General features: G+C 39.4%; 1 protein-coding gene across 9 annotated transcripts; it reads left to right on the top strand.

Moving 5' to 3' along the window:
* The first annotated feature begins 49,748 nt into the window (after window positions 1-49,748).
* FREM1 (FRAS1 related extracellular matrix 1) lies at window positions 49,749-114,907 on the top strand. Of its 9 annotated transcripts, none has more exons than XM_032206163.1 (37): window positions 49,749-50,015; window positions 60,652-61,154; window positions 65,548-65,642; window positions 66,229-66,530; window positions 66,997-67,193; window positions 67,793-68,116; window positions 69,268-69,376; window positions 69,729-69,860; window positions 72,557-72,901; window positions 73,518-73,660; window positions 74,216-74,412; window positions 75,607-75,697; window positions 76,927-77,094; window positions 77,558-77,766; window positions 78,543-78,636; window positions 79,049-79,301; window positions 81,237-81,434; window positions 82,698-82,883; window positions 83,976-84,172; window positions 85,079-85,301; window positions 86,209-86,353; window positions 89,075-89,216; window positions 90,620-90,815; window positions 91,541-91,805; window positions 96,544-96,958; window positions 97,445-97,646; window positions 98,206-98,350; window positions 100,515-100,644; window positions 100,915-100,987; window positions 103,725-103,874; window positions 105,045-105,283; window positions 106,002-106,049; window positions 106,353-106,535; window positions 106,805-106,930; window positions 107,603-107,718; window positions 112,643-112,728; window positions 113,599-114,907. In XM_032206163.1, exons 2-37 carry the CDS (start codon window positions 60,909-60,911, stop codon window positions 113,796-113,798), a joined length of 6,570 nt encoding a protein of 2,189 aa, XP_032062054.1. In that variant the 5' UTR covers window positions 49,749-50,015; window positions 60,652-60,908; the 3' UTR covers window positions 113,799-114,907. The 9 variants fall into 9 exon arrangements, with proteins under 9 accessions (XP_032062054.1, XP_032062053.1, XP_032062055.1 ...); XM_032206162.1 differs by lacking the exon at window positions 49,749-50,015 and adding an exon at window positions 50,028-50,088; XM_032206164.1 differs by lacking the exons at window positions 49,749-50,015; window positions 82,698-82,883 and adding an exon at window positions 50,028-50,088.
* Window positions 114,908-123,167: the final 8,260 nt, after the last annotated feature.

The raw sequence follows: 123,167 nt of genomic DNA, 5'->3' as shown, positions 1-123,167 counted from the left end.
TAGCCTCTGGGAAAAAAATCAGATCCTATGGTTAGCATAGTAAATTCAGGGTTTAATTAATGCAAGATTAAATGCTATGATTTCAGTAGGTAGTTCCACTGTACAGAGAGGCATGTGCCAGCTAGTAATCACAGTTAGGAATACCCTTCCAGATTTTGTCACTCATTTCAAGAGAACTTCTTCAAATGCGTTAGCAGGAGGAGGTGCCTGCTTTTTGTGCTGTGCCTTTGTACCATAAATACAGTAGTTGGAGCACTGAAGCTGTGTAGGCCACTTTCAATACCTACCTCATCTGAAGCTGTAGGTACTTAGTACTGATGACATGCCACTGTGTGGAACAACTGGTAAGGTTATCCTTAACAGCAAGGAAATCCCAGTTGAGACGTTAATATCCTTCTATACTTGAGCATAGAAATGTGGATCTCAAAGCTTAATTTTCTTATTGTAAAATGAGTGTAAGAGTATCTTAATATACTTTTTTTGGACATGCTTAAATGATCTGCTCTTGCTTCAGTATCTAAAATCAGGGTGGAGGGATATGTAAAAATAGGTTAATACTGCTTATATAGCTTGTGTGGTTGAGGCTTAGCTTGTTTCAGAGCATTAGGGGATCTTCAGAATTAAATGATGTAGAAAAGAGAGCAGTATGAATTTAAGTTATTATTATTACTTTTTAAATACTCTTTTTCTCAATGGAACAGATATTTTATCCAAGCAAAACACAAAAATAAGCTAAATAAGCTAAAATATGTCTAAATATGCTCAGGTATGGGTATAAAAGCACAAAAATTCCATCAAAAACAAACAACAAACCCAATCCCATGGAAAATGCTCCTACTGTATTTCACATGAATTTTGCTAGAATACCCATATTCTATTTCATTTATTCCAGTCAATACAAATACTATGGATAATGCTTGAGTTTATTCAATAGTGAATCTTTGAATAGTAGCTAGGTTAAATCAGTTTTTTTGTTAGCTGAAAGAAAAGAGAGGACTGAATGTGAAATTGTAGAATCATACACTGTTCCAAGTTTGAAGGAATCCACAAGGATCATTGAGTCAACTGGCTCCGCACAGGGCCATCCAGCAATCAGACCATATATCTGAGAGCATAGTCCAAATGCTTCTTGAACATCATCAGGCTTGGTGCCATGACCACTGCCCTGGGGAGCCTGTCCCAGTGCCCAACCTCCCTCTCAGTGAAGAACCCTTTCCTAATCTGTAGTGAGGCGCTTACAGTCTCTGTAGAAGATGAACAGTCCAACAGGATGCTACCTAACACATAGTATACTCTGGAGTCTAATGACAATTTGTGACAATTCACTGTCTGAAACTGGTAGTGGAGCCATCCAAGGAAAATCTTTGCCCACCATTAGTATCTATGCTCTGTGCTTTCCTGGAATAATACAAAGCCAAGATGGCTGCTCATGCTTGCTGGCTGTAGCAGTTGCCCCCATTCAGGTATGAATGAGAGCAAGTCAGTAAGGGATAGCTGACAGAGAAAATGCAGGGGAAACTGGGGAGTGGGACAGCAGTAGGGATATATTCAATAGGGATTTCCATAGCACCCCAACCATTAAACAAGGGAACGTGAGACTGTGGAACCAAACAGTAAGGTGAGGGAATAAAGCAGATGCAATTGTGATAGAAAGGTGTTATGTAAGAAAAATTATGGAGTTTAGTTATCAGTTGCTGGGTAACAGTAGATAATATCATCCAGAGGTAACACTGGAAGAAAATATTTTTTTCCTGCTTAAGAAGTGATGGGGACAGACATCCCATCAAACCATATCAGGCACAAGTAACTATGCTACTGAAGGGACTATGGAGAATGAATTCTGCTCCTCCAAGGAATGTATTCAAAGAAACAATGTACAACTGGCAAACCAAATTCAACCTTAAGTAGTTACTTTGAAGTCCTTAAATCCTTCTGGCTCCTGAAATCTAGACAGTGGCAGATTTCATGTAGTTTAATCATCACCTGTTGATGATTAAGGGCAGAGGGTATTTGAGTTCCAGTATGAAGACTTTATCTCTGTCATCAGTGCAGCCTTTGCCTGTCTGAAAGTCTTGCAGAACTGTGGCTAAGGACAGATTCTTAGGGTGCCAGATGTCTAAAACACATACTAAATATTGGAAAAAACATGGCAATACCGGATGTTCTCTGGATACTCAGTACCCTGAGCTGGTGGAAGGGGATGGGGAGCAGGATGTAGCCCTCACTATCCACGAAGAAATGGTTGGCGACCTGCTACGGCACTTGGATGTGCACAAGTCGATGGGGCCGGATGGGATCCACCCAAGGGTACTGAGGGAACTGGCAGAGGAGCTGGCCAAGCCACTATCCATCATTTATCAGCAGTCCTGGCTATCGGGGGAGGTCCCAGTTGACTGGCGGCTAGCAAATGTGACGCCCATCTACAAGAAGGGCCGGAGGGCAGACCCGGGAAACTACAGGCCTGTCAGTTTGACCTCAGTGCCAGGAAAGCTCATGGAGCAGATCCTCCTGAGAGTCATCATGCAGCACTTGCAGGGGAAGCAGGCGATCAGGCCCAGTCAGCATGGGTTTATGAAAGGCAGGTCATGCCTGACGAACCTGATCTCCTTCTATGACAAAGTGACGCGCTGGGTGGATGAGGAAAAGGCTGTGGATGTGGTCTACCTTGACTTCAGCAAGGCTTTTGACACCGTCTCCCACAGCATTCTCCTCAAGAAACTGGCTGCTCTTGGCTTGGACTGGCGCACGCTTCATTGGGTTAGAAACTGGCTGGATAGCCGGGCCCAAAGAGTCGTGGTGAATGGAGCCAAGTCCAGTTGGAGGCCAGTCACTAGTGGCGTCCCCCAGGGCTCGGTGCTGGGGCCGGTCCTCTTTAATATCTTCATCGATGATCTGGACGAGGGCATCGAGTGCACCCTCAGTAAGTTCGCAGATGACACCAAGTTAGGTGCGTGTGTCAATCTGCTTGAGGGTAGGAAAGCTCTGCAGGAGGATCTGGATAGGCTGCACCGATGGGCTGAGGTCAACTGCATGAAGTTCAACAAGGCCAAGTGCCGGGTCCTGCACCTGGGGTGCAATAACCCCAAGCAGAGCTACAGGCTGGGAGAGGAATGGTTGGAGAGCTGCCAGGCAGAGAAGGACCTGGGAGTGATGGTGGATAGTCAGCTGAATATGAGCCAGCAGTGTGCTGAGGTGGCCAAGAAGGCCAACGGCATCCTGGCTTGTATCAGGAACAGCATGACCAGCAGGGCTAGGGAGGTGATCGTCCCCCTGTACTCAGCTCTGGTGAGGCCGCACCTCGAGTACTGTGTTCAGTTTTGGGCCCCTTGCTACAAGAAGGACATGGAGGTGCTTGAGCGGGTGCAGAGAAGGGCGACGAAGCTGGTGAGGGGCCTGGAGAACAAGTCCTACGAGGAGCGGCTGAGGGAGCTGGGCTTGTTCAGCCTGGAGAAGAGGAGGCTCAGGGGTGACCTTATCGCTCTCTATGGGTACCTCAAGGGAGGCTGTAGTGAGGTGGGGGTTGGTCTGTTCTCCCACATGCCTGGTGACAGGACGAGGGGGAATGGGCTTAAGTTGAGTCAGGGGAGTTTTAGGTTAGATGTTAGGAAGAACTTCTTCACTGAAAGGGTTGTGAGGCATTGGAACAGGCTGCCCAGGGAAGTGGTGGAGTCAGCATCCCTGGAAGTCTTCAAAAGACGTTTAGATGTAGAGCTTAGGGAAATGGTTTAGTGGGGACTGTTAGCGTTAGGTCAGAGGTTGGACTCGATGATCTTGAGGTCTCTTCCAACCTAGAAAAATTCTGTGATTCTGTGATCTGTAGCCAGGGTCAAGTGTACACTTTTCCCAGAAAAAACAGCTTTCCCGAAAGCAGTGTTTGTAAAACAGTGCTTATGCAGACTTATGGCAACTGTCTCCACTATTGTGCAGTTTATTCACAGAATCACATAATCACAGAACTATAGGGGTTGGAAGGGACCTCAAAAGATCATTGGGTCCAACCCCCCTGCCAAAGCAGGTTCCTCAGAGAAGGCTGCCCAGGTAGGCGTCCAGACAGGCCTTGAATATCTCCAGAGAAAGAGACTACACAACCTCCCTGGGCAGCCTGTTCCAGTGCTCCGTCACCCTCACCGTGGAGAAGTTCTTTCGCATGTCAGTGTGGAACTTCCTGTGCTCTAACTTGCAGCCATTGCCCCTTGTCCTTTCCCCACAAACCACTGAGAAGAGGTTGGCTACATCCTTCTGTCCCCCACCCCTCAGATATTTATATACATTGAGGAGATCCCCTCTCAGTCTTCTCTTCTCCAGGCTGAACAGACCCAGGTCTCTCAGACTTTCTTCATAGGGAAGATGCTCCAGGCCCCGGATCATCTTTGTGGCCCTCAAAAATAAATACAGGTATTAAAAAACAAACAAACAAAACACTCATCATAGTGAATTAATAATAGCAACAATCTGAGTGGAGGACAGAGCCTAAAATTATAGTAGAAAAAGCCAGAAATGAGCTGATGTTAGAGTACAACTATTTTTCAGAACACCGATTAAATAATATTTTCCTAATTTTTGATTGTCACTTTTAGTTACAGTTCTATCAATGTTTCTGTAAGCCCTTGCTGTTGAATTCCCTGTGAAATCTATACTATTTTGAAGCTTAACTTAATTTTGAAGCTGTTCTGTGGCTTGTGGTCATTTTTGTTTGTTTGCTTGAGTGGGTGTTTTTTTTTTTTTTTTTTTTTTTTCATAGAGGCTAGTATGACTGCAGTATTTTATTTTATTTATTTTTTTTTTTTTTGGTGCATAATAAATAATTTCTATAAAAAATGTGTGGTCCTTGGAGGTGATTTTGGGGGATTTTTAGGGGGAAGGTATATTAATCCAGTCCAACCAAAGAGATCTATTTTGCAGTCTGAGCAGGAATTCTAGCCCTTGTTGCATCCTGACTTGGTCAAAGTTTAGGGAGACCGGGATGCCTTCCATTAGCCTGGAAAGAATTCAAACTTCTTTTATAAAATTGTTTATGTTTTATCAGTTGACTGACATGACAGCAGTCTCTCATGCTAACACACTGCTGTCTTGGATGATTTTCCAACCAAGTTTATTGATTGTAAACCATCAATGAAACATGAGGGGGGTGGACAGACTTCTGTAAGCATTTCTGACATAAAAATTGTATTACAGACAGCGTAATTTTTAGACTCTGTGTCCAACTAGAAAGCTATCACCAGTCTTCAGTGTTCAAACTCCCCCCATACCCTGTGCTGCTGTGCTCAGGCAGCCCTGGCAGGGATGAGTATGCCCACAGAGGCAGCATGAGGGAGACCTTTGTAGTGTCCCCAGACGAAGCAGTAGGGGATCGAGAGGAAAGCAGACTACTAATTTTCTACTCTGACCAGTGTGTGTGTGGTGGGGGAGGTGGGAGTTGGTTGGGGGTCTTCCACTCTGATTCCATCTGTTCAGTAAGGAAAGGCATTTGTTGAGTGGGGGGTAATACAGGTACAGCAGATGGAAATATATCATTTGTTTTACCTATCTTTTGTGTACATTAAAAGCAAGCGAACAAAATAAAACAAATAAAACCCACAGATGAACAGTGGTAACTTTGCATCAGAAACACTAGAATGGGCAGAGATATTACCCAGTTTCAGAAATAACTGAGAATACTTTGTTACTGCTTCTCATTTAAAGAAAGCATGTATATCTTTAGTCAATCTTCAACATGAAAAAATTTAACTGAATTTCAATTTCTGAAATAAATTTTCCAATCTAGCAATCATATACTAATAAACTATATGCAAGTTTCAAGGAACAGAGCCTCATGGATCACTTTATGAAACATCAATCACTACAAAAATGCAATGTGGCAGTGCAATGGCCATATAGCAGCCTTACATTGCAAGATTTCTAAAAACCATAAAGAAAACACTGTTAAGGAGCAGAGTTCAAAACAGTAATGGAAGTAATTGTCACTTGATAGGTGACCTAAAAGCTCATACTCATATTATTTTTTTTCATGGTATCCTCTTTGAGGTGGCTGGAATGTCCATGCCCCCTCCTGAGAAATATTTTAAAACACAATATGGTGGTAAAAAAAAAGTACCTGTGAACGAGTACCCCTGGAGAGAGCAGTAGTATTAAATAGTAATGCCACAAGAGGAAATCTGAATGTCTTGCTGTAACTTACTGCCTTGTGAATGTGTTTCCATGAAGAATATATTGTATGCAAATTCACCTCATCCTATTCTAGGTTTTAATGGTAGTTTGTGGTGTTTTCATAAATAGTCTTTCACCACAAACATACATTACAAGATTGTTTTTGGAGCTTGAATCTGACAGCTGTGCCAATGGGTGCAAATTTTGAACTATTTGATTACATGATCAATTTAAAACTCCCATTATCTTCTCAACTTGCCATCACAGGATCTGAATAAGAGTATTACATTAATACAAGATTACTGCTAGCAATGCAGGGTAGACCTTCAGCAAAGGCCAAAGTTGGTTGTCCTTTGAGATGGAAAAACGTTGTTTTGATCAATTTAAAGCATTCAGTTAAAATCGTATTGCTGAAACATCAGAGTAGGAGAGCAAGATTTTGGCTGGCAAGTGTTGCTGGGACACCAGTGAAGGAGCAGAAGGAGCATTCTTTTTTTCTTTTTTTTTTTTTTTTAATATATAATTTTATATAATTTCCATATGTAGGGCTGCTACCTCTGCTGGGCTACAAGCTTTGCCGTGATGCAGGCAGAGCTCCCGGAGGAGAGAAGTGTGTTCATCTCTAAAGCAAGCCTGTTTCCAGCATACTCCTCTTGCTCCCCCTGTCATGCACGCATTCTGCACTCAGTAACTTGTGTCCTGGCTTGAGGTTGTTATAAGTGTCCAGTTCAGGCATCTTGTTTGAATAGGTTACCTAATCAGTGTTTGTCTATGGACAGGTCAAGTAATGCATCTGGCTACGCTTGTATGTTCAGCCAGTTTTCAAAAAAGCAAAAAACCAAACACACACACACACCCCAACCAAGAAGCAGAAGTTGCTCCTATGTTCCAGTGCACTTTTCAGTGAGAAGTTAATGGGATTAGTATTAGGCTTTGTTAATCCCTTTTACTGCTGCTTTACAGCTAGGCTAGGTAGAAGTCGTAACTGCCTGTCTGGAAAGTGCAAGGACTGGGCTGATATGTCTCTGACCATTTACAGGAGGCATATGCAGGAGTTTTGTGAGCATGTATCCATTGTATTCTTATTTATAATTTAAAACATTGTGTCTCAGAAAAATAAGCCACTTGGGCAAATGTAGCTTTAGGCTCTGTATTCCAGCTATTTCTGGGAGTACATTTAAATGACATTTAATTTGGCCTGTTCTACCTAAATATTGGCAGCTTCTACCCAAACCATTTGACAGTAGCCTGCATTGTAAATCCTACTTGAAATGCCAAATACTGTATTTGGGTGTAGCTACCCCACATGTCCATATCAATTCCAGTGTAGTTGGTGTGATGGGACTCTCATTTTGCTAATTTGTTTTCTGTGGCCAGCTACTACTGCGGGGGTGAAAAACTTGTGTGATTTCCACTGCTGAAAAGACTTTGGAACGATCTTGCAGCACCTAGTGAAGACGCCAGGAGTTTGCAGTGCTGCACTGGAGCTGTCAAGAATTACACAGTGTCTTTCTTGCTGGAGGCTATGCCATTTAGCAGGGTTTCTTGGGATAGGCAGGGTTTTGTTGTTAGTTTTTCCCACACAACCCATGTCTGAGAATTTTCTGGAGAACTGTGCTGCCAGGGACACTGGCAGCCTGTGACTTTGGAGGTGGTTTCATCCAGAGAAGGCTGACGTTTTTATGGCATAACCAACTGCCAGTGGTTCAATAAATGCGGGCATCTTCTCACCCAAGTCTCTGCTTCCTCTAATGTTTCTGCAAGACACAAAGGGGCTGTGGACATTTCTGCTGTGGTGAAGCTGGGTGAAGTGGTGGCATTTCAGACTGATGGCATTTGTCTTCCCAAGAAGCTGTTCCACGTGCTGAGCCCTGCTTTTGTGGAAGTGGCTGAATGCTTGCCTATTGTGGGAAGTGACAAATGGATTCATGGTTTGGTTTTGCTTATACACGCACCTTTTGCTTTGCCTGGTGAACTGTCCTTACCTCAGCCCATGAGTTCTCACGCTTTCACCTCTCCGATTCTCTCCTCCATCCCACCCAGGGGCAGTGAGCAAGCAGCTGTGTGGGGCTGAGCTGCCCGGCAGGGCTAAACCACAACACAAACAAACAAACTCTCGATATCTGAGCTCGAATTTGTACTGCAGGCTTTTTGAAAGGCATGTTCCATCTCTTAACACTCTAAGTGGCTGACTTGTCAAAGGATAAGCTTTTGAAGAAAGCCACAGGGAACAGTGTTGAACTCCTCACTTTGCTTGAAAGAAAATGGACCGTTTCATTACAGCATGGGCGTTTTTTTGCTGCTGACATTCTGGCAATCCAGCCAATTAAAGCACTATTACTTCATTTCTGTTCATGTTGCCAGTAGTTTGTTTGCAAAAGCTGCATTTTATTGAACTGTGATGCCATTACATGGGGGAACATAATTACAAAATCTGAAGGTTGGATGCCTGAGAGCGGGCTGTGCCCTGTCCCCATGACAGAAGCTGCCATGTGCTTGCCTTACACTAGGCTGATTGCTGGTTTCTCCCATCTCACTAGTTCAATGCAGTAGGAGTATATCAGTAACTGCAAAATTCATAGAAAGGTCATACAAGATGCAGCTTGAACTAGAGAATATTTTCCTGAACTATGAAAAATGCATCCTATTCCTTCTTCTAATACATTTATTTTCTTTTTTCTTATTCATTCATTCATTCATTCATTCGTACATTCACATACTCATTCATGCATTCATCAATGTTATGTGTTTATAGATGAAGCACCTTTGAAATCCCACATATGATTTTAAGACTAATGATAGCTAGCATTGCTAGAAAAAGTATTTCTTGTTAACAGCCTCACTGATCCTGTCTTCTCCTGAATGTACCTTATGGTGCAGCTTTTCCTGTCATCTCACATTTGGCTTTTATTTTTTTTATCCCCATTTCCAACTCTATTAGCTCATGTTTAATATCTGTTTTGTTTAAGATGGTACCTCTTTGTCATCATCCAGGGCCTTAGGATATTAGAGTTTCACTTTTTTTTTTTTTTCTTTTCCCTGCACCTCTTCTCTTCCTTAGTGTTTGCATTTTCTCGATTTTACATGTGTGATTGAAGGGCAGATATGAAAACAGCTGTTTACTAACAGCTTTCGTATTGTGTCTGAGGCCTGTATAAAGGCTGGATCTCCACCTCAGATACATACATTTCAGTTCCTTAAAAACTGATGAAATTGGCTGTCATGGTCTCAGGAATGGGCCTACCTCCAGACAAAGTACAGAAAGCACCAGGGACTGTTTGTAGAGGATGAAAATATACAATCCACTTGTATTTCCTCCATCATTCTTGCCCAGGTTTGCTGTTGAAGCAAAGGCATTAAGCACATCTTGAAGAATGAGTGTAGATTATTTTTCATTCTTTTAAATTGGGAATTGTTTTTTTCTGTTTGGGTAAAAAAGTTGGGTGTTAAGGAAGCTAAAGTCCAAGTTGACACTGGTGAATAGACTCATGGACTGGTGCAAGAGCCACATGTGTTACTGGTAGCAAGCAATAACATGAGTTCACATGCTGTGTGCAGGGCTGCCATTTAAATTGGGTGGAGGACACTCCCTGCTGGGTGCAGAAGCAGTTGTTTATTTTATTTTCTATGGCTTTACAGTGTGCAAGCTGCCAGTTGTCTTAAAACCTTCAACAATTTTTACAAGTCTTTTTACAATATATTGTACCTGTGAACTGTCAGAAGCTCAAAGCTCAGACCACTCCATCCATTTGGCAGCTGAATTCTTTCATAAAAGTAAAGGTCTTGATTTATTTCCTAGCCACACCAATCAATGCTTTCATTGATTGGACAGCATAACTTTTCTTTCAGGCCATGTATAGGAGCAAAATGCAATAACAGGTGCTTTGTTATTTCTCACGTATTCATTTTTCATTGTTAACATTTCAGCTAAAAATGGACTTCAGTATGTATTATTTACATTTCATTCTGTAATGTTCTTGTTTTTGAACAGTAATAACATAGATGTCTGTAGAAATCACTTCAAAATAGCAGAGATTCTGTTTGTGCTTTTATTTTTTCTATCCCTACATGTGCGAATTTTTGGTTACTTCACCAAATAATTGTTACAATTTAAGCATCAATTTAAGAATGTAATTAATAAATTCTGGAATTGACTCTTGGTCTCTGAATCACTAAAACTTCTCTTGGTAAATGTCCATTGCCTTAAATTCCAGCTCTGAGCTCTTTTGATTTGGCATGATATATTTCTGCATGGAGTGGAATGTAAATTGTGGTCAAATGCCTGGGGCAAATATTGACATCTGCACATTCAGCTTGCATTTTTCATGTCTACTGTGCAGTATTGACTGAAAACTGGAAGCTTTTGTGATTTTTCTTGGTAGGAACCATGATAACTGGAAGCCTCATCTTTCCAGAAAGGCACATACAGAGGAGAAAGGAAAGAATGAATGGAACACATATGTAAATAATTGGATTACCTTTTAAAGAAATTTTCCCAACTCCTAATGATTGGTCTCACCCCTACTGCTTTTATGTATGTTTTCAAATTTTTGTGCTATACATATAAGTCCAGGTGAAAATTCTGTAATCGCTCATGGAAGCCCTTGTTCATTTCAAAATGTTGATATTTAATAACCAAACAAACCTTCAAGTTCCAAAATTTCTCTCATGTTAAACAAATGAGTGTAGAGAAATAATAACTTTTTAAGTGAGAGAAGTCATACGTGAGTACTGATCTAGGCCTGCTATTTGTCACAAACAATAATAAAACCCAAAATATTTCCAGATTTGCAGGGTTTAAACCTCTCTTCAAATACCTATAACTTGGAAAAAGACGTCCTTTTGCTGTGACAAAGAGTAAGCTTTGGAAGTGTGTGTAATAGACACGGTATATTTGGAAGCAACTACAAATGTAAAGATAACATGGATAACTACAGAGGGGCATCAGATGGAAAATGCATGTGAAATATATTGGCTTGGATTACACACGTTGATACAATTGTGTTTACATAATTTTAATTAAATGCAAACAAAATCCTTCTTGTGGTGGTTTGTCATAGTGAACTGGTTTTATTTGCTCTCTTTAGGCTGAGGGAGAGGAAAGGTCCAAGTGTGACAATGGAGACTACAGAGGCTTTCACCTGGAGGTGTTATGGCAGGTTTTGTGGGGTGTCCCTAATTCCCAATACCTTTGACTGTCAAGGATTAAGAAGTCCTCTTGTGCAAGGATGACCACAGCACTTTTGCAGGTTTCCCTCCCTGCATTGTTGAGGTACAATTTACTACAAATCAATTTTCAGACATGTTTTAGCTGAACCCCGTTTGAACAAAATATGGAAGCATTTGTAAATTCTATCTATGGTTTTCTGAAAGACCCGACAGGTGAGTAATTTATAGGACACAGCTCCTGAAAAAGAAAAATAAATATGTTTAAATATTAAGTTGCTAATAAATAAGGTTAAGTAAGTAAGGAAAAAATATGGACTCAGATAGACTGGGTCAGCACTTCCCAGATGGTAAAAGCTCTGCTCCCCAGGGAGAGCAGTAGCTGCAAAAAGCTCTTTCTGCCCTTATCATCACAAACATCAAAGAAGGATTTTGAAACTGCAGAGAAGAAGGAGGCTGCTCTTTACAGGAGACAACTGGAATTAGGAGTACAAAAGACTATGGGAGTAATTTCTCAGGATATGAATGAAATGCCCACAGCCATTGCATGATTAACAGAGGTTGAGAAATGTGTGCAGTGTTATTGAGGAACATGTTCTGATAATTGGAGAGGCAGCTGGAGGACTGAATCCAGAAGACTGCAGGTTACAGAGAAATGTTATTCACAGAGAAAATAGCATTCTCAAAAGCTGAATTAGAAGTTGAGATCTGGAGACTTAAGATGTAATGAAAATCCTATTGCCATCACCAAGATGAAGCATCTTTAAATACTTGTGTCGTGGGTTTAGGGGTACTGGTCTTTGTCTTGTTGGCTGCAGGTATGCAAGAGCATGCAGGGTCATTGGGTGGGGACCAGGGGCAAGGGGTGTTAGGACAGCTGAAAACCAGCCTGATGTTCACACAGAGGGAAGCTGGGGAGCAGCTGCATTTGTACTGGAGCACAAAAAGCCATGGATGTTGTGAAAAAACACAGGAACTTAATGCAGCTTTTAGATGCTTTTGTACTAGTATATCCTTCATACACACACACACAAATCCTTATTACTTTAGGGAATGCTCATTAATTTATGGAATACCAGTGGCAGATTTCCAAGTTTGAAAAATCAGCTTGGTGGGAGAGGTTCATCTGGAGGTCTGCAGCCCTGTAGATATGGGACCTGGCACATCCAAAGCACAGAGCTGCCACGTGGGGCTGGCTGAACCTCTTTAAATCATTTGAGGTATGAAGGACAACAAGATATCTGAATAACATCAGAAGGGGGTGAGTGAGACTGCAGGTGCCAAGCCTGATGCCAGGACTGTGGTGAAGAGACCGTTACAGTGATGTCCCACACCACACACAGGAGAGGAAGCAACTGCAGCAAAACTCTTTCAAAAATCTGTTGGTGGGGGATCCGAGGTAGGTGCACCAAATGAGAAAGGAACATAAAACAAGTGCTCATGCTTGTGCTGAGGTTGCAGCACCCATGCTAAAGCAGAGAGTGAGTTGTTACTGCAGGAAGGGTCTACAGCTGACCTGGGGACTCACTGACTGGGTGGCTGCAGAGTCATGGCTGCATGCTCCAGTGGAGGTACTCATCTGCTACTGGTGTAGTGCGATTTGCTTCCATGTCAAATGTAGCTCTGAGGGTTCATGGGCCTTCTGAAACTCAATTAGCTGTCCAGCTGGGGTCGCTGGGGCAGACTATTTCTGCGCCAAAGGGAAGGCGATGAGTTCTGCTGCAAAGATGTTGCTCTCTGCTGTGGTAGGAAGCAATCTCTTCTGAAGAAGGGGAGTATTTTTGTTGTGGTGCTTTATAAAACTCAGTGATCGGATGCAGAGGAGCATTTAATTGGACTCTTCAGCCTTCTGAAGTGTTTACTTTCTGATATGTTATTGTTATTGCTATTATTATTATTACTATTATTATTATTATTATTTGTGGCTTCATTAAAGTTATTAACAACATTTTCAGTTTTACACATATTTTACCTAAGTAAATTTGAAATGAAAGCAACTCTGTCACAGTCAGCAAAGTCTCCATGACCTGTGTAGGACTCTACCTTTCTCTGAGGCTATGTATATGCCATGCATCTCACAGAAAAGCATACTAAAGAGAGATTTTCCTAAACCTTAACAAGTATTTCTAAACTTTAACAGGTAGTGTTTTCTTGTATGCTACTCATAGAGACAGACTCTTAGTTTCTTAACAATATTTCTTATAGGCTTTGGAGGTAAATAAAAATTACCAATATGATTTTAGAAATATCTACAGTAAGACTTTCTCTTATTTAGTAGTTTGTGACTTTGGACATCTCAATACGTTAAATCTCTAAGAGAGAGAATTATATATCAGATCTCAAATTTAGGACTGGTTTGGGTTAAAACACAAAGGCTTGGATTTGCTCTGGAAAGATTTTTTTTGTGTGTAAATGCAGAGAGAAGCATTTCTGCTGTTTATCGATCCATTGGCAGCAGCTGCCTAGAGCTGTTCAAAAGTCTTTATGAGCATTGTTTCCAAGAGTGAATATGGCAATATCATATAAATCCAGTGTTTTTTCTTTTTCCCCCCTTTTTCTTTCTCTCGTTTTCCTTGGCATTGCTGTGCTGTGCTTTCCTCAGTAGGTGGCAAACTTCACAAGCTATACTTGGCTGGATATTTTTTGCACTCCTACATAATGCAATTAAAATAGCATACGCTGGGAAAGCTTTTCTTGGACCTCATCCAAATAAAATTTGCTTTCTTTCACTTGCAAAAAGGAGCCATTATTGCTCCTAATTCAATCATTTTCCTTTCTGGCCTGATCTGTGAAAAGGCTATAGCCACTGCAGTGGAGTATTTACTTTCTATGTGTAGTGCTCTTTGAGATTGTTGAATAAACAACAGGGAAAATGCCCCCCCCCCCCCCCCCCCTTTTTCCCCCTTTGCCATTGAAACAAAATAAAATAACAACAAAAACAAATATAAACTCCATCCATAAAACACAGGCCTGGTTTATTGATATTCCAGCATAATAATTGGCTTAAATAATAAAAAAACACTGCAATTTCTTTCTTTATAATTAATATGCTTTGCTGCTGCCATTTGTTTATTATACTTATTAAGTCTGGGCATAACTCTTTGTATATTATTGAGAAAAGAGTGACCTTCTAGAAACCTAAGAGGCCCCTCCAGTATATAACTAAAATGATTCCTGTGTTTTAGCAACCATGTAATTTAATTTCAAGTAGAGAAAAAAAGTAGCTGAGTGGTACAGAGAGCAGGACTGGCCTTGGGATCCCAACAGATATTTCTTTTCTTCCTTGGGCCTGTGGCATTTCTACTAAATGTTGATTGGCTTTTCAGGAGAACTCACATTTCAGGAGGCATTTGGAAGGAAACAAACTGGATGTCTGATACACCAAAACATTAAGAAAAGAGTTTGAAACAAAAAGGGCTGTGGGAGGTTGGTCTGACACTGATCAGAATCCGTAGAAAGATCTGTTATTACATTTACAGTATAAAATATTGTGTGCTTAATTTTCATAGTATTTCATATGGATGCTTGGTCTGTAGTGCTTCTTGCAGTAAAAAGAGGGAGCGAAGAAAAGTGGAGAAACAAACATGAGGAACACCAGGGAGTTTTAACAGAGGATCTGAAAAGAACTTGGGAACTTCAGTAGTTGGGATGACAATTCAGCTGTAACAGTTGCTGCAGCTGTTTGGTTTATTTTTAAAGATACTGGACTTAGACAAAGAACAAAGCCCCTCTATTGAACAGCTAGCAAGTCCTGTGGGGGAATGTTTCTGGGTATGTGAAGGAGAGATTGCATGCTCATTAACAGGAATGAAGTGTGCTGGTGGAGAAGATTGAAACCAGTTGCACTGGTAAAGTCCTGTGGTTTAACTGGAATTTGCTCCTGAGTGGTTGTGATGGCAAGCTGTGCATCCAGGCACAGGTCGTTTCATTACACTGTGCTTCTCTTTATTTGGACTGCCAGCCATGAGATCTGTAAACAATAATAGGAGTTGTTTTAATACCTGACATCTGTTTTTCTGAGCTGGCGGGTCCAATCCTGCAGGACTCATATAAACTGCTGAAAACATACGGGCTTGCTGAGGGAGAACTCTGTTAATCCTTTCCTCATCCTTGGACTAGGTCTTTACTCTCCTTTGCACCCACCTCCTCTGATTTATTCACCTTCCCATCTGCATCCCCTGTAAATCTGTTAATACAGTCACTTGGTTCAATCATTTTCATAATACAATACCCTGTTTCCTATCTTCTCACCTCTGCTGTCCATAGCACCTTGCTCTGTGTGCTCCCCATAGAACCTGTTCAGCCAGTCCAAATTTGTGTTCTTCTTAAATGTGTTGGTCTCCAGGGTTTAAGATGGAATTACCTCTCCATATGCTGACCTTGTTGCTTCCTTATCTTTTTCTCCTGGTGTTTTCTACATGCATCCACCCCCTCAATTTTTTACTTACACCTCCCATTTATGATGTGACAGCCATCTTTCCTGGGGGCAAACTGGCTCCTTACAAAGCAGTGAAAAAAAGGATGAGCTTGTAGCCTTTCTGAGTGGGCACAATCATAACGACCCCCAGGGTAAAATGGCAGGCTAAGGCTGAGACTTTCAGCAAAGAAAAAGGCATGACCTTGACTAGAGAAACATTACTGAGTGTGGGAAGAAAAGTCCAGGGTAGCACTGGGAGGAAAATATTCCTCCTAATCAACAAGAGACTCACAATAAGAGGTTCACAGACTAGCAGTGGAAAAAGGTCTTGAAACGGTGGTCCTCCAGTTCTGCCTCTGACTATCCTGGTAAGAAGACAGGAAAAGCTTGAACTTATAACTGACTAGCTGAGGGAAAAGCAGAAAGCAAAGATTCCATGTCATGTTTTGCATGTCTGCAAATATCTGGGACACTAAACCAGACAAGAAAGTGTGTCCTTTAGGGTGACCCCTCGCAGCCTGCAGTGGAAGAAGATTGAAGAAGGGGAACCATCCCCCGCTGACATGGCAAATACAGCCAGGTTGTGAGGGGAAATGATAAAGCTACCTAAAGGCATGAGGAAGATGGCCATCAAAGCCAGAGAGCTGAACAAAATGTTGTTTTGGCTGAAATACTGGGGAGGGTGGAAGAAGAGTGAGGTGCATGTGCCCAAGTGAGTGCAGAGAGCTGGTCAGGACATGCATCTATTGCAGGGCACATGCTGAGGAGAAATGTGTCCCTTGTGAAGCTGAACAGTGAGTATGAGGAGGTGCTGTGCACAGCGCAGACACCTCGGCCATGGCATGCTACCCGCCCTCTGGGACTCCAAGGGCTTGGCTTGCCTCCTGTCATGTCACAGCTGCTTAAAGGACCATAAAGGTCTAAGGAAGGGGAAAGAAAGTAAAAAGCCTCTTGGGAGATTATTGTCAGTAAAACTGGTGTTGTTTCTTCACTTCTTTGCTATACAGAAGGTGAATTTTTCTCTGTTACCCAAAGGAAAATGGCTGGTCTGAGACCAGCTCAGACATCAGCAGGCATACACCTTGTGCTTTTAGGAAATACCCGACTGAGTGACTCTTCTGGAGCAGGGCTTTAGAACAGGGCAACATGGTGCCAAAAACATCTAATGAGGGAAAGAATTACTTTTCCCCATTACATCTAGAAAAAAAAATAAAAAATTTTAAAAAAGTAATAGAAAATAATCAATGTAGGTAGGTAACAGTAAGGGATATGTGGTACCAATGACAAGGAAAAGAGGACCATAAAGGCATGACCTGCTGTGCTGGCCAAGACAGCCAGTAGTACACAGACTGACTTGGCAGGGCTGAGGGCCTTCCACCCCATGTGGCACAGGCTCCGGGTGTACTTTTAACCCTGATGTTGAAAGTGCAGTTCTGCCACCTCCCCAGCTTCTGCCCTGCAGTGGAAGAAGCTGAAGCACTCTGCTCTGCCCCCCTTGGCCCTTCCTTTGTAGCCTGGCCCAGCTAAGCCAGGTTGTTTACCAGACGCATGGTTTCAGATGTGCAAAGAGTTGTTTGACTGTGTTCTGAGCAGCCTGGCAGGCTCCCTGCCTCTGTGCTGAGAAAGAAAAAGCTGAGGCAGGGCTCTGCAGAGGGTAAGGGCAAAAGCTAGAGGTAGCAGTGTGGTAGAGACTTTCTCTGACTCTTTGTGACCATGCAGTTTGCAGCATGTAATGCAATGCAGTAGAAATACACTGTGATCTCCGCTAAGGCAGCATGATCTGTACAGGTTTTGACACAATGTCACATGCACTTTTACTTTTTTTTCAGAAGAGGTGGTCAGATTTTTTTTTTCTTCCAGAAATTTTACAGTCCTATTGCAAGACTGTACACTTGAAATCATTAGAAATTGAACCTATTAAAGCCAAGGACTTCAGTGGAAGTAAGAGGAACCAAAGCTTTATGAATTTATATTTTGTCACAAAAGGGGATTTTTTTTTTTTTTTGGTAAAATTATTAATACTTCTGTTGTTTCACTGTCTTCATGGACTCGTGCTTGCATCTGCTACGTTGTTTTATCAACAGAGCTTAGCAGAAGAATATGGACATTAAGTGGATGCAATATGAAATCAGGCTTTGTCTGTTTTTTAATTGCCATTTCTTCCAGTTGCTTATTTACTCATCAACTCACTTGGGCTTTGGCTTGTTCAAAAATGTCTTGGATTTGCAGTTCCTCCTGGGGATCAGTGGTCTGGAGCAAGACCCTACTTCACTGCAAGAATGGCTATACAAAGTCTCCCATTTACTCGGGTCTTTGCAGAGAAATTAAAAACTTGGAAAGTTCTTGAAAACCCTTCCTTGGTCCTTCTACATAATGGCTGAGATAATTCAGTAAAATAGTGATTTTACGGGATTGTTTCTCTTACACAAAATCTTTTTGAAAATATCCTAATATTTCTAAGCATTCTGCAAAATATCCTTTTGGATAGAATATTTAAGCAAGGTTGACTAGGATCTCTTCTGATTTTATGTGTGAAATTTCCCTGGCCCCTTGCCCTGAGTTTCAGCTATCGCCTTCTTTTGTGATTGCCTGCATGGTGCAGCTGCTCTGCTGTGGAGAACATCATCAGTGATTTCAGGTTCAGTGCTGGCGGGAAAGACGTAGCATTTATCATACCAGGATTACTCATTGTCAACTATGGAAACTTCAAAAACAAACATTAAGGTTTAATATCAACTGTTATTTTTGAGCAATTAAGCTGTCACTACATCAGGGAACTACAGAATAAGTAAGAATAGAGCCAAGCTGTGACTAGAAATAATGATGGTTACTTATCCAGGGACAATGCATTTTGTGCTTCTAGTTTTCTATCAGGAAAGCATACAGTTGTTGACTTTTTAAACTGCATTGCTCTGGGGGCAGTTGATATTCCAGCTATCCAGTTGCCTTCTTCTTGATGTGCAACTTGAGGTGAAAGAAATGGAAAAGATGAAAATACAAGGAAAAACATTAATTCATCCTGAAGTTTTACAAAGAAATGGGGGAGAAAAATCAGACTGCTGAAGACAGTCTAGCTAAGGCTTTTTTTTTTTTTTTTGACAAAAACAGCCTGCCCTGGTAGGTAGATGGATCAGATCCCTGCAGTTCTTCTGTACAGCACAGCTGAGATTGAAACTTAGCTGAAGCCAATTCTGTTTCTTTTCTGTGCAGAATGATGAATTGTCCACAAGATGCATCTGAGGAAGGCATTTGAAGACTCCAGACAACTTCTGAGTTTTCAGTGCCCACAAGGGAGGAGCCTCTCACTCTGCTATGCAAAATGCAGTGGAAGTTGCAAAAAGTTTTTTTCTTAAAGACTTTGAAATCCCAGTGGTAGGCACAGAATATTATTGCTAATGAGCGCCTTTCTGTGAGATGAAGGCAAACTTGTGATAGCTCATTAGTTCCTCTCATCAGTACAAGCAAGCATTGAAGGAACAGCAAGTCATGTGAAAACAAGTGAAAAGACAAAAATAAAAAAAAAAAATAAAAAAAGAGCATTGAGCATTGTTCCAATTTGTATGAAATGCAGAGAAAATTAAAGTGAGAACACACACAGATCAGGTTGGATTACTCCATCACGAAAGCTTTCCCATGAAGTCTGTTTTCATAACTGCATCTTTGCTGTCCCCCATTGAGTTATTCCATGGGCTGATTCAGACCATCATGACAACTGTTGGATTATTTCCCTTGGTCATTCTGGTGCATCAGCAGAACAGCAGCTGTGGTAGTTCTTTCCCTGGATAATCTGCATAGTTTTACATGTATTTCAGTTCTCAGAAATGAGGAAGAGAAGACTGGAATATACAATTTCATTCCCACATCAAAAAGCAGCTTCTGGCATAAGCCACAGAAACTTTTTTTTTTCTCTCTCTCTCTCTTTTTTTTTTTTTTCTTTTCTTTTTTTCCGGAGATCAAGAGATTCCTACTGATATTTTTAGACACTCTCTGTCCAATGTATAGGCCGTGCCTACTGAATTTTTCCTTCTTGCTGTTTTGTAGGAGCAAAGGTTAAGGTTTAGTAAAGTGCAGAGGGACTCAAGGGACTGGAATAAAAACCCTAAATACAAAAGAATCTGGAAGTCTTCCACCTCTCTCTACTTAGTGTTTGAACTTGGGCAAGTCAGTGCTTGCATTTTTATCCTTCTGTGTGTCAAATGGGGATAATTTCACCATACAGAATGCAGATGAGTCCTCCTACTGTGAAATAATTAACTTAGGATGACCCAGTTTCCAGTTTACTTTGTAGTAATAGAGTAATAAGAATGAGTTCCTTAAGAAAGTCTTAATTCAGTATATCATCCTAGGAACCCAGTTTCACCCACTTAACACCTTTTCTCCTGTTGTAGCTCCAGAATTAATCTTTTTCTAGTGACTTTTCTCCAGCTTCAATGCACTAGAAAAGGAGTCTATGGGAAAATGACCTGAATTGTCTAGGTGTTTATCTGCCTCCTCAAATTCCTGAAATTACTTCTAGTTGTATTGGACTTTCCCTCATATAAATCTTTCATGCTTGCAGTAATGAGCAGATGTTTTACCTGTTCTTATGACAACTGATTCCTGGCATCAGTGAAGCAGAAAGCACTGAGAATTTCCCTCTAAACCCCGAATTTTTGTGTACTGAAAACCCTGAGTTTTTGTGTACTTCACAAAAACTGCCTATTCTTCCCATCTGATCACTCCATTTCAGAATTTACACTGAAGCCATTGTCTGCTGTTTGATCTTGTGTCTGTTTTTGATCCAAAAACTGAGCTAATATGCAGAAATCACAGTTCTTCCCTGCTCCCCCTGAAGCTGGTAGGTATGAAAAGGAGATAGTGGCTCAAAGGAGGGAGGATTGGTCACCTATTTTGTCCTTCGCAATGCCATGTCCCTTGGCGTGCCTGTAGCTTCTTGGTCAGTGAAGTGACAGTTGTAAATGTCACCCTAATCACATTGCTGTACTTTTAATCTCCTTTCTTCACTAGTTTTCCTCTCCACTGCATCAAATTTAACTGTCCCTCAATTTTAATGCTCTCCAGCAGTGCTATCTGCTTTCTCTCAATGCCATCATCCCCTGAGCAGAGCCTACTGACCTCCCTGGGTACCTCTTTCATATGTCTTTTTTTTTTTTTTTTTTTTTTTTTTATACAGTTGTGTCTGCATGTTTAGCAAAGCCAGTCTTATGCAGAAAAAGCCTCCTTATTTTAATTATTAGTTATCGTTTCATCCTCCAAAAGCTCATTGATAAATACCATTACACATCATTGTCTTCATTAGTTAACAAAGTAATTAAAATGGAGTGAACACATTAAGGGAATCCCAGAGGCTTTCCTCTGCTTTGACAGCTCACTACTGAATTTCTGTGTAGTTTTTCAGCTTTTGCTTGACCCTCTTCTCATCCTTGACCCCTGACCGTTCTGTTTCAGCTTTTGTGGGCTTTAAAGTAACTGATAACAAAGGCTATGTGTCTGCTTTGTAAGAGGACTCTATTCCCCAGAGAAGAAAAAGGCTCAGATACCCTCTTTGCAGAGTTCATAAAATGGCTGATGCCTTTTTGTGGAACACTTCATCAGGAATGCCTGAGCAAAACTCCCATGCTCCAGATATTTTTAAAACCTTTGCTATACTCTTTGGTTCATCACTATAATTTTTTCCTTATAGACTGCCTAGCACTTCAGTCCTATGAAATACCAGTTACTCTGACTCCTCTTTAAAATGCTCTTGCTGCTTGAGTATAGCTTTGTCTTTTTATTGTTAATGAGCTACAGCACTACATAATGGTTCAATTTCCTTTAAATATGCTTTTAGTATGTATGTGGAAATAACAGTTTTCAATTAATAGAAGCAGATTATTTTCCCTAATTTTTGTAATATGTGATTTTATATACAGTATCATATTTTCTGCCTTTTAATATATCTTAAATTCTTGATGCTAGTTCAACAGGAAAAAAAAAAAAAAAAGAGAACTTTTGCAGTTACCTTGTGTTCATCAAAGCCTTGCACAGATTCAGTAGAATGAACCATGCTAACTAAAAGCTCTAATGAACTCAGAGTGTGTTTAAGGCTTGGATCTGAGAAGACCACTCATTTTAACCTAACTTTGGGGTACTCAGTACCAATTACATGATTTTTTAATTCCCATTTCCACTGTTGTGATGTTGACATTTGCTCCTGCATGGTTATCCTAGATGTGCACCACACACTCTCAGACCTGGATATTTTCCTTTAATCTAGGAAATTGCTTTAACATTCACTCATCCCCAAACCTTTCAAGGAGGTAGCTAAGGACATGCAAAAATAAACCCAAATGCTGCTGTCTTGAAACATATTCTAGTTTACTTCTTTCACAGATTCTGCTGCCATTCCTGAATGCTAAAAATCTGGAAACATTGTCTTCTTTGGAGTCTCAAAATGTGATTAACACAGCTGTGATTTCAGCTTACTTCTTTCAAAGCTTGGCATGGGAGCCCAAAGAACGGGGCTATCTTTACTTTTTTTTTTTTTCTTATTTTTTTTTTTTCTTTTTTTTCCTTTTTTTTTTTTTTTTTTTTTTTTTTTCACTTATAAGTAGTTTAAACCAAAAAGGAAGACAGTAAGGCAATAGGGATAGGAATGTGCCACTTGAAAGGATTCATGAAATGAGATACAATCTTGTTTTCCAAAAAGCAACCTCTTAACAGCCTTGCTTTTATTTACTGTGTCTCACTGATAGCAGAAACTGTTTGCAAGGCACCTGGTCAGTCACTCCTAAACTGACAGATTGGCAAACAATAGCTTTAGTTTGTATTACTTACAAAGTAAGAATGTAGTGTTGACTGATTTTGTGTCTTTTCACCCATGTCCTCAGTTTCAATAAATACCTTCCAGTTAGTTTAGAATGAAAGTAGACAACCAATGGCAAATATCGTGCCCAAGATTTTGAAGAATGGCATGTGCTTTCCTCTTTCTTTTTTAGATGGCAAAACATTACAGTTAAAAATATTAGTCTTCTCATTTCACAGGTGGAGAAACTGAGGTAGCACAAGGACTGAGGTAAGCAGGCTGAGACTGACCAGCCAGCTTCACAGGACTACTTTATTGTCGTGTCTGCACCACCTAGAGGAGTTGAGGGCAGTCACAGTGGAAAGACAGAAGGTTCAGGAGCCTGGGCTGGACATTACTAGCTGAGCAAACCTAAGTTGTCTCTGGATTTTTGGCTTCTTGCAATGTACTATTTACATACTCTGTAGCCCTTCAGATTCATGCCCAAGAAACAACTTGCCAGCTTCAGAGCTCAACCACTGTTATAATTTCTCTCAGCTATGGAGAGGAGAATGGAGCACTTATCTTAAACTAGAGAGCAATTACACATACTTCGTTAAAATCCTTATCGAATTCTCACTGCCTGAAAGTTGCTTTGTTTCAGCATCATGTAAGTGCAGATTCATTAAAAAATATGAAAAAGTTTGGCCTTTAACACTTCAAATTTTACACAAAAAAAGTTGGAAAGTGTCACTTTGTGTGTTCTTCTATATGTTCCACAGTATTTGTGAGCCAAAAACTGCTCCATAAATACATGTTCTTTAAAAACCAAAGCTGGCCATATTTTTTTAATCAAGAGTCTAGCAGAGGACCACACAAAGAGCTGTGCACTGCAATTTAAAGGGCAAGCCCTCCATGATCAGGGCCCCCTAAAAGCTAATGTGACCTCAGAATGAGTGCTGGATGGAGGAAGGTCTGGAGAGCCCTTAATTGCCAGAGAGTTCAGCTCTGGCCTACATTCCCCATCCGCTTCGGATGTGAAATCTGAAACTGTCTGAGCAAAACTTGCTGCTGTGCTGTGATCTTTTTGTAACAGCAACCCAAATACCTCATGGCACGGAGGATAGGAATGGGGCAGCAGTAGGATGAGAAACCCACACAGAGCGTGTGCATGGTGGCTGCAGTGACCTGTTCTGGTGTGCCCCCATTTGGTATCTGAATATTGTCTGTGATGCATGCCTGCAAATACTGAGACTGCGTGCTTTTTTCACAGATGTTGTAGTGGTATTGCAAGTATTGGACTCTTCTGCAATATTTATTACTGTCTGAGCAGATTAGCTGAGGTTAATGTTCTCATTAGGGTTCATCTGTAACTCTTTTTTTACTAACTGTGCTGTTGGACCACGATCTAGTTGTGAATATCTATCAAAGTATTGTTCTTATTTTAGATGTCTTGAACAGGTTCTGATATGTTGTGTTTTGCTTCTTGTGTTTTTTAAATGGATAATCCTCATAATTTATGGATTAATGGAGGAATCTCCACAAATTCAGAGTACCAATTGGCAGATAGTCAATTTTCCTTGTGAAAATTTAGTGTGCCTTCTGTCTTTTTCTTTGGCATTTTAGGGACTTCATGAATCTGTTTCTTCTCAGTTGGATAGCTGATCCGGTCACATCACTAGAATATAAAACATGAAAAAACAACTGCAAGCAACCTATTGTTTGGCTGAAATTTCTCTGTGCTTTATAGCTAGTATGCACAGCTCAATTGGCTGTTCTGCATCCATTTGTGATCCATTTTTCCTTACCAGAAAATGAAACTATATGCAAGGCCAGTCATTTATAAGCTAGAAGGCTGGAGAACAACATTTTAACTGCCTGAGGGACTCACTGAATTATTTCCTCCAGAGACTAGGCAAAGTTACTTTCTGGAAAACCTGTAGTGGAATCAAGAATGCTACAGAGATCTAGAAGGAATGTTGGGTCAGGAATCCTACAGAGATTTAGAAGACTTTATATTTGCATAAAGTATCAGTAGTTTCTCCAATGACAAGACATGTTTTAACTGTTGATTTCAGCTTCTCTGGACTGTCTTAGCTCAGCATAGATTATATGAAGAAACTCAAATTTCACTGCTGGGTTGCATTCTTTGGTGTTTTTCTTTTCAGGACTTCTCTTTACCATTTCTATATCCATCCTTAGTATTATTTAGAACACTTAAAATAATTATTTTATAATTAGTGGTTTTACAAAAAATATATGCTTATTCAGGGAAATACCTGAGGAACTAAACCATTAAGGTGGCTCTACTTAAAAATCAGACCTGTACATGTTCTTTTACTGAAAGAAATTGCAAAACTTGTTGTTGGTGCCTGCATTAAATAGTATTGATTTGTTGAACCAGCTTCACTGTCAACTCCAGAAAGGTATTGCAGAAAACGATATCACAATTGCAGTTTCACAAATAACTGTTTGTCAGATGAGGTCTGTGCTGAAGCTCTTGACCACCATATCTTAATGAGGTAAAATGTTTCATACCAGTTGTCATCTTGATTTTGGCCAGAATATTCTACTGTGTGCTTGCCATGGAGAAAAAGCATGCACCCAGTTATCACAAAGTAAATGCAGGATTAAGACTGTAATTTTTGATTGCTTATAGTTTTGTGACCTCCATCCATCATACTGTTTTGACACTTCCTGGGATCTGATATGAAAGCCAGAGTTTACAGGTGACAAGGCCTGTATTTAGTCAGGATTTGTCTGGTCCAGTCTTCAGTTTCTTCTTGTCAGAATTGTGTTTTCTATTGAGCAGTTGTAGCTCAGTCTTTCAGGAAGATTGGAAACATCATCTTGCAGCATTCACTCCCTCTGCTCCCACTGCTTGATGGTCAGTTACTAGTTAGCTAATAAAATACCTTTTGGTGTGCAGAGTGGAGGAGGAGGTCACATCAGTGTTGTTCTTTCATTAGAGCATGTTGATTTAACATCTCCTCTCACATTTTCCCAATTCCAGTGTTAGAAGGAAATTGCTACACCCTCTGCAGGATTTCTCACTTTGTTCGTTGCATGTCTCTACGATTCACTGCAGCTGCACTCTAATCTCCTTTGGATTCATTGTTCAACTGATGGACTCTGTGCAGTGCAGCCTAGCCATCCAACACAGACATATTTACAGAAATTGTTTGTGAGCCTACCAAAATTCATACTTTCTGTAAACAAAGTGAAATGCATCAGTTTCAAAGTCTGTCACAAATAGGTACCTGTTCCACGACAAATATTGCACATTAATGACTTAAGAAAAAAAATATGATTAAGGGAGTTTGTACACAGAAACTTCCAGGAGAAAAGCATTTCCAGTGATAATTTCTTACTTGTCTCTGAACAAATACGAGTTTGGACTCTTGGAGGTATTTTAGCACTACCTTTTACTCACAGTCTGGACTATGATGACCATCTGGAAAAGCTCCAAAATACTTAAGGCATTGCCATTTCTTCTTATTTCAAAAGTTGGTGTAGTTTGGATCTATCCTGGGAAAAATAACATCCTTTGCTAGTACTGAGTTTGTTTTTTTTTTTAAAGCCAACCTTGGACCTGCCCACAAAACAAAGGACAGCAGTGGTGTGGAGTTAATGTTTCAGGAATCTTCTCTAGCATTTGCCATCTGCACCTTTCATGTTTTAGGCTAGTGTTGGTACAATGTCCATGGCTCTGCCAGATGCACATGTCCTCAGAAACGTCATGTGATGGAAAGAGAAAATATATGATTGTCTGGGTGGTATGCAAAATCATGCTTTTCATAATTATTTTATCTGTAATGTTTGTCTGCCAGTTTGATTTTGCTTATGACTACCTTTGATAGCTATCTTTTGATGCTAAGTAGGAGCAGGAGTATGAAGGCAAGCAGATTAAGAAAAACTGGGGAAAGAAAATGTTTTTCTCCAAATGTAATTTGAAAATGGGGGCAACCAGGTGAACGTTGCCAAGGACAGATTTTTTTTCTTTTTCTTTTTCTTTTTTTTTTTTTTTTTTCTGTTCCAATCCAAAATGCAGTTTATTTGAGTTATTTTTACTTTTTAATAATTCCAGAGATTAGAGACGGCTCCTGATTGCTGTGGTGGAGCCTTCCTGCAACTGGACAATGATATATATCTATGTTTTTTTTTTATATTATCTCCAGATATAAAATGTCTATGTAAAAATGAAAAGATTTATTCAAAAAACAAACAAACAGAAAGACAGGGAAAGCTGTTTTTTCCTACTCTAAAGAAAACACTGGCACCAATATAAAAACAAACTAAAACCTTTTATTCATGGTTTTATATTGAGCTACCTTTTCTTCTCATTTTCGCCTTAAAACAATAGTGTGCAAAAAACTGCAAAAATGTAATAGGTCTGAGTTTAGTTCACTGTGAATTGTATTAACAATGCTTCTTGCTTTGCAAAGGTCTGGTTGCTCTGTCCTTTGAGCAAAAAACACAGAAGAGGGGAATTGTTAGTGTGTGCAATCTCTGGTTATAGAGTAACTTTACAGTAGTGGGTTTTCTTGGGATTGATGCTTGTGTTTCAAATAAAAGATCCTTATTACCTATAACGTTTCCCTCTAAGACCAGAGAAGAGGTGGAGACTGGTTCCTACCTGAGTCTGTTTGCAGGCAATTGAAAACTGTGAATTCAAGCTCCCAAACACATTGTGGCTATGTGCCGTTTCCTAAACAGACAACTAGTGTATGCCCAGCAATTTTCCCAGATTCAGAAGGCCGGGGAAGTGTGCAGATGTGCTGAAGGGTTGTGGAGAGAGGTGGATGAGCAGATGGTGAGAAGCCAGCTGACTCTGGTTCTGCAATGGAGTTTGCATGTTGTGAGGGGAAGGGAAGAAGAAGAGAAAACCAGGATAAACCAGGTTGTGTGTGTGTGCTACCAGATCTACCAACATGGAGAAGCTGATGAAGGTTCATAAACCTCAGAAGGCTAGGCAGGAACTTCTGGACTGCAGTCTGCATTTTATAACATTTCACTCAAATCTCATGGTAGGTAGTAAGTGTGTGCTTGTAAATATGGACTTCACCCTTCTTTTGTCCCATCCTTCATCTTCAGGTTGCAAGCTCCTCAGGGCTGACACTTTCCCTTGGCACACTGAAAGGTTTGGGTGGTGCTGGCAGTAGAGCTTTCTGCTTGGTCAAACAAATACTCTGGTAAATCACAGACATCCCTGGAGCTGCTTCCTTCCCCCTCTCCACCTGTGCAATGACCTTCATTTAGGTAATGAGCTGCCTCTGTCTCACCGTCCTCTTCTCCCAGTTCCACTCTGGGCCACCTTGGTGACCCCATGGAAAAGGGGCCGTGGCCATACCTGGTCCTGGCATTGGACATGGGGACGGGACAGGGTGCTCGATGGTAACACATCCTGCATGGTGCAGCTCTCCCATCCCTTTCTCATACTAACAGTATAATATTTGCTAACATACATACTAACAGTGGAATATTTATTCCACTATGCCCTTAGGAGGTATAAAAAGGAGCAAGAAGGTTTAACCCCAGCTTGGCAGCTTTTGAGCATTTTGGAAAGATTGTTAGGATGATTGGTCCCTTGGATGACAAAATCACTATTGCTTCAGACTTTGTGTAGTTGCACTCACTATCTCTTTGGCTCTGAGGTGATGCTCATGTCTTGCTTCCCTGTGATGCTACAAAATATTCTGAAAGAGAAAGGCATAAAGAGAAACCTGAAGGAGGAGTTGTTGTTTTTGTTGTTGCTGTTGTTTTTTTCTATGAACAATTATGTATCTGGAAAAATTTCTCCATGGAAGGGTGTATATGGCTCATTACTAGACCATCTTTTTCATTAGCTGTATTTTTCAGATCCCAGATCCAGTAAGAATGTCTGGGATTGTTTTAGTGCTTTCCAGTTAAGATTCTGCCCTTTGCCCTTCACCAGATGAATTTACCTGAGGTTTAATGTTCCCTGTATGATATGTTTTTCCAAGAACTTTTTTACCATATGTTCCCTGTCACGCAGAGGACTATTAGCCAAGCCAAGCTGATTACCAAATGTCCTGGAGCTTTTGAGGTGCTGTGTCCCTGGAGATATTTTCCTTTTTAATCTTTTCTGTATCTCCCTGCCTTTTGCAGGGACCTGGATATAACTTACAGCTGTTTCCACAAAGAGGACATAATGCAGCTGGAGTTTCATCTTCAGCTGCTCTGGGAATAAATCACATCCAGGGCCACCTTATCAGCACAGCCTCATGAATGCTGTTACTGACACAGAACAAATTATCTTGTGATTGCACTAGACAAGCAGTGGGCAGCAATGGGAACCTGATATGCCCTTGTATAGTTCATGAAATCTCTTGAGTGTGTATATAGGTTTGTCTGAATGGGGAAGAAAACATAACACTTTAAGGTATTTTACCACCACTAGATCAGATGCATGCTGTGGTTTTGTTAAGAATTCATTTCTTCTAGGTTTGGGAAAAGGAGAAATGAAATGCAAATTCATTTAATGATCTTCATGATCTTCAGAATATGTAACAGGGTGGTAGGTGTTTCTCTGTTTTTGTTTTTTGTTGTTGTTGTTACTGAGAAGCCCGTGTCAAAACTTTTTAAGGGCGATGGGTTTCAACATTAAAATAAGTTGCATTTGTTATTGTCCATTTTAGAAGAACATAAGTCTGGGTCAGAGTTAACTGGATTACAAAAACTCCCTGACAACATTTAACTGGTTTGGTTCAAGAAGAATTACATTTCTGTACAGGCCAGTTATTCTCACCTTCCCTAACCATTTGACAAAAACTACCTGTAGTACTACATAAAACCCATGGACAGGATCTCTACTGAAGACAATGAGACCCCATGTGAATGGATTACTTCAGCAGCTTTTGGTGGAGCAACACAGCACCTATGCTTGATCTTGAATGGTGGTATCTTCAGGTGGTATCTTGAAGGTCTTTTAAGCTTTAGTGAACTAAAAATCCAATGTGTGGAGGTACAGTGCAAATATTTTACATGTGAATGGACTTCTCCATTGGAAAGCAGATGTAGCCTCTGGAATCAACAGGAAGCTCTGAAGGAGAGAAGAGCCCCCGATTCATTTTCTGATGTGTGATCTTTCTGGAGCCATGCCCTGAAATGTAGAGACTGCTGGGGAAAGCAAGTTCTCCAGGAGTTCTGACTCAGAATCTGGACCCCATGACATGGGCCTGTCACTGTGTGTCTGCAATTTCCACAAAAACAAAGCCCTAAGAATCAGAATATGTCTGTATGCTCAAAATGTTAATGTTTCAGAATCATAGAATCACAGAATCACAGAGGTTTGGGTTGGAAGGGACCTTAAAGACTATCTAGTTCCAAACCTCCTACCACAGGCAGGGACACCTCCCACCAGACCAGGTTGCTCAAAGCCCCATCCAACCTGACCTTGAACACTTCCAGGGACGGGGAATCCACAGCTTCTCTGGGCAACCTGTGCCAGTGCCTCACCACCCTCTGAGTGAAGAATTTCTTCCTTATACCTAATATATATCTCCCCTATTTTGGTTTTAAGCCATTACCTCTTGTCCTGCATGCCCTTGCAAAAAGTCCCTCTCCAGCTTCCTTGCAGGCCCCATTTAAGTAATGGAAGGTTGCTATAAGGTCACAGTATCACAGAATGGTTTTGTTTGGAAGTAACCTTAAAGATCATCTAGTTCCAACCCCCTGCCATGGGGAGGGATGCTACCCACTAGATCAGGTTGCCCAGGGCCCCATCCCATAACAGCCTTCTAGCTCCTACAGGAAAGCTGGGGAGGGACTCATTGTCAGGGATTATACTGACAGGACAAGGAGGAATGGTTTAAAACTAAAAGATGGGAGATTTAGATTAGATATAAGGAAGAAATTGTTTCCTAAGAGGGTGGTGAGGCACTAGCACAAGTTGCCCAGAGAAGCTGTGGATGCCCCATCCCTGGAAGTGTTCAAAGCCAGGCTGGATGGGGCTTTGGGCAACCTTGTCTGGTGGGAGGTGTCCCTGCCCATGGCAGGGGGGTGTTGGAAATTGGGAAATGACCTTTAGGGTCCCTTCCAACCAAGGCCAGTCTATGATTCTATGATCTGTTTACACAGGTGTGTGTTCTGTGTTAATGTATATGTGTCCCCAAGTGTATTCTGTAATCTGTAAGATATTTTCTTATATTTATTTTCATTGGTGTTAGTAGTCTTTCCTTTTGGCATTTCATTAATATGGTATTAAAGATGCCTCCTTAATGGCTTGCTAAGAGCATGAAGTGTGGCTTACTTTAGTACCTGTCAGACCTTATTTTACCTTCATTCTGTGTGCAAAGCTCAGAATAAATACCATTAGGCCCTGCAGGACATGGGATTTTTCAAAGCGCTTAAGTGCTTGTCCAGGGCAGAACTTTAATTAAAAGTGCAATGCACTGGAAATGATTAATGGGGCCTTTACTCTTAATGTTTTTCTGGCTATTTTGAGAGCTTAAGCATCTGTTGCGGGAAACACAGGATTTTTTTTTTTCTTTTTTCTTTTTTTTTTTTTCCCCTCCCCTAACCCTTTGTACACTAAGACTCACACCAGAAGGACTAACACTGCTTTTTTGTCACTGCTACTTTATCCAGGCCTTTGAATGTACCTCTGGAGAACATGGTAAAGGAGCAGCATGATAGAAACGACTGAGGGAAGTAGTTTATATGGGAAACCTGCACTTCTGGCTACCCTGACTTTTGGCTACCCTGAGAAAGCAGTTAGCTTTTACTAAAACAACTAAAGTACATTAAGATATAATCTAAGGGAGACATACCTGATATTTTATGGTTATCTGTGACTTTGAAATAGTCTGGGACTGACTATGATTACAATCTACCAGCTGTCTGTGATGAGAGAATATCTCAGTGCAGTTCATATAAATCTAGCTGTCTCTGGCTACACTTATCCAAGATCTGTGTTTTAGCTCAGACAAGATAATGTGTTTTTTCATGGTTTAGACTTCTGGCAGCATAAGTCATATAGCATGTTTAGACTACATTTCTTAGAAGAGAGGAGCTGGATATAACAACCAATACAATGTGTGGAGATCCTGTAGAGTACCACCTATGGCCATTACAACATCTGGGTGTGATTTGATTAATGGAAAGAGCCTTTAATACAACAGCAATCTAATGTTCTGGTCACAGAAAACCAATTGAAAAAATGCAGGGATTAATAGCATTGCTGCAAGTGAAATGTATACGCTTCTCTGCCTACAATTAGGTTTGTCCCCCTGCTTACTTTGCTGTAATCTCCAGGGCTACTGTAGAAATAATATACTAAATCTGGTGACTCTTCAATACTGAATGTAATCTATTACCAATGTTGAAAAAAAAGGAGACAAAATCATGATGATAATCTGTTGAATATTTAAAGATAAAGGATGGTTGGGACACTTGGTTAATGTGAAACTTAAGTTGCATGTTGTATTAACAAGAGCTTTTTCTTCTTATGGAAACTGTGCATCTGCATGAAATTAACAGACATATCAACCCTATTTTGTGGGAGGAGAGATCCATCCCCTATTCAGGAAAACAAAGGAGAACTATAAACATTGACTTCATTATGCCACATAAACAAGATGTCACTTTATCAATTTACTTCTTCTTTCTCCAAAACAATTATCTTCTAATAAAAGGGGTTGTGTATTCATGAGCAGAAAAATGATGCAGTGAAATTTGAGTAGTAAACATTTAATAGTATGAAAAAAAAGCTTTGATAACATCACCATTATGTTACTTCAAGGTGGACTGAAATGTTCATAATAAATAGTAATAATAAATAGTAAATAGTAATAATAAAATATAATAAAGGCATCCTAAAATCATGTTTTTCTCTGCTTTCCAGCTTCCTGAGCTTTCAAGAGTTGACTCCTCCTTCTCAACCCACCCCTCTGTTTTTAAGAAGAGTGTCTTTCATTTTATTTCTTAAAAAGCATCAAGAGTATTTGCTCTGTGTTTTGTTTGTTGATGGACCTCCTAGCCTAGGAGGAAACCCACACATGTAGTCAGCTCATATTCTTTGACTGACAGGAAGATGTTTTCAAGTGTTTTCCAAACACTTATTATAAATCATAATAAAAAGCTGCTTAAAACAAAAACAAAAACAAAAACAAACAAACAAACAAAAAACTTTAAGAAGTTGAAAAATTCTCAAAAGTCTAGTTTAACATCCTTTTTCCTAAGGATTTTAACATCCTTGTTCTGTTTCTTGATTTTAATTAGAAAATCGCTTTACCAGTTCCCTATACATCTTAATTTGTAGCAACCAAGACTTGATGTTCTGTCCAAAGAGAAGTTTCTGCTGCAACAACCCCCCCTTTTAACCCCAGTTTTTGCTTCTCTTATGTTTGCATCTGTGAAGATCAGTTTAAAGGAAAACCAAAAAGTTGAGCTTCCTGTTCTTTTTATTTTTATTTTTTTCCTTTTTTTTTCCACATCCCCCTAAAGCAAATAGAGGTGGAAGGATGAGAACAAAGAAGCAGAGAAAATAAGACTGCAAACTTACATACAAAACATTACTCTGGCATTTCTATAAAAATTCTGGACTGGCTCTTTACCAGAGCTCCTTCTGCTTATGGCAGAAATTATGGAAAACACTTTTCATGTGGGGATGAACTAATTTTTTTTCCAAAGTAAGCAAGTGCTTTAACAGTGTAAACATCACAAAATTATGAAGCTGTATTAGGAAAGAAATGTGTTTCTTTGCAGTAAGCAGAGGTAAATTTAATTTCCTAAAAATTGCTGTAGGATTATGAGTGATGCAACACTGCTGACACTTGCAGAGATTAGCAGTCTGTTTCCTTTAAAGAAATTTCCTGCTCTGCCCATCCTAGCACCTCCCTCCTCCCTTCCCCAACTTTCAGAAATATACTTTTCAGTATTATAACATCTGTTTAGGCAAGATTGAGACTGGCATGCTTATTAGTCATACATAACACAGACCTCTAATCTTATGTTTGCTACAGGGAGTGAAAGATTGTTCTCATTTTAGAATTAAAATACATTTTGCAAAGCCAGCATGAATAGTTACTCTGGCAGTTGCTTTGTTTATGGAGGGTGATATACATGCTCTACATCCTGTCATCTCCAGTATTTGGCAGTGCTCTTAGCAAGAACTTGTTTGGTTAATCCAGCAGGATGCGAATTTGGGGCCCCTTGAACTGTATATATTCAAGAAGTCATGCTCTCAGTTGCAGAGGAGTACTGAAATAAATGTGCTCCCTCTAATGGTATTTAAAGACATTTCTTATATGTAATTTACTCCTGTTTACATGAGATGTTATCTAGAGGATGCTAAGAATTTAAACATCACTGTTCATTTCTGCTTACTGGTAAAAGCTGATTGTAACCATCTGTTGTGAAACAGGCTCAGAAAGAGCTGAGCTGCAGCTCCTGTCTGCCTGAGCTCAGCCTAGCAGAATGAGTGAGTAGTGCAAACACTGTAGTGTTGTTTGGTCCCAAGCTGAATGCTGGGTATTGTGTGTGTGGGGGGGTCCTCAACACACAGTATAAAAGAGAAGTAGATGTTTCTGTTTGACAGTACAACATGGTTGCACCTCATTTTCTAATGCAATTAGCAATTCATTTGGCAGGTTTTGTGGCACTGGTAGGATTTCTGTTTTGTTTGCAAAACTAGATATTGTTAATAATATTTATGTTGAGCTTTCAATAAACAATGAGGCTTGGATCCCCTGACAAACTTTGAATGTGGAGAGCTGTATTTACCTCAGTGGGGCTCCATGCACAGATCCTCTTAGGCAGTGTCAATTCATTGTAGGACTACAGGTCTGGCACTTGGTGTGGACTGTCCAGGAGAAGCAACTGTTTGGCTACTGTTTAGAATGAAGGCAATTGAAGTTTTCTAAACAAAAATATTTTAATTTTAATGCACATCAACAGGAAATGGCTTGAAAAGCACAGAAGAATAGGTCCTGGTGGCTGTGGTCCTGATGGCAACTCTCTGTTGGTATGACATTGTCACCTAAACCCATAAACATCTGACACTGGAAGACTGGAGATGCCAGATTCTCTGCACCTCCACAAATCAGAGTGTCTTGTGATGGCATCCAAGTGCAGGACTGAATCTTCACACTCATGGGAGTTCCATAGCCCTGCCTGGTGCCAACAAGACTGAGGATTCACTGTGTGAAGCTGCTGGAAAGAGGAAGGTGCTAAAAGTTAGCAAGAGATGGGGTCAGAATTGACAGGAATGAGACTCCAGAGGATTATATTGGTGATGCGTATGGAGATCAGAAATGAGGAAACTTGAGCTGAATGTGGTAATATGGAAGAGACAGAACATCATTTTGAGTTAAGATATTATTTCAAACAAACAAACAAACAAAAACACTTCAATGAGACTTTTCCACTCTTTTTTTTTTTTTTTTCTAAAAACACAGTGACTTTCTGTTACTGGTGCTACCTGTTTGGCCCATTCAAACAAAAACTCTGGAAAAAGCATCTAAAATGTGTTTTGGCTGAAGCTTTTGGTTTATACATGGATTAAAAAACCACTATAGTGTCTTTGATCCATTTGATATGACTCTTCTCTATATTTAATAGTGGGTTTCTGTCAAAATTCAGGAATCCTAAAGGGGTAAAACATGGTTCTCAAGGATAAAATCTCTCATGCCATTGTCACAGCTCTGACTGGATTTAGTGGAGAGGGGCTCTCACCCAAAACCTCAGGTCTGCAGACAGGAGGTCTGCATTTTCGTAGCTTGCCTATATCCCTGTCTATAACATCCTGTTAAGCATGTAAACAGTCCTGCACATAACCCAGATCAGCCTTGGACATAAAGGCATAATATTAGAAACATTAAAATTAGCATTTTCACTCAGATGGACAATGTCTCTTGTCTGGCCTTGTCAGTGGTCCACATAGTGCTGGAGAGCAAAAGGGGCAGCAGGTGTGGTAAGTGATGGGGACTTTCTGTCCAGCTCCATTTTATGTTAAGCACTGGAGTCGCCATTTAGTTTACATTGAACACTAAGGCATGGTTAAAAACTTGCCCTTAGACTTTAGATGAGGCTCGTCTGTGCGTGGGCTGCAAGTGCCCAAGTGCTGGCCAGGTAACTCCCTGTAAACTGCCACTGTAACTCCCTGTAAAAGCGCTGATGCAGTGTTGTGAGTGATGAGGGCAGAAGAGCCTGGCAGAAGAAAAGAAAAATGTGCTTCCAGCTGTTTTCTCATCCATGACCCCACCCCAATCACAACTATGGGTGTAACGCAGCCAGGCCGATGCTGCCAAGTTCCACGCAGGATCCTCCTGCTGTAGCATGGTATGACCAGCACAGTGTCCATGGGGACAGCCTGTCACTGGCGCTGGAGATGAGTGCTGTGCTAGCAGCAGCGATCTGCCCTTCAACAGGGTATGTCCAGGGCATGAAGTGTCTTCCAGCAGTGGCACACAATGGTGGCACTTTCTTCTGAAGTTGGTGCTGGGGGCAAGTGAGCTACAGATGCATGCATTTGGTTCAAGCAGTCACTAAGACTAGGATGCCCAGGCTGCATTTGGATAGCAGCTTTGCCTGTGAGCTTTCTCCCCATCTAAATGGCTGCAACTGGGGAAATCTCATTTATGGACATATCACCTCCTACCCTTCCCCCACCCCCCACCCCAACACAGCAGCCAGGCTCCAATCTTCCAATCTCTCATACTGCAAGCATGGAAATACAGAAATACAAAGCACAGAGAACATTTAAAAAAAAAAAAAAAAAAAAAAAAAAAGCAAACCTCTCAGGTCATGCTTTCATTCTCATTTACTTTAATTACTTAATTACTTTTTTAGAAACTACTCTTTTTACCTTCTATTGGGATAAAAGAGCAGTTAGCAGTGAAGCAGTGAAACTCAGTATGTTATAAAGACTGCGGGCCAAGATCATATCCATCACCACAGGTAAGAGACCCTTTATGCTGTCTGTGTAATTCCCTTCCATGTAATTACATATGTGACATAAGTCTGTGATTTAAAAGGATCAAACAACAACTTTTTGCTAGATGCTTACTAGGATTTTTATTGTTTGCATTGTTTGCTTTAATAAAGGTACTGGCTGGAAGACAAAATAATTCAGTAAATTCCACTGGTGAGGCTGTTGGCTTGCCTTGTTCAAGGTTTGAGCATTAGTGAAGAGGATTTTGATGTGCTTTATATGGTGGCATTTAAATTCATGCTCTTCCCAAACAACCTCAAGTGCTACCTTGTGGTGTAATTGCCTGAAGTAACTAGGAAAATAAAACTAACATTCACATTTTTAAAGAAAATGTACAGCATTGAAGAGGCTTTCAGGGTAGGGCATAGCTGCATTACCTGAGTGTTCCCCGGGCTCCCAACCTTAGATGCTATCGTGCTGGGGAAACTTGGTGTGTTAGCCCTAAGGAACAGTACGGAGCATAGAGTGGAGTGGAGACACCACGGCTAGGCTCTGTAACCAGGTAGGGACTCTATTGTTCTTGTGCACACTGAGACCGATAAGCTGCGCTTTTGCCACCCTGAGCCAAGGACCTGTCATGTTTTGACAAATGCTGTACCCTAGTGTACTTTTTGCTCATTATAATATCATTATAATACAAAACACACCTCCATCCCAAAAGCTACCTGCCTCCAAGGTGCAATCACCCCTCACCGAGCATGCGCCCTGAATTTCTCGGAGCCGATTACTTTAAACGGAGACGGGAGAACTTTTCACCAATCATAACTAAGATATGCTTGACTAGAGCCACTCAAGCTCCACCTAAAAGATAGAAAATAATATAAATTGGCCCAAGAGAGAGGGGATGTCAGGGAAGATACCACCATCAGGGGAGATACCATCCCGAGGAAATACTACATCCTTAGGACCTCCTGACTCCTGGGATCAGTCGACGGGCTGAGCCTCTCTTCCCCCCCCCCCCATTGGGACGCCTTTGGGTGAGATCTGAATACTTGCTTATAAATCTCTCTAGAGTCTTTGATCTTTTTAACGTGTTTATTTCTAGGCTGCGCACCTGTAACACCTGTAACACCTGTAACACCTGAATATTTCATGCATGATAGCTTGCTTTTGCAGACAGTCACTATCGCTGGCAATCCAAAAGAACCTCATTATCTGTTGCTGTAATAAACCATACTTGATTGCATTGTGATAGCTCTCATTAAATGCAACTTGGGTAAGAGTGGTTATCCGTGATATTTCAGTGTTCTTAATCCAACCAGAACCCCAGACGATTAATGCATTGTTGGTGAATGTCTGAATGGACCCCCAGACTGTTAATGCATTGTTGGTGAATGTCCGACTGGTTCAGTACCCTGAATCCGACCGGGCCCGTAACGGTTAATCAGCTATACCCCTTAACATGACATACCTAAACCTTTATGAAATTAAAACTCTCTTTCTCTCTCTTAAAAAGAAAAAAAAAATTGTTTGACAAAATGTCATTTTCAATTTTGGAAGTCTACTTAAATATCCAATGATGTTGCTACAAGTGATGATGGATTAAACTGCTAGGAAGTAAAAGTTCCATATTCTGACTTCTGCAGAGGAAAAGATTCTTTCTTGTCAAAAGCTATAAAAAATTCAGTTTTACAGCACTTCCATCTCATTGGGCTCTATTTTCAGTTTAAATGAGTAAATAACAAATCTCTCTGGAAATGAACCAACATTCCACCATTGGAAATCTCTGTATATGCTCACAAAATATTTTTATGGGTTGTAAAGGGTTTTATCTTGTCAAATCAGACCCCCTTTTTTTTTGTGGATTAGAGTAGAGTTGCCTGCTTTGAATAAAAGCTTGTTTTATGCTGATTTTCAGTTCTAAACCCTCAGATGTTTTGGGCATGTCCTGAATAAAAACAGTTGCTGAGATCTGGGAAAAAGCCCGGTAGCTATTTCAGTATTTGTGACGAAGTAGCTGAGGAGCACCCAGCCCATCTCCTCTGCTCACTCTGCTTCAGGAACAGTGACCTCAGGACAAGGGTGGTCACAAACTCCTTACTGGTGGAGACAAACAGATGCCACTGCAGCTCTCAGTGACTGTAAGCATGGTTCCTTAGCTCATTATTTCTGCCAGAAGCAGGATGTATTCTTCAAGGCAAAGCCCTGTGCTGACTTGGCCTTGCAACAGCAAGCGCCAAGCTGAGTGCATTCAGTATTTGCTCAGCACAGTGGTGCCCTGCAGGTGAAGCTTCCTCTGTACTTGTGGACACAGAAACAAAAATAATTGAGCAGCTTTGACCTTCAGGTTGTTGTTTTGTTTGTTTGTTTGTTTGTTTGGTCAGTTTTACTCTGAATTCAGTCTCAAAAGTGCTTTCAACAGCATGAAGGACTGACACAGGCACAAATTTACATGCACACACCCTTTACTTTCATAATGGCATCCCTGTGCATTGTACTGTTGTTAAGGCTGAATAAATTCATCTAATCACCTAACACAGACTCTGGGGGAGATGCTTCCCCTTCCCTCTGTTTACATGGCTGAATAAAGTAATTGGATTTTTTTAATCCAACACTGGCATTTAAGATGTGCCCCCAAGTCTCCCTGTGAATATAGACAAAGTTTGCTGGTGGCCTTGAAATTTCCCAGCTGACTCCAGTCTCTGGGGGAGCCCAATTTCTGTGATGTTGGTATTTGAATCTAACCTTAATCTTTAGAAGGGGAATATCAGAAAATGGGAGAATTTTCACAATTAATTTTTTTCATATTCCTGTGCCTCCACAACACCTCCCTCCCTCACAGAACACCAGTATTTCCAGTCAACACACTGCAATTGTCAATTGACTTACTTTATGCTTTTTAACAGTGACCATATTTGGCTGATTTCAAGTTCTGTTTGGACAAACTTTCAGGGGAATGGACTTCTCAATATCATCCACTGGTACTCTGTAAAGAGTCTCAGTCTGGAAATAGGTTTTAAATTACATTGATTTTTTTAAATTTAATTTAATTTTTTTTTTTTTTAACTGGACTTGTGCAGGGAGGAGGCTGAATGACTTCTGAGTCGTTATGTAGCTGGAAGTTTTAAATAGAAGAGCTAAAAAAGAAGCCAAGACCAGCAGAAGATGCTGATTCAAGTCAAACAAAAAGTTTAGGTTGGCAGAACATTTGAGAGACCATACTTTAGCACAGAGGTCTAGGAAACCAAGATATTAGCTAACCAGAATACAAGGCAAAAAATTCAGATATGGCTCAGGAACCAAAATACATTGCAAGAAACAAATCCTGAGGATAAAAACAAACAGATCTAAGAGAAACTTAAATAGAGCTATGTCTTCTGGTCATTAAAAAACTTGGAAAAAGACTTCAAGAAAAAAAAAAAAAAGGAAAAACAGTAGTTGGTAGTGAAAAAATGGAAGGATTAGTGTTTTTTCTTTTCTTTTCTTTTCTTTTCTTTTCTTTTCTTTTCTTTTCTTTTCTTTTCTTTTCTTTTCTTTTCTTTTCTTTTCTTTTCTTTTCTTTTCTTTTCTTTTCTTTTCTTTTCTTTTCTTTTCTTTTCTTTTTTTCTTTTCTTTTCTTTTCTTTTCTTTTCTTTTCTTTTCTTTTCTTTTCTTTTCTTTTCTTTTCTTTTCTTTTCTTTTCTTTTCTTTTCAACAAAGCAAAACAAAACAAATGCTACCAGCTGTAAATGTGGCTATGAGGTCAACATGCTAAATTTTGGGAAAAGTCTCTGCTCTGTGTAACTTTTCCAGGTGTTTCATGATGTGTATTTTATAATTTCCTTTTCTGTTAATGGGAGATCATGATGTTAACACAACTTAAAACATTTATTCAGGAGCATGTGTTGGGTTCTCAGAAGTTCTCGTTTGGGAACTGTGAGAAAAATCTCAGTAATTTTCTTTAGACAGGATCTTCTGTGAAGCTATTTTATTCATAATTGTAATGGCGTGTGTCCTGCCAATTAGGAGCACATTATAGTAAACAAATCATAACCTTTTATTCCCTACTACCCAACACCTGATCACCTCCCCTGTTTCCTCATTGGCTGAATACTACAGGTTCACAAGCTACTCGATGCTCCTCTATATGATATATGTAAAATTTTTTTTGATCAACACTTTAATGTCTCCTTCCTCCTCCCTCCCCCTTCCCCCCTTTCTTTTTTTTCTCCTTTCTTCTGTTTAGATAACTTGTGATCTTTGTTTTTTTTTTTTTTTTTTTTTTTACTGTTCTCACACTGCTCACCCTGTTTTTCTCAGACTTCTATCTTTAGATGTAGAGCTTAGGGATATGGTTTAGTGGGGACTGTTAGCGTTAGGTCAGAGGTTGGACTCGAAGATCTTGAGGTCTCTTCCAACCTAGAAATTCTGTGATTCTGTGATTATTTTGGAACTGTGAGGCCTTCTACTGTCCACTTACTTAGCATTTCTCTTTGTTATGACTACACAACTACCTTTGAATACAGAAGGTTAGTTTTCTACTGCAAAAACACACTCTACTTTGAAAACATGTTTGACTACAAAAACACAACTTAGTTTTTCACAGGAACTTTCTTCTCATATTACCTACTGCCATCTTCAGAGCTCCTTTAAAAAAAAAATTATTTCTCCCACAAACCTGATTTAGCTGCATTATTTGCAGTTTTTGTAGTAATTTCTTACCTAATTCATGCTGTGTTTTATGTATCTGTACATCTGTGTCAGGCTGAGGAACTGCTTCTTTGGCTGATCATCGCAGATCATTGCTTAACGCTAGCATGTTATTCAATAAGAATAGCAGAACAAAGGCATGCCTTGAGACTGTGTGAGATGGAGCTGCAGGCCATACTTGGTGCCTGGGTTTCAGGTTCTCATTTTCTGATGTTGCCTCTGTTGTGCACTCTTCTCCTTTTCTCTTTGTCTTTATCTTCCAACCTGGCATCTCCCAGGTTGACTGTTGTCTCTTACCTTCCAGTGTATTTCTCATTCTCACACCTGTACCTGCCCAGACAACACTGGTTAGGCCACAGCTGGAATTCAGTGTTTAAGTAGAAAAAACGCAGGAATACCTGCAAGTGCAGGTATGGAGAAGTCTGAACGTCACTTTTCCAGTTGATATTTTCATTCATGGCTAGGGAAGATCAGATTTGACACTGTCATAATTAAAATAACACATCTTCCTAGATTTCCCCAAGCCCCCTCTAGGTGCATACAAGTGAGGTTTCCTTTCTTCCTGTATCTCAGAAAGCTCCTTCAATTTTGTCTAATTAAGCTGTCACCTTAATAATATCTTGGCTGAATGCCAAGATATGAAAATTCTTCAGAAACTAATCTTTTTAGAGGATTATAGCAGATTATAGCTCCATCCTGTGCTTAACGACTTCAGCATACCTTCCAAACAGTTAGGGATTGCAACAGTTTTAGAATATGCTTATTTATTAAAACATTGCTGTAAGTAAAAATTTAGACCAGAGGAAATGGACGGTCTTTGTGACAATTAGCATTCTTGGTTTTCAGTCTGGATCCTACGTGTAGCACACGCAAGCATAGATGACGGGTGATTTCACTGTACTAAATGTATTACTTTACTGGAGCTACTGGTTGAGATCAGGATTTGTACTGGTTACACACTAGTCTTGCCTGCTAGTGCTTCTGAGACATGCTCTAACTGCAGAACTTGCAACTTTCTGCAAAAAATGGTGTAAAATGCACCATATTGTCTGGAAACTTTATTTTGCAGATCTTTCATCAGCAGCAGCAGTGTGACCTAAACAAGGAAAGCTAGTGAAACTTCAGAGGCATTAAATGGATTAAAAATCCAGTTGTGCCAGCTGTGGTCTAAATCCATGTAAGCCAAAATTAATGGCCTGCCCGTCCAAAGGCTCCTTTTTCAAAGAGTCCAGACACATGGTAAAAACATTCAGACCCCATTAAGTTCACTTTGATTGATCTCAATTAAAATAACTAAGGAATGTTTACTGAGTGTATTGATATTAATTTAATGGCAATAAAGCAGTATTTCTAAAAGCCCATTTGTTTTAAATTGGGTAGTTTTCTAACACGGACAATAATCCTCCATCAGCATGACTGGGGCCATATGGTCCGGGGTTTTGGGGGGAAGGACTGGAGCAGGAACAAGACAATTTAAGGGAAGCGAGAGAAAACATGGGCATTTTGAACATGTATTTTGAAACCTAGCTGCAAGCATTGTTACAGGAAGTGGGCAGACTGCCAATATGCAACAATCCTACACATGTTTTTTTTAGTCTGTGGGGGTGACTAACTACAGTTTGAACATGTAGTCTTTACTCCAGGCCTTCTACACTTCTTGATCTTAAAAAAAAAAAAAAAAAAAAAAAAAAAAAAAAAAAAAAATTATTCTTTTTCTATCCCTTGCTATGTACATTAAAGAATAGGCCAGCTTTTCACAAGCTGTAATCTAATTATTTCTTCTATTATGCCAAAATTTCTGCTTCTCCAGTTCTTTCAGTGAGTTCCTGTCTCCAACTGTGCCAAATTCATTAATTTTGTAGTGCTCAAGACCTATCTTTACCCTCTTTGAGCACACTAGTTGTCTGAGAAAGGGATGGAAATAGGTTCATCCTGGGCCTCCTCTGTGACATCTGTGTGGCATTATCAGTCCATTCCTGCCCTCAGAAGTTAGAGATGCTTGTGGTCATATTAGATGCTGCCAACCATTTCATACTATCCAATCTTTTTTTTTTTTTTTTTTTTTTTTCTTCCTAGATATGCAGCTTACAGTGTTAGCCCAAGATTCTCATCCTATAGCATGCCTCTACTGTCCCAGCCCAGCAAGGGTCAGGCATTTCTGATGGTCACATAGTTCCATGACCCCGACAGCCACACATCCCACTACTGAGTGCACAGAGGGCAATCTGCTGCTGCTGTATTGCCAGCTGCATGTAGTCCCTCTCATGCAGCCACAAAGGGAAAGCCACGGCTATGAGGAAATGTTTTGATCATTTGCAGTATGGACATATAGACACTGCCCCTTATGGCTGGTATAACTTAAAGAAACTTTAGGAGCAGTGGTGCATGCTCAGGCCAAAGGACTTCAGGGACCACCAAAGTGCTGGAGTCTTTATAGATCCATTCACCACTGCTATGACTCAAGATACAAATAATTATGGGAAAACCGAAACTGTTTGAAAATGGAGAGAATAGCATCAAGTGTGGATTTTTCAGCGAAGCTACAAGTCTTCCTGAAAATGCTGCCCACTCACTCTCAACTCAGACTTCTACTTGGCCACACAGCAAATGCGTTGTGGTGTCTTTTAAGGTTTTTCACTGGTTTGATTTTTGAGAATGCTGTTCCTAACCTTAAGTTTTGTTCCTCTTCTGTGGTTATTCACTTGAACAGTTCGAGTTCAGGGGCTGTGTTATTACACATTTGCTGCATGTACTGTCCAGTGAAACAGCTGGCATTTGATCTCCTGACAGCTGTGTACTATTTAAGATATTAATGCATTAGAGTATTTTCTTTAAAAGTTGTGTGAGATTAATAAAGAGTGTAATACTAACACTGCATCACAATACTTCGTTTTACTCCCTGGAGTTGTATTCAGACCTGAAGTGGATTGTTGTCAGACTTACTGACTGACAGCATAATGAAAAACTGGAAAACATGTAGTTCCTGTAATGATCTCAGATGCTAAGGACATAGATATAGACAGTTTAGGAGAGGAAGGCTTTGCAGGTATGTCAGATTTTGCAGAAAAATTGACCTTATTCAAAGAAGGATTTATGTAGATTGCCACCTTGATAAACAAACAAACAAACAAATAAAACCACCACCTTTTATTTGATGTAACAGTAGGCAAAAATAGCATCTTCTCTCTCTTTTTCTCCTTTGTTCTTTAACCAAAATACAACATTAACTTAGGGAACTACCTTAGTAAACATAAATGAACCATTTGCCATGATACATGAAATAAATAGCATTGTAATTGTGTCTAATATATTCCAGCTGAGAATCTCAATGTTTTACAAGCACACACCTTCACTCTTTAAGACCAATAATGGCTTCAAATGGCCTTGATATGACTTAGGCTTCAACAAATCAAATCATTTAAGATGACTGAAGTAAGCAGAATTTTCATTTGATAGGATAACTGAGTTAAAAAATGCTTTCCAGGTGGCTGGACTGAAACTTCTGAGTTGAAATCAGTATCGAGAATATCTAACTGTAGTTGTCACACTCAATCTGGCAAGCATTTTGACATGCTGATATGTCTTGCCCATGCTCATTACCTGTTAAAAATAAATTGAAAGTCAGGGCAGTTGTGCTAGCAGAGAGATCCTCCCAGCTCTTTCCTCAAACAAAACTAGTACTGTAAATGTAGTCTGAATGAACTAACAGTATATTTTCTTCTGGTTTGAAGCTTTGCAGTAGGGTATATACAAGCTTCCTCATATTCAGTAAGTGACTGTTGTCAGTGGTTTGGGTCTATAGTAATTTCCTTCATTTCCTGAAGGTTAACAGCTTGCCTTTCTAGCAGTTTATTGGAAGTGTATGTGGGTTAAATCTGACTTTGGATCACAGCTACATGTTTTTTTTTTTTTTTGTTTTTGTTTTTTTTCCCAGACAACACAGTAATGTCATGGTTCATAAATTAAGAGGTCAATTGTTTGTCACCAGAAATGAAAATATCATCTTAGGCACCTGAGAGATTCTTTAAAATACTGCCAAGTTTCTATTACAATGGTCTTTTTGAAAGGAGTATTTTCTGATACTTATCAGTGAAGAAATGTCAACAGCATGATGTCTTATCCTTTTGCACTCATTAGCTGAGAAACCTTTGTCGTGCTGTTTGTATAGAAGTCTGTGTTACTTGACACTCGTATTATTGATTATAGAGAGAGTTAAACCCTTCTATGCCACATCAGACTCAGTAATGCTGATGAAAAGTAATTTCCAGTCTTTTTGTTTATTAAGAACTTCCCAAGGAGGGGAAATGGACATGGAGATGCTGGTCTCTTCTCTGTGATAACCTATGATAACCAATGATACAAGGGAACTGCACGAATTTGCACCAGGGAAGGGTCAGGCTGGCATTAGGAAACACTAGGAAACACCCTTGAGGGTGGTCAGAAAATGGGGCAGGCTTCCTAGCCAGGTGACAATGGGGCAGGCTTTCTAGCCAGGTGACTGTTGCCCTGTGCTTGTCAGTGTTCAAGAGACATTTGGATAATGCTCTCATTAACATGCTTTAACTTTCTGTTAGCCCTGAAGTGGTCAGGCAGTTGGATTTGATGGTCTTTGTAGGTCCCTTCCAACTAAACTATTCTAAATTTGAAATACTTAAGAATGATTTTGTGGCATAGAGCCAGAAACAATGTTCATGTAGCTGTGCTACTGTCCTGGTTTCAGTTAGAACAGAGTTAATTTTCTTCCTAGTAGCTGGTAGAATGCTATGTTTTGGCTTAGGATGAGAAGAGTGCTGATAACACCCCGATGTTTTAATTGTTGCAGAGCAGTGCTTATACTAAGCCAAGGACGTCTCAGCTTCTTGCTCTGTCCTGCCAACAGGCAGGCTGGGGGTGCAGTAAGAGCTGGGAGGGGACAGACCCAGGACAGCTGACCCAAACTAGCCAAAGGGATATTCCATACCATCTGACGTCATGCTAAACAATATATAGGGGTGGCTAGCCGGGGGAGGGGGCCGGACTGCTCAGGGTTAGGCTGGGCATCGGTCAGCGGGTGGTGAGCAATTGCATTGTGCATCACTTGTTTGTACATATTAGTAGTAGTAGTACTATTATCATCGTTGTATTATTATTATTATTATTATTATTATTATTATTATTATTATTATTATTATTATTATTATTATTATTATTATTATTATTATTATTTTCCTGTCTTATTAAACTGTCTTTATGTCAACTCACAGGCTTCACTTTCTCTCCCCTGTCCCAGAGAGGGAGGGGGGACAGTGAGCGAACGGCTGCATGGTATTTAGCTGCCGGCCGGGTTAAACCACGACAGCTACTGAATCTCAAGAGCTGCCTTGTGGCATGCCCATGCTTATGTAAGGGGGTTGGTGTCTCCCAGATCTTCTTCCTGCCAGGCTCTTTAAGAAAGTCACCAGAACTGTCCAGGACTATGTTCCAAATTCTGAGGATATGTTGGCTGTGTGTATGGAGTGTCTGCAGACTGTCATTAATCTGACTAGGCAGCGCTCTATTCAATTTGCTACTACAGCAACCTCTCCATCACTGCCACTCAGAGACTGTGAGTGACAAGCAGAGGGGCTTTTTCTGGTCTTGGATGATGTATTTCTGTGTCTCAGAAGTGGAGGAGGAATTGGTTGCACTCCCTGCAGCAAGGACCATCTCCTCTGTTGTGATATACATGTTATTTTTTTTGTACCATGAAAAATGGGCATATTTCTTGCTTGGCCATACCTGATAACCAATAGACACTTAGTCTTCTATGAGAAAACTCAAAGGAGTATCTTGTATAGTATTTACTTGGTAGTCATCTACTAAATGCTTTTAGATAAAGAGGGAAAATATCCAGCAGACAGTTGCATTATGAATTTCATTATTAACTTCTTGTCTGAATGCTGGGTTACTGTGGATGAAGACAAATGTTCCTTCCTTGTTGTGGTGATAGTACCTGCTGTTGTAAAGAAGCCCCTGACAGGGCATCCAGCCACAGTCTGGTGGCAGCCCCAAATTATACTTGTTTGTTCTGTGGAAGCTGGTTTTGTTTGTTTGTCTTTTTATTATTTTTTTTATTTATTTATTTTTATTAATTAATTCATTTATAATGTTCTTACAAATAAATTCAGCTAGGTCCTGGGAGCAAGTAGGCAAGTCCCCATTCAAGGCTACCTGATAGGCTCCTGTCAGGATCAGCTGTCTGTTAGTGTATCTTAATTTCCTGTTCACTGTCTCACTTTGCATTGCTGATCTTGTATTTTCATGATCAAAAAATAATTCAGTGTACTTTGATTGAATCTTCCCACGTTTGTGGTAACCAGGAGTACAGTGAATCTTTATAGACAGAGGATATACAATCAGGAGAGGGAGAAGAAGGTAGATTTAATGTTTGCCCTTTTAAACATGGTCTTTCATGCTGTTCTCCGCATCCCTCAACAGAGTGAAGAGTGGGACAGGAGATACTGCTGCAGCCTGGTGGTGCTGCTAACAGAATAGAACTTCTGCCATGTTATAAATACCCAGGAAATAATCATTTCTGTTTTTCCCCCGCAGTTCAGCAGATCTTCCTGTGTGCAACCTTCAGATTTCAGATAAGCATGAGACTTTTGTTGTTTTGAGAACCTCATCCTCCTGGCAGGAGTGTTGACTGTGCAGATCAGCATGTTCTTGACAGTTCTAGACACTGTTAATAGTTTAGGCTGTTGCTTAGTAATGTGAGTTGAAAGGAAAGAGAAGAGTTTGCTCTCTCTGTCTATGCATTCTTGCCTGTTTTGTGCCTCAGGTACACATGCTACTTTCCAGATAAAAGCCAGAAAAGAATGGTACTGATTATGACTATACCCTGTTACAGACAGCTTACAGACAACAGCTGAATGATTACCTTCATATCAACAGTTTGGGCTGTAAGATTTTATCTGCTAATTAAGGAGGGATATACACTGTGCTTAAGTTTAATTCACAGGAAACTGACCTATTCCTTTTCCCATGTGGACAGATGTTGAAATAAGAAGTGAAAGTGTATATATAGAAGACGTGTATTCTTTTCAGTGCTGTGGCATTTCTCAAGAAAACCTTTGTTAATTTTAATCTGTTCTTTAGATAATGTGACATTGATAGACTGCAAAAATCAATCATAGTTAAGGATGGCAATAAGAAATAGAAGGCCACATTCATTGCTGGAGTAATCAATCTGTTTTGAAACAAGCTTCTGCAATTATGCTGTGGATTAATGGGTTGAAGAAGTTACAATTCAAAACAAGCCACCACTTTTTCTACCAGCCTGTAAATATAGTTATGTTGATGAACCCAACCAGACCAGTGTACAGAACAAACAGACCAGTGTCTCATCACAGTGAGTTAGAAGCCACACTTTAGTAAACACAAACACAAACATACAAATTATAGTCAGCTACATGGCTCACAGAAGATAAATACTCGTTCCAAGTGTTTCTGAAACTTTATGAAATCCAAGGATTTCTACAAGGTCTGAAAACCTGAACATTATACCACTCTGATACTACTGTTGTTCCTGAAGGAGGCTTTTTTGTCTAGTGTTTTTTCTTAAGTGACTATAGCCCATATTGTAGCATATAACGCATGGCATAACTTTGAGTCTTAACTTTTAACAGTTGTCTGTTTTTTTCATTTGCCTTTACATCATGGCACAGGAACATCTGCTGGTTCTTTTCTTCTATACTGCTGACTGTTTTGTGTTTCTATACTGCCGTTTTGTTTCCATATGAAGGTTAAAGTCAGCCTGCAAGAGGAGGTGATCTTAGGCCTGTTACATTAGTGCTGGATTTGGCCCCTGCTTACACAAGCGAGTCAGCAATCCTTCCCCACATGCCCCTTTGACTTGTAGCAATGCTCCCATCACCGGGCTAAAAACATTTGTGACCCTTATGCTAAAAAATGGTTTTGGCTCAAGTGTTGCAATGGTAATAATGGTCTATCCCTGGCAATGCTGAGAAAGGTGACTTTGCAATGTAGCCTCTGCACTCAAAATGTGCACAGTTGAGCATACTTCTCAGGAACAAGCCAGAATGTGCTAGCACATTTTACAGACTTCCAGGAACAAGCCAGTCAAATCTACAAATCTGATGCAAAGCTGGTGTCAGAAAGCTGGAGGGGTATCTTGAGGTATTAAATCATTGCTGGGATTTGGCCCGTACTGTGTTAATTTGAATACTTTATACTTTCTTATGCAAAAGGATTTTGAACCACAGTCAACTGAACAGTAGAGCTTCTAAGAAGTATCACACATGCAATACACTTCACAATAAAATAGATAATTTACTTATTTTAATTTCATCACCCAACCTCAAATAAGACCAAACTAAACTATGCTACTATATTAGGAAGGAAATTAATCACATCTGTATTTCGTTAAAGAATTTCCTTTTTTTGTGGGGAAAAACTGGGTGATCTGAAAATATTTTAACTCACAACTTTCTCTGAGTCTTTAATACATGCATAAGTTGGCGTGTGTGTCTGTGTGTGTGTGTAGCAGGGAGTAAGCCAGCAGAAGTGGGGAGAAAAAATGAGCAAGCATTATTCACAGGAGCTCAGTTTCTAGTCCCAACAGATTTAACTAGCAGAAGGGGAAGGGAAGATCCGGGGCTGGCTGCCAGAGAGGCATTGCTGAGTGTAAACACTGCAAGGCATCTCAGAATGCCCTTATCATAGGGAGCCCAAAAGCATTTGTACTCTGGGGCTCTGCAGCCAGGAACAGTCTTGCCAGTAAAGAGTGTTTATTGTCAAATTTTAGTACAAAGGAAACTACAGACAAGCTGACCAAAAAGACTGGAATTTCATCTCTCTCCCTCTCTCTCTCTCTCTCTCTCTCTCCCTCCCTCCCTCCCTCTGTCACCCACTCATTGGATTTCTTTCTCTGCCAGCCTTTTTAAACCAGAGACTACCAGGTCAGTGACATTCATTATTCCTTTCATTTTAGTATGATCTTGTGTTCAGCCTCCTGGACTAATATTGCTTCCCGTAAGTATCTGTTTCAGGTTTGTTGTATATGCTTAATGCTATTGTGTTTGTGCTTGTAATATTTAAATGCTTAACAAATGTTGCACCAAGGCAATCAGACAGCAATTTTTTGAACTTAAGGTGGTTGAAAGCTCAATTCTGACTTAGGAGGGAAACAGGCACTGTATTTTGCTGGTTGTTTAGTAGACCCATGGAAGTTAAAGGTTCCAAGTAACTTAGTTTAACTTAAGGTTCAAGTTGGTACAGATTTCTTAACTGTGCTGGCTTTCTTCCACCAGCACTAATAAAACTTTATGCTTTTATATTTTATAAGAGCTTGGAAACACTTAGTAAGAATTCTTTTCTTAAAATTGTCTTTTTAATAAAAACACGCTGAGAGAGAGAAATGTATTATGAAGCACTGGAAAACATCATGAAAACTTCTGATATTAGTAAGTCTGCCCAAAGGATATATTATTTAACTGGAAGAATTCATTTTTAAATGAATGCTTTAAAATTGTAGACTTTTATTTTGCAGGAGATATCTGCAAGGCTTTTCACATTTTTGTGTGTGTTTAGACAGCTGACTTTACTCATCTGATTTAGATGGCTGCTCATTGGTCATATATGTGTGTAAATGTTTATGTTTGTTTCTGAACACACGAGAACACAGCTTGCACGGTCTTTTAATTTCTTGCTCATTTTTATTCACTTATGTATAATTGAACTCTAGAACAGTTTTTAGAGATTGGTTTCTCTCACTCTGTGTTGTTCTGAGATACTTCAAAAAGTCCTGTAGACAATAATACATAGCTTCTTGAAGTATTTATTAAAAGGGTATTTTGCAAGTTACATGTTTGCTGCTTAGAGAATTCTAGTAGTTCATCATCTCAGTTAACTCAGAGCTACTTGTTACTTTAGGCAAAATGCATGATGCACTGATACCAGTTTGCACCATGGAAGAGCACATGCATCTGTAGAAGTTGCATTTCTTTTTCTCTTACTCGGGCGTTACTGTTGTAAGCCTGCCAGCATTTTCATTCTGATTTTTCTGTGTGGTCTATTTTAATAAAAACATGACTGCATGCAGATTACACCTGTTGAGCAGAAAGAGACAATAAAAACATCATTCTTGATGAATACTTTAACTTTGTGTTTCTCTCTCTCTGTGTCTCTCTCTCTCTGAGATTCTGTGGCCACTGCTTGTGGACCCTGATTTACTTCTCTCCTGCCATTGGCTGTGTGGTCTGCAATTATTGTAGTGACGGTGTCCATCACAACTTTCTGATTTTACAACTTGCAATGTGTGTGTGATTCTTGGTGTGATTCAACTGCCTTTTATGCAGTTGGACAAAAGACTTGAATAGACTGTTTGGGAAGTTGTTAAACACTCCCTAACGTACTCTTTCTGTCTCTAGCTGCTATCATCGTCTGCAACAACATTTCAAAGAACTCTAGTAGCTGGCTGTGACAATAAACTGTAGCTGGACCATGTGTGATTTTCTGCCAGATGTAGCCTCCAGTTGTCTAAAACCATTATACCATTGACCACATGAGCAGACAGGCTGTAGCTGCAGTGTGCAGGCATCCTGAATGCAGAAGGATATAACTTTGTCAATAAAAATCTGTTAATAAAAGAAGGACTGTGTAGTTTGGGATCTAGAATAATTTCAATGAGGTGTGCTACTATTTGATTTAGTGCATACTCTCTGTTTGTCAAATATAATTTGCATGCAATAATACCACTTCTATGTTACATTATGGATTTCACAGAATTTCAAAATCTCTTTTGATTTGTATGTAGGAAACATCAAGCCCCCTCACACAACTTTGTAAACCTAAATTTGTATGTGTTCTAAATCCATCCTCTTGCCTTTATGTATCTTTATAAACAGGAACGAATTGCTCTTTAGAGACTCATCTTTTTCAACCAGAGTATAGCAGTAATCTTGGTGAAAAGCTCAAATGAGCCTCTAAGTTTCACATGTCTAAGGCTCAGAGAGATGAACCAAGACACCGTGATTGTGGGAAAATGTAAACTATACCATCTACCAGCTGTTAAAATTTAAGCATTCAAGAAAGTCCTGTGTATAGCATGTGCAGGAGACTGCAATGCTTGTTTAATTCTGTGAGACGCAGTACACCCTTCAGTGAGCTCATCTTTGTGCAGAGCAGCCTGCAAAATCTTCCCTTGCAGAAATTTAAAACCTCTGCCACTATCTTCCAGGCTCACCAGCTTTCTCCCCCACACTCAGAAAACCAGCCAACCAATAACAGTGCATAAAGAAATTATTCTAAAAACATCAAAACCACATGCTGTGCTCCTAGTAAGTTTTTAACCATATAAGGGTGTCAGCCAGGGGTAGAAGCCCACAGCTGTCCATGCAGGACAAGGATGGGTGGGATCACACAGCTTCCTCAGTACATGAACCAATCAATGCATGACACTGCGAAGAGGTGCAGTGTGTCAGTGGTGTTACATTTCATCACCACAGCCTGATGATTGTTTCCAGAGGTATCACACCATGTAGTTCATGGTGTAGTGAAAAAAGGTCATGGGCTCCCTGTCTCCTCACTTTTCTCTTCCTTTCACAGGAGGCTTTTTCTGTTCCTATTTCATGGGTTTTTGCACCCCCAGGCCTTTGGATCAGGGATGTGTTCATTCACTGGTGTAGTTGCTTTGCCATGGGTCAAGCTCATCTAGCACCTCACACTTGAGGTGAGGCCATAGCTAGCAAAGGTCATGGAAAAGTATGGGGCTGTAAAGCCAGCTTTGTGTTGTCACGTTAAGTATTGGGTACAGTGCCCTAATTTTTGCGTTTTGCTTGTCAATCTCATGGCTTGAGGAGAGGCAAACACTTTTATCCTTGTAACACCGACATGATAATCATTGACTAGTTCTAGGTAGCCTGCTTATGTTTAACTCATTTCTTTTCTATCTATAGCGAGTTAATTGCTAACATGAAACAGCTACTTGATGTTAAAATTTCTTGGGAAATTTCCTCTGCCCATTACACTTGCCTTCTTTCACCCATCCACAGTTTCCATTATTAGAGGTAGTTTTCATTTTTACTTTTGAGTCATTTCTGTGTGGATGAGGGGAAACCACTTGTCTACCCACTTGTTATACACTTCTCTATTCTTAGGAAGACTAGTTCTTATTCTGTCTCTGCAGTGCATATTATTATGCAAAAAGCCTAAAGAAGAGCTTATCTAGCAGTTGTTCTAGTCCTTTCATTTCACTATTTTCACCAGTTTTCCTCTAGTTTTTATCCCGTCTCTCATAACAGAGAGCCTCCAGTATTTCTCTGAGGAGAGAGAGGAGAGGGAGAGAGATTAAACACCTTTCTGAACTTCACAGTTGCGTCATACTGTCATGAAAGTACCACCAAGACACTAAACTAAAACAAAAGCAAACAAACAAATGAAACCAGTGAAAAACACAGTGGATTGTGATACTATTTACACTGAGTAGTCTACTCCCTTTAAATGCTGACAGAAAAACCTATTGCTGTATCTGAATGGTTTAAAGAAAATTATAAGTGGAAATATCCAAATCTTCTGAAAGGTTAGTTAGTCCTGGAAGTGGCGAACTGGTCGGCTCATTCTGGCTCAATGAGAAGCTCATTGGCTTCTCCTAGGCTGGCTTGATGTTCCCTGCAAACAGATGTTTCCTGTAGGTTGATACTACCAAGGGGAAAATGGGAAATCAGTGAGTGTTCAGTCCCAGGAGCATGAGGGTGATATGCAGGAAATTATCATACTAAAAGCATCTGTGGAGGAACCTCTCTGGAAGTTTTCAATTTGTTTTTCCATTACCTCTCAGTCCTCAATCCTGGTGCTGAGCCCCAGGTATTTGATTATGGAAGGGATCCTGTCCCCACAGTGAAACTAGCACCCTGCTCCTTCCACCTTGCCATAAGGTCCAATACCTCACACTACACTGCATTAATGTTTATGACATCACATTCAGATTTTTCTCCTCAGTTTCTTGTCTGTCTTTGTATAACACCAAATATGCTTTCAGTCTTATGGTGTCCCTTCAGCAAATGGGGGATACTGCTATACTCAGTTTCCACCACCTATCACAGAATCACAGAATCACAGAATTTCTATGTTGGAAGAGACCTCAAGATCATCGAGTCCAACCTCTACCTAACGCTAACAATCCCCACTAAACCATATCCCTAAGCTCTACATCTAAACGTCTTTTGAAGACTTCCAGGGATGGTGACTCCACCACTTCCCTGGGCAGCCTGTTCCAGTGTCCAACAACCCTTTTGGTAAAGAAGTTCTTCCTAACATCTAACCTAAAACACCCCTGGAGCAACTTTAGCCCATTCCCCCTCGTCCTGTCACCAGGCACCTAATACCATAAACTTGGAGGAATCATAATTTAGTTTATGGGAGTAACAACAGCACACTGAGAATGAACACTGAAGTAAAAAATAACCTCTGTAAACTGAAACTATATCAGGTTTTAATCTTATAATCCATATCTGTAATGTGGAAGAAAGTAGAATAAAGAACAGTTTTTGTTTCTTTGCTTACTTGTTTGTATACTCTAAGTATTATGCCACTGCTATGAGAGTACAACAGAGAAACTCTAATGGCCTGCATATATCTGATGTGTTTTACATCCTTCATTTGTTTTCCTTGATGAAAAAAAAGTTTATTTGCTTTGCATAAAAAGGCACAGGATTTGTGGAAAAGTATATAGGACTCTGTTTACAGACCAAAACTGAGAAGGGAAGAAGTGAGGAAAACTGCTACCTAGCATTCCTTAATTCAGCAAATACCTTGCTGAATACTTAGTTTCACTGTGGCCTATAATCTCTGTTCGTGGTGTGTGGAGCTAAAATTATAAATAGCAAACAGTCCAATGGTGCATGGGTTAATTGCACGTTCTGAAGTGACAATCCCCTAATTGAATATTTTAGGGTCCTCTCATTGCCCTGGGGGAAGTTTTAATTGCCGTAATAATATTTATCTCACTTCCTAGAAATCGTGCAAGGAATGACAATTTGTTCTCTTTAATCCTGCCTTCTAAAAAAATCTCATGGTCTTTTTTTTTTTTTTTTTTTTTTTTTTTAAACTTTTCCTGGTGTTCATTAAAACAAATCAGACCAACTCCCAGCCCAAACCAATCATGCTCTATAATCCCTTTTAAGCTTTGTGAAAGAAGAGGGCAATTATGAATGCTATTGTTCTGTGAAATCTCCCAGGCAACCAGCGATTTTGTCACACAGCCTACTCTCATCCTAAAGTCACAGCTACTAAAGTCTCATCCAAATCTCACTGAAGACTTCGGATGTCATTGAAACTTGGTCCATGGTTGCTTGTGTTTACAGCTCTTTTAGTAAGGTTTTAAGTATTACAAATGAGTGCTATTTTTTTCCCCTGGGATCTTATTTTCAGTCATTTTGTATAATAGAAGTGTATCTAAATCTTTGGGATTAGTCTTTATTTATGTAACATTAGCTCCCCTCAGATTCAGACCCAGGGATACTTGCCTTTATAATGTTAAATGAAGAAGAAGTGCTGGAAACCTTTTCACCAGCTTATTAATATTTACATTCTTGAAAGTAAATTCCATTCATGCAGGAGTTGCAATGATAAATTTTGTTTGCAAAGATTATGTAAAAGACCAGATGTACTTTGACACGGTTCTGGAGATACACAACTGAGAGTTTCTGTATGTACCTCTGAAGGGGTTCTGCACAGATGTCTAGCTTTCCATAACTCATGGATACTTTTAGGGACATACATAGTTCTCCAGATTCTGAAGACAGTTAACACTTGAAAAATTTACACTAGATAATGCTAAATTGAGAAGTTTTGTAAGAAATTTTGTGATAGTGATAACTCTAAAAAAAGTGTTTGAGTCCTTCCCTTCCCTTCCCTTCCCTTCCCTTCCCTTCCCTTCCCTTCCCTTCCCTTCCCTTCCCTTCCCTTCCCTTCCCTTCCCTTCCCTTCCCTTCCCTTCCCTTCCCTTCCCTTCCCTTCCCTTCCCTTCCCTTCCCTTCCCTTCCCTTCCCTTCCCTTCCCTTCCCTTCCCTTCCCTTCCCTTCCCTTCCCTTCCCTTCCCTTCCCTTCCCTTCCCTTCCCTTCCCTTCCCTTCCCTTCCCTTCCCTTCCCTTCCCTTCCCTTCCCTTCCCTTCCCTTCCCTCTTGAAAGTCAGTTGTATTTGGTGAGGACACTTATGATTGTAATTAACCATTGCATAATTTTTCACATGTGTACCAGCAGCCGTGAGGGAAAACTAGTTCTTCTAGCATTTGGAGGAAATGTTTAACAAACCACTTCAGACGTTCTCAGTTACTCTCCTCGAAACTGTACCCAATATGCTCTATTCCTCTGTTAGCTCATCAGAGTCACACTAATGCCTCCTCAGAGGCTGCTTCTCCCTCTCCCTTCTCGCTCCCCTGGGATCATCTGCAGAGCAGGGCAGAAGTCTGCTGGCAGACAAGGAGCTCCTTGGAGTTCCCCTTGCTGAGTGTCTCATGCACAGTGCCTTGTACACATGCTTGGAGATATGTTTTGCACCAAGAACAATATCCATTGTCCAAATTGCCAGAGGTAGACTCCTTTTCCAGGTTCGCAGTTCATTTCAAGCAGTTTTCCTCTGGCAGCATCAGATTGGCAAATCCACAAGTAATTGTGTCAAAGTTTCTTTATCAAGTTTCTTTCTTTATCAACACAGTTGTTATGCTACTATGGTTTTATACTGGATCTCACAGGAATTACTGGACAGTCTGCAGGGTACAATGCAGTGATTCAGAAAAACACAGCAGGTAATTCACTTGGGTGCTAGAATCCAGAAAGCTATATCATTTCAGCTGAGAATCATAGCATGGTTTAGGGTGTAAAAGACCCCTGCACATAAATTCCACCATAGAAACTCCACAGTGTTTGGTGACCTGTTCCACTGGCAGTACTCACTGTGAATTTCTCTTCCCCAATATCTAATGGGAATTTCCCTTGTTGTGAATTTTTTGTTGCATCTTACCTCTTTGCTGTTTGCCTCCGGGTTCTCTGCACTCCTTTGTTAGACATCTGAAAGCAGATACAAGATTGTCTCATAGCCCTTGCTTCTTCAGCTCTCTTGACCTCTCCTCATAAATCATGTGCTCCAGACCCCTGACTATTTGTAACTCTGCCAAGACATAGCAACTACTATATAATACAGTGCTGAATTGGCATGTCTGTTTTGAATCTTGGACTAGGTTCTCGCACAACTCAGAACTTACCTGGAGTTCAGCTATTTTACTCCATAGCCAAACCTTTAGAAAATCAATGAGAAAACAGCTTAGTCTAAAAACTCTGCGCTAATCTTCCTAATGTATTGTTAATGAACTTCATTATTTCATTAAGCATCTACATTTATATGAAATATTGCAGAGTATTTGGAAGTAATGCCCCAGTATCCTTCATTCTGGATACATAGGTGGCACATGAAGGAACAGCAGGGATGAATCAGGCTTAGCAGTAATATGAAGGGTAGAACAGTAGGGAAGCCGTAAGCAACTTAGAAGCAGCCACGAAAAACAACAGTGGCATCACCAGCAGTGGTACATCTGCAGTAGAGCAACAACACATGGACACTCTGCACCAGCATAAGTGCCTTGTAGGGCATGCATGACTTTGCTGAAGCAATGTCCTTCTTCATACAAAAGTGAGAATGTTAATATCATAGCTCTCACTTGGACATTTTATTTCTCATGTTATTGACATTACGTTTGGAAAGGATCCCCTGTCATTTTGTTTTGTTGTCACTGGACTGAGGAAGTGAGGTTACACTTCGCAAGAACTTCACTCAGCCACATAGGGAGACAGCCCTGCAGCAGATAAGTAGGGAACAATTGCAGGAACATTCCGGGAAAACACATGTGTACAGTAATACGGGAGCAATGCCTGCAGGTAAAAGCAGTTAAAGAAAGCCTGTAAGACACAGTGACAGCATGGGACCAATTTTGTGGCAGAGAATAGCTCATATATCCACCATGAAATTGGACAAAATGCTCCTGGCTCCTCTGGGCCTCTGGTTTTCTGTTCTTAGTGTTCTTGATGCAGAGTAAGAAAAGGCAGTGAAGAAACCACTGCCCATGCCTGAGGTTTATACCTGCACTCAGTCTTGGGGTTTATGGGGCAGGGACCAGAATGTAGATTGACCTGAGCTTAACCACAGTGAGCTGTGGATGTCTCTACATGAGCAATGTTCTGACAGTGCTTGTTTGAGAGATACAGCTGGCTTTCTCTTTCGTAAGCATGTACGGAAAGTGTAAAGAAAACAATACATTTGCTGAACACTGTCACTGCTGAATTGGAGGTCAGGCTGTATTAAGTGTATTAAGTACTTTTGTGGTAGCCATTCAGGTGGGAATAAAGACTGTGCAGGCTATATTTTTTTCCTTTTCCTTTTCCTTTTCCTTTTCCTTTTCCTTTCCTTGTTTTTTTTTTTTTTTTTTTTCTTTTTCCTTTTTTTTTTCTTTGTCTTCTTCTTCTCCTCCTCTTACTCCTCCTTCTCTTACTCCTCCTCCTCCTCCTTCTCCTCCTCCAACAATTTAAAAGCCACTGCATTCCTCTGCCAGGAGTTTCCTGCTGGCTAAGGATTCTGGCATGCCTGAGGCCAGAGGAGACATTAAACACAGTATCTTCTTGAGCCATATGCCAAGGAGTTTGTTTTAGCCTAGTCCTTGCCATGCTAGATTCAGGAATTAGGATGAGGGCAGGGCAAGTGAGGCAAGTCTTCACTCAGAACGTCTGACCATGCTTTGCAGCTGATATTTTTAGGAAACATAGTGTATATCTGAAAAATGTTAACATTCCGTGCACTAGGTGATAAATACCAGTCAGATATATTCAGGCTAAAAGGGTACTGTACTCTTTCACTTGGAAAAAGCCTGAGGTCTAATTTGTTTTCTTCCCCCTCTTTCCATGCCTTCCTTTATGGAATTGCCAACTGTGTTTCAAAACTGAATTGTAGGAAGAAGAGTGCTGTCTTGGATGTGCTCATTTTGATGATGTGTTATGCACATGCATCCCACTAGAAAAAAACAAAACAAAACAAAACAAAAATTAGCATATACTTTGGACACATTTATATGTTAGGATTTTAGTAAAATCTGTATGTTTAATTAAATGCTTTTAAATAAGTTGATCTTTTAATTTTAATTTTATTTATTCCTTTTTTTTTTTTTTTTCTGTAGCACGTTAAAAAATGTGATGAAATCATGAATTTCGTTCTCTTTTCTCTACCTAGAACTCTACATTTTCTCCTAGATTTTTTCAGACTGAGCAAGCTGCATAATTTTAGACCAAAATGATAAAAAGCCAGAAAACTAGAGTTAAGATCTGGGTTCCATAATCAACACACATCTAACTTTAAACATATGTTACTCCCAGTGTCTTCAGTTTTAAATTTGGGCTGAAGTAAGTGGGTCTGTCTTGTGTTACTTTAGGCAGGGGATAATCTTTAACAAATTCTAACTGCCATTTGTTGTTCACTGAACTGTAGAACTGAGCTGATGGCTATGTACAAGTGTAGACTGTTCAGAAGGTCACTGCAGAAACATGTAGAGTGAACACGTATCTGTGAATAGTAATGAAGGAAATATAGAGAGATACGTAAGAAACTGAAGGAATTCTGATACTTTAATAGGTTGTAATTGCCTAGGATCTGATTAGATTTAATTAAATCAATACTGTTGCCTATTCTTTGGGCCACAGTTCCAGTTACTTTGGAGGGCTGTATAAGGGTCTTGTAAGGATTTCAAAACTGCTTGGTTAATGACAGAACTATGCTTTTCTTATGAAGTTATAAACATGAAAAAAGAGATTAGCTGTAACTAAGGGCATGAGAGACTTTGTGTAATTTTATTTTTATCGTTGTCTATTGTTTCTTATTGCTACTGTTTTTTTATTTTTATTTTTTAGTTCAGTTCAGACTGATTACATTTTTTATTTTTTAAAGAAAAAAATCAGCTTTGCAGTGCAATATCATGTATATCTCTGTTAACATTGTGGGATAGTCAGTCACTGTAGTAGGAAGAGTAGAGAGTACTAGGATCATGTTTGGAGCTAAAAGTTGATTTTTTTCATCCACATTCGATGACACAGAAAAAATGTATTTAACAAAAAGCCACATTTCCTTTATTCTACTTTATTCTACTACTTACATTGAATCTGGACAAAGGCCTACTTTTCTGCACTTTGAAATTATCTGGATACTCATACCTTTTGATTAATATGCTATTCAGTAAAACTAACATGATTCAGTGATAAAAATGGCTGGTAGCAGAGGATCCTACATACCAAATGTTTATTTGTGAAAATGCCTGGAGTGCACAGTGAGAGCTTATCTGTTGAGGGAGAAGTCTCATTGGTACATAGCTAATTTTCTGAGCATATATGTTCTTAATGGTGTTCAAAGGTAAAGTTCATTTTTTTGATTGAAATTAAATTGAAATTACAATGAATTATAGGGAAATATGTTTGTTTTCTTGCTTGCTTGTTTGCTTTTAAGAGATGCTCAATGCCTTACACTTTTTTTTTTCTTTTTTTTTTTTTTTCTCTTTTTTAAAGGATTAACAAACCTGAGAAGTACTCTGAGAACAAATTTATCATTTTGTCTGGCTTGACCAATGAATTTTAGAAAAACCCAAGGATGATTTGAAAGGTCTCTGTCGAAATTTCAGTCAAGGGATGCATCTTAATATAAAATGTGGTACATTTTATCCTGTGACTAACGTTTTGGTCCTTCATTATATGGTATAAATCTTCTGGTGGAGGAAGAGAAGACCACTTTCATCAAGAACATTTTCACTAGTGGGAAAGAGCTGATGTACCCTCATAACATGAAGCCATTTGAGAAAACCTGGTTGTTGCCACTGTTGTCTGTTCTCCTAAGAGTTGTCTGCTCCTCCTTTATTAGCGTGAACCTTGGCATGAAAGTGATGAAGGGACAGTCTGTCTTTCTGTCAGAAGATGACCTCAAGTTCTCCATCCCCAAAGAGAAGGATTTGTGCAAAGTTGAAGTTGTGATAAATGAGCCAATAACACAGAGGGTTGGGAAGCTAACTCCACAGGTATTTGGGCCCTGTTGTGCTGCTCTGCATGTCTGCCTGCGTACAAGTATGGGAGAAAGTAGGAAGTGTTGCTTTATGTAAGATTTTTTGTGGTAGTGGTTAAATTGCATTGAACTGACTGCTTTGTGTGAATGAGATTCAACTTTTTGTTAAAGTTAGCCAGCTGACAGAGGATTGCACTCCTGAAATGGAAAAGCTGAGCCCAGTAACATGCATACATAAAAGTGGTCAGCCTCCTTTCACAAATGGAGAATGGGTATTTCAAAACTTTTGGTTAGGAGACCTCTTCTAATCTCAGCTGCCTGTTTTTCTACCATAAGGATATTCACTGTCCCTTGGGTAATGCAGAGCCAGCTAGAACATTTTGCATTTTAGTCACGCAGCCACTACCTTGGGAGCAATTAAGAAAAAAAAACATCACATACAATAAGCATATTGTGTACAGTATTGTTTGCTGAACTCTGCAACAGCCAAATTGCTAACAGATGGCAAATACATTAAAAAAAAATTGTTTTCTTTTAAAATCTCAAGCTTGTAGGAATGATGAAATATATTTCACATACCACCATTCACTCATTTGCCTCACAAATCTCCCCATTTAAGTCATAGCAGGAGGGAGTTGGAAGTAACTGGCATGAAAACATAATGGTAGAGGTAGATTAATGGCTTTAAAATGAACCATAACCAAAGAGCTTTTTTCTGTTTCTGTAAAGTTTTGTTAATTGTACCATATAACGTACTTGACTATATTTGTGTATGTGTCTGGATTTTTAAACACTCTCCCTGAGGTTTGTCGTGGTCTCTGCAGAAACACTAGCCCCAGAAAGTTTTTCAGAGCTTCTGGCTTGCTCATCAACATTATTTTTTACATCATTTTGCACCACAATTACTTTTGCCAAACCAGCACATTCACGCCAGGGAAAACAGCAGGTGATGAACATGGCAACATGTTAACTTCTCCAGAGACCGGTCCCTGGAAGTTCAGTACCTCTGCTGGAAGGCTTTGCAGAGAACCCTCTTCTCTGAGCTCAAGGGTGCATGCATCATTTTTTTCTCTCCACTTTCCCAGCCTTGCCTGGCCCACTAGGAGAAAAAGAGAGTCTTACACACCACATTGCCAGTAGACTGCTTCTGTATGCAAAGCGGCTGACTGAGGAATTGACCTTACTCTTTGCTTTCAATTTTTCTGAAATACCTAGGGTCCTTGCCTTTCTCTGCTCCCAACCCCACCTCTGTTAAGTGAAGGGCCCATCCTTTCATGGTCCCAATTCTATCCCAGGCACAAGAGCACCTCTTGGAGGCTACAGGTGCACCTCACCTGGAAGAAGGAGCTCTCATGGGCAGGTGAACACAGGGTACCAAGATGGCGAAGGGCTATGGCTGCTAGTGGTGTGGGGATACCTCCCCTGGATGGGTGCTGGCCAGAGTGACATCCCAACAGGAGAGGTGCCTTCTCCTTCGCTCTGTAGCCACATGGAGGTGGGACCGCTGCAAACATGTTTCCAAGTGGGTTTCTCCATGGACGCTGCCAGAGAATTAGCCAGTCTGCTTGTCAAGTCATATTGCCCAGCTGGCAATATGCCATTTGTAGGATAAGACCTTCTCTTTTCAATGATACACTCAAATGTGTTCTCTGATCTTTAACCATTCCTGTAACAACATGCCAGAGTCTGGCCATCCTGGTGCCACTCATGCTCTTTCTACTAGGAAATTCTACCACCTGAAAATCTCTCTGATCTGATCTATTTTACTGCCATTAAAGTGAGTAATGTACTAGGAATGTGTGACAATTTAATTATAATTTGTAATTGAAAAGCAGTTGAAGTGGAAAAAAACAAAGCTCGACAGTAATTAGGAAAAGATTTAGATCTCCTTTGTTTTACCCAGTGAATTTATAGACAATTAGAGTTGCCTGCTCATATAAAAGGAAAACATATTAGGAAACATAAAACAGATGTTTCTTCTTGCAAAGCAGATTGAGTCTTATACACATATAAAATAACCAGTCAGTGGTAACAGACCTTTGTGGAAAGGTCCTTCATCTTCTATCCCCTTGCTATCAATTAAGAGGTGGAACTAATTATGTCTTATAAAGAAAGAAATAAATTCTTTGATATGAATAACCACCTCCTCAGTTGTAGGAAGTCTATTCTTGTACAAACAGGGATGAATCAGCCAATTGTTAGGTGCAGGTCAGGTCTACACATTACCAAAAACCCCACAGACCTTGACGGCTCTTCACTGGTTTATATCAGTGAAGAATCTTATCATCAGCGTATGTTACTAAACTACAGGAAGCTATAGCATGAGTGACTTTCCTATATAAATACATATTTTTGTTTAGCTTGACACAACATTAACAACTTTTTTTCAACTTTTTTTTCTCTAGAATGTCACTGAAGACTCTCTAATTCATTACTTAACCTTCCTTGCTGTTAATTCATTCTCTAATTCGTTAATTACCTTCCTTGCTGTTAGCTTCCATAAAAAAGAGGAAGATATTAAGTAAGAAAAGGGCATGTTATTTGCTGAATACTGCAAAATACAAAATATATTTCTAAAACACGTGAAAACAACATACAGCAGAACAAACACAACATAGTTCAAAAATTGGCTATATATGAAACATTTTTTCATGAACTCTTCTTATCGTTTTTTTCCTAAGCAGCCTCAACAAACAAAAATCAGTCATAATGTCTGTAACACCATATATTGTGGATTGTTCCAAGGTTATTTTAGCCAATTGGAATATGGTGGTAAATCCATGTATATGTGTCTGATAAACAACTAATTCATTACTTACTGAAAAAATATGATTTTGTGCAACCTGCTTCTTTGTAAAAGTTAAAAGCAGGGAATACATTTTAAAATCACTAGAAATATGGAACAATTACCACGTAGCTTGAGCCTCTGAGAGTACCATCAGTGAAAATGGACACTGCCAATAATAATGAAAGTGATGAAGGGACAGCAGATGAAATCTAATTTCTAAATTTCTGATTGCTAATGTGCAATTAACAGAAGTGCATCCTGACCATTTCCTTGATTTACATTGAAAGATGTAAGAACTACTGGCCTTTGTTTCTATGTAGCCATTACACAGCATTAGAACTTCCATCTTGCTGTACTACTACTAGTTCTACTACCACTACTACTACTATACTGCTACTACTAATAATGAGAGTATTACTTTATTTTTACATTGAAATTCAGAGCATCTAAAGAATTTCATTGTTTACAACAGTTACAGTCAAAATCTCACCAAAAAGCCCTTTCCATTTTACCATCCTCCAGAGCGGCTGGGAGATGTAGCTAATTAAGGCAATCCATTTCATTTTCATTACTCTTTTACTGTATTTTAAGAAATGACTGGTAGTATGAAATAACTACTTTCTGCAAAAAGCCCTCGCTTGCCAGTCAACTGCACATGTGTTAATTCTGATAGGTTATGACCTCATCAGAACTATTGGTGAATGCTAAACAGATTTTATTTTAGTACACAGAGGAAGAAATCATGTGTGAATACTGCCCATAGAAACTGAATCAAAAATGCATTTCACTCTGCAGTGAAACACACAAGAAATGATTAGCTTCTGCCCTGTTGCTGACACTAATATGTTCTTTCTGTAAATATGAGACATTGATTATCCTCTGCCCATGCATGGGATGTGTAAGGGTTCCCTCTTATCACAAGGATAATTTGGAAATGGTCTATGCTAAATCAATGCCAGGAGCTTTCAGTCATTAAACTCTGTTAAAAATTATAACTGCATGTAACTTACCATACTCTCAAACTGGCATATGTGAGGACATATACCAAATTGGCGTATGTGAGGACATGCCAATCATATGCCCCAAAATCTAAATCTCTTTTCTGAAGAATGGGCATATCAGAACTCTCCAGAGCAATATATATATATATTATATTATATATATATAAAGGATTTAATGTTTAAAGTAGCTACAGTATAAGCAACTTGTAAAACTATTAAATGCAAAGTTATCCTTCAGAAACTGTTGATCAGAACTGCAGTTCAGATCAGTTCAGGTCAGTTGCAGTTCTTCCTCTGAGCACAACAGTATCCATACATGCACAGGCAGCGGTGGCGAGTGTGTGCAAAGCTGGCTGTTGAGCTACAGGGAAGAGAAGGGACTTGGTGGCATGAGAAAATCACTTTTATATGTCGTTCTAACTGCAGAGCAGCACATTGCTGTTGGTGCTCTGGATCTCTCTGGGAGACCAAAGGATGGGTAAATACCTATTTACAGAAATAAACAGTAGATTAGAAATTTCCTTAGGCTGATGCATTCCTGATAGCCAAAGAGAACAACAACAGAAGTTGTGAAGTTAGCTTCCTCGACAGTGTTGTACTTGTCTGTTCTTCCTCCATAGGTTTTTGATTGCCACTTCCTTCCTAATGAAGTTAAATATACCCACAATGGTTGTCCAATTTTAGATGAAGACACGGTCATGCTCAGGCTGTACAGGTAAGCAGCATTGCATCACACTGGATCATCACATTTCATTGTTACAATGAACGCAATTTTGTAAGGAAGAGCAAGCAGTTCATTTTTCAGGGTAAAAGCAGGTTCTGCTGTACACGTGGTAACTACTTAGATTCAGCAGCAGCATTGTTAATGAACAGCTGACCATCTGTTTACAGGAACATTTTTCATGATTTATATCAAGTACACTGTGAAAATGTGTTTATTAGTATTCCTAAATATTATATACTGCTTGTTCATTACAGAAAACTAGTGATTCTTCTTCTTGTTATTGAAAGTGGCACGAGTACTTTAAAAGCATGGCATGTCCCATCCTTTACTTCTGACAGGGACACAGACCCCTGGGTATAAATAACAAATAGCCTATTCATTCACTGACACCCTTTTTACAAGCATGAAGAGGTTGGCAGCTGTGTTGGACACCTCATGTTCTCTGAAGATCTGGGATTTGAGAGCACATGAGTGAAAGGAGTTCAAGTAAATCAGTTTAGAAAGTGAGGCTAACACAAAATTCACTGAGAGTGACAGATGGGATGAAGCATAATTCATTTCCTCCTATCACCTGCAGGTTTACAGAAACCGAAACATTTGTAGAAACATTCACTCTCCACGTGCAGTTACTTGAGCCAGACTGTAACATCATCAAAATGCGCTCCCAAGCCTTGGAGGTGCCTGAGTACTACGGTCTGTCCAGGGCAATTGACAAAAATGTCCTCACTTTTGACTACGACAGGAAGATAAATCTGGAATGTACCATTTCCATAGCCTCTTCGGAAACCCACCTACCTGCCCATGGCCAGCTCATCGTGGGGGACGTGCAGCAGGAACAGCTTCGTGGGGATCAGCCACAGAGCTTCTTCTCTGGCCCTAGTATGATGTGCTTTAGTTGTTTGTGTTAGCAGGTTCAAAGGGACCTGGCAGATTGCATTTGCTGTTTTCTCCAGACATGCTGGGTAGGAGTGGGTCATGAGAAGTTTAACAAACAGCTTGAGCTATCTTGGAAACAGAAAGGGTCATGAAGTTTGTGTGGGGCAAAATGCAGCTCACAAATGGTCAGTAATCCCCTAAGAGGAATCTGGTTTTGGCTCTGAGACCTGTAGACCGATGTGACGGCTTTGGGAGTGCCAAAACCCAGTAGAAACAGCAGAGGGAGTAGTTGGAGGAAGCATCTTGCCAAGGACCAAGGGAGTCTGGAGCTGGAAAAGCTCAGGTGAAAGCAAAACCCTGTAGGAGAAATTGGGTCAGGAAATCTGGGTTAGTTTAACCTAGTGAACGGGCTTCCTGTATTGGTTTCTGCTCAGTTAACTGTTTCACTATGGCTTCTGTTGTGTTACAGAGCACAGTCCAGGCCAGCAGTGCAGAAATGGGAGCTGTACACTGGGAGTGGGAGTCATCTACAACACAAAAATGAGCTGTGAAGAGTTTCTGAGGATGGGGATTCGGTATCAGCACCTTGACCCTTCCTCACCAGACACTGATTATATTCCTGTGAGGCTGGATCTCACAGACAGCAGAAGCAAAACTCTGCACAAGGTAGACTTCTATGCAACTTACGATGTCTGTCTTCTTGGTTTCCAAAAAAAAAATTATTTTTATTTTTTAAATTATTCTTACAGTGTTGCCAGCTGGACAAATTGCATGCATTATCTTTATGTCCCTATGCTAGAGAGAAACACCTTTGGCTGTTTACTGGCAGTCTTGAGTAGTTTAGCCTAAAAGCAAAATTAATCCTGGCATAATTCCACTCCTTTACAGAGCATGAACTGCACTGCTTTCAACATATATAGTAATTAATAAGCTAAGAGCTGTGTGAGCATTTTCAGTTAATAATAATTAATGACTCATGTGCATGTTTCTGTCAGGTAAAATTATTCATGAAACTCACATCAAATTAGGCAAGTTGTTTCAGCCCAAAATTAAAACCACAAAGAAGACAAGTGAACCTGGAAGACGTTTCCTGAGGTATAAATATTTTACTTTAGGCATTTTCTCATGAAAATGTTTAAATTCTTTTCAGAATAATTTATTGCTTTAACAAGTGCCCCAATTAGCTATGTGATGGTAATGGAAGTTGAATTTATGTTGTTTGCTTTACTTTGTCCTTTCAGTTCTCCTTTTTCTCCCTGTTGTAGACTGAATATGCATGGCTCCGTGTTCAGATTAAAGGTGCTATTCCCAATCAAATTCCCAAACCTGCTCTGGGGGCAAAGTTCTTCCTGGAAGTAGACCAGTTTATTTTAACCTCCATTACAACCACAACGGTTGATGCTGAAGACAGTGAAACTCCAAAGTCCCTGCTTGTGTTCAACATTACCAAGCCACCTCTGCAGGGCTTCATCACCCATTTATCAGACCACACAAAACCTGTTGGCTCCTTCACTTGGAAAGATCTCAGTGAAATGCTCATTGCTTATCAGCCTCCAAATAACAGCCACACAGAGAGGAGGAGTTATGAGGTACCAGTGTAAAACATGAATATTTGCTGGTTTTCATCTTGCAATTTGTTAATCTATAAACAAATGCATCCATTTGTAACAGATATTTTTCAGAACAAAACTTACTGTTACTCTAACTATATGCAATACAGGAACTGAGATTATAAATATTACTGCTTTCACCTATGTCTCATCAGCTTACCAGTTTAACAAAAACCATGTCTTTGTTGCTTGCTACTCTAGTAATTTCTTTGAACTTGAAGAGTTTTATCCTTTGTCTCAAAATACCTAAAAACAATTTTCTTTTTATTCCTCCTCCTCCTCCTCCTCCTCCTCCTCCTCCTCCTCCTCCTCCTCCTCCTCCTCCTTCTTCTTCTTCTTCTTCTTCTTCTTCTTCTTCTTCTTCTTCTTCTTCTTCTTCTTCTTCTTCTTCTTCTTCTTCTTCTTCTTCTTCTTCTTCTTCTTCTTCTTCTTCTTCTTCTTCTTCTTCTTCCTCTTCTTCTTCTTCCTCTTCTTCTTCCTCTGCTTCTTCTTCTTCCTCTGCTTCTTCTTCTACTTCTTCTGGTGTCTGCAGGTCTGTAGTAAGTCAACAACTAAACAGTATAAAGCTATGAGACCAAGGCTGCAGGAATACATTTATGTATTCTGGGCAGGAACTGAGCACCACTTCTACCTTTCCCATGTTTGCTGCTAGCAATTTTTCACCCACCAGACATGCCAGAGACTGCAGAAGATGAATGTCTCCCACTTTGGGTACATCTTTTTTTTTCAAAATATTTTTTTCCCTCCTACAGGTATTAAAAAGAGGAAAGTATCCCTTCCCCCCTTTATTATTGCTATAAAAAAGTCTTGTGTTAACTGCAGTATTAATTATACCCCAACCAACAATGAAAACGCTCATCTTTCCCATTAATTTCTATACATTGCAGATTACCTCCATTTGCTGTCAAGAACACAGAAGACAGATATTTAATCTAGTACAGAATCTCAAAGACTCTTTACAAGCTAAACTGAGTTTTGTTTTTTACTTTTTTATCAGAAGATGTTAAAATCTCCTATCACTGAGATAAGAACACACTGTATGTGTTTTGGTGTACAAACACATTTTTGGTGTACAAACACTTTTTTTTTTTTTTTTTTTTTTTCCAATAAACTCTTTGTTTTTTCAACAGCTAGAGGTTGAGGTTCATGACTTCTACTTTGAAAGGAGTTTACCGATCACAGTGCATCTTTCTATCAGAACAGCAGATACAAATGCTCCCCGGGTTTCATGGAATACAGGTGAGATTTCTTTTACTTAGTTTATTCTACAGAATTGCTCACAGTCTGGACATGGCATTTGACAGAGCTCTAAAATTCAAACCTACACCTGGAGTTTAAGGATGAAACTGAAGGAGTGTAATTTTTTTTTTTTCTTTATCCCTTTTGGGGAGGAAATGTTATAGAAACTTAAAGAAATGTTAATTTTTTATTTTATTTTTTTAAGCTGCTCTTGAAATGTCTGTATCAGGCAGATACATGGATGGGACTATTTTTTTTTTTTTTCCCCTGACTGCAGAAACATTCAGAAAGGGATACTGAGAGCCTTGAATATTGCTGATACTTTTGTAAAATAACACTCTGCTCTTTGTAGGCCTCAATCTCCTGGAAGGACAATCCCGACCAATCACATGGCAACACTTCCAAATTGTAGACAATGATGACATCCAAAATGTTCGCTTGGTGACAGTTGATGGCTTACAGCATGGGCGGCTCACAGTGAGAGGTAAATCACTGTTTAGACTTGAGGGCCGGGAAACACCGTCTCTAGAGACAACTGGCTATGCTAACATGGTGGTAAAGAAGATGCTGACCAGGTCTGTTGTATGTCACTCCCTGCTGAGGACAGCCAGCTTGAGAGACAGATTTATAAGGGAATGAAGATGCAGAAGGGAACAGCAGGATGTACACAAAGAATTTCAAAAGTTCATAATGAAAGTCAGTTGCATAGCTCGCACACTTTTGCAAATAGTATATTTATATTGTCTCCACCATTAAGTGGGAAAGACTTGTAAGTCTGGCATTTTGCCTACATGCCACTTTCATTTGAAAATGAAATTGGTTCTTATTTTCTTCACTGTAGGTGAATTCAGCCCAAGTGAATTAATGTGAGTAACCATGGGCAGCAGCCCTGTTACTGCCAGTTCTCACCAGGGATGGGTGAAGTCCTTGGTGGCTGTGATCCCTCCACAGAACCAGAGAAATACCAGCATAGTCTGACATTTCCCCGTGCTGCTCAAAGACAGCAAGAAAGCCAGGGATATGGGAGTGCTGCTTCTGCAGCGTTCACCGCCAGAGAGAACAGCAAAAGCAGAGCCAGAGAGGAGCCGGCTCTGCAATGAACCGAGGAGCAAGGTAGCCCTGTGCTGGGCTATCCCTGCCCCGCGGCTCTGGGCATCTCAGCGCTGCACCGCTGGGAAGGCTTGATGTCAGGCTTGATCTCCCTCTGCTGACTGGCCTCCTCTATTGCAACCATGCAATAAATACCACTGTAAAAAATAAAAATAAAAAAAATCCACAGTATTTAATTTTTTACTTTCTTAACATTAATTTAAATCCCAAAGCCGAAACTTTAAAGAAATCAGCTATGCTGGCATAGAGCAGGCATGGCCTAGGTCAAATTCAGTTACTACATTTTCTTCTTAAGTGCTGAGGATGCTTAAGGTTTGCTGAATGATCTTTATTTGTTGACAAATACAGACAACAGACAATCCAGGATAGGGTTGTTGTTTACCAGCATCTTAAAAAGTTTAATTTAAAAGGTGGAAATCAAATTACACTTCTAATTCATTAGCCTGCTGCATTTTCCATATTACTATTTTTTGTCTGAAATCTCAAGAGTCATCTCAGTGCTACTCTCATATGGGAAAGAATACAGGTAAAAGAAATCACTCTGCTGTTGGCAGGGTGGAAAGATGCTGCCAGTCTTAATGCTGGATTTTTGATAGTTAAATATTTTTAGTAAAATGCACAGCCTAGAAACACAAAGCAAACATTCAAAGAAAAGGGGAAGGTGGTACTTTTGGAATTTGCTGGAAACAGAAGTTGTTGAGAAGTATGTTTCCCCTCAGGAAACCCTTGCTGTGCAGTTGTGGGCCTCAAGGTATTGGCCTCCTGCCACCCTATGGGCAGAGCCTCCAGGGCCAGCTCTGTCTGACAGACTGTGGCAGGAGGTGGCCTGGGGTGGCCACGCAGCCAGGCTGGCCAAGCACCCAGGCTGGCCGAGCCTTGGCAGCAAGCAGAGCCTGAGCCCAGGCCCCTATTGTGGTGGCAGTGGTGTCCCTGCCTGCAGCACCCTGGGCCTGCTCTGCCTCCCGCAGGCCACCCTGTGACAGATGCTTCTTGTCCAGTGACCATGCCTGGTTCTCGGTTTTGTGTCATTTATGCGTAGGCACATGCAGAGGAAGCTGTAACTGCAATTTTTAGTGGTTGCCTTTCTGGTCTGGCAAACACCAGCTGGTGCTCACATACTAAAGGAAGGCCCCAGGTTTAGCCTTCCAGCTGCACTGTCACTCCTTTAATGCTGCTGGAAGATGGTCTGAGCCAGTGCCCACCGAACCCCACCGGCTTAGAGAGCAATAAATCAACCCAATGTTTTGAGTGCTTGTGTGATAGGTCTGGTAATCCCAGTCCTAGGGCTAAAGGAAAGCCCTGAAAGGAAAAGGAATATATGGTGTTGCTCCGTGCCTCCTGTCACCTTTAAAAGGCTTTTGTTTGATGGGGATGCAGTTATGACTGCATCCTAAAGTCTGACTATAATTCTCTTCAAGTAAGGCACAAAGGAAGTGTGAAAGCACCTGTACATGCAGCTGTGGGTGGCTCTGTGGAGGTCACAAAGAATGGAGGGCCAAAAATATTTTCCTTGGAGGCCCTGGGTAGACCATTTTGTCCTGCACCAGCCTGGAGTTCACAGAACTTTTAACCTGCCTGAAATATTTTTGTATGTATAACACATCCAGTGAAGCAGAGGTCCAAAATAGTCTCTTTATGGACAGTAACCTGAATATGCACAAAAAGCCTAAGAACTATCAGATAAAAATGTTATTTTTATCTGCACTGAAACACTGAGCTGTAATTACAAAGCATAGTCTCCTTGATTCATAAAATAAAAGCAAAATGTTCTGATAAGAAAGGATTGGTTGAAATTAAAATCCAAACTGTCACAGTTAGAAATCCCTGATGCCTCCAATTATCTTAATGCAATGGACATTTGCAGGATTTTGCCTGATAGCACAGTTGTAAATTCTGCATTCTTAACTATTCCAGTAGATGATTTTTTTTTTTTTTTTTTTAATTTTGTACTAGAAAGTTTAGAAATGCACTCTCCTCGTCTTTACCATTGTAACATTTATATTGGTGGAACTATTCTCCTCTGGGCTGAATTACACATTTTTGATACATTTTCTTATACTGCTTTGACAGGAGGGAAAGGATTCATGTTCACAGTCTCTGACATTCAGGCTGGAGTTGTTTACTACCATCATGATGACAGTGATTCTACTAAGGATTTTGTAGTGTTTAGGATTTTTGATGGCTCCCACAGTATTCGCCATAAATTTCCAATCAATATCCTTCCTAAAGATGACAGCCCTCCATTTCTGATCAGCAATGTAATAATTGAGGTTCATGAGGGACAGATGATCCTGATTCAGGGCTCCATGCTTCAAGCTTCTGACATGGATTCCAGTGATGACTACATAGTGTTCAACATTACCAAGCTACCCCAGGCTGGAGAAATCATGAAGAAACCAGGGCCAAACTTAATAGGTAATGAAACACATCCACAATAACACAATTTTCTTTTCCCTCTGTTTTTTAGACTGCTTTATGTGAAATGATTAGGCTTACTTTGGCTCAGGAAAAATTGGGCTGTTATTATAATGTAAATCCTAATCATTAATTAATGGTGGTCTCTGCACTTTTAAAGCAAAATTTTAAATATGAACACAATTTAGCCCTGAGTCTTCCATCTATTTCTCTACTCTATTTTTCTCCTCCAGAGGTGTTTGGCTAGTCAGGAGTAACTTTATCTGCAAGGATACCTGAAAAGTTCAGAGCTATTAGATGAACTGAACTCAGAAACCCCTGTGTTAGATGCAGAGGCTGCCAGCCACATGAATTCTGTTATCCTCTGCTTAGAGATCCAGGTCCATTTTCTACATTGCTTCATTATTTAAATGATTGCTTACTGACAAAGAAAAGAAGTTGACGATCTTCAGGAAACATGGAAGATGATCAGAGAACATTTTAAAGACTTTTCTCTACCTAGGGTGAGAAAGGGGTCATTACGCTTCACTAGTTACTTGAATAGCTAATGGACAGTATTTATGAATGATTAAAGTCTTACACTATTGAATAGAAGACATATTCTTTAATTCAACAGGATATCCTGTCAGCAGTTTTCTTCAGAGGGATCTGTTTAATGGAATAATTTATTATCATCATTTGGGAGGAGAAGTGTTTGAAGACTCCCTTGAGTTTGTGCTGTGTGATAGCCATGACCCTCCCAATCTCTCGGAGCCACAGGTACGACACTGACACATCTTTGGCAGGGCCCTCTATTTCTCCTTCAAACAGCTGATGATTTTACAACTTCTGCAAGACTTTCAAGCCAAATTGGGATAGGTCTCTTCTGTTTGCTGTCACCATAGTCATCACCACAAGTAATATCCTTCAGGGCTAGTTCCTGTTCTTGCTTTCCATGGGGTAATTCTCTCTGTCTGAAAAATACCATCCATTCTCAGTGACCTTTTCCCCATATCATAAAATTAAATGCTGAAAATATTGGATTTGGGGATGGTAAAACAACAACAACAACAACAACAAAAACAACAACAAAAACAGTACTCCTGAAATCAACAGAGAACAGACTATTCCACTCAGATGTCAAACATACTGAATTTAACTTTGATTTTGTTTTAAAGGTATGCTGCTGACGTTTATGGGCTCTGCAATTAACTGTTATTTATCTCATATTCCAGTGATCCAGTTATTTCTGTATGTGCTTGTGTGCAAAAAAATTGCTTGGACAGTCTCTCATCAAGACGAGTGGCTGCTGATTTTATCAACTTCTGACTCTAGGTGATGATGGTGCAAATTATCCCTGTGGATGATCAGCTACCCAGAGAAGCCCCAGGAGTGACCCGTCACCTTGTTGTTAAGGAGACTGAGATTGCTCACCTCACTAAGAAACATCTTCACTTCATAGACGTGGAAGAGCAAGACAGGGAACTCACATACACCATAACCACTTCCCCATTTTTCTCTTGCATGCATGGGTAGGTGTGGACTCATAACTTCCAGGTGGGTCAGGGCAAAGCCTGAGAGCAAACTCAGTGGCAATAGCATGCTTGTATCTCAGGTTATTCATCTGTTCGCTTAAAGTACAGCTGACAATAGCTGGGTGCAGCTCTCCTGTTAGTAACTAAGTCAGAGCTAGAGCTGAAATTAACAGAGTAATACACAGAATAATACAAGAAAGTTGCAAAATTTAGCAAGAAAGTAGAAGAAATGCACCTGAAATCTTTTCTTTCCTTTGGTTGGGTTTGCACTTTACACTCACCCCTGGGATACTGTATTACAAGTCACAGAAACTCTCCTAATGGATAGACTGGTGCTGACCTGTGCTGTCCCTGCCTGAGAAGATGAGGTGCTACAGCTTTTTCCAGGTGATGTATGGCATTGTGAGCTCCTGGACCAGGAACTTGTGGAGCAGAATTGCAGTCAAGACAGGATGCAGGGGACACCATGGGCATGTGACAAGCCGGTGTAATAGCAATTTACATGCCTGATGCTGCTTCACTGTTTGGCAAATTCATGATAACATTGGCAACAACCTACTAAACAGAAAATTTCAAACTCCAGCCACCATATAGTTTAAGCTGAAAATCAACATTTTCAACTCTAACCTGAAAACACAGAGAATCAGTATGTAGCTGAGGGAGCAGGATGTTTAGGCACTTTCCCTGTTCAGCTGATGAGGTACATAATTATTCAGTTTGCTAATTACTGTCGTTGTCTCCATTGGAAAGATGGCTGGGTGAAAACTAGTTGACTTTGACAGTCTATAGGAAGAAATAATTTAATTTTTATATACAGATAGATGCAGTTGTGTAAATAAAAGGAATATGATGGTCTAGCATTGCAGGTGGTGTAAATGGGCACAGTTGCACTGAAACTGGTATCTGCAATGTGCAGAGACATGCTAGTAGGAAACCCAGAGCTTGCTTATGAGGTATGCAATGATTTTTTTGACTTTCCCAACAGATATTTCTTTCAGTCAGTCTTCTGTGATAAAATTTGAATGAATAATTAAAAAATAAGAAAGAAAAATGTTTTTCCTTTCAGTGCAGTTGGGACTGCAAAGCTAATTTGAAAGGCAAGACTTATCTATGTGCCTTTTTTTATTTTTACTTTTTTAACCTGTTCTTTAATATCACTAACTTGGATGTAACATGCATATTTTCGTACAGGCACTCTGATGCTGGGAAGCTGTTTATGGTGGACACCATCCCCAAACTGGTCAAGGATCCTGCTGCTCTTGCACTGAGGTCATTTACTCAGGTTTGTTATGTTAGGTGGTACTATAATCAGTACCAAGCAATTTTAAGAACAGTCACAAGCATATAGCTTATTCCTGACAGGAAAACAAGCAGTGAAAATTGAGGTTCAGTTTTATCACATGAATACTGCTTTAGAAGAGATAATTCAATTGCTTGTTAATTCAACTCAGTTTTTTAAAACTAATTTCTGTCATGCTTCATTTCTGGAGTATGCAAATGTAACTCTCTCTCTGAAACCACAAGGGCTGCAGTTGCTGACAGGTAGGCTGTATTTGGTTGCAGCATAATGCTGATATGAAGAAAAAGTGCACAAAATGTGGAAACGGGGCCCTGACTGTTCCCTGTTTCTTCTCAGTGTCTCCACTGATAGCTGTGTACCAAGCTAGAACAGGCCTATGTGCTCTTTTTCAAGATTTTGTTCTGTAGTTTGACAGATGTCTTTGTTAAGCATATTATTAAAGTGCCCTGTTTTGTACCCTGCTGTATGCTTAAGGCTGCACAGTGGTGACCATTGTAATACCATGATGAGAACCGCGAGCCTAGAGGTCCTTAATCCCTAACCCAACATATGTGTTCGAATGAAAAATTTTGTTGATTGTTCTAGGCTCTTTCACCAGTCTGCACTTACCTGTGGAAGCAGGATGTGCAGTTTATTCATATGGGTGAGGGCAAATTCAGCTGCTTTGGAAGATATTGTAATAAAAGTTAGGTTTAGATAATTTTTTTAAAGTCACAGTGTGGAAAAGGCTCTGGAACCAGCATTTTTAAAGAGCTCATTTTCCATCAAGAAGGTAAAGCCATTGCCTCTGTAATCACTTGCTGTGTATGACTGTATTATTTGCCACAAGAGTTTTGAGTGTTTGAACTTGTACTCAGCTGAGAGAGCACTGGAACAAGTTCCCCAGAGAGGCTGTAGAGTCTCTTTCTCTGGAGATATTCAAAACCAGCCTGGATGCCATCCTGTGCACTGTGCTCTGGGTGATCCTGCTCAGTAGGGGGGTTGGACCAGATGATCTTAGAGGTCCCTTCCAGCCTTGGCCATTCTGTGGTTCTGCAAAGATACACTTGCTCACAGTATTGTCAATAGCTAAAGACTGTGAGCAATGTTCCTGAAATTAATTTTGCAAGTTCAGATAACATCTAATGAGGGGATGAGAAAGGTCCCTGAAGTTCTGATTTTCACTACTCCTATATTATCTTCTTACATGCACCCCTCTTCACTTTTTGCAGCATGCTGTCAACTACATGAAAGTTGCTTATATGCCTCCACTTCAGGACATTGGTCCTGAACCTCAGCAAGTGAAGTTTGTTTTTTCTGTCAGCAATCAGCACGGTGGCACTTTATATGGGATCTGCTTCAATATTACTATTCTTCCTGTGGACAACCAAGCCCCAGAGGTAGGGTGATGGGGAGGTGGAGGTTGAAGGTCTTGGAAATGGCTTTGCGTAGAAAAAAGAAATATAGGGAAATGTCCTGATCTCTGCCTGGTTTGTTTGTTTGTTTGTTTTGTTTGTTTGTTCATTTTTATTTATTTATTTTATTATTATTATTAATTTAAAAATTTTTATAGTGAGTAAACTGAGGGCTTCAACCACAACTCCTAAATCCCTATTCTGCATTGTTGCCTTTGAAGGTCAAGAGCCTCCCTGAATGGGATCAGGACTGGGCTTTACATATTAAGGCATACTGTTAGTATACTCTTCAGGTTTTCTAGATGCATTAGAAAAGATTAAAGCCTTTGGTGTTTTGATTTTTAAGATGTCACCTGTCTTAATACTAGAGCAAATTGAAATTGCTGTGTTCAATGTATGTTTGGACATGAAGTAGCAAATATCAGTTAAGCATTTCTCCTCCGTATAGGTTTTTACAAGCCACTTGACAGTGGAAGAGGGTGGCCTGAGCCTTGTCACAGAGGGACACATTCTCATCTCTGATGTGGACACAAAACAAGAACATCTCTTCCTCCTCCTGCAGCGACAGCCTCAGCACGGGGTGGTGGAGCTGGATAGTGTTCCCATGAGTGAAGGTGACAGGTTTTCCTGTGGGGAGCTGCGTACCAGGGCAGTCAGGTTAGAAGAGTGTTTGCTTTTCTTCTCGTGGTGGCTGTCTCAGCTGGATGAGTGAGACGCTTGCAGTGAAGAAGTGTGAGGTGCAGAGGCTACAGCAAGAAGTTCTCACTGCAGCAGGCTCTGGCAATATTGCTCCTGGCCAAAACTACCACCTCAGCCTCAGAGGACCACAAAGGTCACTGTGGAAACTAACTAGAAGTGTGGCCAGTAAACAGAGCTAGAGACCACGTCTGATGTAAATAGGAAGCATTGTCTCACGCATGTGAGGAGGAAGCCATGCAGCCATGTAGTTCCTTTGAAGAATGCAACAGTTATCAGCTTTTTTCTTTTAATGAAACTTACAAGAAAGTTTGGTTGTTATTGAAACTGATTAACCTGAAGATGCAAATTTTGCTACTGTATCTGGGGTGAGAACAGGATGCTGACTTTCTGCCTGCATGCAGAATTAGAGATCCCTGACTTTGTTACCGTCTGTTAGTCAGAGGCTGTTAGTACTGCAGAGAGAAAGCAAGTTTAATAGAGCAGAAATAACAAAGATTCAGTGAAAACTTTTTCGTAGTTGATATCTGCCATATCTTAGGGCATAGTCTCCTATGTTCTTCACATAGGAGACCCCACAAGCCTTCTGAACATACTGTGATTTAGAACTGTAAGTCTTTGATAGGAACCCTTGCACAGGGATTGGCTTTCTATCTGGGCATACACATTGTCTGGCATGATCAAAAACCACAACTCCTTTTTCTGTGTGAAATTAGTATGGCTTCTTTTTCTCACAGGTATTGGCATGATGGCTCTGAGACATTTACTGATGAAATCCTCTTTGCAGCCACAGACAGCATCCACTCTGTAGAGTTCATCCTACATGTCAAGGTCAGTGTGTTGCATACTTCTGAGAGCATTTGCCCTTGCAGAAGACTGCAAAGCTTAACTTCTGAAAATCTTCATATTCCCTTGGAAACTGGGAGATAATGGACTTGTTAGGTTTCATTTTCACCCTAGCTTTTGGGTTAATTTGGCAAATCATCCTTATCATCGAGCAAGTAAAGACAGAAGCAATATATGTGTTCCATTTCCTTTACACAGTCTACTTAATTTGGTTTACTTTCACATCTGGATTTTAACAGTGGACCTAATTCAGCTGTTTCAATCTTGTTCACAGAGAGCTCAATGTACTCTTACTGTGACAGTGTGCTGATGGTTTGGTCTGGAAAGCAATGCATTTAAAACAACAGGCTTTTATTGAAATGAAGAATAAAAGATCTTAAATTCTCTTTCTGATTAGGTGTTGCCTGTGAATGATGAGCCACCCATTTTGCAAACAGGCCTCATCCCTGTGGTACACTGCCAAGAAGGTGAAGAAGTGGTCCTCTCCTCCAAGTACATTTATGCCACAGATGCAGACAGTGATGACATGAGATTGATGTTTATGCTGGTTCGCCAGCCCTACCATGGGGTGGTGAGGAAAGCTGGCATAGCTGTGGAGCGTTTCTCCCAGGCTGATGTCATCTCTGGTTTAGTCACATATAAACATACTGGTAAGTGAGACTGGGAGGTGGTCAGGTAGTTTTGGCAGAAAATTTAACCTTATCCATAAAATCTTCCCAGAAGCTCAGCAGGAGCTGCTGAGAAATCACATGTTGTGATTGGTGAGAAAACTGAGGTGCCTTTGAAACAGGGCTGATGATGTACTACTATCAAATGTTTTAATGTGTTCTCCAAATCACTGTTTGAAATTAAAATTATAGTAGAGCTACGTGAAAGCAACATAATCCTGGACAATATCTTTCACTGCTGCAGATGCAATATTGTTTTTTAAATTATTTTTATCAATATTAATATTAAAATAGAAGCTAAATAGAATCTTTTTGTTTGTTTTATGACACTAAAATATCTTTGACTTTTTTCTTAGTTGTGTAGATAAAGTAATGTAATGCTGTAAATATCGATGCTGAGTTATAATAGAGAACTGCTTACAACATAAGGTACTAGCCACTTGCCTCTCCAATTTAGATAGGTACCCACTTTTGGAAAGTTTACAGTCTATCTGTACCACAAGGTAAAATGTGTTCAGATTTCCTTCAAGAGAATGTGGTGAAAGATGTCATTTTGTGGTTTTATCTTTAAAATCCCCAAATACATTTTTTTAATTACTCACAGAAATCAACGGCTGGTTAGCTCCCTTTCCTACTTAATTTGGTCCTTTTATTAGCATGAAAGAGGTTCTCTTTTCTGCATCTCTGATGACAGCTTTAATTTTATTATTTTTTTTTTTCCAAAGGCTCCAGTTTTATGTGTAATTAGTCTGTAATTTTGTGCTAGCGTGGGGAATTTATGTGATATTTTCAGGCTTGGCGCTGTCTAAAATGAACAGCTGGCATTTAAGAAGAGAAGGAAGTACTTGGTTATGGCCACCCATAACAAACTTTTGTGCACTATCCTAAAGATATTGTGAATGCTATTTTAATAGTAGTGTTTTGCAGGGGCACTAAAGGCCAGAAGCTGACTTTCAAGAGTAAAGTCACTTGCATTTGCCATTCCCAATTTTCTGCATGCTAGATGTGCTTCCAGTAGCTGTTGCACAGGAGGCAGGGAGTCACTCCCTTTCCTTCTCAGGCAGTGTATCAGGAGCAACTTGCAGCAGCACTGGATGCAGGCTGCCAGGGCTGCTGAGAAATGGAATGCACTCACCCTCAGATGCTTCTGGTGAGGGGTGGCAGTTGTGGCCTGTTGTGTGACATTCAACATCAGCCCACAGCTTGAAAGTGATTGGATATAGGCATCATATATAGCACAGTAACAAAGCACAGTCCTTGTTACAGTCCATTTTATTTGGTTAAGAGGCATATAGGAATACATGCATTTCTTGGTATGCAAAAATGTTTTCTTCCCGAAGAGCATGAATGTTGCCTCATGTCACAGAGTGACAGTATTTTATACAAGAAAGATCTTTGCCAACTTTCTTGGATGAGGAATCCAGAAAAAATATCCTTTCTGCACAAAAGAACATTTTGAACATGCTTCAGTACAAGCAGAACAGAATCATGAGGACTATTAGCAATTTTATTACAATTGAATATTATATTATTGCAGTAATATTACAATTATAATATTAAATTATAATTATAATATTAAAATATTAAATTATAACATTAAAGCAGTAATATTAACTTAGTTGTACACTTGTCTACAGCTTTTTATTCTAGAAGAGAAGTAATCTGATTAAAATTATTTAAAAATACCAAACCAAACTGTGGACCAAACAGCCCAAATTAAGAATTCTAGTTATTTTACTGTTTTTGTTTGTTTGTTTGTTTGTTTTGTTTTGTTTTGTTCTTTTGGTCTGTCTCCATCTTTTGATTTCAAATACTGGAGTCTCTCCTTGCAGGATTCAAGACTCTTCTTTGTGAAGTTTTTGAAGTTTTGGTTCCTTATAGTAAAACATTTCTTCTTACTTGCAACATCTTTTCCAGGTGGGGAGATTGGCCTGACTCCTTCCTTTGAGATCTTAACCTTTATTATTTCTGATGGTGAAGCTGGCCCAGATGTGAAAGACTGCTGTTATGATAGACCTCTTCCTCCTCCAGTTCCACTCCATGATCCATTCCCAGTGTATGACCTTAACATCACTATACTCCCAGTGGACAACCAGCCACCATCCATTGCAACTGGTGAAAGCTTCCTCTCACTATAGCATATTATTATAATGTGGGCTATGCAGTAATTAATGTAACAGCTAAAGACTCAAGCTTTTTTTTTTTTTTTTCTTTTTTTTTTTTTTTTTTTTTTTTCTTTAAGCACCAGGAAGAGTCAGCTGAGATCAACATGCAGAAGTTTTAGATTGAATTTCTATTTATTTATTTATTTATTCTTTTACTAGTGCAGTGCAACCACCAAATTCAGTTGCAGGTGCAAGTATGAGTTCAGCTGCATATTCATGTGGCTAGAAATTAGGGTGCTCAGATCTGATCCCATCCATCTACACATGTGGTGTATTGTTGTAGATGTACACTATGTCTGGGTAAAACAGAGCAACATCTCATCCCAGAACTTAGGTCCAAACAATTGTCATGTTTATACAATGCAAAAACATACCCATAAGTATCTACATGTATATACCTTTGTGTGTTAAGTATGCAACAGAAATTTAGTTTATATGAGTATGTAGGTATCAAGGAAGGGAATATTTTATTTTCTATGTTTAATTCTGTTAATGAATAGAAACAAATCTAGTCCATATATGTAACTAATGAAATGAATAGATCAGAAGCCACTTTTTCTCTAGTACTTTTCAGGATCAAAAGTTCTCAGCTGAAAAGGAAATTGTGCTGATAACAAACATTTAATGCAACAACTAGCTACTATGTGAAATTTCCATTGAATCACAGGGCTTTGGATGAGGCTTGTAGTATATGTATTAAAGGTGTGCTTTCCATATGCTTGTCTTTTTCTTTTTCAATGTCATTTGTTTGTATGCATCATGTATATGTATGTATTCCAGAGAATATTTAAGCATATGTATGAGTAGTTTTGTAATTTACAGGCTATCACCCAAGCAATGTTCTGGAAATGAAGCCTTGTCCCAGCAGGGAAATTAAGCAGTGATGCATGAAAAATTGTTCATTATGAGCAATTCGTAACAGCTATCATGTAATTAATGCTCTGACAAACAGAGGTAACAAGTGATTCTGAGCAGCACATAAACCATACTTATTAACTTACCAGTAAAATGATTGTGTGATACCCTTCCCCTTTACTTATATGATGGGGAAAGTTGATGGTGTAAGCAAAAATCCCCAAGGCAAACCAATGCCCTCAGTAACTCTGAATTTATTGTCATTTCCTCCATAGTTATTATTTCCATTCTTGTTAACAAAAACAATAGTAAGCTGAACTTAATAAGCAGTAATGGTTATCATATTGTTTGTGTGCAGGTGCAAGGTTTGTGGTGGAGGAGGGCTCCTCAGCAGCCCTTACCATTAACCATTTGTTTGCCACTGACCCTGACACCACTGCCGATGACTTAGAGTTTGTCTTGGTTTCTCCTCCCCAGTTTGGTTACATTGAAAATATACTGCCTTCTCCTGGGTTTGAGAAGAGCAACATTGGTATAAGCATAGGTAAGTCTACAAAACATGAAGTAATAGAGAAGATGAAACACAGAGAGAACCATGTGGTGGGCTGTGGAAAGGTAGCTTCAGGTGTGTATGGGCTTACTGGGGAAAGCAGTGGCTGGCAAATTAAGAATTGTAGGATTGTGTAGGGGGAGTTCAAAAAGAGACTGCAACTATGCAAATGTGAACAATTGGCACTTGGAGTGCACAAGCCAGCTCTTGTGTTATGCATTCCAGCTGCAATCCAGTAGAAGTGGCAATAAGAAATATTAATCTGCTTTCTGTGCCTTCACTCTCCCAAGCAACCTTCCCCCAGCCTCTCTTTATTTCTGTCAAAAAAAACCTGTAGCAGAGGATGTGAAAAATCTGGATCCTGTGTTATTCTCCAAGGCCAAGTTGCAAAAGTGATAGAGATAGTAGTTGACTTCAGTCTTTTCCCTGGTCTGCCTTCGAATACCGCAAGGCAGTTTCAATTGCTGCAGAATAAACTGTACCACGCATGCACTGGTAATGCTTACTTGTGTCTTCAGCTGGACACCCAGCATTGCTGAGCCTTTTGGTCCCCGGTTTCTTGGTCTGCCAGTCAAAAACAATCAATGTAATTACTTAGGCCCCAGATGTTTTCTGGGTCTTGTTATCTGGGGCCATTCTGCAGTCTACACTAAGATGGACAGAGTGGTGTGCCACAGAGAGAAGGTCATATGTCCAGCATACTCCTCTGGAAATGTGCATGGTGGCTTTCTCTTCCCAGCGACTGACTTTTTTCCAGTCACAAACTGGCTTGTGAGTAGTGGAAGAGAAGGATTAACAGCTCCTATTCTCTCATCAGTCCTCTCATTTGAGCATCATGGGAACAAGGAATTGCCTTCCCTCCCTGCCTTGAGGTCTGAAACTGGGATTTGCAGAGTGTTAGAGGGGAGGGCCTTTTTCTGTCTTTTTCCTCAGTACCCAGTAAGGCAGACAAGAAAATGTCTGAGAGCTTACAAAATCCAAACAATTTGGTCTTTGAAGAAGGGCATAGTTTCAGATTTGTTTATGGTATGTCACACCAGTGGACAGAAGACTGATTGCACTAACTCATTTCTTTAACATTTCTAGCTTCATTTCAGCTGAAGCACCTGAAAGCCCAGAACATAAACTATGTACAAGCCAGGCACATGCGAATGGAGCCAACGACAGACCACTTTGTACTTTATGTCACCGATGGGCTGCATCGCTCAGCAGAGACCCCGTTTTTTGTGTTGATTAGCCCAACCAATGATGAAGTCCCAGAATTCATAGCAAGAAACATCACTGTAAGGACAGAAGAAAAATGCCTGCCATAGTACTACTTTTTATAGAAAACACCCTTTAATATAAATCAGAACATTGTTCTGACATATATTCCTCTGTATCTTTCCCTTCTCGTGTGCAATTCAGCCTAGTTCAGGAAACACCTTAGTTAAATCCCATGTAAACCTGTAAGACACAGCTTCAATGAGCCTGAAGCTGTGCACAGCTCTGTTTGGTAACTTTAAGTAAAGTAAATGAGGTCTCAAAGAAATAAGTCATTCAGACAGCAGAAGGATCTTTATGCTTCTTCTGGTTACACATGAGTCTTTCAGAATTTTTTTGCAGAGTAGTATTTGCTCCTGGCAAAGCCTCTCTCTGAAGACTGTTTTTAATATAAATAATACATCTGTGACTACTATGCCAGGGAAACATGAGTTTATCTTACTGTAAAGAAAAAAGTGTATGCATGTTTATAGATCTATACATATATATGCATAGACATATGTATAAATGTGTATTCATATACACATTTTTATATTGTGTGTATTTTTATATCATAAACATATATGTATGTATATCATATATACATACACATTTATGTGTTTAAAGGCTTTCTCCTCTCTGCATTCACTAATGCTTAACGTGATCTTTACTTACCTAAGTAAATGTCTTAAAATGATCTTTACTTACCAAAGCTTTTCTATTAATAGGGGCAGATATGAATTCCTTATCTCACCTTTTCATCACTGCAACCACTTACTACTCTATGCCTCTTACACTTGGTTGAAATCAGTAGCTTTGCTCAAGAACTACTGGGAAAGAAGTTGAGGAAACACAGACTCCTAGATTAAAAAGGTCTACTTAGAAAAGTGCACTAAAATGCTACAGCTTCTTTTTATGTTAAAGATTTTTTTTTCTTTTATTGTCAGGTTCAAGAGGGTGAGATGAAAGAGCTGGATCTCTCTGTTATCAATGCAGTTGATCTGGATGTGCCTCAAGACCACTTGGTATTTGGGGTTGTGCAGAAGCCCTTGCATGGTTTCCTCATTAATGGAGTTCATGGCCATGATACTCTACATTACAAAGAGTTAATTCACCACCACAGGCATGGCTTGCTTGTTCATGAATTTTCTATGGACCTACTGAAGAGTGGTAGGTGCAAAGTTCTTCTGACATTGGTCTTTCATTCCTTTAATAATTCATAGCAGACAAAGTGGCACCATAAGAAACCTTCATCACTTATTTATTCATTTGCCTTAGGTATAATTTCAAGATAATTTTAAAGAATATAAACCAACCTATTTAATACTAATGTTATCTAATGATTTGAGGAACTGCCAATAAACTCACCCTGAGAGGCCTACCTGTCAGAAGAGGTAGTAATCTGACTAGAGAGGCCATCTGCCCTGAAAAGAATAAAGGGAGTATTGAAACATATCAATAAACACATTTCAAAATGTTTGACAGCATCTAGAAGAGAGAGATTCATTTAAAAACATGCTGTCTGATTATGAGAAGTCATATTTAGTCATATATATTTATTATGGGGTTCAACATAGCCATAAATGATAAGGGTATGAAATCAGGCTCTATAGCTTACCATTATCTGTTATTAGCTATCTCCAGCACAGATCTTCTGATTGCCCATGGCCATAGCCATAACCACAAGTCCAGCTTTTCTCTCGGAGACTTTAAAGCTCCCTGAGGATTATTCAAGGTACAGAGAGTACTACCTAATTGTCTCACCCTTTCTGTGGTCTCTGTTAAAATGAATTGGAAGGGGGAGAGGAGAAGAAATGTGTCTTCTTCCAGTCTGACAGAGAGCCATTCGTGAAGTGGGTAACTCCTTCAGGCTGGTCAGACTGGTGTCTTTGAGTCACTACTACATTGTTAAATTAATGAATGGCAGCAGCTCACCAAGGTCACTTTGGATTTATTTGTTCTTTTCCTTTCTCTCTTACTCTTTGTCTCACTTCCCTCCCCTTCCCTCCTCCCCTTCCCCCCCCCCCCCCCCCCCCCCCCCCCCCCCCCCCCCCCCCCCCCCCCCCCCCCCCCATAGGAATGAAGCTGATGTACATGCATGACAATTCTGAAAACCTCACTGACAGCTTTAAAATCCAGCTCTCAGATGGGAAACATAAAGTCCTCAGAACCATTTTTGTAAAGGTCATCCCAGTTAATGATGAGAAACCAGTGCTGAGCAAGTAAGCCACATGTTTCTGTCTCTGGCACAGGGCTGAGATCAGACAAAATGATCCAAAAGTGATCAAAGGAGCTAATCTGTGACTGATAAGGAGAAGATTCCATAATTAGTCAGAGATTAATGTCAACACAGATGTTTCTATGTGGGTCACTATCAGAATGTTTAATAAAAGCATTTTTAGTGAAAGACATGTTGAATGCTGCTCAGTATTCAAAATACATAAAACAGGGTTGTTAGTTGCGTATAGGGAGAATACTGGAAAAGAAAGAGGGAGAACATGCCTGTTTTGTTTTTCACAACCTACTTCAAGATGTTTGTCAGGGAGCCCTGATATTTACACATTTCTGCGGGCCACTGTACTGGTATCCACCCCAGATGCTTTGCTTTACCCTTCCCTGCTGCAGCCGCCTGTCAAACACCCCTCTGAAATCAGCTCTTTCACAAGAGTCCACAAGGTTGACACCTCCTTGACTCACCAGGGATAGTCTTTCAGTTTGATGATTCTCTTCTTTGCAATTAAAAATACTCTATTGCTCAGCCCTAATTCAACTTTTTATGAGGTATACACTAATCTCCTTTACTTTTCAATACTAGAATTCATAAATGAATTAGCCCTGGTCAGAAATTGCCTGGCAGACCTTTTTCAGATAGGCAGCTGACTGTGACTGAGCTGAACCTCCTGGACATTTTAGTAGGGAACTTGTCCCTTGGGATCCCCATTTTTCAACTGATGACCTGCCCCAGAATATTGTCATGGCCTACATCCTCCTGGCTGTCTTCCAGACCCAGGCAGGCAGATGGGGAGCTAGAGGCCTGAAGGCTTTGGGGATATGGCTCCAAACCTCCAAAGTCTGTGTTTCGGAAATGACTTGCAGCATGTTAAGCAGGCTGCCACTAATGCAGGAATTTCTGATCCCTCAGGATATTTAGCTACAGAACAGTATGGATTTGGCCTATCTTCAAACCAGACCTATATTTCCCATTGCAGAGAGTTTTGAATTGTTTTGTTTACCATGTAGAGCCTCCTGCAATACAAATGTTAGTTTTCTAGTGAGGATTATCAAAAACCACCCAACACTAACAAGGGACAAAGTCCATTTCAAGTTAGAATAAAGGATATAGTTTATATATTTACATCAGCTACTGATAAGCACAGATTAAAGGCCATGGCCTTTTTGTTCTTTGCTTATTGAATGTTGGTATGTCTAGTTGGAACTAGATGATCTTTAAGATCCCTTCCAGCTCAAGCCGTTCCATGCTTCTATGTCATTTTCCATCTTTCTCTCTGAAGGAAGGTGATGGAGAGCACTTTTGCCCAGCTGGATCCAGAAAAGGTTGTTTCTTTTGCTGGCAGTACTACATCTTACAAATCACAATTCCTGTAGTGAACAGTAGCATATACTGAGCCATTTCCTTGCAAAACAGCTCTATCATTCTATGAACTTAATGCTTCTTACCTGTTACTCTTCCACTGAGATGCAGTTTGCTGCCAGCAGTTAAGCAGTAGTGCTCTAACATGTCCAATTTGGCACAAAGTGGTTTAGCCACCATATGCAGCTGCCACGTCTTTGCTGTGGGGTATGAACTCCCTTATGCCACTGAGATGTTTTGCAAGTGAACATATGACAATACCTGTAAGCTTTTCCTCACCTTTTGATCTAAGAGCATCTTTTCACCCCAAGGAGTTTCAGTTCTCATCTCCATTAGCTATGGTCAACAGACTGAAGAACGGCTGGCAAACAGTGGCTCTAATCTGCAGTGTTTGCCAAAAACTCAATCTGTCACTACTTGGATTGCATGCTGTAGCAAGGAGTGCCGTTGGGGAATATAAGGCCCCCACGCATTCCCCTTGAAAGCTTCTTCTCAGGATCAGATACATGGGTGCTATAAAGACTTAACCAACTAACTGCTACGCAGATAAATGTTTTGGGATTAGAAAGCATTTGGGGAGCATACCTAAATGTGTTTATCTTCACACACTCTTTGTTTGAAATTTCTTTTCCCTGGTCATACAGTCTTTAAGTCAAACAACTGGTCTTTATGTTTGGATAGCCCCAGCATGATTAGTGATATTAGTGAATTATCAAGGTTGCTTGACCTATCACTCACATGACTTGACATGCCTTGCTATATGATGTCATTGTGGTTGCTTCTCATTTTGCCAAGCATGAAATCATACCCATTTCAGTTTAAATAAGGAAACTAGGAAAAAAGCTCATGTGGCTATTGACTGTCAAGGAGCAGGTGACTTTAACCTATTTACCTGCTTCAAACACCCAGAAAGAAATATGCAACAGGGAGCTCAGAGAATAAGACACTTAGTTTTTTGTAGATGGGTGTCTCTTGAAGATAAAGACGAGCAGTGATAGCTAGTTAACTGAAAAAGAGTCTTTTTTCTAATAAACATCAGAGCCAATATTGTTATGGTCCGCAGTGGCAGTAACATATAATGCAGCTTTTTTGTTTATGGTGTACTCTTCTGGGGGAAAAAGACAGACTTTGTAAATCTGAAGTTGTCATATTGAGCTGCTTTGTTGTTTTTCACCACTGTTAGGAGAAGCTGGTCTATTCTTCTCCTGTTTTGAGCTGAAATAGGAACCTTGTTCCATTCTGCAGATCTTATTTCTGTCAGCATCTGGGTAATCCATATTCCTGGAAAGGAATTTATGTATTGCATTAGTTTTCTTGCATTAAATAAATGCATAACCTTTAACTTTTGCAGGAAGGATGATATAGAGGTGAACATGGGCGAAACTCGAATAATTTCTAGTGCTGTTCTGTCAGCTGAAGATAAAGATACCCCCAGGGACAGAATTTACTACTTATTTGAAAGACTTCCAGAAAATGGTCAGCTTCAGCTCAAGGTTAGGTTTTATATTTTGACAAGAAGCAGGTATGCGAACAACTATCCCTTCTTAAGATAGAATGTAGCTTCTTTTCCTTTTCTCCCAGATCTCTTTCATGTTTTGAAGTAGACTGATGTGGCTAGTTCAATTGTAGAGAGTATTTGAACAAAAAAATGATGCTGTTCCAGAGGCTTTGACACTAAAAGCCATATCCTCAACAGGATGGGAGGGAAGGTGAAAAGCAGGACAGATCATCTGAGGTGACAATAGAGAGAAATGCTGGGATGGACAATCAGTGGGGTGAAACTAAGTGAAAAAAGGAAGGAAAAAAGTTCTAGACCAACAAAGGTGGCTAGTAAGCCATTACTTTAGTTACTTTAGGGTTTAGAAGGAATGGTGGGAGACGTTTCTGAAAGACTAATTAATGAGTTAGAAGAAAAGCATGGGGAGAAGAAAGACAAAAAAAAAAAAAAAAAAAAAAAAAAAAAGAAAAGGATATAGCAAAAGGGGAGTTAGAAAATAAGATTAGAAATGGAATGAAAGATGATTATCTACTAACCAAAGGTAAGATATTAGAACAAAAAAAAAAAAGAGAGAAAAAAATGCCTCTTTTTTATTGCACACACATATAATAGAAAGAAAAAAATAAATTTTAAAAACTTGTGAGCCCCAAAGTATTTTATCGTGGCTTTCTGAAAGAATCTGGGACCATGTGAGGCTTGTGAATTCAAAGGGATCTACACACTGGGACAAGAGAGAGTTACTGACAAGTCTGACAGTTTAGAATATAGAGGGTACCAGAGCGTACTTGAACCTTCTGTGCTTGATATCTTTTGCTCTGAAGCCAGTGCTACTATAACTACATGCTAAATTTCAAATACACAGAGAGTCTAGCTTAGGCTACCATATCATCTTCTGAAAAGCAGGAAATTGTATTGGACACTGCATTTTTCCATTAGACGGCTAGAACTTTCTAAGTTTCTATGCTTCTCTAGAGTTCTCCATAGATTCATTTGTGTTATCCTTTCAGGTATCGTTTGGGACAGAATTATGAGCAGCTTTGTCAGATTAAGAAATAGAAAACACAAGCTGAGTCAGGAACTCTTTAATTTTCATCTTATTGGCGTCTCACTGAGAAGTGTACAGAAACGTGTTTCCCAGAGTAAAAGTCACTAAATTCCATTTACCTGCATTTATTTATGATAGCTCTATTTTCTCCAGGCTTACAGATGCCTGGGAAAAACTGCATCTAAATCCCACCCTTCAAAACCTACGAAACATATATGAAGAAAGTCTAAAGCTTAGAAAGGAAGCCAGGTAGCTGCCACTTTCAGTTCTCACAACCACAAATAAACAGAATTAACTGTGGAGGATACACAGGAGATTGCATCTATTTACTGAGGGATGTTTCTTCTTTCTAGGTAGGCAAAGACTGGGTGACTCTCCAAACCAGAATGAAGTGTACTCAGGAAGAACTGGATATGAACCTTGTAAGATACGTCCATACAGGAACTCTAGGGTCCAAGAACCAAGACTGGTTCACATTTTATCTGTGGGATGGGTACAACAGATCCCCAGCTATAGACTTCTACATAAATATCAAGGACATGGAAAAGGGTAAAGATCTGCCTGATGATGTTTTACAGTGCTTGTTTCTGAAACAAAGATGATCTGAGGGCACGTCCTGATACTTTCCTGAGCACTATGTAGGCCCTTGGCAAGTCTCCCTGCAGCCCCCAAAGTCTCTCTGCTCAAATTTCACGCTGATCAGAGCCCTGATGCTCCTGGTGCTGGAGAAGGCATCATGAGATTTGAAAAGCCTCTGCCTAAGGCAGTGCACTCCACCTTGCCTCCAAGGAATCCTAGCTACTTTTCAAACATAATTGACAGTATCTTTCTGAAACTATCTTTATGTGAGTAAATCACAGCATAGAAAAAAAAATAAAAAATGACAAGAATGTAATAAGAAAAGAAAAATGTTGCTCAAAGACAACCCTTCCTCCCAGGTTTGTGCTGTTGTCTTACAACCTCTCTTCCTTCACTGGATAGCTATTAAAGCCCTAAATTAGATCAGGCTATCCCAACACCATGTTAGTTTAGGAATGGGTATTGAGACAAACATCAAGAGAGGTTCTGTTCTTTCCACAGTTGGTGGTTTTCAGGCCCTGATGGGATCAAGCTCTGAGAACACTGGATATTGTTAGTACCATGGCTGACCCTACTTTGAGCAGAAGGGTCCTGAAGTCCCTTCCCACGTGAATTTCCCTATAGCTAAATGATGCACGAGAGATCAATTTTCACTTCAGTATGACTATTTTTGTGTTGTTTTGCCTATCCTGCAGGAGACATTGCTGTTTTCATAAAACCTCTCAAAGTACCTAAAGGGGATCGGGGTTACATTACAACCAACGTCCTGCTTGCACTGGATGGTACTGACAAGCCAGAGGAGCTGCTGTATGTGATAACTTCCCCACCCCAGTATGGACAAATAGAGTATGTCAGCCACCCTGGAATCCCCATTACAAGCTTCAGTCAAATGGACGTAGCAAGACAAATAGTCTGTTACGTTCACAACACTAAGGCAGCTGTTCCAGAAGATACACTGAGGTAAGGCATGCAAAACCTCATCTGAACAATTTTCCCCTTGTATTTCTTGCATATCCACTACGAAAAGAAAAAAATAAATAAAAGAAAGAGGAAGCTCTATGGGAATATTCAATATTTATATAGCTAGTTGTGACTGCCTTACTAATAACTGTATTTTCTAATTGATGCTTAAATAGTAGCCAGAGGCACATGCAATTAATGATACTGGCTTAAATATTATCATAGCACCCAAGCTTACACAGATGTTAAGATTTAAGTGGGGGAGATGGACCAAGAGTATCCTCTGTGTAAATTTCCTTTGGTTTCTTGCTGTGGACGGATGTGATAAAACAGCTTCATCCAGCTATTAGCCAACTGCTTGCTTTTCCATTCGTATTTATTATGTCTCTTGTAGGCTTTTTGAATGCATAAATTGTTCTTCAACACACTGGAAACAATTAATCAATTCTGACTAGCTTCGAATGGCTCATAAAATCATGTAGAAACTGGATTATTTTTTTTTTTGGAGCAAACCTGGCTACTTATAGGTGCAATTCAGCAGTCTAGTGATATTTAAATTTGCTTCACATTATTCTGAACCTTTCCCTTATACCAGCTTAGACTAGGCTCAATCCTAAAGTGAATATTTCCTTATTTTATTAAATAAACTTCCCTTGTTTAGTGAATGGAATGATGCAATGAGTTATCCTCAGGTAAAAACAGGGGATATGTATTATCTCAAGGGAAGTTTTGTAAAAGAGAGAAAATTCAGAAAGAAATAGTTCAGAAGTAAATAAAATGTTTCTAAGGAAAGAATGATAACTTCTTGTTAGCATTGTTTTTTTGTTTTTTGTTTTTTGTTTTGTTTTATTTATTTATTTATTTTAATTTTTTCCTAAAAAGAGACTTTTATGGAAAAAGAAGTTCCTTTAAAATTCAGATTTTCCCCAGGAAAAGTCAATTATTTTTCATTTGTGACTATGAGAAATGGAGTGTGTCACTCCTAATGGTTGCAGTTCAGAGGTATTCACACTCACAAGAATAGAATCCTTACTGCATTTTCCATGATACATGATGAAGCTACAAGGACATGTTTCATCAACCATTTTAAGAGCTTTTTTGGAGGGAAGCCAAGGAAGTGGGGTGTGGAAACATCAAATAAACCTCCCTATGACACTGCTCCAGTGGGGCAGCTCCAGTGACGTTATCTATAGTTAAGCCAAATGTAATTTTGAGACATTCCTCAGTAGAAACACTTAAAACTATCCCTTCCACTGAATTCAGTGCAACAGAAATTCAGATTTTCAGATGCCTATAGTTATGAGACTTGTCTGGTCCACTTGTCATAAAAGGAAAAGTGAATGAATATTCTTTGGCTACATGGAAGCTTAGTGATACAGTTGTAAAACACTATGACCAAAACTAAGAAAACCTGCAGTTGTGCCAACTCTAAAATAGGTAGTGGAATAGGTAGTGTATGAGTGGCTTGCATCAGTATGACTTGTACCAGACTAATGACAACAGATGAAATAATTCTAGGGCAAATGTGCATATATATGGTCAATGTCCTCTGTTTAGGACAACTGCTGAAAAACAAATTAGAAAATCAGCTTTAATAAAAGTAAGGTTGTGATGTTTTAATAAATATTGATATTTGATAAATATTTTAATCACAATAATTGATGTTCCTTGAAGTTAGCTTTTGGCAAAGAATTTGGTTTTGTATAGGCACATAATTTTTGTGGCAGAATATTATTATTATTTAAACTAGGAATGGTTATGTTAATTATATGGGTGATTATGGAGGGTGGGTGGGTAGGAGTTTGGGAAATGAAAAGATCAGATTTTTACCTTCCACTGAAATACTTTCTTTGGTCATAAATTTGCCTGTATTGTTTGGTGCTGCTGGCCTGGAAGAAAGATTTGGCAGTGCTTGTTTGGACAGATGACTTCAAGTGATTAGCAACCTGACATCAGATGCTGGCAGCAGGATGCTAAAAGAACATGCTAATGTCCTCCATTTTGACACGCTGGCTCAATTTTGTAATGAGCTGGCACTATTTATGATTCCATTTTTATCTTTTAAATGCCATGACAGATGGTAGGTCCTATTGCCATCGAACTGCAGAAAGCATGAAATGTTGGTAATGGTGAAATCAAACCATGCAACATGTCCTCCTAACTGTGCTTGGGAGTTTTACCCTAAATTTCATCAGAGTGAGGAGAATATTGGCTGTTCTCCATTCCCCGGGGAAAGATGAAGCAGCCATAAACCAGAAATAAAAAAACAAAGTCTCCCCAAGTACAGAAAAAAAAAAGGACTTCTTGGACACAGACAGCTTCATCACCTGTAAAATCAATTGGAATACAACATTTACATTGTAATGTTCAATCTGATGTATAATCAAGAAGTATGCTCCAGTCTGGTATTCTGTAGAAGATTCCGGATGAATCTTCACTTTCACAAACTGAATTACCCTCTTTAAGTCTTTCACTTGCATATGGTTTCAGATATTATCCAAATGATTGTATAGCCATCAAAGAAATCAGACAAAACTCACTTCAGCTGCAATCTCCCAGATTTTTTGAGATACAGATAAGGTCTTCACTGAATATATTTTGCCCTTTTTTTTTTTTTTTTTTTTTCCCTTTAGCATACTATTAATCATCATTATTCTAATTCTGTATTTGATTTTAGCTAGATTACTAATAGCACAACGCTTTTACCATTGGCACAATAGCATTAGGTCAGTGCAGACAGATGTCTCTAGGTTCCCAGCTGGGAAAACCATCCTCAGTAAACATATTTCTAACTGCTATATTGTCCCTGCTCTGCCTATGCTCATTCCCATCTGCTTCATGGCATTTTGCCTGCTTACAAGTTGATCAAGCCCTAATCATCCAGCATTGGTGAAGTCAGTGAGGAGTTTTAGATGGACAGCCTGTGTGACACAGGAAGGTACATCATGACGTACTGAAGGTCAAATATTCCAAGCGCACAACAGCAGACCAGGTTCTGACACTGTGATTCTTTTAATACTCCTCTGAAGTCTGTAGGCAAGAAAGCAAGAAGAGGGGAAAAATCTAAACCTCAACCAGTCCTCATTCCACTTATATATGGTAGAAGATAGATGGTATATATATATATGGTATAGATGGAAAGCAGCCAGCTAGGTTGGCCCACATATTTTCTTTGGCATGCAGTGATGTCCCTCACAAGATCAACAGTCTAAATGGTGCTGTATGTGTCCTCAAAGGATTGTGCAAAAAACCAAACCAAACCAAAACAAACTAACTAACTAACTAACTAAAAAAAAAAAAACAAAAAACAAAAACAAAAACAGGTAATGTGAACAGCATTTCTTTGCAAGGCAGCCTTGGTCCAAACAAGGCCTTTTGGTACTCTGTTCTCACTCAGACAGAACAAACTTGCATGAAAACCAATCTCCAAGAAGCTTTAGTAAGTACTACGTGCCACAACCAGAGAAAGCTCTGTAGAGAGAAAGGTAAGTCTCATTTATTTTATGATGATGTGACATTAAGATTGATGAGATGCTTCCAAGACAATTTTTATTTTTTCTATACTATCAATGGGTTTTGTTACAGGCATGACAATGTGCAATGTTACTGCTTTCAGACAAAAATATTTAAGTAGTAATATTGGCAGTGAAACCTAGAATGAATGTTGAAGGTTAAAAGACTGATTGTCTCAGTCTTTATCTGCCAAAAAAAATTGATAAATAAATGTCTGCAGAGCATGCTGTCACTTATACTGAAAAGACCATACCCAGCTGGTAGACTTCCAACAGATTTTCTCTCCATACATGGGTATCTTTATCTTTTTCAAGTTCAGGAAAGGAAAAATAACTATAAAGCATAATCATGTCTTTAGTATATCTGAAGAGCTATTACAGCTTGGGAGAGAAGTATAAGAAACTATGCTGCTATTAATAGAAATTCCCAACATAGAGTAATAATCCTGCAGATGTGACTCTTTGATAAAAATCTGGTACGGACATCTATATTTTTTTAAATTACCCTAGCAACTTGTACAGTTCTGCCCAATATATTCATCAGATTCTTAATATTTCAGTGAAATTGCACTAGTCTTTTGTAAAGAAACATAATTCAGTTCCTCTGAATATACAGAAATGTATAGTTACAGCTAGTGCCCAATCTAGGCTATAAAGCAAGATGAGGAGGGATCTCTACATTTCTTTTCCCACTTTGTCTTCTTTAGGTAGTTTGGGGACTACTAGATATAACAGGTTTGCAGCAGTGAACAGAACAAAAACATTGTCCAGGCAGACCATGTACTTTACACACCTCTTTCTGCAATTTGTAGGCAAAGCCAGCATATTCACTTTACCACTGGCAGGTAACCAGGTGAAGATATAGTTAAAGATACATCTGTATCTGTACCATCCCTTCATTTTAGATATGCTCCATCTGTACCTGAGCTAGAAGATCAGATCAACTCTGTTAGGACTGCTGAGACTGACAGGTGTATTCTCAAAGCCATTCCTTTGGCATTTTGTCATATTCCTGCAGAGACAATATACCTGGCTATATTATTTCATGTTTTTAAGTTATACATAGGCCCCACAGTCTGGGTTTGATCTCAAATCAGCTCCAGTCTTCATGTGTTTTGCAGTATCACCACAGGCAAGTCCTGTAGTAAAGGTGTGTATTATCATTTCATTTCAGTAGATGGTGAATCAAGACACATGTTGAAGACTACCTTGCCTCTTTTTGCCAGATTCGTCATCAGCAATGGATTGAGGACTAAGCATGGGACATTCATGATCTCCTTGGAGGCAGTCGACCAAGCTTTGCCGACACTATCTAGGAACACAGGGTTAAGATTAGTGGAAGGTGCTATGGTACTCCTTTCCCCTGATGTCCTGCAGCTTTCAGATCCAGACACAGCTAATGAAGACCTTACCTTCCTCTTGGCTCAGCTCCCCCAATATGGTCATCTCTATTATCGAGGGGTTGTGCTGCTACAGTACAATTTCACTCAGAAAGATGTGGACAACATGGATGTTGCATACAAGCACCGAGGTGGGGATTCCCAGATTGACAGATTTACATTTGTTGCAACAGATAGGACTAATCAAGGCTTCATCGTGAATGGGAGGGTGCAGATCGAGCCAGTGGCATTCACCATTCAGGCAAGTGTGACCACAGGCCTACTTAAAAGAGATATATAGCATGATAAGATGGGAAATGCACTGATTTTGACTAAGCTTAGAATTGCTACTTGCTGCAGCCTATTATTTAACAGAGATATTTATAAGCTAAAAGGCTTGCTTTCCATGTTCTAAGTAATTACCACAATACATTACTCAGAGAAATATATATACATATCTATATAGATAGATAGATAGATATAGGAAAGAGATACACAGAACCTGTGTTGCTCTCCCAAGCATGTGCTGTATCTCACTGCATGAAACAAGCAATTGTGCAAACAGAGCCTGGAAACCTCACATGGAAAATAGTACTTAACTGGTAGTCAGATTTCTTCTGGAGCAGACAGCTAATCAAGATGATAGTTGCTCTCCTAAGCAGGCTATTGTGCTTGTAGCAAAAGAAGAATGGATAAAGAATATCCTGATACTGTAAAATAAATATACATTTATCTAACTTTGATTTAGGTGGATCATACGGACAAAATGGCACCAAAAATTATTCACCTCCACTGCTGTTCTGATGTGGAACTGCTGAAGAATGGCAATTATGGGATCTATATTACTGCCAGGTCCCTGAAGGCATCTGATCACAATACAGAAGATGACAAAATAATTTTTAAGATTTTACGAGGTCCTCATTATGGCTACCTGGAAAATGTAACATCGGGTACTGTATTCTGTAATCTCTATCTCCGTCTTTTGGGACATAATCAGACCAGATTTCAAAACCTATTCTCTTAATAGTTGCTTGGCAGAGGAAAGCAAAAATTTTTAGCAAACTTTGGGTAAAGTTTGATTGTAGTAGCAAAGCTTTTGCACCAAGACCTGAATGTCATGTTCATCATTAATCCTTACAAAGTTTGAGAAGATTGTTAGTAGTTGCAGTTCAGAAACTGCTTTTAGGAAAGGAAGCTTGAAAGATTGGTATAGGAGGTAGCAAACTAGAATAAAGCATATGTACTCTGAACTTTATGACAAGGAGAGTAATAATGAATATCGAACTAGCTCACTTGATCAACATGTTACACAGGAGCTAATTGACTGGGGCTTATAATAAACTGGGATAATAAACTGTTGCTGTGTAGTTATAAAAACAGCTTTCTGGAATTTCAAAGTTTTCTAAGTGTTTAACAAGGATAAATATTGAAAACAGTCTGTATGAGCTACATGGTTCATATAGACTTAAAAGACTTCTAACTTACCTTGACTTTTCGTTTCTTTCCCAGGTGGATTTATCCATGAAGGGTTTAGCCAAAAGGATGTAAATAGCAAGATTATACTTTATGTCATCAATCCATTGTGGGAGATGAATTCAGACAACTTGGAGTTTCAGGTCACAGATCCCAGTGGAAATTCAGCAGTTCCCCAAATGTAAGTTTGATTGTTGGTTTTGAGCGCTGCAATGCACTGTGCACATCATCTCTCAGGGCTCTGGGGTGGCTAAGGTCAAATGAATCAGTGCTGGCCTGGAAGCTGAGCACAACTGAATGTAGCTATGGTTTCAAAGACTCAAACCACCATTTCTTTTGCTAAAAAATAGAGAAGTTTTCTTCCCCTTGGGGTAGCAAAATACAAAGGGTTAGTTTCAAGTCAGATTGGGGCACACTTTGTGCCACAGGCCTAAGATCACGATGGTGGAGATGCTCTTCAGCTGTAAAAGCTAAGGGAGTCATAATTTTTCAAAAGAGAAATGAAAGAAGGTGGAGGGCACACATCATTCTCTTTGTCATGTAATTCTACAGTTTCAACTAGGCATATTATCCAATCTTCCTTTTGACATATGATAAACCTTTTGTACAAAAATTGCACACTGGGTTATCATCTGAACTGTACTTTGAAGATAAAGGCTGAAAGTGGGAGTAACTCTTCCAAAGGGGACAATGTTTTTCTTATTTCAGCAAATAGGACTGAATGTTCAATTTATTTAATCTGAAGTAACTGAGAAAAATAACTGACACTATTTCCCTGTGCTGAACTGGTTCCCACAAACCAGGAATCACAAAGGAAACTTCTCTGGAGAGGAAAAAGGGGAAGGAGCAGACAGATGGCTTCAGGCTCCAGGTCCCTCTGCAAAGCACTTGAAAGACAGAGAGGATTGAGGCTGAGCAGAGCTGGAGCCAGTGTTTCCGCAGTTACACACTAAGCCAAAAGATGTCCCTATATCCAAACACATCTGAACATAGTTAACCTGAGCGCTTCTCAGCTGCCCTGTGCTTGCTCAGAGATGTTCTGATATTAAACACAATATTAATATGCAGTCACTCTTCATGGGAAAGCATGGGAACTTGCATATAAATAGCAAGGCATAATATAGTTTTTAGGAAAAGCAAAAAGAGTAAACATTATTCCTATGGGAAAAAGGAATTTCAGAGAAGTAGAAAATATTTTATAGCTGCACTGGACCCCAGAACAAAGAGGAATTTGTCTTTTAAGGAAAAAATAATGTTTTCATTATGTTATTTATAAGCTTGTGACTTTTTTTTTTTTTTTTAATAGTTCATCACTTAATTGTCAATGGGTCAAAAGAAAAGTTGATGTGTATATTGATACTATCAAAATTGAATCCCACCTTTTGTCTGACTGCTGCACCATATCAGGATCATTAATACTCTTAAGAAAAAAAGAAAGAAAATCAGTTTCTAAGTAGGTTGTCTACTTTTGGGTATCAGCAGATATTAGGAGGACAGGAAGAAACTTCCACTAGTGTTAGAGCTATTCAACCCCAAAAGTTCTAGAAGTTTGTTTTGGAAAAGTTGAGGTTGATTTGTAAGTAGTGAAGCTCATTTTCCTTCATTCTGCTCTGTCTCATTCATCTCTGACTCTCACTAATTTTTATTACAGCTTTTCAAAAGGTGAGATCTTTATTGGTTACCCTGTGCAGCATGGGATTCTCTAAGGTTCAGTCACATTCCCTATAGGCCATTCTAAAATTGATTATATGAGAAGTTTGGATTCAGCTACTTCTATGGCTGAGGAGAAAAGCACACAGAGTATGAAATGAAGGGTTGTGGGGTGAACACACATATAGAAGCAGTGAAGTCCTGGAGTATGCCCATACACTAGAGGAGGTGAGTTGGAGGAGAAATGAAGTGGGAGGAAAGGAGGGTGTTGCAGAGTAAATACTGTGGAGTGACAATAAAAACAAATCACAGGGATGGTGGGAACCACAACAGCCTGTATTGCTTGGCCTGTCTGATGTTATGGACAAACCATGCTCTTTCCAAACCCACTGCAGAACCTCTCTGGTTCTGAAAAAAAAAAAAAAAAAAAAAAAGAAAAAAAAAGTTTAAGCTTGGCTTGAGTCAGACAAGGTCTCAACTGGAAGATTTATTAACTGCTTCTCACTTTGTAATCAGCCAAATCACACACAAATGTTTTTGTTTTGACTTGGAAGGAAAGACTGAGTATGTGTATTGCCTAGACTAACAGTCGAGAGAGAGAAGCGCCACCTTACTGACCCTGCAGACAGCAGGGGGTGGGGGCAGCAGGGAAAGGTGGCTTTGTTCTATGCAGGCTTTCCTTCCTCTGCCTACAGGCTGGAGCTGCAGTGGTCTCGGATTGAAATGCAGCAGACCGAGTATGAGGTGTGTGAGAATGTGGGGATGCTGTCCCTGAAAATCACCAGGGCAGGACACTCTGCCGACTCTGCCTTCATCGCAGTGAAGGTAAAGCTAAAACCAAAAGTTTTAACTGGAAACTAATAATAAGTAGTGGAGTCTGTTAATTTCTTCCTTGGACTGGCATTGAATGACAGCTGCATATCACAACATTTATTCTTTAGGCCTTCATCTTGTTTTTCAGTGTATGCACACATTCACCTAAGCATGTCTTGCTGGGATCCTGTGGAGAAAAGCTGTACCTTCAGCACACAGCACAGCACACTGGTTTGGTGAAACAGGTTGCAGCATGCCATGTACTGCTTTGTTTCTTTGCAGGTCAATGAAATATCTGCTGTGCTGGGAAAGGACTTCACAGTGACACCCTCCAAACTTGTTCAGTTTGATCCAGGTACAAACAAGTGCACTGACTAATTTTAAAACAAATTCACTGATTTTGAAGGTGTAAAGTCTCATTTTGGTGAGTGCAATGTGTTATGTTTTCATAGCTAGAGGAGCAACATATGATTAAAGATACTTGGGTTCATTTTCCAGAAGTGCTGTGGGCTTCATTATTGTCATGTTTTGGGTGTCTCTGGGGAAAAAATACTCTGGGACTGAGTTTCACAATTTACCATTCAGAGATTCAGCTTCACCAAAAAAAAAGAAAAGAAAGGAAAAAAGGGAAGGGGAGGGAAGGGAAGGGGAGGGAAGGGAAGGGAAGGGAAGGGAAGGGAAGGGAAGGGAAGGGAAGGGAAGGGAAGGGAAGGGAGGGGAGGGGAAGGGAAGGGAAGGGAAGGGAAGGGAAGGGAAGGGAAGGGAAGGGAAGGGAAGGGAAGGGAAGGGAAGGGAAGGGAAGGGAAGGGAAGGGAAGGGAAGGGAAGGGAAGGGAAGGGAGGGGAGGGGAGGGGAGGGGAGGGGAGGGGAGGGGAGGGGAGGGGGGGAGGGGAGGGGAGGGGAAGGGAAGGGAAGGGAAGGGAAGGGAAGGGAAGGGAAGGGAAGGGAAGGGAAGGGAAGGGAAGGGAAGGGAAGGGAAGGGAAGGGAAGGGAAGGGAAGGGAAGGGAAGGGAAGGGAAGGGAAGGAAAAAGAAAGTTTTTGCGCATATAAATAGATTATCTAGGTATGAAAACCCATATGCTATCACAATCAGTCCGTTTGCATATGCTAGCCTTTTGGAGATTTTTGGAATGCATTCTGTAGGCATAGACTAGGATTTATTAGGGTTTAGAAAATGGAGTCCACAGAGGGCCCCTTGGGTGTGCCCTGCAATGATAGTGGAGGTTATGCCACTGCTGACAGGAGTAAGATTTCAATGGCAGAAAGTCACTGTGGCTATAGAGGAGAAAAAATATAGAATGGGTAAAAGGCTGAAATAAATAGCACATATTTGATGGTAAAAATTAGTCCAAGTGCTTATCTTCATTTGGAAAACAGATACTGGGAATACAGCAAGTCAGTTCCAGCCTGGAGATTTTTACTTTAGCACCTCAGCTTTTATGTTAATTAAAAAAGAGCATCACATCCTTTGGAGATTATGTAGCACTGTATTCCATAGATGAAATCATAAATGTACCTCAGCAGACAACAATTTAAAAAAAAAAGGGGTGGGGAAGGGGGAAGGTGGAACTCTGCCCTAATTTTCAATACTCTGAAGCACACATGAAATCTCTGAAACCAGTGAGCCACTTCTTAATGCCCTATATTTAGTATTAGATTTTGTTTTTTTCATGCTAAATTAGAAGATGGAAGAAAGATTAGAGATCAGTGTGAAAAAATCTTTCACACTGTGCTTACACATCACTCCAGCTCTCCTTCCTGTAATGTATTGTGCAATCAAACTTACCCAACTTTGGATGAAAATGGCTAGAAATCATTGCAAAGAGATTTTCTGTGTAAGTCCCCTTACTGAATTTTCCTTTTCTGCTGGTAGCAGCAGATTCTCCAAGCATGGTGCTTCCTGATTATGATGGTGAGTCACATGAAAGTTGACGGTGAACGTGGACAGGAGAGGTGCACACTGTTCCCCTTTTCTGGCCAGCTTCTCTTTCAAATAGATGAGCTCCCTCACACGGTCTTTCTGGGTGGCTGTCTCTCAGTCTTTTGCTTAGGTTTACCTGGAAGGACCTTCTAGAATGGTACATCAAGGGCATCAATTTCTCAGTTCTCAATTCAAGAGGTTTGATATTTTTTCATTAGTTGTATTTATTAATCATAAGTCTGACAGGTTTGTTTTAAAAACAAACTTCAACCATGCCAGTTGATGGAACCACTTGACACGTTAGATTTATATCAATAAATTCTAAATGAAAGTTAGGACAAAGGCAGCCCTATTGAAGCTTATGGATCCGTAGGTACTAACTGAGCTGCTCTCGGCCAAAGGATACAAACTGGGAAGAAGCAACTCGGAAGCAACGGAAGGTGTCATAAGGTTGTAGAGATTCTATTTTTCCATGCTGCCCTTGTGTCTTTGATACTAATTCTGGACCTTAGCATTGAATTTGTAATGCAGAAACAGTTCCTGAAAAATTTATATTACAACAATGTGTACACAGATTGGCTTCTGCCATAATACCTCTGACCTTTCACAGACAAATTCTGAAGATTTTTGGCTAATAACTAGTCTAGTCCTTTGTCTTGGAATAATCTTTTCTCATTTTCACTAATGCAAGCCTGATATTAATTTAGAATTTAATTTAAGCAACTAAGCCAAATTTTGTAACCAGGTGTATGTTGTGCCTTCTGAAAGGTTGTACTTGGTGTCCTCTTTGGATGTACTCTTTGATCCATTTGCAGGTATTTTGAATAGCTGTTCCATCTCCAAGTTTTCAGCATAAAAAGCATATGCTACATTTCCTCCTGAAAATCCCAATGGAAGTCCCAAATTTATGTATTGTATTGCCATTTGCAGTGTCTAAAGCAGCTTTTTGTTACAGTGTATGCACTTGAAATGAATCATCTTTGTTCAAGAGCAAATTCGAACCTAAAGTTATCTGGGAGAACAGCAGGAGTCCAGTCAGTTGGTGGGAGTACAATAACATACATAAACTACTCCATTCTAGCTACAGACATGTTAATTAATATATTTCTTTGACACTCCAATTGATTGAAATAGCAATTAAAGAGTAATTAAAATGTTTATTTCTGTTAGGAATGTCAACCAAGATGTGGAATATTGCAATTACCCATGATGGATTAGAGGAAGATGATGAAGTCTTTGAAGTAGTTCTGAACTCCCCTGTGAATGCTGTTCTTGGCACCAGGACAAAAGCTGTAGTGAAAATTTTGGACTCAAAAGGAGGTATTCTCTTTTGATCTTCATCTTTAAACTGTGGGACAATCTTGGCTAGGTAGCTACTTATTGCCAACCACAAGTTGTTCCTAACACTTACCTTCACATCAAAATGCTTACTTTCTTTTCAGAGAAAACAGGCTTGGCAGTTGCAGACCATTTATTCTCTCACACAATCATATTCATCCTCTTAGGAAACACAGCATGGAGAAAGCAACAAGTACAAAATGAGAAGAGTGGGGGGAAACAACACTTTTCATAACAACATGAGTTCAGTTCTTATTTATTAAAGTGGAAAAAAAAAAGATTGTTGAGTCCATTAGAATTGTTTTTCAGTGATTGTACAACAGCGGTTACACACCTCTGAAAAAGATTGATTTTCCTCTCTAAAAAGAAACATAACGAGACACAGCTCTTAGAAATACATTTTCTAATGCATAGCAAATACAGGCCACAACATTACAGTGCACAGCAGTGATTATTACAGACTTTAGGCCTTTATTTCTTTATTATTATTGTGTTTTTCAGTGTGCCTAAAAGCACACCAAAAAGTAACAACTGAAGAAAAATACAAATGATTAGCAAAGCAGCTGAGTCCTGTAAAAGGTGAATAATATTTTCCCATCTGGTACTTAGTGAAACAGTATTTTAAATACATGTGTTGTAATGAATGAGGCTTAATTTTACCAAAATTCCATTTAAACTTTGAGATCTAGTTTCTCTTTAACATTCGTAACATAAGTCAGGAGTTAATTGTCACAACTAATTTGAAGGAACAATAGTGTCCTGGGTTTCTGAAGAGGAAATTGACTGGTCATACTGGACGTATCACCAATATTAGTTAAAGATACCTATCCCTGCCCAAAAATCCAGCTCTCCAAACCCTAATCTATCCATGAAAACAGGTATCTTCTGCAGACACTTGGTAGGGATTCTGATCTATGATTATGTAAATGCATTATGCAAAAAAATGTACATATACAGATAGCTGCAGTCATAGACAGTTATAATTAAGAAAACCCCACAAACAAGGATGATTGAACAAACAGCAAATCAGCCACATCAAGTGAAAGAGTCATCCAGCTTTTAAGGACAAACTGTTTATGTGGCCATGTCAACATGACCAGTTATCTGATCGTGCAGCTAGAACTGACCATCTGCCATTTTTAATGCTTTCAGGTCAGTGCAGCTCTTTTCATTCTTCTGGCCAAAGCAAGCATGACTTCTGGAGGAGAGGCACGCTGTTTGCAGTTTCCTCAGGCTCCTCATCACCTTCCAGGCCTGGCAGCATTCACTTGGAAGGGATCCCACCACCTCCTTCCAAAGGGATGAGAGAGCACAGAGGGGACACGCTCCAGGAGCACAGCTTGGTGAATCAGTCAAGGACCAGGCTGAGAGTGATAGGAAATGGCAGAATAGTAAGACACTTCTGTTGTGTGGTGATGGACTGATTTATATATTAATTGGGGTTTGATATCTTCATTTAATTGTCCTATTTCTGAAGTGATTCTACCTGACTGTGCAATAGGTACTACCTATTTGCATTTGTCCTGAGTCAGACATAAGTGTTACAGGACTAAAAATACTGTGAAGGGGGATGGGGAGTGAGGAGGCACAGGAACCTTTCCTGATTTTGAAGATCCATGTATGAGGGAGAGGAATGAAAGCAGCTGGGACAAGGAAAAGTTCAACAAGCAACAACAGTAATTATGTAGCTTTTAATCTTGTCTAAGTTATGGGTCAGCTAGAAGAAAGATGCAAGGTTTCACTGAAGACACTCGAGTCATGCCAGTGCATGGAAATTGTAAAACTGGTCCTGAAGTTGTAAGGGTAAAAATACTGTTAGTTTAAACAGTGAACAGAGCCTGCCCATTGAGTTTTCCTATTTAAGCTATGTTGGTTTTGTCATGTTCTGCTTAAAAGTTAATGCAATCTGTTTATAAAAACACTTTTAACGTGTGATTTTTGACGGCTGTTTTCAAAAGTCATTAGTCTGCATTTTCAGAGAGAAAGAGCTAAAATCATTCTGCATAATTTGTAATTTAGACCATGTAGCACATCTCACTGAAATTTTTGTTTCTTTAATGTATGAATATGTCCATCTCGTTCTGCTATTGTACTTTTTTTTTTTTTCAGGTTCATCCTTCATCTGTATTTAGAAATGGAACGGATGTATTTTTCAAAGTAAGAATCTTGTGAATATTGCTCATACATTTCTGTGATTTCTTTCTGATTCTGCTCTTTCTGGACTTTATGCAGAACAACTTGCTAACCAAGTTCATTGTTCATTGTGACCAATGCTTTATTTTTCTGTGTATCTTCCTTTTTCATTGGTATAATTCCCCTTTAATTTCCAACAGTTTGTACTATTGCTGGGGGTGGGGGTGAGGAGGTAGGGGAGGGGAGGCAGTATTTAAAAGCTGCTTGTAAGAGCTAACACAGTTTTTCCTCTCCTGTTTTGCTTGTTTGTGGTACTGTAAATCCAAGTATCATGGGATGGTATCACTCAAAATGGAGGATGATACCTCATCAGCTAAAGCAAACAAGAAGGCTGAAGTGTCAGTAATTAATCAAGCACAAACGCAGATAAATGTCGTCTCCTCTAGGAAGACAGAAATCCCACAAGCTGATAAGGCAGAACTGGCATCTGAACCACGCTCAAGCCATGAAGTATGAAACCTTTTCTTTCATAGGAATTTTTACCATCTGCTTTCAGTCGTGCTCTTTTCCAAAATTAGTTAATGCCTCTGAGATCAGAAGCCTAACTCCCCCTGTTCCAAAACTGAGTTTGAACAATACGCAGATAAATTAACAACTTAATCCTTGCAGTTTTCGTGTAATGAAGTTTAATATAAGAGCTGTTGCATCTGTTTCACGTAACTTGTTTGTTTTTTGTAATTATTTCCCTTCAAATGTTCAAGTGCCATTCCCTTTTCCAGGACTTCAACTCCTTTCCAAAGGCTTGTACACCAGATTTGAAGGGGCTCTTGCATTATGAAGAAAGCACTCAGAAGTTATTTCAGTGTGATGGGATAATATGGACATTCTGGAGTTCCCAAAGCAAGGTAAAAAGGTCACCATTACTATGCATCTGAAGCAGAGCATGGAGTCTGCAAAGCTTAAGACTCTGAAGCAAAGGTTCAGCCTGTAACAACTACTGAGTTGTGCTTGCAGGGGATAAAAAAGTTGTCCAGAGTCACGTTTACTGTGAACAGAAGTGAAAATTCCCAGAGACAAGATGAGAGCTTGATTGCTGTGGCTACCTTTTGTTTCTGCCACCCACAGGTGCTTCTAGACAAACTGCATGGACACAGTTGTCTTGATGCTTGTGGATGGGATTTAGTAAAATCAACTGACTTAGGTATTCTGTAAGCAAACATCCTCCCTTGCCACTCACTATCTCATACTGAATTTTTGTTATACCTCATTCCCTATGCAAACTGTAGGAGCCAGGAAATGTTATCCAAAGCAATGTCCTCTCTTAAGAGGATTTCTGGATCTGAGACTTTGTGTCAGCTTTATGCTACTGGTTATAAACCATGGAGTCCTCTGGTAGGCATGTAATTCTTTACATCTTCTAAGTGATGCTTTAGCTTTATTGACATACACTAATTTTCATGTTCAGTCGAATTCTGGAGAGGCTATCAGCAGCACCTTCAGCTTCAAGCCTGATTATTAGGGCAGAGCTAGACTACTGTGAGTAAGAGTCTGTTCTGCCTTTTCATCTTTTATTTCAGGAGGTGAGCCCAAAAAAATGTACCTCCGGATGGAGTCATCATGATGGGAACTGCTATTTACTGGTAGTAAATCACAAGGTCACCTGGAATACTGCTGCTCGGGCTTGCAGAGAACAGTAAGCCACTTCTCAAAACAAATGTATTTGATGTGCACTGACTGTTGCCCTGAACTGAATGTTGATCCTGAGGATAAGCTCACTTGGATAAGCCCTGCTTTTGTTGTGCTGCACAGCTACAACATGATTGAACAAGCCCTGGGATTCTGACCCAGTGGAAAATTCACATATCATTAGTGTCATAGGATTTTGGGTGGTTATCATACTATATTCATTATATGGATGCCTTTCTTCAGCCTTCTCTGATCCACCGCTTCTTTGACTCTGTCTTCAGTTAATATTAGCAACAGCACAATGTTACCAGCTCCTTTGTGCTGCATGGTATTCTTCTGAAGAAGCTGATTCAGGATCTGTAACTACTCAAAAACTTTGTCATCCAATTTTACAATAAGATTTTGACTTCTAAGGAAAAATGAAAGTTAGTAAATTATAATAATAATTGTAACAGAGTAGGAGGCAAATACAAAATCCACCATACAAGCCAGCCTTGAACTTTTGAGGCCTGCTTTGTGATTTTTGTTTTAGGAGCAACAGTTTAGGACTGGAAGAAATGCTAGCCTTGGTAACATTGAGCTTGCCTGGGGTCATGCATGTTCAGTATCTTGTGTTGAATCCTGAGCACCAGGCTGAACAAAAGGATGGGCTTTAATTGCCTCTTTCTATTGCTCCATGAAATGAAAATTGAAACACACAGGTGGGTTGCAGATGAAAGAAACAGAATATATTCAGGAAGTGGTTGAAGAATATATAGGCAACATGAAACATGTACAAGCATGCATGACAAACCTTGATTTATTCCAGTCAGTTATACCGGTTTATTTTGTCTTGGTAACAGGCGAAAGGAGAGTCTTAGTTCCAAATATGTTCTATCCAGATAATGGACAATACTCTGTATGAAAACTCACCACAAATCTCATATTGTTGATAGTTTTTCCTAAAGTGTTGGGTTATCCCAGCAAAGCTGTCAGTTGTGAATATTCTAGTATTTCTTCCCAAAGGACTCAGCATTCAGTTGATTTCTGAGGAATTCTCACTGAATTAATCACATGTCTGTATGCTGGGAGGTATTCCCATTTCGTAGAAGAGTGTGTTCCCAGGGACCCATACTGTCTGTGGAAGATAACTTCCTGCTGAAGGCTATAGTGTGTAATACAGAATTTAAACTGAGTAACAGTAAGTTAGTGACAGCGTGAAACAGATACACAAAGAGTCAAGGCATATCACAATCCACAAGCAAGTGAATCCTAGGGCAGTGACAATTTAATTAATGTCAGATTACTACAGACTGATGAAGCCTTATCATGGTAAATGGAGTACTCCTGCCCTCCACCTGGAATTGATTTCCAAAGTAGGACCCCAAGCACACACTTTAAAGTGTTACTATAAGATAACTTAATACATCTTATTTTGTGCTTTTGTCCTCCTCCTCCCATGCCCCCATCATCCACCACTGCTGGTTCTGGTATTTCTGTAATTAATACTTCTAGTACTTCTACTGTTGGCATTTAATTGGCTGAAGTTTTCCAATAAGCAAATGAAATCAACATGGATGCCACTTAATAGATCATAGAAACATCAGATATTGAATAAAAAGATTAGAATTGACTTTCATGATACCAGCCAATTTCACTGAAAAAAAAATAAATATATATATATATATAACTAAAAAAAATACAAAAAAAGAATATTTTTTATTACTAAAAAAGTGGCATTATTTTCAATTTTCTATTCTATTTTCTTGCTTGACATTTGCTAGTATGTAGATCAGGATAAACAGCACAAACAATTTATCATGGAAGCAACTGCTGTCTGGACATAACTATGTATTTGGGCTTATGCAAACCCATTTGGGTTCTATCGCTGCATGTTGCAGCAGTGAGCTTTGATATGTGTTGCATCCATTTGTTACAAGGGACATACCACTCTTTGGTTTCCATGTGCAGAGATAGAAGACAACATAAAAATGGGCTTGTCTTGACAGAAGTTGCTGAATAGTGATAGTATGGTTAAAAAAAAATCTCAGCTAATTGCACATAAAATCTTGTACCATTTCTAAGCCTCCTCCAATACACTGGAGAGAAAGGTGTTTTAAAACTCATTTATCTGTGTTTGTTTCTTATGCATGAGGAGACTCTTGGCAGCATGAAGAGAGGCATCTGAGGGATATTATGGCTCAGTGACCACACAGCAGCCTGATTTAGCAGCAATTTTGGTCATTTATGTTGCAGTTTTTGTTTATCCCATAGAACCACATGTTCCCCTAGGGTCAATGCAGCAGGGCTCACTCACATGTAAGATGGTTTCACTGCTGCTCCTGCAAAGACAGAATCCACTGTTGCTTGATTTGCTGTTAGTCAAATGATGCCTTCACCATCTCAAAGTTAAATATTCAGAGAGAATCTAAATATGATCAGATTGCAGATCATTTGCTGCCAGCTTTTTAAGACAGGCTGTTCTTCTGTTTTGTGTTTGTATTTTAGCAACATGTGACTTCAGTCCTTAGGAATCACAGGTAAAGCCATATCTAAAACAATGGTTAGATCCTTTGTGATGGCTCTGTACTGCCTTGTGCAAAGCAGGGTGGACCCAACTGCTCTCCACTCCTAATGCTGTACTAGTTCTGTAAGAGACTGATTTAACTTACATTGTTACAGGCGACTCCAGCATAGGAGAGTAATTACAGGGAGTAATTTTGAAGGCCCAAGGTGTTTGACTTTCAACAGCCACTCTGGATATATAGGGCTCCTGTAAACTCAGCATCATGTCTGTCAATCTCATCTGATTGTTTTGAATATCAGGAGGTGTCATAAGCAACGCTAGACAGCTATTTCAAGGCACCAGGATTACTCCCTAGGTGAGCAAACAAAAGCCTGGGATAATTACAGCAGAGCCTCTCAGTCACTGCCCCTTCACTGTCAGTATGGGACATGAATTTACTGCAGTAATTCATATCACATGTCCTCCTGTGCTACAGAGATCTTCACTGCCAGTCAAGTCTGCTTTTGCAGAAGTTCAGTTTATCAGAATGGTACAGACCTCCTTTAAACGTACTGGTTAATTTCATGTAAAATCAGAAAAGTCTTTGTGGTAAGTGTTTTGCATATAATACTTCAAGGTTAATGGCTACCTGAAATATTTCCTTAGCTTGGGAAACTGCTCTTAGAAGAATGCTCTTGACTTGAAAGCAAAAATTTTAAATCACAAAGGAATGATTTGCAAATGGACTTACTTACCAGAGGAATCAGTGTTGTGGTTTTGTTGTTGTTTAAATAAGGCAGTATGACCTTATTTATAAATATTTATAAATAAGGCAGTATGGAGTAATTTAAATTAGGAAGTGGTAGATTTACATAACTCCATAATGAACATTATTTCATCAATTCTTGTGTCAGGAGCTCTGCCTGGAGATACAGGTTAGAAATATTAACAGCAGTGGTATTTCAGTACTGTTTTCATTTCCCTACAATACCGCAAAACCGTTGACCAGGTTTAATGATTAGAATAGTTGTTCTCTCTCCAGTCATGTTTGTTGGTCAGGCTGTATTTAGAAAGCACTCTTATGGAGGAAAGATTAGATAACATAATTATTGCACTGCTTTCCCTTCACAATGCTGAAGGCTCTCACTGGTGCTTGTGTTGAAGAAAGTCTGAATCTGTTACTGCTCAGACCACCCTTGTATGTAAATGGTATAGCAGTTACTGATACAAATTGATGCTTTTTTTTGTTTTTAATTTTCTTGAAACTATTACAACTCTCTAAAGTATCTGACTAAGTTCTGGTGCTTTGATTGTCTTTAAGCAGCAGCCAGATAAAATGCCTATTTTTGTTCTTGCTTACTAATGGTGATACCACAGAGACTGCTGCCCAAAACTCTTCTCAGCCTCAAGTTTGGTGACTGGCCAGCCACAGTCACTGTGAGGGGGAATGGCGTTCTGCTGCTGAATCAGTTACCTGGGGAGGACACCCTGAATGAGCTGCCCTGCTTTCCTGGACCTTTTGTTTGAAGAAGAAGAATCCAAAACTTTCCAAGAGCATTAGCCAGAGTAACTGCTTTGTTCACTGGAGACTTGGTAGATGGGCCTGGTGATTGAGCACAGAGAAGAAGCATGTCACCCTTGTGACGCAAGGGGACAAAGAGTACACACACAAGAGCTGGTAACACAGCTTTGCAATCAGTGGGTGAAGTTTGGGGATTCTGTACCATAAGGAGGTGTGCAATCCCTGGCCCCTGTCTGGGTGCTTCTAACCACTTTCTGCTGGGTCAGTCTACCATTTGTAAAGTCATGATCAATGCTTCTGAGGCCACCCTGCCACACCTCTACCTGTGGATTGTACATGGAAGATGTCAGTAAGATCCTTCATACTTTGTTTTTTGGTGGTCTCAGATCTTAAGGGACCTTGATGGGGCCTGTGTATGGTCCTTGGTCTAGGGTAGCCTTGCATCAGGGCACATCAGGTACACAGCGTAAGGGCTAACACACAGCTGTCCTGTAGGTGTTGGGGGATCCACTGTGCAAAGAGGGGTAGGGGGGTGAATCCTGTGCTGTATTGGATTTTTAGTGTGGTGGATTTTTATTTTAGAGAAAAGGCAGTATTGATAAACAATTATGTCCATGATTTAAAACATAGTTTTTGAGTTTGTTACACATGTCCAGTATACACATATTTTATTTGCGCAGACATTTTAATTTTTCCATTAGAAAATTAGAAAAATCAATCTAGGACTTAAGTTCTACAAGTAATTGGTAAATGTAAGACTAAATCTTTATGTAGTTATTCTTTCATGCCTGTACTGATTTTCCTGTGAAATGTGAGCTATATGGTGTATGTTAGAATCCTTCATGCATCTTGTTGGTAAGTCTGTGGGAGATGTCTGTCGCTCTGTGGAATTCTAATTACTTTCTTCTCTCTTGTTGAGCCTAGATACCAGGGGAGTCTAGCAAGTGTGGCTAATGAACAACACATGCAGTGGCTGTGGGACTTCAGCGGGAGAAAGCCTTTTTGGATAGGCAAGTATATCAGCTGACAATAAAGTGACTGATGATAAAGCCTTAAACTGCTACAAGTTTTCAGCACCATTTCCAAATGCTTCATTGCCCTCAACTTTCTGCAGCTTTTGGTATTTCAGAGCAATGCATAAACTGATAGCTGTCATGCACCTGGATAATTTTATGTCTTTATCAAAAAGAAGAGTTTATCATGATCTGTGTTGCCTAGAAACCTTTCCCGTTTTAAACCTAGCTGGTAAAATAAATCAACTAAATCAGCTTTAAAAACTACATTCGGTTTGTACTCATGTTTAATGGCATAATGATTCTGTTACCCTGAGAGAAATAAAGTCCTTTGATAAGAATAAAAACTACAAGCCCATTGTGTCAATTTTCTAATTGTCATCTCTTCTAGCTAAGAAGAAAGGTCATATCTGACCCATTTTGGTCTTAGGAACTCAGAGGCTAAGTGAAAATGCATACTTTAAGTTGTGCTAACTATCATCCTTTCAACAGTATAAACAAGATCTATGAAGATCTGCAGGATTTTATTTTCAGGAGGAATCCATGAAGTCTGAAGCTGCCCAGGCTTGAATATGACACTCTATTTGGCATCCTAAGTATCAAAAGAGAAACTTGGGGTATGATAGACATGGAGAGAAAGAAAACATTTCAGGCCAGTAATGTGGAAAAAAGTTAAGTGTAGATGCCGTACAAAATATTAAAGTGTATTATTGCTTGTATTTCTCCAGATTTGTTCATTTATTTATTTATTTTTGGCCTGCACAATTTGCATATATTTTTTAAGAGGGATAGGACAACATGCTTCTGTTGACATCAGGCTCCAGGGATGAACAATATCACTCATTTGGTCTTACTTATTTCATACAGGCTTGAATGACCAAGTCAATCCTGGACATTGGGAGTGGAATGGAGGAGAACCTGTCACATACGTTAACTGGAGAAGAGGCTTCTATCACTTTCCAAAGAGAGGCAACAATTGTGTATTAGTGCAGAAGAGAGGAAAATGGCAAGCAACTGACTGCAGGAAGGTCAAACGGAACAGCTATGTATGTTCTAGAAAGCTGTAAAGAATGGAGGATCCCTGTGAAAGCATGTGGATATTCCTTTTGTTTCAGTCTATTTATCTGCAGGCATGTGATGGTATGCAGACAGAAAACTATCTTAATTATCACCGAGGTTTTATTTTGTGTTGCCAGAGATGCAGATGCATTGGATTCCAAACAAGAAATAGAGGTCAGTTGCAAACAGTAAGTCCAGGTCAAGGCTTTGAACTCTTCCCAGAAACTTTGATCTGTCGCTTATTCATTTGTATTTTCACACCAAAGAGCTAGGCCTAACCGCTTTCATCAAATTTTTGTGTAAACATACCTTTGTTTACACAGAAAGAAAGAAAAAACAAAGAAAGTAGCACATCAGTTGATTTGCTTCACTCTTAAGGAGTGATTATGGATTGGCTATTGCTTTAGTACATTTGCAATAAAAACAGCAGTTTTACCCTGCAGTCACAGTGAAAGAAATACTGTTTGGGGTGGAAGTGAGGGCAGACTCTGCTGTCTGAAAGCAGGTTATCTTGTGTTTGGAAGGGTGAGACATTTTGTTAGGATACTTTTTGTACTTTGTACTTTTTGTGTGGATATCCTAGTACAATGTTCTACAAAAGAATAGCAGTGATATGGTTTAGTGACAGAGTACCAACATGAGCAAAAGCCTTGTATTTCTTTTTCTAGTATCCAAGAACAGCTTCAGATCCTAATGGATCTGCTCATATAGAACTGCACATTGTTTGTCACTTCTGACTAAAATTATTCACTTATTCACTGTTTTTTAGAATTGCATGATGTTGCTATAATTTTTACAGTGTAATTAAATAACTGGACCTCTGCAAATTTAATGCTATCTCGAAGGATGATTTACACACACAAAAAAATTAATACTGAAGCTTAATTCCAGAATAGTATCATGGGATTCAGTGATACATGAACATGAATAGGATTTATATGTGTGTATAAGCCAATGTAATCGTGAGACATACTTTGTACTAAAGCAGCTATGGCTTTTGAAAAGTATTAATCTAAGTCCTTATTAGGGATTTGAGGTTTTAAAAAATAATTATAAAAAATCCAGATTTAGTTCTGAGAATAGCTTAAAAACAGCATTTAATAGGAAAAAAAAAAAAAAAAAAAAAAAAAACAAGACCAAAAAAAAAAAAAAAAAAAACAGAACAAAACAACAAAACAAAATAACAAAACACCAAAACCCAAACAGCTGCCCATAACTTAATTTTAACTTGTTATATATACATGCCATTGTCATGTTTCCACTTGGTAACATTATAGTAAAGTTATTCTTGACATGACAAAAATCTTGTTTTAGGACCTCTTTACTGCCAGCCTTAAAATTAAAAAAAGAAACAAGTCATAAGCTTGCTAAAAAATTAAAGCTTTTTTCAAACCCTCCCTCTGCCTGACATGAGTGTATGACAGGTGGTGTGGCATCGAGTATGAAGAATTTACCATGTACCATATGAACTCTCAGCCCTCCCATCTGCCTGCCTGCTGCCAGCAGTTGTTTCTGTCCACGTCCCTTACAAGCTCATCAATTCGGCCAGACTCTTGATCAATTACATTTGTGCACCATTTGCACCTCTGCTCTTTCTAGGACTCCTCAAAGTAATTTCTCAGTCCTGTGAAGGAACAGATGCAGCAGAATCACCTCTCCTCTCTGTGCTGGAGGAACTGTTCCAGAGATTATTTATCCCTCCTTCTTGCGTATGATGAGTTAGAACAGGCATGTGAGTAGCTGGACAGTCCTTCCATGTAGGAGAGTACCTTTCTGAAGGGACTCTTGCACTCTTGCAGATAAGCACAAGTGCCTTACAAGATTAGAGGTAAAATACTGTGGACAGAACCATATCATATTGTTGGTATCAACAGATACAACCAAACACACTTCCATAATTCGTTTTTGTCTTTATAACCTTTATGCCAAGCTTCTAGACATTTTTATAAACACTAACACTTTTGCTCAATAAATTATCTAAACCAAAATGATATATATGCTAATTGTTTCAAGAATACCCCCAAAACAAGTAGTCTCTGAGTACCTGTCCAGACCTGTTTTTATTTCTTTGTAATTTTATATATATATATATATATTTCTTTTCGCTGAAAACAAACAAAAACAAAACAAAACAAAACAAAACAAAAAAAAAAACATGGTGCAACAAAGCACACTTGATAGCTTGATATCATGTTCTGTAATTGCAGGGAAAAATGATTAAGAGAGGTTGTTAAACATAAAATTTTATTTCTTTAGGGACTTCTTGTTATAAAAACTACTGAGCTTATTGGTACTATCTTTACAAAACCTATCAAGATTATTAAGTACCCCTCCTACTTATATAATGAATGACCTTAACAGAGAGGGAATTTTGGCCGTGGAGTTTGTTACTGGACCAGTAACTAATATATGACTAGTGACTGTACTGAGACAGCACTGATCTCAGAAATTTGCTTGTGTGTGAAGAGTGGAAAATACCCCTTTTCTGTACTTTATTTGAAGTACCTTAAAGCAATTGAGGTGTTTGAAGTTTTCAGTACACAACGGATAGTTAGTTATGCAAACTATATGCATTTTCTGCTTTCATGAGATCTGATACAATATTTTAATGAAGCTAAAATTCTTACATGATTTTAAAATGAAGCATTTTTTTTTTCAGTGATCTTTGCACTCTTTTTTATATATGTAATATATAAAAAATATACATAATAACATAATATACATATTTTTTTTATATGTAATATTTTTTGCACTCAAAAAATATTACATATTCAAAACAGGGAAAGCAAAAATATGTCACTTTTTCTGTTGCCATAGGAAGTTGTTGTCTCTAAGAGTTTTAGTAAAGAAAAAGCCTAAAATCCTGAGAAGTTACTGGGAACTTTTTCAGTCTTCAATACAGCTTGATTTAGACTCTGAATAAACTTGGGAAACTGAGCAAGCATTCAAGGATCAGTGTCAACATGGAATTTTGAGAGGCTGAAAGTCATATAAATACTGGTGTTCACCTGTGGATGTTCTGAATGAGCACAAGTTTTATTTTACCAGAACTACCCATGTGTCTTTTAACAGCAACAGAATCAACAGGTGACAGCTCAGTGAAAACAAACAAACAAACAAACAAACAAACAAAACACAAATGTTGTTAGCCCAGCTTTCTAAAAAGGGAATGGTGAGCTGCTTGTGTGCCTGCTTCTTTTAACCACCTCCTCTCCCTGTCAGCTATCTTTTTAATTTGTTGACCAAGCAGATGACTTGCAGATGACAGCTGTGTAAAAAAATGGTAGGCAACTTGCCACAGGAACACTTCTTCCAAAGCAGAAAATTCTGACCTGAATTCTTTTGATATTACACTGTTGAGATCTTGCCATGGGTGGAGACCTTTGAAGTAACCCAGTAACTGAAGCTAGTAATATTACCTCTTGTCGCTCCCCAGATTCAGCCAAATACAGGGAAAACAAGCTTCAATAACTTAAGAACAAATTGTATTTGCGTGAGCAAGTGTGTTGTTACTAATGTCATAGAGATCAAGTTTAATTTGGAAAAAATCACTAAAGTTTTCGAGATCTCTTCTGTACACACAGAAATGTAATGAAGGCATTCTTTTTTCACTCATTCTAAAACTACAAAAATAGGCTTGAGGAAATTATATATATAACTCAGCGAATACTGTGATTCTACTTTATTTACATCACAAGACTGGTGCTAACCTAATTACTGTATTCAGAACACTATATACATTGTTATGCATAGCTTTGTGTCAATACAAAACTGAAACATATCATTTTGGTGAATCTGTGTTTCTTCAGTTTCCTTCCATAATTGAACCAAAGGTGCTTTTTGTTGTTGTCGTTTTCATTTTTTTTGTGTGTGTGTTTTATTTTTGGTGGTTTTATTTTTATTTTTTTAGCTAGTGGTAAAAACGTAAGTGTTGGGCATAGTAGTAACGTACTTATAGTTAAGTATAATATAGCTGCTGTTTATTCTTTGCAGTTTCTGAATTCTGTTTCTTCTTCTGCATGAGCCTTTCTGAATTAGTACTATAAGGACATATATATCATAAGCAAACTATATGTTTAATAGAAAATGCTGGAATGTTTATTTTGAGAAGTAAATTTAAAGAAAGTTACAAGTCTACAAGCAGATATATAAGAGAAAGAATGACTTCAAGAAAGATTGTCAGTCCATAAAATTGATTTTTAAAATGATTCATCATTTAAAGGATCATTAAAATTAACAGGAAAAAAAAAAGGCATTGTTTCTCATTGTGATCTTCAGTCAGCTTCATTGAGATTTCAACTCTTTTATTACAAGAAGCTATGCTACTTGTAATTTGGACAATGCTGCTACACTATCTCCACTGCTTAACTACTATTCTGTTTATCAGTATATAACCAGTATAAGGGTAGAAGACAAGAACAGAGATTTTTTAGTTTATTTTCACAGAGCTGAGATAATGTATTTTTTTCAGTAGTGGAAGACCTAACGAATAGCAACATGATACCTAAATAATTGGATATAAGCACAGTATGCAAAAGGATACTATTTTATGCATACAGACAAATTTTTCAGACAAATCTTAATACATTTTTACTGTAATTAAATACATTTAATTTCTTTCTTTCTTGTTTTTCTTGTTAAATTTAATTTCTTTCTTTCTTCTTCTTTCTTGAATTATGCTAGAAACATTTTCTTGCATATTTCTTCAATTGGTATTGTTGAACTCCTTGGTGAATTATCACTGCTAACCAATTATTATTCACACAAATTATTCTGAGAAATCGTGTTTTCCTCAAGACTGAAATTTCCCATTGCGCAGACTCCTCCTCCTTCAGTGTCTCAAGGTTTAATAAGCTGTAGCGATCAGGAACATATTCAGCACAGGTCCTCAGCATGGCTTTGGAATTGAGTATGTTCTCAATTAGGTGGTACATATGTACCGGTATGATGGAGGAAATGCTTCAGAGGTGGCTACCAGTCCAAAATCTTCCATCCTGAGAACTGCAACAGAGAGAAAACAATCCATTGCATCATGTGTCCTTAATGCCATGCAGATTATTCCATCTTACTGTCAAGTGTTGTGAGAGCAATGAATCAACACATATGAAAAGAAACTTACCCTAGCTCTGCTAGACACAAAAGTGAACATTTTCAAGTGCAAGAATCTACATTTTGGCAGTAGTTTGAAACTTAGATTCTAGCTGTGTTTCTCCAGAACAGAGAAAAGAAAGAGAAAAATGTGAATGGAAAGGTATATTAATGAGTCAATGCAAGAAACAACACAACAAAAGACTAGAAGCTGAATAGACAAAGGGTGAAATTCATGCTGTACAGTACATAAGGTTGAAAATACAAAATTATTTACTGGCTATTCTTTCCTATCACACTTCACAAAAGCCTTTTGGTTTCATAATTATAACTTCCCCGTGAGGCCTGTATGCGATCTGTTTTCCTGAAACTCAGTAAAACAAAGACCACAGATGGCTTTCTTTGATAAGTACAATAAATGGAGAATAAACTGCATAGTGCTAATTCATTAGTTCTGAGGTCTTCATGTGGGTTCTGTAAAAGATATATGTGGATACAAGTTTGTCTACATACAATGTGTTTCTAAAATGATAGGATATTGAAGTGGACTGTAAAATATAAAATCCATTTTAATGATTTAATCATTAATCATGTTATAATGAAATTATTTAGCTCAACAGAAGGCAAGTAATTCAAGCACTGCCTAAGAATTATTTTTAGGCATCAACTGGCAGTGTAACTAATTACTCAGTTTATGTCCATAATGACTGAATAAACTCCAGCTCTGAAACGAATGAATAATACCATTTTGCATTTGCATGTCACTTGTCATCTATAGACCTGATAGTGTTTTTAAAAAGATGGGAAAACATTCACAGTGACTATTTCTGAAAGCAGAATGTCCTGAAAAAATGCTACTATGAAGGCAAATCAAAGCCTGCCTGAAAGACGCTGCTGCATTTAGCCACAAAATTTAACAACCAAAATACAGTGAAAACATGTGCTATGCTTACATGAAAGGATAATCAGGCAGGAAAACAAGTTTTTATAAAAGATACATCATTGCTTTTTGTAGAAATCTGAGATTAGCTGCATTTGGAACATAATGATAATGTACTCAGTCCAATCTCTGTTGTCAATTATTAGACTATGCAGTTGATGTCACCACAAAAAGACGTACAAATACTTACTATTTTTAACTTTGTAGTGGTTCTCCAAATTCACTGTCCAAGCTGGGATGCCTTCCCATAATGCAGGCTGGCTCCTCGCTGAAACGAGAGGCTGAGGACATGTCCTGCTACCTGTGTGCAGTTATGCACGCAGCTGACTCCAAAGCAGATTTAGACTGTGTGTAAATATAGAACAAACTGTGCCCAGATGTACCAGGCCCCGTTTCTTACCAAATTTGTCTCTTGGAAACCAGCCACAGCTTACTATTGTAGGCATGAAGAAGCAGGATGAGATTGGCCTGGCAGAACCAGGGCTGGCATGCAGCTTTTGGCTCTCAGCAGATCTTTAGGTAAAACTATCCAAGAAAATCCAAGAACCAGAGTTTGCTTAGCCTAGAGGAGATAAGAGCTCAGTTTTCTGCTTTTAGGTTGTAGAGAGATTTGTTGGTATTGCTTTGCTTCAGCCTTCTTTCTTGCTGTGTGGTACAGGATAGAACAGAAAATACCATCCTGATCTTAAACAGTGTTTTTTTTTTGTTTGTGTTTTTTTTTTTTTTTTTTTTTTTCCAGCGCCATTGCACACTAGCAGTTTAACATCTATATCTATATGCCAGAATAAATCTTTATGCATTCCTTGTTAACATTTGCACTGCACAAATAATCCACAACATTTTACTTTACATACAAGTGTCTAGGACAAGAATTCCAGTACTAACATTTTCTTTATTATTGTGTGATATTCTTAAATTGTTTGCACAATGTTTCCTGCTTGCAGCCTGATTGGTTCTTTGTGAAAAGATGCAGGAAGAACCCCCTCTTGGAAAAAAAAAAGGGGGGGGAGGGGGTGGGGGGGGGGGGGAGAGAAGGCAGTCATAAAATTATTTTGCTCATATTCATATTATGAACAGGAGAAGCTTCCAACAGAAGTTAAGGCTGTCTGGGTACTAGACCATGCCTCAACCACATCAGACACACCAGATAAGAAAGGCCTTGCATGTATGCTTCTTCTTTCAGGGCAGATTAGGGTAACTTTTAACGAAGACTAAAAGTCTGTTCATTTTTACCTTGAAGGTGGTGGGATTTTTTTAAATTTATTATTATTTTTTCTTCAGAAGGCTTTGAAAAGGGGTAAATTGGGCCCTTCAGGCACTTAGTTTTCATTTCTGTAAACATACATGTGAGTTAATTTATCCGTATAATTTTGCTTATATGGATAAAGTTGAAACAAGCATTAAAGGATCAAGACCATAGCTGGACCTTTTAAACAAAAAATGCTGGTACATTGCTAGGTTCTTCAACTTGGTGAAAAGGCACTTCTGACAAAGGAAGTGAAAAACAGCTTAAAAGCAAACAGAAGGAATATTTCTGTTGTATTTCTACAATCCAGAAGAAATGGACTTTAAATTGTTTTAGTGAGCTTTATAATTTTAAATTCTGAAGCAAAGAGCTACAAAAATATATATTACTTCAAACAATCAAATCTAGTATTTGAAAGTCATTACCAAACACGTCAGACCCTTCTATGTCAATATAATACAATATAATACACAGGTCTGAGTATCACCCTCATCTTGTAACATTCCAAGCAACTAAAATAATGAGGAAAAAGGAGAAAGAGTCATAAAAACATGAAATGACAGAATCTTTTAAGTCCAGCCATTAACCTAGCAATACCAAGTTTACCGTGCCCCTAACCACCACCTCTACACAAATATAATGTACTTATCCTCCTTGAGTAATTCTGGACAGCTACGACCAATATGCACCAGATATAAGGAATTTTAGATCCAAACCTCAGTCACTTCAGCTACACATGGTGGCCAATGAAGACAAGGTGTGAGGATCCAAACTGTACTTTTATACTACTTAATTTGCTATTGACAATCAAATTATTCCTCTTGATTCTTTCCTACTCCACTTTATTACTGCACATGCTTATGTAAATCTGATGCAAGGACTTCTGGGGGATATGTGTCATAGCTGATCTTGTTGCAAATACCAAGATTTCCCGTGATTTCATTCCTGACAACTGAGGTCTGCTGTCCCTGGCAATTCTGAGACTTCAGGAAGGTACCAAATCAGTAGCAGAATTAAATTTCTCTGGACTGAAGATACAGAGTAATAAAGTTCGTGCCTGACAGTTTTGCTTCCCTTAACAAGATACTCATCCCACTGAGGTCAAAGCACACATACTCAAATAGTGGTGTGTGAATACCATTCTTGCTGGAGCTCCATGCACTTCTGTCTCAGGGTTCAAATCAAGACAAGAACAAATTTTAACTCAAGTAAATTATGGAATAAGGACAAGCTCTAAATCTTCACTGTGTGTTGCATCAGTGCCATGCAAGGAAATTGCCAAGAACTTATTACCTGCTAATCGAAGTAAACTAAACTAATTCCCCTGAAATGAAAGACATATTATTCTATATGTCTGGTACAGACCTGCTTGGTTTTCAAAATTAATGAAGAAATTAGCTACAAACTTAAGAGTCTATTGATAGAATCTTCCCAGTAGAAACAGGTATGTGTAGAGGACAGAGTACTAACATCACAAGTTATCTGAAACAGATTTTCCTTTTAATATTTTTGGATTAGAATCAATGTTTGAGATATTTATTGAAAATATTTTTTTCCTTCTCTCAGTGCTTTCCTAAGTATGCTGTACTACCAGAAGTTTCTTCTCACATGCTGCATAGCATAACTTTGTGAAACTAAGCCTCCAGCTTAGCTCTGGTAGTCTTTAGATACTTCTGTTGAGACATTCAACTCTGGAATCACAAAATGCATCACAAAATGTGTTTTGCTTAAGTCCTCATTTTGTTTACCAGCTTTATTGGTTATTTGTAGTGTCTTTGGTGTCAGTACAGGAAATTTCAGTATGGATCTTTGAGAACTGAGGGTGCAGATTTTATTGACCTTGTGAACTTATTCTGGACTAGTAAAACTTCTGCACTCTCACATCTGCAAAACTACTGTGAAAGAGATGAAGCTAGAACTAGTGCTCTCTGCCAGGTTCCTCTGGGTGTGTGAGCATAAGTCTGCCAGTTTGCAGCAGTGCTGATGCAGGCCTTGGATCATATTCAAAATCTGAAAGACCAAAATTAGTAGCAACTTTTGAAAACACAGACTGATTTTACATCTCCAGATCCAGCTTCATGTTTTAGAAAACATTAATCAGCT

This window comes from Aythya fuligula, chromosome Z (assembly GCF_009819795.1).
Source record: "Aythya fuligula isolate bAytFul2 chromosome Z, bAytFul2.pri, whole genome shotgun sequence".
Classification (NCBI taxonomy): Eukaryota; Metazoa; Chordata; class Aves; order Anseriformes; family Anatidae; genus Aythya; species Aythya fuligula.
The sequence above is the reverse complement of the archived record's forward strand: the minus strand, read 5'-3'. Positions and strand labels throughout refer to the sequence as shown.

Coding starts and splice junctions, on each gene's coding strand:
- FREM1 (XM_032206163.1), top strand. CDS start 60,909: ATGTACCCTCATAACATGAAGCCATTTGAGAAAACCTGGTTGTTGCCA. Junction 75,698..76,926: donor CACTGAGGTCATTTACTCAG/GTTTGTTATGTT, acceptor CACTTTTTGCAG/CATGCTGTCAACTACATGAA. Junction 107,719..112,642: donor GCTCGGGCTTGCAGAGAACA/GTAAGCCACTTC, acceptor TGTTGAGCCTAG/ATACCAGGGGAGTCTAGCAA.